At 31.3% G+C, this 144,179-nt stretch overlaps 4 protein-coding genes and 1 long non-coding RNA gene across 5 annotated transcripts in view; 2 read left to right on the top strand and 3 right to left on the bottom strand.

Moving 5' to 3' along the window:
* The window catches only part of LOC143085687 (protein mono-ADP-ribosyltransferase PARP15-like), a 12,919-nt gene extending 4,043 nt beyond the window's left edge, over positions 1-8,876 (top strand). The window contains exons 2-10 of the mRNA XM_076262185.1: positions 242-469; positions 1,179-1,400; positions 1,885-1,924; positions 3,263-3,360; positions 4,397-4,642; positions 5,022-5,252; positions 6,115-6,151; positions 6,470-7,048; positions 7,797-8,876. Coding sequence (XP_076118300.1) covers positions 242-469; positions 1,179-1,400; positions 1,885-1,924; positions 3,263-3,360; positions 4,397-4,642; positions 5,022-5,252; positions 6,115-6,151; positions 6,470-7,048; positions 7,797-8,035 — 1,920 coding nt within the window. The 3' untranslated portion in view covers positions 8,036-8,876. The remainder of the gene's footprint in view (positions 1-241; positions 470-1,178; positions 1,401-1,884; positions 1,925-3,262; positions 3,361-4,396; positions 4,643-5,021; positions 5,253-6,114; positions 6,152-6,469; positions 7,049-7,796) is intronic.
* A 12,642-nt stretch (positions 8,877-21,518) lies between these two features.
* LOC143043016 (uncharacterized) lies at positions 21,519-46,328 on the top strand. The gene is made up of 9 exons (XM_076215514.1): positions 21,519-21,537; positions 22,725-22,757; positions 24,492-24,669; positions 36,296-36,522; positions 39,002-39,274; positions 40,508-40,564; positions 42,645-42,905; positions 43,622-43,815; positions 46,278-46,328. The coding sequence occupies exons 1-9, from the start codon at positions 21,519-21,521 to the stop codon at positions 46,326-46,328; spliced, it is 1,293 nt and encodes a 430-aa protein (XP_076071629.1).
* A 2,213-nt stretch (positions 46,329-48,541) lies between these two features.
* Positions 48,542-50,049, bottom strand: LOC143043265 (uncharacterized). Its single transcript, XR_012968279.1, has 2 exons — positions 49,715-50,049; positions 48,542-49,018 (listed from the first exon to the last, which is right to left on the bottom strand). It is a non-coding gene; the product is annotated as an uncharacterized LOC143043265 (long non-coding RNA).
* An 883-nt stretch (positions 50,050-50,932) lies between these two features.
* On the bottom strand, positions 50,933-60,094 carry LOC143043017 (uncharacterized). The gene is made up of 7 exons (XM_076215515.1): positions 59,969-60,094; positions 57,212-57,264; positions 56,249-56,357; positions 55,801-55,865; positions 54,807-54,869; positions 54,473-54,532; positions 50,933-53,895 (listed from the first exon to the last, which is right to left on the bottom strand). The coding sequence occupies exons 1-7, from the start codon at positions 60,067-60,069 to the stop codon at positions 52,634-52,636; spliced, it is 1,713 nt and encodes a 570-aa protein (XP_076071630.1). The 5' UTR covers positions 60,070-60,094; the 3' UTR covers positions 50,933-52,633.
* Positions 60,095-67,280: 7,186 nt separating this feature from the next.
* On the bottom strand, positions 67,281-99,880 carry LOC143085688 (uncharacterized). Its single transcript, XM_076262186.1, has 23 exons — positions 99,794-99,880; positions 96,011-96,159; positions 95,053-95,142; positions 94,185-94,283; positions 93,645-93,743; positions 93,056-93,124; positions 92,711-92,797; positions 91,619-91,702; positions 88,353-88,442; positions 87,453-87,575; positions 86,685-86,780; positions 80,166-80,276; positions 79,796-79,864; positions 79,344-79,433; positions 77,532-77,612; positions 75,891-76,001; positions 75,198-75,299; positions 72,565-72,669; positions 71,953-72,021; positions 71,307-71,348; positions 70,749-70,853; positions 69,610-69,726; positions 67,281-67,946 (listed from the first exon to the last, which is right to left on the bottom strand). The coding sequence occupies exons 2-23, from the start codon at positions 96,038-96,040 to the stop codon at positions 67,740-67,742; spliced, it is 2,076 nt and encodes a 691-aa protein (XP_076118301.1). The 5' UTR covers positions 96,041-96,159; positions 99,794-99,880; the 3' UTR covers positions 67,281-67,739.
* Positions 99,881-144,179: the final 44,299 nt, after the last annotated feature.

Here is a 144,179-nt window from a genome sequence, read left to right on the forward strand (position 1 = left end):
TTTTTCTAAAATTAATAGTTTTTGAAGTTCATTCAAACAAACTTAAAACCTAAGAGAATATTTTAACGTAGTAAGTACAAAAAATGTAGCTTTCCAAAACTGAATTTGAAAAATGAGAAAATAGGGGGCCAAAAATGGGCCTTATCGTACCTTGTACTTTCCCAAAACGATATTTTTTAGGACTTTAATTATAAAAACTCAGTTTTTTTTTAACCTGGTTAAACATTTCTTGTAATTTCAGACTGACGTATTAGTCAATAGCGCAGTACCAGATTTAGATCTTAGTAAAGGGAGGGCATCAAAAGCTTTGGTAGACGCTGCAGGAACAAGCATACAATCAGAATGCACGAATCAATATGCGTCTGGTATCAACAGCAAGACGGTGGCAATAACTGGTCCAGGCAATCTTCATTGTAAGGCAATATTTCATGTGACATTGCCAAGATGGAAAGCTCAGGGAGACGAAAAGGTAGTTTAACACTTTCTTGTCAGCATTGGTTTAATGTATAAACTGTTCTCCTTTTATTTGTAAATCAGTTACCGGTTTTTGGATTCAGTACTCTGTGTAAATTTTTTTCCCCCAAACATCTTTAATTATAAAGTCAGAAGTTACATGTTATTTCGACATAATTTAGAGTGTTTTAAAAGGATTTCCTGTTGTTTAGAAAATAAAATTTTGTAATTCTAAAATAAGAAGATTTATATATTTATGATTGCCAATGAGACTCTATCCACCAAACATCAAAGAATAAGGATGAAGAGAACTATAATATCTCATGCCTTCAACAATAAATATAAATATTTAAAGAGTGTCGTAAAAGGCCCCTACACGACATCATGTTGATACTAAAGTAATATTCAAATTCACGAGAAGAAGACTAACTCACAACTTAATGACAAAAAGCAAAAAGAAAACTCTACAAAGCACAATCGGGACTGGAACCCAGGAAGGATTAATTTTGCAGATAGTGATCCATATGTGACAAAATTCAAATGCGAAAACCAACTAAAACAATACAGGAATAACAAATACGGACACATATCTATATCATAAATGTCAGCGCTTATTCATTTCCTAATTTCTTGAAATCTACTTCTTGAGATTTGAAAAAAAGTATTTCTTAATTTGTCCAAAAGCTAAAATGCCTTATTTTTTCAACTTGCTTTATATTTTTCAGAATATAGATCTAGTTGTACGTAACTGCTTGGAAGAAGCTAGCAAACAGAAATTCACATCGATATCTTTTCCTGCACTGGGAACAGGATTCCTGAAATACCCACCAAGGACTGTTATTGCTTCAATGTTCCAAACTGTTGAAGAATTTACGAAGAAGACTCCTAATTCAACAGTCAAAGTTGTGAACTGTATCGTTTATACAGAGGACGATGGTACATATAAGGTACACTAAACAATATACACAGAAACTCTCGGCTATATTAAATAAATTTTGCCCGTTTGTCAGACATGATTTGTTATACTTATTACTTTCTATCATATTATAGACACTATTGGATGGATACAGATTTTAATAAGCGTGCATGTTACTTTTCAAAAATATATTAAGTACATGTATATAGATCTATGTTGAAATGAACAAGACTTGAACCCTCAATGAATGATACATATGAATATTTTATCTTAAGGTTGTACAGCTGCGAAAAAACTTGTTTACATAGTTTTGCCATTTAATGTTTCTTTAGATGGGCTATTTTCAAAAATAGGTGAAATTTTAACTTAATTGCAAGATTTTACAAAAGACGTTTTAGGATTTTTCTCTTCATTTAGATGTTGTCTCTTTTACGTATTATCATATTACTTTTTGTTCATATCTTACTTAATATAAATATAATGCAATAGTCGTGATTCAAAACTTACTTTTTCAGGAGTTTCAAGAAGAAGCAATAGCAAAGGCAACTAGTAAAGGTAAAACAGTTTAATTTTAAATTATTTTTGCCAATTTGTTATTCACTTAATGATATCCCTAACAAAAAATATACAAAATTTGACTATTTTCATATTTTGTTATGTTTATACAGAAAAAAACATTATTGCGTGACTACAAGAAAGACAATATACAAGGCCATTGAATTAGAACAAGAAGATACGTTATAAAATATATACATGTAATTAAGGAATGACTGTAATATTTTTTTCCGTCTATGAAGAAATAACATCAAAATGGGTGCACACTAAATAACCCAGAGTAAATCATGAAAAAAACGTTGATGACGTCACAGTCACATTACAAAATTTATGTCTATGAGCTGATAAACAAAATGACGTCAGCCAATCAGAAGACACGTCACATCCAATTTAAGTTATTGGAATATATAATGGGTACTGGGATAGTCGTGGTTGTTTTCTTGTTTAAAAATTCACAAGACTAATGATGGAGAAAAAAGACGGAATATTTCTTATTCCGAATGAAATTTTCAAGCATTTACATTAGTATAATCTAAAGAGATAAGGTATAATTTCCAATGAGAAACGAATCCAACAGACTTCAAGTGAATCAAAGTTAAGCATTCACGCGGCTTCAACAATGAGTCAAACCCAAATCGTATAGTCCGGTATAACAAAGAGTTCTTCATGGAAAATTCGACAAATAAATATGACAGACCGAAACCAATGAAACCACTGAATGACAGACTCAAGACTTAGGTTATGTCTATATACAATGTGGCGGAACTAAACATGTTAGTGTGCGCCTAATTTTTTCCCCAACCTAGAACAGGGGTGTAACATAAGAACAAACTGAAAAATTAGTTACAAATGGTTGACTCATCAGATTGGCACGGAGCACACAAACTAACTAGTAAATAAGACAACAGTAAAAAAGACGACCAAGGAGTATTAACAGATACTGAAGCCAGTACAAAATACAATATCAAATAATTATCAAATGATGTTCTCCCAGAATAAAATATCACTGATAAAGGTAACAGTAGTAAACTGCTGTTCAATAGTCATCAATCGATTTAGCGAAAACAAATCTAGGTTACAAACAAAAACGAGGGAAACTCATCAACTATAAGAGGAAAACAACAAAAACAATAAACTGCTACACAACAAACGCCAACATACATACTTACACGCCATTTGATTGTAGAATTTAGAAAAGTAGTCTCTGTAATATAGTTAAAGGATATGTTTTTAAGTGAGACTTCATTTCTCATACTGGCTTTCCGTATATATATATATATCATTGGTCATCTGCTAAATTTATAAACTATTGCCTTCTTCTACATTTCATTTTCATAGGTCTCAAAGAAATAGATATGGTAAACCGAAATTCTCTGGATGCAAGTATTGGAAGCATTAGTGTTAACATTACAGTAGGATCTATCATAACTGAAAAAGTAAGAATATAAATGTTTAAAACGACGATGCTTGCAATATATTTAAGAGACCACACTATCGATATTGATTGATACTGTGGATTCATAAATTATTGTTGGATATAAATTTTAGTGGATTTCGTGTGAACAGGTGAACTACGAAATTAAATCTTCAACGAAAGACACATTTTCTATAGGCTTGTATGCTGACTTCAGAAAAACCACGAAATTAGGTATCTACGAACAGGCAAGTTTTCTGTAATCCAAGAAAATTGATAACAACGAAAATTAACGAATCTACAGTAATTGGTACTGAAAGCAATTTTTGATATTCTTGGCCAAATTGTGGTGCCCAGTTTTTTAATGGACGAAGTCGGAGTATCTTCAGTGAACCACCGACCATAGGCAGGAAATCTACCTTGTCAATTGAGATAGGAGTAGAATGCACCTGTCAAAATCGGGGAACTTAAAACCTCAGCGTTGACAAAACGTTATTACTGTAAATACTATATTAGACAAATTGGTCACTGAAACCCCACGTCATTTATATCATACCAGGATATAACTGTACTTCAAAAAGTCATATAGTTCACAATAGAAACAAATTATTGTTATCATGTTATTTTATCTACAGACAAAACTTATAAAAAATACCAGACTCATTGTTTTGTGTGCCCCATACTGGGATTCTAGTTTAAGAACATGCACATAAGAAATGTTTGAGACTTTAAACATATATATTTTTCTCAACATGCATTTTTGTAAGATTACCAGATGAATATTACTTTAATTCAAAAGAGCAGTTCGCAAATATGTTTTCCAATGTTTTAATATTTAGAAAACATTAGTTTTTTCGTTTGAGATGTTTTACAATAGTTGTTTCAGGGTCTTTTACAGCTGACGATACGGTTTGGGCTTATCTCTAATTATGAACGGCCATACGGTATTAACTTCTATATAATAATGTCTCTGGTGGAAAGGTCTCTCCATGGCAGTTATACCACATCTTCTAATTTTTATATTTTCTAATATTGTTTTATAAAACGTTGTTTCGTAGGCTGACGTAATTGTCAATAGTTGTCCGTCTGATATGAGACTTGATACAAGACCAGGATTATCAAAGGTTATGTATGATGCTGCAGGAAATGGATTAAAGACGGAAATTGACAAAAACTATCCCAATGGTATAAAAGTTGGGGACCTTGCTGTGACTGGCGGTCATTCACTTCATTGTAAAAAAATCTATCATGGGTGCTTGACATCTTTCTTTGCAAAGAGGGAAAGTGGGATGCTTCCAGAGACGGTTTGTACCTTTAACTTTAGAATTAAGATCAGTGAAATTATAAGACGGTTATTGTAAAACATTCATTTAAATGTAATTAATTTTTGAATTTAGCCAATTGACTTTCATTCAAAACAGATCTACTGAAAACTGCAGTTAAATGGACCTGATAATATTTTTATGAAATGTCTTCTAAATATACATTCTTTTTATTATACTTCCACCTAATTTTATTGAACGGGTCATGTTTTTTCCTTTTTCAATCTGTAAGATAATCGATTAGGCAATCCTTGGAGTGTAGATCAGTTGAATTTGTTAATAATTTGTAAGAACACAGTATTGGAACAATAATTCATATTTCACTTTCCAAATATCATATGTCACTTTTATGTTTTACTAGGTTCTAGAAAATTTTGTGACGAAATGCCTAGTCGAAGCTAATAAGTATTCTGTCAAAAGCATAATTTTCCCAGCGCTTGGAACAGGCTTTTTGAAGTTTCCACCCAAAACTGCTGCTTCGAATGTAATAAAGGCTATTAGAGACTTCCAGACAAATAATGCACAGTCATCTGTGAAGACGGTTAAGATTGTTATTTTTGGTGGAACAAACGATTGGACCTCCATTGAGCAGGTACTTGCATTTTATTATTGCTTTATTGAATGTAAATCGAGAAGATATACCATTTGGTTGACTAAATGTTTTGTGTATTAATCTCCTTTAATAGCATGAACCATGACGCCATGTATGTTCATCCTCTGTATGTTTGGGAAGATATTTTGTCAGTTTCTTTTTGTGTTAAGAAAATAGATTAAAAATGCTTATTTGTACATTTTCTCGTTATGAAGAATTATATAATTGTAAATTTTTGTTTCATTTGGTGACTTTTTTATAAGGATTGTCTCATTGGCAATCATTCCGCATTTTTTTTAATCTACAATGTACATATATTTGATATGAATATAGTTATCTAACGTACCAGGATTATAATTTAGTACGCCAGACGCGCGATTCGTCAACATAAGACTCGTCAATTAAGCGCATATCAAAATATTTATAAAGCCATACAAGTACAAAGTTGAAGAGCATTGAGAATCCAAAATTCCAAAAACGTTGTACCAAATACGGCTAAGGTAATCTATACCTGGGATAATAAAATCCTTAGTTTTTCGAAAAATTCAAAGTGTTGTAAACAGGAAATTTATAAAAATTACCACATTATTGATATTCATGTCAACAACGAAGTGTTGACTCCTGGGCTGGTGATACCCTCGGGGACGAAACGTCCACCAGCAGTGGCATCGATACTATTTGCAGCACAGATAGCATGCACCAAAAAAATAGCAGTAAACTTCAGCATTTTGGAACAAGCATATGAAAATTGAAATGAAATTAAACATGCAGACTATATTTCGTACCAGTTTTATTAGTTGTTAAAAGAATACAATTTTTTATTGTACTGTCATGTTTAATTTTATAATTTTTTTGTTTGCAGGCATACGTGTTAGAATTAAATTCAACAGGACAAGGAGGTAAACTGGTTTTATTAATCTATTCATAATCTTTCTAACTTCAATGACTTTGAAATATCTTACATAAAATGGAAAATGATATAGTTTAATATAAATTTACGGAGGCATTCGTATACTATTGTTTAAATGTCTGTTATTATTACACGAGGGTCGTCTAGGGAAATGTGTATATATATTCAAACAATCTACTGCATAATAATCCTTATTGATGTTTGCATAATTAGATATTATAATTAATGGGTAATTTTTCATTTCTTATATACGTATGGTCGCAACTTGCCTAATGCAACGATTTTGATGTGTTGTTTTAATTTTCAGCCACTGCAAGTGCAGCTCCAGCGACACAAACAATACCAGGACGGGGAACAAGGGCTTACCTTGCTCATAGATATCAAGAAGAACCAAGACCACCACCATATTGGACACACTTCAAGAGTAACCAAACTATAAAGGACTGGAATACTTCACAAAAAGGAAGTCACTGCAAAGTTACCAGTGTTGATACAAAAACATACCAATCGATTGCAAAGGCTTTCAAGAGTACAGGAGGATCAACCATAGTGAAAATAGAAAGAATCGAGAATATATTACTATATGAGAAGTATATCCAGGAGTGTCAAAGAACATTTCGTAAGGCGTATGTTACTCAACTTTGTACTCCCCTCCAAAGTGTGAAAAAGTCTACTGGCCCTGGACTCACAGTCAAATACCTAGATCAAGAAATGACTAAACACTTACACGAGGAAATCAATGAGTTGTATTTGTTTCACGGGACTAAAGTAAATGCAGTTGATGTGATCATACAACAGGGTCTAGACAGTAGGCTGGCGTCATCGGGACTGTTAGGTACAGGAGTGTACACTGCCGAAACGGCATCCAAATCTGCAGGCTATACAGGTATTAAGTTTGGAGATTTACGTTTAAGACATTTGTTTTTCCTGCCAAATATTCTGAGTCAATTCTCGGAAATCACAATTGAATATTTGTCTTACTATTAATCGTGCTTTATATATTTTATTTGTTCATAGGGTTCTTTTAGGGTTACTGTAAAAGACCCAAAGAAGTAGTAGGTTCAAGTGTAGATAAAAATCGATTAATAATTTTGTAGACTAATTTTAAACACTTATGCTCGTTTTTATCGTAGAAAATTTTATAGATATATGTTTTTTTTATACACAGAAAGAAAACTAGTTATTCATATTCAGCTGAATAATTACAAACGACCGTATTGAGCAGTCGAGATTGGCAAAACATCGGACATGATAATGATCATTTGTTATTGTACACTTAATCTTTTTAAGTTTCAACCGTCAATGAGCTAGATCATAAGTCGAGGCTTTACATCTGTTTTTATCTAACCAATATTTTTTTTCTGATTCGTCATGTCCTGACCATTACTCAACGATTAAAGTTGTCTTCAACAAAGGGTATTTGATCTCTTCTTACAAAATAAAAACTTTCGATCACTTATTTTAACCACTATCACTTATTCAATTGTGCCTGTACTAAGTCAAGCATATAACAGTTGTTATCCATTTGAATTCGTTTGATGTGTTTTATCTTTTAATTTTTGCTTTTGATTACGAACTATCCATGTTGAATTTTCCTCGGAGTTTTTGTGATGTTTCTTTTATATTCATTTTAGATCAAAATAAAAATGGAGAAAGTAAAATGTTTCTGATGAGAGTTTGCTTAGGAGATATTTTCATTACAACTCAGATGACGAAGTTCAGACGGCCGCCATGTATGAAGTGCTACGATGAAACTTGTATAAAACACCCAGAACTCTTTGATTCGGTGGTTGCAGAATTTGGAAGTAGAAGAGAATTTGTAGTTTACGATAGAGTCAAATGCTATCCTGAATATCTTATAACATACAAATGATCAAATATCATTTAGTACATTTTGTAAAGAATGTTGATGTCTTTTTTCCAATTTTTTATAATATGATTTATAATGTATTATATTTTTTTATCTATTTGATATATCTGAGTCAAAATGTTTTCTCTTGAGACGCAAACATGTATATTTAAACTTTTGATATAGACAAAGGAACTTAGTTACTTATTGTTCATACGTTTGTGTTGGGATAACCCCAATCCCTCCTTAAGAAAATCACACTCAACAAAAAGGTAGCAAATAAGGTATATTTAAGGCATAGTAGCTTTTCAACGTTTGTTTTATGTTTTAGATTTCAAAAGAAATGCTCATTGGAAGTAGTAAAATTGTTACCGTTATATGTTATTGGAATATTTGACTTAGAATTGTCATTTTACACAAACATGTTGGCAAAGTAAGGTGTAGGCAAATTTTACTCTCAACAAATACATTAACCATATTTAAATATTTGTATTAATAGCTAGTATTCAAAGGTACCAGGATTATAATTTAGAACGCCAGACGCGCGTTTCGTCTACTAGGACTCATCAGTAACGCTCATATAAAAAAAGTTAGAAAGCCAAAAAAATACGAAATTGAAGAGCATTGATGATCTTAAATTTTAAAATAGTTGTGCCAAATACGACTAAAGTAATCTATGGCTTAGAAAATCCTTAGTTTAAAAAAAATTCAAAGTATGAGACGCGTTGTAGCATATATCATTTTGTATTAAGCATTGACTCATGTCGAAATATTATCGTCAAAGGCGCTGAACTTTCTATGTTGACACGAAAGATCGTATGCATACATTAACTGTTAGTATAATACATATTTTACATAATTCTTAGTTGGAAAATTATTTCATGTTTAGAGTCCTCAGTGCTCTGAAACCTTGTCCTTAAGGTGAATTTTATCCGAGCATTACTGTTTTGCATTAAATGCAAGAAGTTTGTAGCCATATAGGTTTTGCTCATTAACGTGGGCCAAACGGTGACCTAGGCTAAAAATGTAATTATCTGTCATTTGGTCTCTTGTGGAAAGTTGACTCATTGACAATTAAACTACATCTTCTCATTTTTATATAGACAAGATTTATTTTCGAATTCAAGCACCAATATCTTACAGATTATTAATTTTTCTGTGAACGTTGGAAGGATGTTTAATGAGCAATTATCTGCTTGAAAATTCGAATTATGATACAACATTTACGTTTATATCAAAACATTGAGCGCCAGGGATGTGTTAATTTGCTTCAACGTTAGGAACTATATGAAAAAAGAACATATTACGTAGAACAGCAGAATTCAAATAAGGTCAATTTTACTTTGAGCGAGTTTGGAAGGTTTGGTGGTTTTGTTTTGTAATTTATTAATGTATGAACGTGGAAATTTTAATAACTATAAGTTATTAATCATATTACTACCAATTCACTGATTTACCAGTTATGCACAAAATACATTTATTAAAATCTAAAACTTCATTCGACAGACATGGGCATAGCTAACGATTTGGATAGGTAACTCTGCACGTTAAAGTCAAAGGTGCTACACCATGTAACAAAGAAACGTGTGTTTTGTCGTACAACTTCGTACAGTTTCCTGCAGAAAACCGAAATCTATATTGAATTTAAGTAAATCCCCTCGCGTAAATTTCGACAGTGTTTTCAGATAGTTCATTATTAATGAAAATGATTATCATTAAGGTAATTGTAAGAGTTTTCCGATCTTGTTTTGCTGTTTTAGATAAAAGTAAGGTAAATTTAGTTTATCGCTGCTCATAAATCAATTAAGAGAAAACAAATCTGGGTAACAAATTAAAACTGAGGGAAACATATCGGCTATAAAAGGAAAATAACGAATCAACAGATCTAGAAACACTGAAGTATAGAAAACAATTGTCGGAGGGAGTTTGCACCTTCGTGTCTTATATTGTCAAACTCAATAACACGGCCGACACTCGGCTAACCGAGAGATTGGTCGGTTAATCTATATTGAGTATGCGGCTATATCGGCGGTTGGTCTGTTAATCGGGTTGGCTAAAGTCTGTTAATCAGGTGTTATCGAGAAAATCATTGAAAGTTTAGCATGTTTCATTGCATAACTTTTTAAATATATTTTTATTATAAACATTATTCATGTCTAACAAAACAATTCAATATACTGAATCCAGTGGTGTAATTATTTTTTTTCTAGCTTCGATGTACGATCTATGAAATGAAAAGGCGGGTTACTCATCAATAAATTTATACACATTTTAAACACACAAAATGTACACAAAATGACACGTTAGTTGATTTTACTTGCATGCAATATTTTGAACATCGAAAAAAAACAGGCATTATGTTTGTTAACAATATTGATATCTTTGTGTGAAAAATCTACACGAAAATCTGTATTTTGGTGACATAAATCAATCTTTATTTAAAACCTGGTCTGTTAATGGGGTCGGATGTATAAAACCCGGTCTGTTAATTGGTCTGTTAAGAGTTATGAATGGCAATAAAAATACAAATTTATTGATATATGGGTATGTTATCGGATCAAATGGGTAGGCTCAAGACGAGCAGCTAAATATACGGAAGCAACACATGAGCAATGAAACATAAAATATACGATAGCAACACATGAACAATTAACAATTTAGACAATGGTAATTGAAAATTGATAAAAATGGTTTCAAAAAGTGTTATATTAAAGTATAACACTTTTTGATTAATATTAATTTCATCCAAGAATGGTAGCATATATCGTATGGATTCTGTTTACATAACGAATGACACCAATTTGTCATCTTCATTGGTAACCAGTATATAAATCAGAGATAAACGTCGTAATGTAACTAAACATCAGTAAGTAAAATATATTGGGATGCTAAAATATAAAGAATAGAGAAAGAATAATATACATTTATTTCCCGTGCCTCAGGGAGATATGAATATTTGTTCAATGACACGTGGGATAGTCTCAATCAATCAGATATTGATTAAACTATCAATGTGTATAAACAGTGGAATAATATACAATTATAGCCTTTGTATGAGGGCAATACAAGAATATATTGACCTAAAAGAAGTATATTGACTGAGGACGAAGTCCTAGATCGAAATACTTCTTTGGGTCGATATATCCTGTATTGACCTCATATATAGGCTATAATTGTTATATTATTAAATTTCCAACCATATTTGTATCAAAATCGTCATTTGATTTTGTTTGAATTTTATAGATATCATATTGTCTCCTATACATTAACGACATATAAATAAACCGTGCATTATGCTTTTTGCTGTGCAATATGCATTTTGCTATCCGCCGTTTTTGATCACCTTCGAAAATATAGTTTAACATGTGACTATCCCTGAACGAATCAAATAAGTTAAAATATACGAGTTAATAATACTGAGTAAGATAAATAAAATGTAAAGAAAAGTGACATAACATTGAATTTAAAGAATACAGAAATAAACACCACCCCCAATTCGGACTCTCATGGTATACACGAGAATTTTGATGGAGACGCAGAATATAGAATAGTAGATAAGGACAGTAGTGATTGATGCATTGCTAAAAAAGAGAGAAAAAATAATAATTGATTAAGAATACAGACATAAAACACCCCTGGGTGTTGAAATAGTAACGGATTGCGATGTACTCATATTGGTGACGAATGCTAGAAGTTTACATGCGGACAACTGCAGTTCTCCTCTGCACTTATGTAGAAAGGAACTAAACGGAATAAAATGAATTAAAACTTAAGTTAACAAAATGTAGCTGCATTCGCTCCTTTCCATTTACTTCTTTAGAATGATTTGAAAACAACATATGATTAAGTAATAGAAGAAAAGAACCAATTGGATGATGCTGACGAATTAGGGGTTAACGTCCAGTGACAAATATCATGTGCATATGAGAACGACAACACGTTATATGTACCCCTTTGTTGTATTAGAAAGACACTTTCAGTCGGATTTGAGAACGTGCTACTTTGAACAGATTCAAAAATTAAGGCTGATTGAAAACGTTGATATTAAATTCATGCATATTCCAGCGGCCAATCCATATCATGCTATATTGAAGTGACACACCCTTCAATAACATGCAAAGAAAGTCAAAATAAAAATGCTCTTACTAGAACGATACTTTTGCAACGTATTGTCATTTTTTTTTACTCAAGAACATCTCATTCTTTACTTTTTCAATGGGAAAATATAAATGTAGCAAAACTATTGTCGTGGCTAAACAACTCTTAACTGACACAATTTCAATTGCCCTACCCATTAACAGACTTTATTCCCATAATTTTCACTAAAACGTTGTTTTATTCACGTTATATTACAATTATGAAATATTTACTAATGTCAATTTATTTTTTAGAACCAAAGTACTATTTTGTGTCCTTTAAATGATATCTAAAATTGTTTGTTTCGCCTTTTATTAAAAAATTGCTATGCGTATAAGCATAAATAATATATACTTGCGCGACCCTTTTAGTTTTACTGAAAACTGCGCAGACTATGAAATGTTTTTACAGGTGGAAAATATTCTATGATAGATATCATTTTGTCAGACACTTTTCTTTTTTTGATTTGGTTCTTATAATATGCCAAAAATCTGTATATTTAATAGAGTTTAACAAAAAAATTTGCGTTTTACTCATAACAGACGTATAACCAACCCGATTAACAGACCAATCGCCCATATAGCCGCATACTCAATATAGATTAACCGACCAATCTCTCGGTTAGCCGAGTGTCGGCCTTGAATAATGAGTTTTTTTAGGAATCGTTGTTATAATCATGTCAGCACCGACGTACTGACTATCGAGTTTTTAATACCAACGGGGCCTTGGTAGTTGACCAGATTTATAACAAAACAAGAACACGTCTTCTTTTGAAGGTACACAATTGGTGTTCGAATTTTCAAAATGTTCGGTATGTCAAAACAATTTTAAATTTCTGAATATTTGGCAAATATATATAGGGTTATAACATTTTGAATGAACATATACACTCTTGAAAATGTATTCTTCAGTATGACTTTGCTTGCCAGTGATTTGCTATAGTTAAGATTTGTTTCGTTTACCCGGAGAATAATGCATCCTTATGAAGTTTGTCATTCTGTTTTCAGATGTATTTTTTTGAAATTGTTGTTCCATCTTGGTAACTTATAATTTTAGTAAATCATTGTGTAATTAGCGTTTATTCAGATATTTCCTGAATTAGTTTAATTATGTCAGTGAGATTTTAAACATCCGCCAAATGCTTAAAAGAATGAGGTAATTTAATATAATTGCGTTCTTTGTTTTACGAGTGTGTGTCAATTAATTATTGTAGAAAACTTTATGAACAAGTTCAATCGATTTTTGATTAATAGCAAGTTCATCTTATATATATTTTATGCAAATTAGCATTGAAAAGTAAACAGTTTGATGTGCATATCATCAAACCATTTGATAAAAGTGTCAACGATAAATACAATTACCATATAGGACAGTTCGCAAGCCAGAGCATCGAACGTCGGTATGAAGGCACTACAGTTTCTGTTTTGCTCGGTCCTTGTAATTTCTATTGCAGGTAAGTTAATTAGTTATTTAATTGATTATTACCCACAAATAAAAAAAATAAAATAAAGCATTTTATGTTCAATTTATTTTGTTCTATCATCAATATCAATGTTTTCCTTGGTGAAAGAAGCTGCGAATTTACATCCTTTTGATTGTTCAATTAACTCCAAAAATTGTGTCCCGAATGACCGATCAATACTACTCCATCTGAAATTACGAAAAGTAAAAACTAATTTTTATAATTCTAGTCAGTTGCTATCAAATTCATTACTAAATATGTGGATTTTAGTATTGTTCCAGTCATTTCAATCTAAACATCATTTGAAAATCCCAAATATTATTATTTAGTCATGTTAAGTCTTTCAGTCCATTTCTGATGTATTCAATGCAGTAAATTTAGTACTATTCATTAAATTCACTTGAAGTCATTTCAGTCCTTTTCAGTAGATTTTCACACATGCTGTAAAAAAGCTTTCCGTATTTGTCTAAATTAAGGCACCTGTAGATCAGTGGTGTCAGTGGGTTCATATATGTCAATTTTAGTTTCCGTAAATTGTGACGGGCCGCTTTTTCTCGTTGGAACTGTTTCAAATTTGACTTTGTGGAGATTTTACGATTTTACGGGAAGTCTATAATTGCTTCTTTCCTCTTAATTTGAATACATAGATGTGTTATTGACAATCATACCATAACATAAATTTGTATAAAAAATTGTATTTTGACTTTGTTGACCTTTCAAAAACTGCATCTACGAATTACAATGTGTACAAAATTGGACTAAAATTCACTAAGAGTAGTTATCAAAGGTACCAGGATTATAATTGAATACGAAAGACGCGCATTTCGTCTACATTAGACTCATCAGTGACGCTCAGATAAAAATAGTTATAAAGCCAAACAAGTACAAAGCTGAAGAGCATTGACGACCCAAAATTCTAAAAAGTTGTGCCACATTCGACTAAGGTAGTCTCTGTCTGGATAACTGGTATCTATGATGAGTTTATTTGTATAAAGATTTAAAGTATGGATTGTGTTATAAAACATTGACACACCATAAATCCTTTAACCATTTTGTATGTATCTATACAAAGTTAAAACCTGTTGGTCAGTGGTTTTCATTGATTGATGCATTATATATTTGATTATCAATTGGTTTAATGTTTTATCTTTTGTCTTTCGAACAAGTTCACATGTAATAATTTCTCATTACCGAGGACCAAACTGACTGAATTATCTCTCTAGCTATTGACTTTCCAAGTTGTCTTTAATATATCTCATCAAATAGGTCAAATAATACACCAGTCATTGCCTGTCTGACCAGATTAATGTCACTCTGATTGATTTATCATGTTTTATAGACTTGTCTTTAGGCAAAGTCGTCTTGTACTTTGGCATGACCGGATGTATTTTAAGTTGGTAAAAAGTTCAAGTATGGCGTCACCACTGGCAAAATACTTATATTTACCTCAACGTAACCTATGATTTAAAATTGAGAATGGAAATGGAGCATGTGTCAAAGAGACAACAACCCGACCATAGAACAAACAACAGCAGAAGGTCACCAATAGGTCTTCAATGCAGCGACAATTCCCGCACCCGGAGGCGTCCTTCAGCTGGCCCCCAAACAAATATATATACTAGTTCAGTGATAATGAACGGCATACTAAACTCCAAATTGTACACAAGAAACTAAAATTAAAAAAAAACAAAGGCCAGAGGCTCCTGACTTGGGACAGGCGCAAACATGCGGCGGGGTTATACATGTTTATGAGATCTCAGCCCTCCCTCTTAACCTCTAGCCAATGTAAAAAAGTAAATGCATAACATTACGCACATTAAAGTTCAGTTCAAGAGAAGTCTGTGTCTGATGTCAGAAGATGTTACCAAAGAAAATAAACAAAATGACAATAATACATAAATAACAACAGACTACTAGCAGTTAACTGACATGCCATCTCCAGACTTCAATTTAACTGATTGAAAGATTATATCATCATCATATGAATATCAGGCACAATCCTTCCCGTTAGGAGATTAGTATCATACCATCATAACATATATACGAGAAGAACATAACCCGTGTCATGCCAACAACTGTTTTTTTTTTAATAAATGTGTTTAGTTCCAATGCAAAGACCCTATAAGTTAATCAATATTAACGCCAAAATATGCAATCTTTAATGACCTGAAAACAGTATCGTAACTACATACCTTCTTAATAAGTCCATTCAAAGGTTTTGTTAGCTTCTGAGGGGAATACTGACATTTTTGTGCTTTATAAAGAATATTTCCATAAAAAATTGGATTTGAAATACCTGAACGTATAAGAAGTCTGCATGTTGAGCTATATTTACGAATGATGTCCTTATACCGATGATAAAATTTATTTGTACGAAACAGGATGAGTTAGCTCATTATTGCATGCCCTTTATTACATAATCTATATACAATTTGAAAAAAAATGAGATTTAATATGATATCGCTCAAAAAATGAAACCAACACGTTAAAAAAATGTCATTTGTTTGAAGCAATTTTCTGGATTTACCTTTATCAAGTTAGCTGAAAGCCGAGCCTATAGGTCACCGTACGGCCTTCAACAATGAGCAAAGCCCATACCGCATAGTCAGCTATAAAATGCCATGAAATGACAATGTAAAACAATTCAAACTAGAAAATCTAATACCAAAGTACTCACTATTGAGATTCGTACGTCCGCATCTATTTTCATGATTTACTTTAATCAGGAATGTTCAGCCCCGAATATTTGAAAGGTAAGGATTTATAGGACACATCAACAGTTGAGCTTAATGAACAAGAAGGATATAAAAATAGCCAAACCATCTAAGGTAAACTTTGACTGAAGAATTTTGTACCTTCGTATCTTGTATTGTCTAAACTCGAGAACGAAAATCTTTAGAAAGGGTTTTTATAATCATTCCAGCACCGACGTATTGACTAAATGATTAAGTAACCAACATGACTTGAAAATTGCAAAAATGTATTCAAAAATTAAGACAACACGTTATAAATATCATGCATACAAAACTAAGTAGTTTTCTAGATTTACCTTCATCGTGAACCCTCAATGCGGAGTATTTGAACGCCAGGGATGGATAATTTAAACATGATGAACTATTTAACAATTAACAAAATAATGTTCAATTAAATATTGTAAAATAACAATGCAACGGTATCTTATGAATAAACATTTTAAAATGGTAAAGCAAGAATGGCTCCCACCCTTCATGAATACCTACTTTTTACCTAACTTTTCAAATTTCAAATCCGGTATTATGAATGGAACGTTTAATGTACTTTTCAAAAACAATACGAAGTAGAAAATCACTACACAATTTTCGAATTTTACAATCAAATCCAGATGTCAAATATATGACTGTACAATGCAAAGTGTGGTTAGTACAATTTAAATACAAAAGAACAACTATATTTGTACAAATAATATCCGAATTATTTTTAAATTTAATATTTCAATGATACCATTTCCAACACGAATTCGATTGTAAAACAATGAATGATAGCTTCTTAGATAGACAGTCCAAGAGCAGGGATACCGACTAAGTGTTGTTATGTTAACGTGCGATCCCGATTTAAATGAAAACTGTATATACGATGTACAATATATGATGTCCTTATATGAAATTTAAAAATTTAAAAAATCAACCTAACTTCGTGATATTGTAAAAACTTGAAGTTTTTATAATTCATTTACTAAAACTTTTCTAAAATTGTCCGTTTATAAATTTTGAAATTATTAAGAAACTAAGGTTTCAACTCCCTCAGACAAAGTTGACTTTAGAGGAATTTGGCTATTTATTTTAGATATTTTGTTATATAGCTCTTCAATGGTTTCGGTACTTATACCTCTTTGGATTTCAAATGTTTGGCTTTGATCGTTCCTGATGAAGGTAAATCTAGAAAAGCGCTTCGGACGCAAGAAATTATTATACGTACTGTTTTCAATTTTTTACTCAAAATGTTGGTATCTATGCATCATTCAACTAGTTTGTATTATCGAGATACTTGTAACTGTTATTAGAAAATACATGTAGACATTCAGACATCAATGCTCTTCAACTTTGTACTTGTGTGGCTTTTAAAGTCTTACATGTCTTATGTAGACGAAACTCGCGTCTGGCGTACAAAATTATAATCCTGGTACCTTTGATAACTGTTGAAGTAAGACATCAAGACTCATGTCGTATATTTAGACGAAAAATTCATAGTAACAATAATATCAGTATGCGGCATTTTAAAGTTTTAACATTTCTGTTGTTGTTTTGAAAAGTGTTTTAGAGCATATCATAATGTAAAGAATACAAATGCTGAAAAAAGATGTTTGATAAAGTGATTTATTGATAGGATTAGATTTATAAGCCATTTGATTTTAGTACTCAATTGAGGTTTTCTTGATTTTCAAATAAGCGTCTTCAATTAGGAAAAAAACCCACAGAAAACCAATCTCATTGATCTTTGCCTGACAATAAAAAAATAATAATGAAGGAATATATTCAAGACAATGTCATACTCAACCATTGAAGATGGTTTCTAGAATAGTCATTATTAAATCAATGACTTTAAAACAAAAAAATGATAAAAGAAAAGCAAGTAACTCTTTTTCGGATCACACCAATTCGCACCAAGGCATCCTGATGGCTTTTTTGATACAAAGTTAAATATCATATCATTAAAACAGAGATAAAAGATACATTAATGACAATGAAAATCAACAATAGAGGAAAACAGACAACACCATGGTAAATGATAAATATTGTTATACAACATACTGAGCATTTTGGACTCAGAAATAAACCCGGTTGTGATGTCAGGTGCTCCAGACGAAAAAACCATTAAAAAACCTCTTCATAGGTACCATAATTGAAATTTCGTTTTCGTCAAAGGCGCGTTTTGTACTTCTTATGCTTAATGCGTGAATTGTAAGCTTCATAGGACATGTAATTCTAACGTTTTAAACAACTTCTTTACATTTCATTTGTATAATTCGTAATGCATATTGTCGACAAAAAAACTAAGGGAAAATTAAATTATAGTATTATGATTGTTTGCATGCAAAATTCGATTTTATATCTAAAATATATTCAAACAATTATGTTTTGAATATCTGAATTCCAGAATTTTTTTTCTTTCCTAGAGCAAAGCGAAAAGACGGGATCGTAACAGCGAAACAAACAAAAACGCAACAACGCTGTAGGGCAAAGATGCCAAAAAGTAGCCGCAAACACAAAAATGATGAAGTGAAAATAAATCATCATTTAAGCGTTAATTTCATTTTAGGTGTATTTGACTTAAACACAATTTAGAAGCGAAAACGTACATTTGCAGCAGATAAACATATATATTTGTTTATTTTTAATGTTTAAGTGAAAATTGATAGTGATATAGCATTTCATTTGAAATCATTTTGTGATCCTTATAATGTGACATAAAAATTTGAAAAAAATGAAATTGGTTGATAAAATTGAGAAAGGAAATGGAGAATGTGTCAAAGCGACAACAACCCGACCATAGAGCAGACAACATGTCGGTGTAAAGCAATACGTTTGACCAAAGGTATTTCTACCTCGATATAGACTGTCTTATCCATATTTATCACAACTTTTCGAAAATTTCGGTTTTTATTGCTGTATCGTCGTATTTGCTATGGTCTTTCCGCCTACAGTTTTGATTCGAGCGTCACTAATGCATCTTATGTATATGTAACAATTGTCTGGCAATCCAAATTATAAGTTTCTTATCGTTGATGAGCTTTTACAAATACTGGGTAGAAAATTCTGGTGATTCATTCCAGAGACTGTCAGCAGCCAAGCACTTAGCATTGACATTGAATTGCAACACCATAGATATGTTTATTTTCAGTTGATCACCAACGCCTCCCAGGCATATAGAGCCATAGCCGCATTGGCACAACTTTGGTACGCTATACGTTTGAATGCTCCTCTTTGTTTTGGATTTGGATTTCCTAATGTTTCATTCGAGCTACCCTGGTGATTTAATCTTTTCGAATAACAATGGTTTCTATCTGAATCAACAATCTTCTCTTTTGCGTCGTTCTTTTTACAGCTTCCGTTTATTTGATTGATACGATAATTGCCTGAAATCGAATATTATATCAAAAACTCCTTTTTGATGAACAAATTAACATAAAATCAATCACAAACTAGTAAAAAAGCAGGCTTAGAATCTTTTTAATTTGTTTATTCGCATTCAGAAATGAAAAACGAACTATAATTTACATAGAACTGTTGTATTGATGATTGATAATTAAGTTGTATTTGTTTGTTATCCTCGATAAGATGAAACACCAATTTATCAAGAGAAAAGTATGTTGCGTGCATAGTTCACCACATGTTTTTAGTATGTTACATAGAAAAAATACATTTTACGATACAACATAAATAGCTATCTCAAACCGCTATTGCTTTAACTTTATCTTTCCATTTATAATGATTCAAATAAATGTTATACATGTACGTGTGTATAAACTTCTGACACATCTCATAAAACACAATATGAATTTTTCTGATTTCCATATTGATGTTTGTAATATCTCAGATAACCTAGCTTAAATATGAACGTATAGAGATTTGATGATTTGTCAAATTGTAGTCATAAAACAAAACATTGTTTGGCATCATAACGCCCGTCAATTTAAAAACCGCGTAAACAACCATCTAAAAGATTATTTGTTTTCTTTGTAGCAGTCCAATATTCTGTTTTAAGTAGTACCATTTCGGTAGATGAGTTTTTACCAAAATGAGCTTTGACAGTACAAATTCTAAATTGACATTTCTGATATATAGGTTTTTAAAAATATTTTTAAGGAGTGGCGAAAGATACCAATGGGACAGTAAAACTCATAGATCGAAAATAAACTGACAAAGCCATGACTAAAACAGAAAAAGACAAACAGACAAATAAAAGTACACAAGACACAACACAGAAATCAAAAGACTCAGCAACACGAACCCAACCATAACTTGGGGGGATCACATGTGGTACCCGTCGTGTTCCTTATGCTATAAACAAATCCGGCAAATAGTCTAATTCGGCAGGCTACGTTCGTTAAAAGGGAAGGGGGTTGTAGTTACGACATAAAGACCATATCAGATAGCATCTGTTTGTGAAACGGTTATTCCATAACGGTCAACCAACTCGTGATGGCGTTCGTAAAATTTAACTTCACCATCTGGAACTCTTCGTTTAATAGCTTCCTTGTGAGCAGCAACCCTCTATCAAGGAAAACATGATAGTTTTGTCGTTACTACACAACGACACACAATTACTTTAAAACCCGTTCAATATCTGTTCCTTTTTAAGTCTTGTGAAACATTTGAAATACAAATTCTGTCAGAATAAAAATGATAAAAGTAAGTGGATACCGACATTTCTGAGTTGTGGATGTTATGTCTCTATTGTGTCTAATTTTAAAAAAAATGTTAGTTTAGCCGCAATCATTATTACATAACACAGATTTTAATTCGCTTCAGAAAAAGTATTTGTGATAAAACAAAAACAAAAAGATATGGTATGATTGGCAATGAGACAACTCTTCACAAATGACCAGATCACACAGAAATTAAAAAAAAAATACATATCATCTTACGGCCTTAAACAACGAGAAAAGCCCACACCGCATAGTCATCTACAACAGCCATATAGTTTATAAGACACGTACATATTTGACAATTTGCAAACCATGTGTTGATTGAAATTGCAGATGTTCGATAAATCTTAATGAAAACTGTATTATAAAACAGAAAGGGGAACTAAAAGATTAGATCTACAATATTCAATTAGTAGTTTGCTTTCTACTTTTTCTGAAGAAATCAGTTAACGTTAGATATAAGGAAAATAAAAAAAAGTTGATATAAAACTGTATGCTTAAATATGATGGTTCTGTGGAAGGGTAAGGGTGAACTTGTAACATTCGTCGGGGGATGTTAAATTTCAGATATAATTTGTATTTTGTGATTCGACAATCTAGATATTACATAACGGTCTCCAAATTATTAAGGCGTCCGTAAAACTTCGAAGGAATTACTTCAAATCAACAATAAGAACATTTAATTAAGAAAAATTGTTGTAGCCGTTACAATCATGCGCAAAATAGATCTATATATTAGAGTCATATGAAACGAGTGACTGGTGAAAAATAATGTTTATTCAATTCTTGAACCAATGCATGTATATATTATAAATTAAGTCTTCTGTGCACGATTTTATAATTTTTTACACAAATATATCGTATAATCGTCATTTTGTCCTCTCCGTCTGTTATGATTTAACAAATACGGCAGCTCATTAAATGCCGTGTTTTGACTTCGAAGTTTTCCGATTGTCACCTTATAAGCAATCAACAAAAAAGCATGGATATTGTGCAAGTGTTTTACATGTACATTCAGATAATAGTTTATTTCCGTGACAGATCCATGCGTATTGCGATCACTGGATTTTTACGAAAAGGTTCACGCTAAGGTCACTTTGCATATGGAAAATATGTCGGCAAATTGCTTTCTGGAAGCAAGCAATTAAAAAAAGTAAACTTCTTCTGAATGTGGCCAAATGAAAGAAATGTCTTCAGAAATAAGTATATGTACATACGTTTAATAATAAAAACTAACCATTTTGTTATAAAAACATATGCATCATTTTTTTTATTTGAGGTTTCATATGACCTGAATTTATACTCTTTTTTTTATCAAATGAGGGCTGTTGGACTTTTAAACACAGAGATATATTGAAACCTGACAAACTTATTTCATATAGACGGTAATAAATAAGTTTAAAAAAAACATAAGATTCTTTATGAATGTTGAGTGGTTATTTGTGTCGTTCAATTACTCTCTACGCCTTATATCTCAACATCTTATAAATCATATTAAGAATGGCGAAGACGCAAATTGAGAAAATGACTTTAGAAAAGCATTTTAGATGGAATTGATACAACTGTTTATTTTAGTTTGTTTTTGTTGTATATAAATTTTTGAACACAGGACTGGTACATATCAAGTCCCTTTCAAACCGCATGTACATAATCCAAGAAAAATATACATAAAATATTGTAATTAACTAATATTTTTTTTCTGTTTTTAGATACAGCACCAACCCTACCGTTTACAGTATTGGGTGAGTAAATAATTTAAAGAATTTGTAATTCCGTAAATTAGGAAAAATAAGGTAGTATTGGTGTCTTTAATTGTAAATAAATGAATCTGAGGTCAAGAATTTCGATCAAATTAGCAAAATTTGATGAAAATACAAATAACTAATGTAAGTTTTCATTATAAAGAATAAATTTATAAGATTTTAAATTAAAGATATTAATATTTTTAGAAGTTTAAATTAAATTTTTGCTTGAATTTTAATGTTTTATTTTAAATTGGCATTTTAAGAGGTGGTAACTCTGAAAAAGTGCATTTTCTGAATGAATCTACATGAAATTTTGCTCTTTTATATTTTAGACGGGGGAAAAAAGGGTACAGTGACGCAATCTTATCTTTTTTGGTAGTTTTAAGGCATTTTCGGAAAGCTATCTTCTCGTATATTATTTTACATTTCTATCATTTAGTTTAGCGTCTAATCACATAATGATGATTTCGTCCAGTGTAATTCATACAAAATGTCATTCTCGGTGACCTATCATGTATATTATATTTTTGAACTCATCACAATAAATACTACGTTTTGGTGAAAGTATGAACAAATTCTATCATTTTTAATTTATACTCCCATTCCACCTTTATCAATTCTTATCACTCTTCCTTTAAACGTTATTGAAATGTTGTTATCATCGACTTATATCTATAACATAGTTCAATCGTTTCTTGCCAGTACAATTTAAATAAAAATTATCATAAAATGCAAATGGGTCCAAAGTTGAAAATTCAGTCTTTTGACATAAATAATAAATCCCGTCTTTAATTTGTTTTGCATTTTTGATATTTTTATTTGTTTGTTCATAACGGATACATGAGATTTGATCATCAATAACATTCCCTTGAATCTATGTATGTCAATGTCAGTATTTTGTTTACAAAGGTTTCAAGGCCTTTAGATCAAATATGTTTTGCATAAACATGTCAGAAACAAAGAAGTAATTGCGGGCTGTTAAAATAAGGCCCTGTCTCATGTATTATTTTACATCAAAATGTGTTAATTGAATAGTCTTTCAATGCAAATGCGTCAAGTTCAACATGCTTCAGTCGACAGGTTGTGACATTACAAAGGCTTTTTTTTGCATTTAGTCGTTTAGATAAACCTTATCTACTAATCAGTATTTTGGAAATGATTTTCCCAGTTTACTAATTTTGTAATTTTAATATCAATTAATGATTTCTAAGTTCTGGGACTTAGTGTTAAATGCCGTTGTTTGCTGTCATTTTAAAGATCTATTCAGTTACTAATTATAAATAAAAAGTCAAATAAAACATATACCGAACTCCCAGGAAAATTCAAAACGAAAAGTCATTGATAAAATGGCAAAATCAAAACCTCAAACACATCAAACGAATGTGTAACAGCTGTCATACTCTTGACTTCCTACAGGCGTTTTCTTATGTAGAAAGTGTAGGATTAAACATGTTTTTAAAGCTAGCTTAACTTATTTACATTATCTGAAACGTGACCGAACAGAATCGATATAAGGCTTGAGTTGATCAATACTGAAATTGATTTCATCATTCATCAAAATACCTTAATAAAACTTGAATTCCTTACAATACATGAACATACCTTGTTAATAATAGCAAGACCAGAATCCTGTTTCAGAGTAATTTTTTTTTATAATGTAAAAATGTGTATGCATTGTTGAAACTAAGCTTTTGTTCATCATTCTTAAAGTTTATGAAGTTTTCATTGCAGGTTATTTTGGAACTAGTCCAAGTGTCGATGTATATGTTATAGACCATCCAGTAACATGGCAAGAGGCTTCCCAAAACTGTTTCAGTCATCAGTTTTTTGAGCTGTTCGCTGAATCGTCAGTAAACAAACTACTGGAGCATTTAGATGAAGTAAAGCAGATGCTACACGCGAAACTCTGGTAAATTTGAAATTTAAAAACTTAATACGAATGAATGGATAAATTATAGCTCAAAACTGAATAACAATTCATATGAAATAAGGATATATGATATAACTAATTTACAATAAGACTTCATTCCATCAACGGATAAAGCTTTAAAAACAAAAACAAATTTGAATTCTCATTCCAAAATTTTCAGTTTTATACTATTCCACAAATCAAATGAAGCTTATATCGAAATGGCAATTACAGACATGATCGTCGTCTGGTTTACAGCACTCATGATCAGATACTGATTCGATGTGTTATATATTACACACGCATATATTTTCATGGGCTCATAAAAGTTTAAGTAACTTGCCATGTACGATAGAATAACAGTCACAAGATTAATTTTCAGCATGATGGGTATGTTACTGTTTGCATAACGTAAATTGTAATTAATCACCCCAGTTCAAGAAGACAAGTTAACTACAACAAATCAATTGAAAGTTTCTGCAATGTGGGCCGAAAAAGACGACAAAGTAATGACATTTCAGTATGCCATTGAATTATAGGGTCGCTTGGTGAGGGCGCAATTATTGTGCAATAGGTCATCAACATTCAACAGAGTTGTTACAAGTTTTCTTACGTTCAAAGAGCATAGTCCTATTCAACGGGGCATCGAATATCACGTCCCAATTTCGAAAGACATATTTGTAGTTCATTTATCGTTGGTCTTCGCAGAATACTCGGCTGTGTATACGTATGTTTGTAATTTTATAGGCTTATACAACTTTAAGAGATCTATACAATTGAAAATGGAAATTGGGAATGTGTCAAAGAGACAACAACACAATGGCCACCAACCATTTTATAAATTTGGAAATTACAAAAGAACTCAGTCTTCATCTCCGTCGGGCAAAGTTTATCTTATTTAGATTTGGCATTTATCCTTAATTTCTTGTCGGTCATTTACCTCTTCAATTTTATACTGCCTTAACTAACGAACATTCAGCTTTGTGTGTTCTTGATTAAGGCAAATTATGCGTGGCTGAAGCTTCTGGGATGCATGAAACTTATGAATTGTTATTTCCATTATTTTACATATTAAATACTAATAATGTTAAGGTTATTTTCATTCGCTAACAGTCATTGATGAATGAAATAGGCAGTTAACATCATCATGATCATTGACCCCTGTTTTGTTTGGTGATTTTAGTTTTGATATACAAATATAAAGTATATTAAAAACATACGTTCTATCGCGCTGTTTGTTTAACGTCTTTTTATTTTAAAATTGATACTTGTTTATTCCAAATATTTCCTGTTTACAATTTCCTCAGTTGCCCAGGATGCAAACTGTTGATTCCCGTTTACATTTAAACCAACTGTCCGGGAAGCAGGAGGCTGAAAAAGTACACTGTATTACCAGAAAAAAATAGTACAAATGTTATAATACCTATATTCTTTTATATGACAATGAATGAAAAAAGGAACATCTTTCTACCTTAGTTTGCTACCTTAGTTTGCTATTAATAAGTATTGAAATGTGCATTGTTATTGAATGCAATATCAGTATTTAGATCAAATATAATCTTAAATCAATCCTAATTCTATCTTATTCATTCAAATGTGACGTCATTTTTCATTTTTTGATTATCTGTTTTACAAATTCAAATGACGTCATTTTTTTGTCATTTTTTACAAATTGAAATATGACGTTCCTTGGCGTTGAGGTTTAAACTTATTCGGATGTGTCTACATATTGTGTTGCAAATGTTTGGTTATGTAATGTATTTCAGTTGTTTCCTGTAATTAGTTAATACTTCAGTTTTATCATGTACATCTTTTGTATAGTAATTTTATAAATTTACTGTTTGCTAAAGCATAAATTATTCTAACTGATAGGGATGTTCTGGTAACTAACAGAAAACCCTGGCCGTTTTTGGCACAACTTTTGTGATCTTTTGGTCCTCGATGCTGTTCGACTTTGTGCTTGTTTCGGCTTTCAAACTTTTGTATCTGGGCTTCACAAGTAGATCTTGTGTGGACAAAATGCACTTCTGGTGTATTAAAATTTTGAACTTGTTGCCTTTGTTGGCTGTAGTTCGTGTGTTTCTTTGTCAATTGTGGTCTCCAATTTATTTATATTGTAGTCCTGTGGTATTGAGTTGTCATTTTAATGTTATATTTCACATGGCTATAAAAGAGAGAGGTTTGGCATGCCACAAAACCAGGTTCAACCCACCATTTTTTCCTTTAAAAATCTCCTGTACCAAGTCAGGAATATGGCCATTGTTATATTATAGTTCGTTTTTGTGTGTGTTACATTTTAACGTTGCGTCGTTTGTTTTCTCTTATTTTTGAGCGTAAATTCACATTGCAATAAGACGTGTCACGGTACTTGTCTATCCCAAATTCATGTATATGGTTTTGATGTTATATTTGTTATTCTCGTGGGATTTTGTCTGATGCTTGGTCCGTTTCTGTGTGTGTTACATTGTAGTGTTGTGTCGTTGTTCTCCTCTTATATTTAATGAGTTTCCCTCAGTTTTAGTTTGTTACCCCGATTTTGTTTTTGTCCATGGATTTATGAGTTTGAACAGCGGTATACTACTGTTGCCTTTATTTCCAGAATTTAATGCTAGTAATAAATAATATAAAATTATAACATAAACGAGTGCACCTATAAACCAGATTCACATAACATTATACCATAATCGAGTGCATCTCTAAACCATGGATTACCGTAATCAATAAAAATTAAAGAGATATAAAAAAAAAACAGACCACACAACATCGTGACTGTTATCTCCTGCAATGTATGTTCTATAGAATAAAATTAATTAATGTGTTTATTTTCTCTTTGTCTAATGTATTATTCGATTAGTAACAGGGTACAGATTTCAGATGTGTTATCATGTATGATTTCCAAAGATTCAAAAGATATGTAGATGACATTTTTATCCCATCATATTTGATTTTGTTTCTTATTTCCCACAAGGATCATTTTGTCATAATAAAAAAGAGATTTACAAGTTTGGTTCGATTGACCACTGATATCTCCCAAAATCATAAAATGTTTTAAATTTTCATCATCTAATTGAACATTCCATAATGTGAAAATATCTTTGATTTTACTAATGATTAATTTTGTTGTATTGCAATCGAAAAATAAATGTTGCAAATTTTCAGTATTATTAGCAGTTTGGCAAATATGACATTTTCCGTTTGACAATTGCATTTTTTTAAGTCTACTTTCCGTATAAATGATATTGTGAATGCATTTCCATTGAAATTCTTTCATTTTATTGTTGATATTAACTTTTTTCAAATTGTTCCATACTATTTTCCAATTAATTTCGTGGCCATAAAATTCTTGCTATTAAAGTTGACATCTTGAATATATATTCTTATTAATCATGTCTCGAATATATTTGAGTTTTAATTCTTTAGGTTTGAATTTTTTCCCCATTTCTGTCAAATATAACCATTTCATTAGAAAGTTTCAATTCTATGTTTGTTTTTTTCATTAATTTCATTATCAATTTCTGATAAAATAAAGGAATATTTTTAAGATTTAGTCCTTTAATATTTGAACATTTACATCAAAATACTGATCACTGTGTTAAATTGTAGAAGCCAATACTTGCCAATCGCATTCCATCTTTCTAACGGTTCATGAAGAATGCGATAAAAAGACTTTATTTGCTTACTTCTAATGAATAAGTCTATACTAATCATGCCCATTCCGCCCTTTGTTATATCAAGACAACAAACCTGTCTTTCTATTTGGATAACTTTCCCATCCAATATAAAATTCCAAACAATATTGTTTATTTCTTTTGAATATTTTTCAATTTCAATTTCATAACTACACATGGGCAATATGATTTTTTTTACTATTAAGGTTTTACTACTAAATGAAAGTTTCTTGCTTTTCCAAACGTGGACACAGTTTTTAATCTTTTCTATTATACTTTGCCATATATAGCATCATTATCAATTTCATATCCGTGTTTTATTTCGAGGATTTTTACATTACCTATAATCCATTTAATTGTATTAAAGTTTATTTTTTTTCCTTTTAAGAGATCCTATAAAAATTTGGTTTTACCAAAAAATTTGGTTTTACCAAAATTAATTTTCGATCCCGAAGCTTTTTCATATAGCGTTAGGCAGGGGCGTAGCTAGAAAGAAACGATGTGGAAGCAATTATCGCCGAGAGGAGCGATGCGAAAAAATTTGGGACCCTATTATGCAGAATTTTTTTATTTTCGGTTTTATTAGGACGGTTAAAAGAGGAGCTATATGTAGATAAACATTTATGAATGTAAAACTATTGATAAATCTTCTGAATATAGTAATACATAAACAACACATATTTGTAATACAGAATTTACTCAAAATTGTCCAAAATCGGCTCTCCGGGTCTGGGCAGAAACAAACTTCTCTATTACTTTGTCAACATTCACACTGAAATCCCGATGAATATGCAGTAATGCTATGTAACTTTCGTTATTCATTATTGATCGTACATTTATTTTCAATTACATACGTAGTACCGTGACTGATAGATCTCAGGGCCATCATGGCATGGTAGCACTCGCGAGATAATATAAACCAGCGTAAGTGTTCGGCATCGAGCGACCTCCCAATTGAATTCGTCAAAATTACATGCTAGGTCAGTTTCGTATGTTTCAGACAATATTGAGATTTGTTCGTTTGTGATATTTCCTACAAAACGATGAAGCAGATACAGCACAAAGAAGCGATTTTCTGATAACTTGACGCGACTCCACTCTCCAGTTGCCTTATCATATGGTCTATGAAATAAAAAAATAATGAGACTTTCCAATACTGTTTTGACGTGGTTGCAGGGTGATTGGCTCCGGTAGTCTGTCAACCACATCGCCTCAGCATATTTTCAACGATATCGAAGGGATCTGATAATTCTAATGCCGATTCATCATTGGTACATCTCATTCCAAACTGATGAACTGTACACTGTAAAATGTGCTCCAAAACTACATATCTTAGACTGAGTATTACAAATTCAAAAGTAAAAACTTGAAAAAAGACACAAATAACCTTCCGATTTTGTCATAATCTTTTTTTTTTTTTTTTTTTTTTTTTGTGTGAAAACGACGTGGATGCACGTGCTGTCGTGCCTCCGGGTAGCTACGCCCCTGTTAGGACATCAAAAGATTTTTCTACTGATTTCTCATTTTTGTTAAAAAGCTGAGTGTCATCATCAAACATGCATAATTTAGTTTCTATACTTTTACCCCCTCACCAGGTATTTGAATCCCTTCAATTTCCTTGTTTCCTCGTATTGTACATGCCATTCGTTCTGCTTGCAAAATGTATATAAGGGGTGCTATTGACAGCCCTGTCTGGCCGATCGTGTTATCGAATAATATGTTGAAACATGTCCATTTGATTTTATACAAGTAATAGCATCATAGAGTAACATTTTGATCCATTGTCTAAATTTCCCCAAAAATTAAACTTTTATAATACAAAATCCATCCAATCCCATTCAAATCTGTCAAAGGCTTTTTGTTGATCAAGAAATATTATTATTCCACTCTTCGTCTTCGTTGTTAATATAGTCTATTATATCTTGAATTAATCTGTAAGCATCACTAATGTTTCTTCCTTTTCACAAATCCTTTTTGATCTGGATGTATTATTTTTTGGTAAGACTTTTTTCAGTCTCATTGCAAGAAGTTTTGCTATGATTTTATAATCGGTGTTAAGTAATGTAAGAGGTCTCCAGTTTTTAATATTTTCTCTTTCACCACCCTTATGTAATAACGTAAGAAACCCTTTATGTTGTGATTGACTTACAGCATTTTTATCAAATATATCTTGAAGGAGTGTGAAAAAAATCTTTTTTTTATTATATCCCAATACAAAATGTAAAATTCAGATATAATGCCATCCTCACCTAGTGATTTGTTGGTCTTGAGATCTTTGAGCACTTTTTCTAATTCTTCCATATTTATATTACTATCACGCATCTCCTTATCGTCCGAACTTACCTTATTTTCAATAAATTGGCAAAGCTTTTCACCGCTATCTTTGTCCCACCCTTCAGGAGTAAAAAGTGGAATAAAATTGTACTTGTTCTTTTAATATCGAATCAATTTCATAAACTGACCCGTTTTTGTTTTTATACTATTCAATAACTTGTTTCGGCCATTTTTCTTTTCTAAATTAAAATATTTCGTAGATTTTGCACCTTCCTCTGACCATTTCAGTTTTGCCCTAATTTTCGAAGATTCTGTCAAATTTGTATAAATATCCTTAATTTCGCTTTCAATTTCCAGGCGCGTAGCTACGTTTACGTTAAAACGCCCGGGCGTACACTTGAATTTTGATAAAATAAAAATAATATCTAAAGAAAATAAAAAGTTCTGGTTAAAAGCACATTAGCCTGGCAATTCTCCTTTCAGTAATGTAATAGTAATGGCGAATAAAAGTGACGAAATTTACCTTTTTTAACCAAATGGTATCAAGTTTAATATATTTGTACATTGTCCGTCAAAGTCTGAATCTACTGCGAATTCTACTAAGTTTCCTTTACTTTTATTATCTGCTTAGACTCAATATGTGTCTTGCATTTTTTTTTCCGAGTCTGTGACATTTGAGTTGCAAAAGAAAGACAGAAATCCTAAATTTCGTTGGCGACGTAAATAATAAGGTTCAGTATGCTGTTAAAAAATTCAAATACTTGGTAGTATCAATAACTTTGTCAAATCTTCGTGAAATTATACGATAGTTGGACAGAAACTGTTTTTTTTTAACAGAAGAGTATCCAGAGCATATGATAAAATTATATGTTTGCTTTTCCCGAATTTTACAGATCGAATTTTATCAAAGTTTGGGCAGATTCTTTTTTATCATTAATGTCTGAAGCAAAAAAAAATCAGTAGTATATTGACAGAACAAACTGTCTGTGTTTTTTGTTACATGAATTTTTTTTAAACCTTAATTGATATTGTTGATTGTCATGAAACTTTGGCAAAAGTAAGCACCATTACAGCTCAAGAAAGATTATCGAAAGAATTTTTTTTTAAATGCTGTAAAGAACTGATAACCGCCGGATTCAGCTATTGCAAAACCCTTAATGATCTCTCATATTGCGCCTTAACAACGTTTTTAATGATAGGAATGATATTTATTTCTCAATAATTCGTTAAAATTCCTGGGTTGAATGCTATGAAATAGACCCGCTTGGGACCATCAGAAGTTGAACCCCTCACCGAGGTTTGGGCGTACACGTAAAAACGACCTAGCTACGCCACTGATTTCGGTTATTCTAGAATGGTGATACTTGTTTTTTCCTCTACTTATTTTAATGCTTCAAGTCGTTTTTCAAGTTTTTCAATGTGATTGTTATTATATACTCGATTTAGTGTTTTACTAACATCAATTGTTAGAAATTTTATTTTACTTTTGGTAATGTCCCACTATTCTTGTATATCATTATATTTGTCTTTACTATTTTTCCATCTTTCCCAAAAGATTTTAAACGCATTTGAAAACTGTTTAGATTAATTGTATTTATTGCGAACCCTATCGTAGTTTTCCATAGATTCACCTGCAAGTTACCTGTCCATTTAAACTTTTGGCAGTTCTATTGTCCCATCTAACAAATACAACAGGTATTGTTCTCTGTGTAGTTTATTCACTGGGACCTTTAAATTTCTTCTAGGAGAAATATATCACTCATTGATTAATCTACCTGAGTAAAAAATTGAACTGTCAATGAAAAAAAAATACTTATGCCAATACTAAGTAAGGACTCACAAAACTGCATGTGGTGTTGTATTTATTCGATACCTGGAGTAACTCGTTTTTAATGTGTTCAATATTACATTTGTAATACTGATTCAAAAATTAAAAGTTGATTTCTGATCAAATATTCAATATTTTTGTGTGTTTGATAAAAAAAAATTGAATATTATTATTTTTAAATTAAGGTCTTCATAAACATAAGTCTATAAATGAACAACAACAAAAACATGTAAATTCATTGGAAAATACTAAAAAATGTGTCTGAAATAAACTTTTTAGTATTAAACCAGATTTTATATTGAACAGATTGAAAATATATTAATGATAATATTGAATAAATACAATATTGCATACAGTTTATGTGAGTTATTAGAAGTATTTCAATAAAAAAGAAGATAATTTTTTGGTCAGGTAAATTAATCAATGAGTGATATATTTCTCCTAGAAGAAATTTAAAGGTCCCAGTGAATAAACTACACAGAGAACAATACCTGTTGTATTTGTTAGATGGGGCAATAGGACTTACAAAAGTTTAAATGGACAGGTAACTTGCAGGTGAATCTATGGAAAACTAAGATAGGGTTCGCAATAAATTCATAAACCACATACCGGGTCCTCTTTCTATATCATCTAGCTTAATTTTTTATGTAACTTTTTCGTGATCACTAAATGGGAAATGAGATATACGAGTGTTAAACATTTTACTATTCAAAGATTGCTGCAGAAAATAAAATCAAAACGAGACTCCGAGTTTGCTCTCTGAAACGTATAACGTTTTGTATCTCGAAATCGAGATCTCCATACATTATCTAATTCATATCTCAATAAAAGATTTTTTAATTCAATTGTACCGATGTCATTATTTTGATGTGATGGCATTCTGTCTATTTTTTTGGTCTAAAGTACAATTAAAGTCTCCTAATAATACGGTGTAGTGTTCAACGCTTTCATCGTCATACATTTTATTTAAGTTACGCAAATTTTCGTAAAAATCTTTCTATCGGAACCGTCTTTAACGTGCAGTGTAATAATCTCCTTGCTAAATCTAACTACTCTTGAACTCAACTTTTGATATAAAAATGCACTCAAACCTTTGATCAACTTCTTCCTATAATATCAGTACTTCTGTGTAATACCTTAATGATGTCTTCAAATGACTTTTGTTATTATTAAGCATCATGAATTAGTATAGTTCTCCGATAATTAATGACCTACATGTAGAGACCTATGTTATAAAAAATATTTGTACTAATTTGTAGTAAGGCCAATTAAAATTAATTGATAGATTTTCATCCCCGCCCGCCCCTCTGAAATCTTCCCGCCCCGATTTTTTTTATTTTAAAAAAAATTACGATTTCCGGATTTCGTTCATTTCCGTTACCGGTAACCGTCGATAATTTCGTTTCATGTTAAACTTCCTGTTTCAAATTTCGGTTATCGTATTTCTTAGAGTATTCTTACTGAATGATTAAGTCGATATATTCTGCTGATCTATGATGACAACATCATTTACCGAGAATAGAGATTGATTTCGAGAAGGGCGTGAAATATTCGAGTTACGAGTAATACGCTGTGTCCAAGAACGCAAATCGCCGTATGTCAGAAATGACACAAATGTTTGTGAGTAAAACACCTTGGATTTGTTTTATTTATACAATGACTTTGTGTCAAAAAATTTGGGCTGTGAATGAAACCCAAAAGCGTAAAAATCGTGGAACACATTTGACTGGAATAAAGAATTTGACATAAACATGAACTTTTTAGATTGGTGTCAGACCGTATATTGAGTTCAGAAAATCAACAAACATACGCATTTTTAAGTTATTAATTTCAAGCAAACTCTTAGATTTAACTTTAGCCATGCCTTTCGATTATTTTGTAGAAAAACAGCAAACATCCTCTGTGCCAATACCCACGAAAGAGTCATTAAACAACTTTATGTTCTACATTGTATTAATTATATTTGCATCTTGCATATTCAAAAGGACCAACCCTATTATTTCAACACTGTTTGAGTTTTCATTTTATTCTGTACTTATCGTACTCGTGTTGCATACCAATGCACTTGCTTCATTTTATAAGAACAACAAAACATTGCTTAGAAAGCAAAATACACTTAATGTAGGTAGTCCAACTGGAGAGAGCATTTCTCCACATTTCTGATGTTTACTATAAAATAGGTTTCTAAAGCGGCAATTACATGTAGAATAGTGGTTGCTATAAATCAGAGATATATATTTACGAATTTGAAAAAGCGGCACCAGCATATGGAGTACATGTGTCTCAATTGATACATTACTTTAGAGCTTAAGCTCAACGTACATTGATTTTGTTGAACGAGGAATGCTGCTTTCTCAAAAGTTGATAAGACAGGACTAACTTAAGAATCAATCAAATTAAGGTCATCGCTCAAGCAATTTTATGGTCGCCATCATGAGCTGATTGGCCATCATTACAAAAGTGTGTCAGAAATCATATTTCAGTGATATTTTTCCTCAGTCATAACAACTTTCCGTCATTACCGAACTGAACAAAGAAATAACATGACGGGTGCCGTATACAGTGCAGGAAATGCTTACCCTCCCAGAGCACCTGATTTCACACCTGGTTTTTAGTGGAGTTGTTGTTTCCTACTTATTATTTGTAACTGTTGATGTAAATGTCTTTTGGTTTCATGAGTCTTTGGTTACTCATTGGTTTTGATTGTTATTGTCTTACACACGATACCTTATGGATTTACATGATATAAGCTTATTATTACACTTGCATATATGAATAACACGTGACAAGAAGGTTTCATATGAAATAAAATTTAAAAAATAAAATCCTCCCACCCGCCCCATTTTTTTCAAAAATTTGGATGAAAATCTACTGATTAATTTTAGTTGGCCTAATACATCATATTTATATCTGGCAGGTATACAATTTTCTATCTGTTCTGTGTCCCTTTAATTTTACCTGTTTTCGTGCTATTTTTCGTCAAAGTCATAGACTATAGACCTTATCTTTGTGCATTACGAAGTTTATGACTGTTGCAATTTACTATGGATGACTACCACACTTGTCATATGATTTTCAGGACTTTCAGTTTTTTCAATAAATAACAGCATTTTGTGTACTTTTGTGATTTCATTTAGTAGGTACCTTTTGTTGTTCAATTGGTCAAAATCAAAGCGATAGGTAATAATGCTCAGATAGTCATATTATACATCCGAGCAGAAAACAAAAACTGTTGATGTCTTTAGTATTTTTGAAAACGAATTTAATAAAAAAAAAAAGTAGATACATATAAATCAAGATGTCCGATGTTATTGTCAATTAAAAAGCATTTTTACCATTGCCAAGTTTCTGTATAGGACAATTATACATCCTTTATATTATCGTTTATAAGTTAATAAGTTGGATCAGCTGTTTTTTCCCTGGATAATCAGTGTAGTGTAACAGGGTAAATATAAAGTAGCTTTGACTCTTGATGAAATTTGTAACAAGCATGATTTGAAGAATAAATATTATTACGTTGCTAAAAAAAATGCTCAGAAAGGGGAAAAAATAGTTTAGTCATGCATTTTTATTGTATATAAATATATACCTACCTGTTCAAAGACAAAATCACGTTAAGCTTAAGTCTAAGACATATACTAAATAATATAGTAGATGTGTTTGTTGTTTAAACTTAGGAATAAATTGCAGTTTCTGACATTATAGCGTAACTTATTGTTGAATACAGAATATGGAGCGTAATGCTTTTATTTGAATACCTTTTTTTGTTTTCGTTTTGGTTTTTGTGGTTTCACGGTTTTTAATGTTTAAAGGAAAATTTAGAAAGCAATATATAACAGTAATATTTTCATTTTAGGCCTGCAGACAAGCATCTTTGGATAGGATATCTATATAACGGAACTTCCTATTTAATGGTGGATGATGGTAAATGTGTCACTTCTGCTGACCTGTTCCCATTATTTTACATAAATGGAGGTACAGAGTGTATTCTATTGAATGTTGCTGCAACAACTGCATCAGAATCACTTATTGCTGTACCATGTGACCAACAACATGAATATCTTTGTGAATTTCCATTGCATGGTATGTTAATTAAAGCAATAAAATTGAGAATGGAAATGGGAAATGTGTCAAAGAGACAACAACCCGACCAAATAAAAAACAACAGCAGAGGGTCACCAACAGGTCTTCAATGTAGCGAGAAATTCCCGCACCCGGAGGCGTCCTTCAGCTGGCCCCTAAACAAATATATACTAGTCCAGTGATAATGAACGCCATACTAATTTCCAAATTGTACACAAGAAACTAAAATTAAAATAATACAAGACTAACAAAGGCCAGAGGCTCCTGACTTGGGACAGGCGCAAAAATGCGGCAGGGTTAAACATGTTTGTGAGATCTCAACCCTCCCCCACATAGTTTCCATCCAAAATATTCAATGAGACACATTTTGTTTTCGTTTGATCTTTATGTTTTTTTAAACACGACACTTATTGTATGTTATAAATATATATTTGATATTAAACATGCTGATTCAATAATAAAGTCGTCACGTGCAAGGCAATTATTTTTTTAAAAGGGCACAGACCTAGGGTACGGTAGACATGCAACTCTTACAAATGTTATGGAATCATTTGTGCGTTTTAGCCTATCAGTAATTGGGTCAGCGATCAAGCATTTATGGTGTTAACATTTCCTAATGAGAATGATACAGGAGCCTCCAAAGTAATTAGACAAGTTTACCTCCGCCAAACATTAAATTAAGGAAGTACATTTTTTTTAAATTCAAAATTCAAAATATGAAAAGGAAGAAAAGTAACATTTATAAATAAAATGCTTAAAAAACTATGTACTGAGGAGATTTTTGAGCTGCAGCATTTAGATCGATTTTTGAAAGTTTGGAAAGAAAAATGAATTTAAAAAAAAATGATTTCCATGATAAAGTAATATGGTTTTAGTACGTATCTTTTGATTGATAGGCTGTATTTAACTGTAACTCTATAGTTTTCATTCAAACAACACTATATTCGTAGATAGGATCTAACCACCCATCGTAGTACAAGATAATGCTAACGTGTAACCTGCATTTAATTGCATAAAGATATTACTTAGATAGTAACAGACTGTCAAAACATTGAATTTGGCAACCGCTGACTGGGTTATAGTACGATTTTAGGAATCGAAACCAACGTTTCGTATTATAATATTGATTTACAAGGGTAATCGATCCATACTGAATATTACTCTTTCGTGTTAATAGATATTTTAAAAACCTGCTATTATGGCATGCCCTATGTATAAACATTTTTAAAGAAAATTTACCCAATTTACATCTGAGATGAATATAAAACAAAAGACCATTAAAATTTTGGTTCAACGATACGATAGAGGCAATAATTAATGATATAGTGTTGTACATAGGTCAGATCTTAAAATATCAGAAGCATCAATCGACACAGTACAAATCGGCTGAGCACTATCTTAAACACCTCTTATTCTATGAACATTCTAATTTGTTGAAGTTGCAAGCTGCAATATGGTGTTGAAACAGACTTTGACATAAGATTGAGCAAATAATCTTTCTTGTAATAAATTAAAATTCTCCTTTTTTGATATTGAAAATATTTATAAAAATCTTCAGTTTGGAAACTTCATCTCAATTTCTCAAATTTTATACTTGGTCTACACAAAATAGGTGTAAATTTTGCTATATTATCTGACCTAGGGCATTACCCCTACATTATGATATTGTATAGTCAATTGTTCAATCCTAATAAAGATTATGAAAGTCTTCAGACTGAATTCAGTCTGTTGAAAGACGCGTATCAATGCGGCCAAGAGCTATACAAATCTAACCTAACTTCTTGCATTGGTTCTGATTTGTTTAGAAATTATAAGAAGTTTTTGTAATTCAAGAAGAAGTAAATCATTTTGAACAATATACATGTTTGAATATGTCTAACAAATGAATTCATACTAAAAACATTAACAAATGGTATATAAGCCAAAAAATACTTCTGATGAAAAATTGTTTAATTATTTCAAATTTAAACAAATATTTGGGTATGAAAATTATCTCTTTTTGGTTAAGAACTTTTCAAATATTTCTCTAAATGAAAGATTTGACAAAAAATGCCCCTCTGGCTGTGTTGAAGATGAAATGCATTTTTTAATTTAATGTGAAAAACAACTCTGATAGAGATACTCTCCTTGACTTTGTTTGCCTTAAAGTAATTAACTTTACTTTACTAAACAATCAGCAAAAATTCATATATTTTTTAAGATGTGACGACAATTAGGTTAATAGTGCTGTTGGAAAAATTATTCAAGACATTATGAGTTAGATGTATTTATTTCTCATACAAATATAGTATATACTTTAAACCATGGGCTTTTTTTCAGTCTAATTGTGTCATTACTGAGTATGTAAATTCTATGCATCTATGATAATTATCTTATTCTCTACATTCCACTTTGGGACCAATATATTAAAAACACATCAAAAACCATGTATATCAGTAATTTGCTGATATATTTATAGGGTAATCATTTTCTCTTTCAGTTAATATCGATTCCACTCGCTATCAAGACATGGACATAGAAATAAATACATTAGATATATTTAGCTATAAAATAATTCCTCGCTATTTCATAGACATCACTGAGTGTGAACAGGAGATGAAAAGTAGAAAAATGGCATTTGCTGCCGTTTTCTATAGAACAAAGTCTACCTGCCAACTTTATGAGAAGTCAATGTTTGAATTCCCAGAGGACGTGCGCATTGTAACATCAACCATGTTTACTACAACATTTGTAAAAACCGCAGGACATACGGGTAACGTTTACTGCTTTTTTTAATATAGTTTATAAGGTTAAACACACAACCAAAAGAAAATCAGAACACTCAAGATTACTGCATTTATGGTAGTATAGCTACAAGGTTAGCTTTTCCTTGAAATATAAAGCACTCTGTCAATAAAAACTTTTAATAGAAATGCTATCAAAACGTGTCTGTAGATATACACGAGCGGAAAATCGTTGTTGAATAGTATAACTAAACAGTAGTATACCGCTGTTCAATATATGCAAGCTAATGAAAAATAACGAATCGTTGTGTTCAAATGTTAATATGTAACAATTGCAGCCATGAAGAAAAACATCAAGGACAATTTTAAGAGGTTCACTATTTGTTGTGTGAAAAATCTAATTTTCTTCTCATTCAATCTTTTATTTTTGTCGAACTCAACTCATTAGGATATTGATGCATTGATGTAAAATATTGTGTTATTTTTTTCATATGGTGTTTATTGACTTTGTAAGCGTTTTCCATATTTTTAATGTTTATACGTAGACTGTAAAAATACCATATTCAATCTCGATTTACTGAGACATGAGTCGTAACTTTAAACAATTATATGTAAAGCATGGTTTAAATAAATAAGAAACAAACATTATGTCAATCACCATAGCAATTTTTAAGTTAGAACTGCATCCACAAGTGAATTTTACAGACTCGATGTAAAAACAGTACTGACACAAATGGTTTATGTGATGTTCAATATGATGTATAATACTTTCAAACTAGTACACAATGAAAAATTAACAAATTATATCCTCGGCACAAGAACATCACTCGTCAGTATAAATCAACGGGTGAACATCTTATATGTTCAGGTATATCACATTCAATCTTTTAATATTTCATACAAAGCACAACAATGTTGTCAGTCATCTTACAAGCTTACCGAACCTTCAAACACAATTATTCAGGGAAGAGTTATAAGTTCTGTAATGTTGTAAGGTCATTAGAGATGATCATAGGGTCTTTGCATCGTTAAGAAACATATTTATTTTGAAATCAGATATTGGCATGACACATGTTTTGATCTTTTCGTATATTGTTTGATAGTATAATACAAAACGTTTAAAGATGAGCATGTTATGATTTTAATATTTCTTCATGGAATCATGTAAAATCCTATAAAAGATTACTAGTTACCATATAAAAGATGACTAGTGTCCCTTTGAAGGTCAATACAATTATGTATGTATCTTGTTTTTATTGCAGTCACCATAAGACAAAGGAATGAAATGCAGACCTCACATACCAGCCTTATTGAAAATTGTATGTTCTAAAATATATTAACGCTATGATACATAGTCAATTAAGCTAAAGAATCATGACATGAATGCATCAAATACAGAAAAGTTCGTCGTAACAATGAAACATATTTCTAAGTTATTAAATAAAAATGTGTAAAAAGGAAAACGAAGTCTAGTTGCACAACACACTACTATAATATCAGTAAATGTCTGACAGTGGGTTTCGAAGCGATTAAATTAATCATGATTGAAAACAATTCTCGCATAGGTCTGTGACAGTTTGTAAATTGTAATTTAAAAAAACATCAAAAACTACATGATAAATAGTTTTTGGAATGTTTGACAAAAGACATGAATTTTTACTAAATGCTGCCAAAAATTTTCATGGAACCTCATGATATTTAAACTATGTATCTTCTCTGAAACTATGTCGCTTATCTGCCAAAAAATTTGCCAAAAATAAGGTAAAGATTTTTTTTATAGACTTCAAATCATTTTGGATATAAAATAATAAACAAAGGTTCATATTTTGATTTAATTGAATCAGTTCTAGTTAATAATTTAATGTATCCTGTAAAAGTCCTACCCATTTTGTAGAAATATGCTGTTAAAAAATCCTACCCATTTTGTAGAAATATGCTGTTAAAAAGGAATATTTGTAGGTCTATTAGTTCATTTCGAGGATATGTTTTTGTTTAAATTTACCCAATTTATTTAACGAAAATCTCTAGATGTTTAATTGCGTATTCAATAAGAACAAAATGAGTATTTTTAACCAAATATATTTTGTATCGTATTTTTATACATGACGAGAGGTTGACCTTCTATGAAGAGTTGACAAGATGTCAACACGTTGTGACAGCGGTGTCGTTTATTGGTGGTGTGTTTTGTATATGCGACTTTTTGTATTTCATTGGTTCTTATAACGTGACTCTGTACTTAAAAAGATCCTGTTAGTATGATTATAGTTATCAAAGGTAACAGGATTATGATTTAGTACGCCAGGCGCGTTTCGTCTACATAAGACTCATTAGTGACGCTCATATCAAAATATTAATAAAACCGAACAAGTACAAAGTTGAAGAACATTGAGGATCCACAATTGCAAACAGTTGTGCCAAATACGACTAAGGTAATCAATGCCTGGGATAAGAAAATCCTTAGTTTTTCGAAAATTTCAAAGTTTTGTAAACAGGAAATTTCTAAAAATGACCATATTATTGATATTCATGTCAACACCGAAATGTTGACTACTGGGCTGGTGATACTCTCGGGGACGAAACGTCTACCAGCAGTGGCATCGACCCAGTGGGATACTATTCTATGCTATGTCATTATGATGATATATTTCTATTATGAATTACAAAAAACGTTGAACCACAAATGTGAAAATCATTCAATCGCGTAGTTGAATTAACTATTTGTGGATTCTTCAAAATTCTATATAACTTTTGGACTATTTTTTATCTCGTTCTATTTCTGAAATTTATTCTTACATAATTCTGATTTTTCCACCCTGTATGCTAACATTGCCTATGTGACATTTTAAATTTTTTTGTATGTAGATTGAACGACAAATATATGTGACGTATAAAATATTCTGACGTCAGACACGCAAATCAATGAATATGTTTGTAGATAGATGTTTTTGTGTTCTGTTAAATTGTTCCTTTAAAAATTGTTACACGATGATTGCTGCAGTACCCATATTTTGACTATTTAATTATTGTGTCTGTTTAGTTAAGGCATCATTGTAAATATAACGGAATTTGATGAGGTTGTCTTCAAAGTGAGAGGGTTAGTTTTATAAAACATAGTTTAACCCACCATTTTCTACATTTGAAAAAGTCAAGAATATGACAGTTCTTGTCCATTCGTTTTTTATGTGTTTTGATTTGATTTTGCCATGTGATTATGGACTTTCCGAATTGATTTTCCTCTAAGTTCAGTATTTTTGTGATTTTACTTTTCACATGGTTTCATAGAAACATAGTTAGAAAGACATGTAGAAATTTATCTATATACTAATAATTTATAACAGTCTTTTAAACAGCGTGTGATTATAAAACAGAGTAAACACCCTTAAACATACTCGTTTTAAGGTTTTCCAACAGACCCTCAAATGACTTCAACAATCACATCAGCGATGCAAACAGAAAATGAAACAATTAAAACAACTGAGAAGATAACCATGGAACCTATAGATGTATTGCCGACACTGCAAACAGAAGAAACAACAAGGATACTAGCTCTCACAGAAGGAATAACGTTTCAAACACCGGAAGACTTAACCATGAAAAGGACAGACGAAATATCAATTTCAGCAACAGAAAAAGTAACGACACTGAAAATAGGAGAAACAGGTATGGGAACACCAGAAATTACATCATCAAACATCATAATACTATGAATTATAGTTATTTAATGAGAAAAAAAAACTCTATAGACATCACATGCGTATGAAGCACTTTTCTGGATTAAAAGTCCTTAAAACATTCGTATAACTTGTGCTTGTAATTTCTAATTGAATTTCGAGTACCGAACGTCCCATATGCGTTCGACCCCAATATTAATTATCTTTGATGTTTAGATTTTTATCGGTGTTTTTTTCCGGAAACTCCGACTTCCTACACTTATAAAAATGACAGCTACAAAAAAGCCAACAATCAATCAACTCTACATTTCTGTAAAATGATATGCACCTTTCTTTTCAAATTCAAGACTATGGAAACGCTTTAAGTATCTATTTCTATTCTTTCGTAACCAATTTTCCTTTGTACTACTTGACGTGATTGACAAAAAAAATCGTGTCATATATAACTAACAGGCTTACCATCAAAAGTTAATAAACCAAGATGTTTCAAATGTCAAAACTAAAATGTCAAATATCCAACACATGATTATCAAGATAATAGAAACATTTAAGTAAAACAAAAATGATCAGATGCGTCGCACCAATAAGCACGTTCTGTCCCTTATGAAGCAACCACAGCAGTTTCGAACATACAATGATATACATGTATGATATATTCTTTAAACGAAACCATAACTTTTTTCTATGGGAATATATTTTTTCCAGATCATACTGATGGTGTGCTTTGTAGTTCAAGCTGTTGTAACCGTGTACCTAAACCCTTGAACAACTCATTTATTGGAGAAATGGTACTGGATAATATGAGGGTCAACAAAACACTCCTAAGTTCCTATAGGAGAAAACGTACATCTGTCAAGGATTCTAGAATTTCGTCTTCTGTGATTGGTTACTGTGCTACAGTAATATTGATTGCTGCTTGTTTGATGATAATAATTCCAGATCTTTTTCGAATGGTTAAATGTGACAAGATTTGCAAAGAACACAAACGACAGCAGGCTATCATAAAATAAATAACTTGTCGAATTTACAAAAAGCGTGACTTCAAAGATTTGAGAAGGACAGTAAAGTTGAAAGACAAGTTTGCCGTTGTTCGTAATATGCATTAGAGCACTTAAAACAAATAATATATAAATAAAGGAAACAGTAGTATACTGCTGTTCAAAACTCTTAAATCGATGGACAAAAAACAAAATCGGGGTTACACACTAAAACTGGTTTTTCTATTTAATAAGGGACTTTCCGTCTTGAATTCTGCTTGAAGCTTGTTGTCATTTTTTCTTTTTCATTAAAAATATAACAATAACTATGTTCTTTTCTGCCAGGTATATATATGAGATTATCGTTGGCACTCATACCACATCTTCTTTTTTTCTGTATATTGATTGATATATTCCCCCAAAAAAATACGATAAAAATTATACAGCATTCTGCTTCAATTTTATATTGGAAATATTCAAAACAGTATGATTAATATACAATAAAGTTTGTAGATTTTTCGTTCGCTTTTTTTTGTTTTCTTTTATTCGAAAAAATGCTAACAATATTAAGGTGGTACCTAACACCTGAACTAAAATTAATTTGGCTCGTTCAATTTTCCTAAAATTTTGACAAAGTATTTACCTTGACCCTTTGACAAAAATATAAAAAAATAAAAAAAAATAAACCAACCGTTTAATCAGAAAAATTACACTGGTTATATTATAGCAGTTTGACAAACACTAATTTTGATCATTGAGAAGCTTAATATTTCCTTAAAAACACAACGTCATTAAAACGTTCTGCTGATTTTATCTCCCTGTAGTGTTAGGTACCACCTTAAAGATTTAAATGTTTGAATACTACGATTAACTGTTGATAAATTGTTACAAAATTTGAATGTATAAATTAAATGTTACATTTAATTCCATAGAAAATATTTGTATGAAGCATATTCTTTCTGTCATATCATACAAAGTTATTTGCACATCTATTCTTCAGATGATACATCCGTGTAATGTGGCGACTTTGTTCTTTTAAAACATTGTATAAGCAGCCAAATTCATATTAATTTACGTTAGACCACAGTGTGACCTCGTCCTCAATTAGAACAATTCAAGTACTTTTATTTATGACATTGTAATGATATGGCACACGTATACATGTAATAGATAGTGAAGTTTAAGATAACTCTGTTAAGTTCTAACACATACAACAGGGGCTCATTTAAGGTTAATGAAATATATAATTAGTTTCAAAATCCAATCAGGATACTTTGACCTAAATTGAAATATTGAGCTTTTGTAATTATTTAACCTCTGACGTCGTCTAGCGTAAACTTGATTTACAAATCTTCATACCCTGACATGACCAAACCAAAATTAACGTGATTGATCCCTAGAACGTTAATATTATAGTTTGTGAATTACATTACAGTAAAGCAACTACCATGATAGTCATAGATAGAAATAAAAACATAGGTTACTATGTCTAATATCTTAAAAAGCATAAGAATTAGAGACAGAGTATAATTGTTTCGATTGTTTAGTCCTACCTGTATTCAGTTGTAGATTATACCCGTACGAAATAAGTAGTAGTACCCAGACACTAGTGGGAATGAAGTAGGACTGTACCTAGAATCAAAGATTCCATGTAGAAAGAAGGCGGACATGGAAAATGAACAAAATTCGGACTGGAACTTTTTATTTTCCTACTACCAAAATCCTACTACCTAGGTGGAATTTATAAAGTCTGTATGGATTTTTTTTCTGTTTTGAAAATCTGATTTGATTATATATTTTCTTACTACATGTATAAGATTCCTACCAGAATTAATTTATAGATTTTTACCAGAAAATCTTTCTACCTGGATCTTATTAGTTTTATTGGACTGGATTCTTGTTTGCTAATGACACACATTTTGCAATGTTAAATCCAAGCAAGTTCCAGTTCACAAATTCAAAAGTTGGAGGGGAAAAGAATGAAAAGTTGTGTTGGAACACAATGCTGCAAGCTAGGGTCACACAACTACAATGTAGAAATGTAAGAACATATGGCTTATGAAGACTGAATGTAATTCTTAAACATTCAAAATGAATTTTTTATCTGCCCGCTAAATTTATTTTTTAATCAATTAATTCAACAATAGTGTATAATTTCATTCATTAATTCACTCTTAATTTCATTTAGGCATAATTTTGGCTAATCTTCATGGTTATGTATAACACAATTTCTAGCTTGCATATATTGCAGTTTCAAAAGTCCATTTTCTTAAAAATGAATGTATTCTAGGAATTTCCTTTGTTCTTTGGTGTTGAGATTCAAACTTAATCATTGACCCAGTTGTGTCTTTGTGAATATACACTTACATTTTGTATATTTTTAGATTCCTACCATAAATGTGTTTCTGGGTGGAATTTTGAAAAATTCCTACTAGGTTTTCTAGCACAAATTTTATTTTCCTACCAAATTATTCCTGCTAATTTGCATAATCCTGGTAGGAATATTGGTATTCCTACTAAGAAATTCCTGCTAATTTAAATTTTTCGTCTATTTTCCGTGTGGATTCCTACTACTGTCCGACTAGAATATCACTCTTTTCTGGTAGGAATTCAGAGCAATATTCCAACTATATTCCATGTACATTCCGTACAGGTCTAAGTATATTAACAAGTAAAACGAAATAATTTGGCCGCCATTTGTGTTTCAAAACCTCCTGTTGTGAATTTAAAATACCGGACTACTTTCTATCAACTTAAGACATTTGTTCATATGTTTTAAGATCTTTTATTTGAATTAAAAATGCCAGAAAATTCACTACAATTCACTAAAAAAAAAAAGATCTAATTGTAAATTTAATTATTTTTTCATGACTTTTGAAATCTTCGATCTAATCACACTTACGTGAGTTACTAAAAATTTAAAAACATATTCGACAGTTTATGAGTATATGTATAATTTTATAATACATAGTTCCAAAAACAAAACAAATTTAATTATCAGTATAAAATAAACTTCCAGCTTTCAGGAAAACTAACTACATTTAATATTTGTATTCAATTACAATGTTGGGGGACTCGACAAGTACGGAAGAAATACTTCAATAAAATAGAGCAGCATTTAAATCGCCTTTCATGTATTTTTTGAATTTCTAAGTGCATTAAGAGATTTTGTGTCGTGAATGAATCCTTACCCCATTCATGTTCCCAGAAAGTATTTATTAAAATCAAATTGCAATAAGTCAGATACAGGGTTTCTCGCCTTTCAGTTCGTGTGCTAATCAAAGCAGTTAATACATAAGATATAATATTGTAAGTTGAATAATTAAGTTTAACACTGGAAACTATTTTATCATTATTTTTAATGTAGAATCTTACATCGGAATTAAAAGAAGAAAAAAAATCGAAAACTTCTCTGTGGTCGAAACTTGAGATTTGAACCTTTGGTACATTTATTTTTATGGAGAATTTTAACAATAATATTTTAGTAATTGTATCTGCCGAAGAGTAGATAGATATATGAAAATTTTGTATGAGTGCCAGTGAGACAACTCTCCATCCAAATCACAATTAAAAGTAAACAATTGTAGATCAAAGTACTGTCTTCAACACTGTGTCTTGGCTCATACCAAACATCAAGCTAAAAAGAGTCACAACAATGACTAGTGTTAAACCATTGAAACGAGAAAACCAACGGTCGAATCTATATTCCTGCAGAAGGTGCTACAAAAACTAAGTTAGGAAAGAAGTTTGAGATGCTCTTCTAATATAATACCCGTTTAGAGTTGTATTGGCTTAAATAGACAATAGATGGACAATAGACATCTGCCAGCAAAAGATTATTTAAACTGTGTATCTTAGTGGACCGTATGAACTGAAACTTGTGTGTTTATTTATTTTGCTATCTTCTGCAGACTGAAAAATATGTACATCAAAATCAATGCCTTAAAACTTTCTTCGATGCATTAGTTTGTCTATACTCAAGGTAGATTTTCTGTAGATTTTACTCTCACAAAATTTGTGTAGGTTTTGTGTTGATTTTACGCATAAAGAGTAGGTGATGTGCGTTTTACGTTATTACACAAACTGGCCTTAACTTGAGAGAACAATGTTGCACACATAAATACGTCATAACATTAAATAAAATATACGAGCATACACTGTACACATCAATCACGGGAAAACTTTCTTTAGTTTCCGATAGCACGAAAGACATACTTTGATATACTCCGTATATAATATAGAACAGAAAGGATATTGGGTGTCCATTCATGACACAAATAAAAAAAAAAAAAGATGTCGTGTGATTTTTAATGAGACAAGTCTTCACAAGAGACCAAATGACACAGAAATTAACAACTCTAAACGTAATTTCAAGTTTAAGTAGGCCTCTAGCACTGTTTGAGTATTTGACACAACTTTTTGAGATTTAGAGTCCTCAATGCTCTTCAACTTTGTACTTGTTTGGCTTTATAACGTTTGTGATCTGAGCGTCAATGATGAGTCTTATGAAGACGAAACGAGCCACAGGCGTATTAAATCATAATCCTGGTACCTTTGATTGGGGATATTCCTTAGATACTGACGAACAACAGTGATCACGCCAGAATTGGTGTAATAGTAAGTGTTGAAAGAAAAACAAAACAAAACAAACAGCTGAATTATATTTAATGTTAAATCTGCCATCCAGCGAACATAGATCTTCCATGTTCATTGGTCCAAACACCTCCTGTATGAGTTAGCGTTGGATGTGTTCTTACATAGACAATGTCGCCCTTATTAGCAGAAAATACTATTGTTTCAGTTACTTGTAACTGTGTGTTAGAACCCTCGATAATTCCTATTGCTGCACCTTCAACCTCTGCGTTTTTTATTATTTCGTAGGCTCCATAAACCCCTGAATATAGCCTCAAGCTGAACGTAAACACATACACACCGTCAACTGGTACCGTGAATATTCCAGAAAATGGATTGTAGCCACCATTGATGTTTGTTTTTATGACGTCAAACTTTAATGTATGACCTTTTCCTGGACTGGCATCAATGTGACTCATATAGGCATAAAAAGCTGTTGTACGAGGCGATTGGACTTCAGTAGGGACTATGCTACCAACAAGTAATCGCTTATCTGAAAAATATAAACGTGATAAATAGTAATCTTAGTAAAACACACAGTCATTTTCAATATTTAAAATGTAAAACAGTCCTCTAACCATTTAAATGTAGAATTTTATTTAACTATTACGTGTCAGCCTTTTTGGTACATATATTTGTGTTGCCAATATTTTGCTATTCAATAAACATGATAAAAAAAAGGATGGCTTTTGTAAGGAATTGAAACTACAATCATTTTAGTTTGTAATCGAAGAAAGTTTAACTCAGCCGTGTTCGAATTGAAAGCGTATATACAATACACTAATAAGAATGTTAATACATGTCATAAGTAAGATGGATTCCTATCATCGATAGTAAATAATTATGTAAAAAAGTGTCATCGCGACATTTTACAGCCCGTGTATGGTGTAATGGTGTAGTTCTTTTTATTTTATTTTTTCCGAATTGTAAACATAAACAATAATAATAATCTTAATATTTAAAACTGAAGTGCATTATGGGTAATTTTGGATCGTGTAGATAGAATAGGGAATGGTGCATGGCGTAATGTGTAAGGTGTATGGTGCAAAGGTGTAACGTGTATAGTGTAATGGTACAAGGTGTATGGTGTAATGGTGTATGGTGTTAGTGGGAAATTTACACCATCAACGGACTGTATAAGATATGACTTGACAACGACTGAATGTTTGTACATTAAAATGTTACTCACATTTTTCTGTCTCTGCGATGTTATTTCCTGCAACATTATTGTTGTCACTATTTCGTCGAGTACACTGCCTAGAGAGTTTTGATAATAATTCTTTCAAAATAGTAATTTCCCTCTCTTTGTGAAGATCTGATTTCTGGTTATTGGCTAGATCGTTTTGCAACTGAGTTATTTCTTCCTCCTGACGTTGAATACGTTCATTTTGTTTTTCTAAAAGACGTTCCAAATGGTGGAATTTGCTTTCCATTCGGGTTTCAAGGTCTTCTAGTGTAGCAAAGGACAAATGGACAGACATATACATTATAATCAAACGACATAGTTTACCAGACATGTCGATTGAACTTTGTAGATTGATATAATGATACAATAAAGTTCTAAATAGATAATAATCAGTTCTTGTCATACACCGTATGTTAAACATTGGGAATTTGGAATAATCTAACAACGACGTTTTCCATTTTTTCCACCTGATCAATCATAAATATTTAGAAAAATACACAACTTATATGAAATATATACACATAGGAGACAGGAAGACATCTTCAGGTTAACATGCGATATTCAACAATAGACAATATGCATATACTTTGTTTCCTATTTTAGGTTAACCAACCCTGGCCCTAATTTAGTGGTTTGAACTATTTCATATGTTTAGTAATTTATGTAATTTAAAAGACTGACACATAAAGACTGATAAAGTTTTTGTTCTGCTAAACTGACAGTTTTCTCCCTATTTTTCTACAAGTAGATAAAACAACAGAACTACTGAAATAATGAACTGCAACACAAACAAACGCCAGCATACATGGAAACATACTATATTAACAGCTCCAATATTCCAGATTTGGTACAAAAATGGTTAGCCAAACCTCCCGCTTATATGACAATATTTAAAAACCCGCTTACATGACAACTTTAAATAATTCTGCATATTATTATTTTTAGTGGAATATTAACCAAGCAATGAAAACGATCTTAATTTGTTTAATTACACCTAGGTAACTTCTCATAGAAAAAAATGTTATTTTGTTCATATACTTCTCTTAATTGTCGAAATCTTAAAAACAAGCAGATAAGACGAGTACAAAATCTTTTTTTTTATCTTGGCATCAATGACAAACACTTTAATGGTTAAATGAAAAAAAATCAATTTTGCAAAACAAAAGGTTTTAGAACAATTGAATAAATGGACATCATTTCACTGACAAACAATTATATCTTCATGAGTCAATTGAATGATGGCTTAGAAACATTTCTCACATTTTGAATTCTCCAATTCATTTATTAGTAATATGTACCAAAAATAATTACAATTAAGTTGCTTCTTTAACGGATTTTAACATTTAAATTGAATGTGTTTTTTTCCCCACAAAAAAGTACAATATATACTCAATTTTCTGATTTTTATCAAGTGTTAGAATAGAAAAAAAGACGCTTTCAGAACGTCCATCGGTAGTTTTACTGTCGCAAGTTTAGTTTACCTGGCGACGCGGAGCGAAACAAGTTCATAATTAAATTTCAATCATTATTTCAGTGTAAAATCTTCATTAAAGAAAATTCCGCGAAAAGATGTTATCTTCTTAGGTCCCTCCATTAGGTGACGTCATAGGTATGCTTCCGGCGTCAAAAATAAACACCGGGCGTTTTCTGGCCTCTGTGCCGCTTCAAAATGTAATAAAGTTTGATAAAAAGAAGATTTTTAGGTGCAACATGTGAATGTTTTTCCTTATTATTGTAAACAGTACATGTCAATACATTCAGCAATTCAAATTGTTTGCTTCCTTAGTTACAGACAAGGAGCTAGAGAATTTTTACGCTAACTGTCATCCAATCAGAATTCGAATCATTGATTCAAAATAATTGCATTAGAATTTCTCATTTACCACTTTGAATTGTCAAAATCTTAAAGATAAACAGGTAAGACGAATACAAAGTATTAATTGTTTACTAACGATCATTCGACGGTTAAAGAAGCATCGGCATCTGGCACCATATTTTGTAGCTCAACTTAGTACTGCATTCAAAACAGGATATATAGATCACTCAGAGACGGTAAAATCAAGGATTATTATAAGAATAAAAGCATATGTGATGAACAAACCAATGACACAGCAAACTCAAAGCAAACCAAAAGCATTTGTCGATTTTTTAATAATATTTTTTTTCATCTTCCATGGTTTTATAAATGCTTTAAAGTTGTACGACAATGTATGGCCTTAGACAATAGTCATGTGTCTATACACTATGTCAAATTACTAAATTTTCCAGTGTAGAAAAGAACAATTATTTTAGATTTTAGTTTAAATTCTTTTGTCGATTATCCAAAAAAACCTGGTCGATAGCAGATACAATTAATCACAGAATTTTTGAAATATTGTTAGATCATCAAGACCTATAGCCACAACGAAGTATCTATTTCAAAGCTTATTTCCCAAATAATATTTCAAATTCAATCTTACCGACATATATATCATTTTCGTGCATTTCAGGTTACTCTAAATTTAAATGACACTTTCAATTTTGTTTCCCCATTTCTAATTTTTATGATTTCTTGTTCTCTTATTTGCACATTTCTATTTCTATACAACAACCGTAGTTTTCAGTTTCAATCTTTCTTTTGTTTATTTCGTCGAAGAAATGTTTATGAAAAATACGTGAAATCTATGCTTACCTGTTCCTTTGATCTTTGCTCTTTGTTTTTTTTTTTTTTAGGTTTAAAGTAGTTTTGTGTAATGCATTGATATTCTATACATATTTTTCCAATTATGGCAATATTGTATTTCCTCATTTCATAACAAACATTTATTAATTCACCGAAATGGGCAATTCAAAATTTTGTGACTTTTTTCTAGTATTTTTATATCAAATATGAATTCAAATAAGTCACTGAATGGTGTAAGAAGTTTGGCATTTTACATTTAGTTATATACTTGACTGAAAGTCATCGGTGACTTTATCTGGTATTATGACGTAACTTTCTATAGAAGTATTAATTTCTTGTTCCTTGAGAGAAACTTCGTGTGTGCAGTTAAAAGAATGCTCTTTCATATCGCATATTATAGAGCATTTATCATGTTGATTTTCATTTCTATGAGAAATGCCCAACAGGGGATCTGAATTGTCAGTTTCAATGTTGTCTGTAATTGTAATATCTTCATTTGAAGAATGACATGATGTAAAGAATAAAGTGGTATTGTCACTTATAACTGTGACGCCTTCATTTAAAGAGGAAAATGAACTATTACTGGAGGGCACATTGTCTTCCTTTACTAAGAGGTCTTTGTTTGGAACAATGTCGGAAGGTGCACTTCTGTCAGTAACTGGAACACTTTCATTTGGACATTTCGAAGGAGTTATATCAGAAGGTGTGCTGGCATCTGTCTCTGTGGCATCGTGCCTTGACTTAGAAAATGTGGTCATATAAGTAGGAGGTTTGGTCTCCCAGCCATCATTTAATTGTTGGTACAAATGTGAATATTTATGTTCGTTTAATTCATCATAGGAATAAGAATTGTCGTCATGTGCTTGGTGATTTTTGGAAGAAACTGCATTTTCTTGTAATAAATAGATTTGAGCTGAAAGAACTGATGTGTACGGTGGTAAGTAATCACCTTCATCGTTCAAACATGTATCACTACCAAGAGATCCTTTACAATTATCCAACCGGTGAAAATTAACTGGAGTTAAATAGTTGGATTCGTCTGAAGTTGTACTTTGGTAACTTTTAGGACTCTCCGAACCGCTGATTACATCAATGTATGTGTTGTCCGATAGATGTTTACTTTTTTTATTTCTAGTTACCGGTGTAAGGTAACAAGAACTTACTGAAAGTTGTTTTTCAGTTTTTGTCGGAATCTTTGGTTCATCTAAAACATCCAAGTATGGATTGGAAATCTGACTTATTATCTGCAATCTCTTAAATGATTTTATCATGGACGATTCATCAATTTCATCATATAAGCTTTCAGAACTACATGACGTATTAGATTTATGGTCTTTATTAAAATCGGCTTCTTCATTCTTGTGTCTATTTGCAAATTCGCCTTGATCTTTAAGTGATAAATTTGTAATGTGTCTTGATTTTGCCTTCTTTTTATATCTCCAACAAAGAAACAATAATCCAAGTAGTAAGAAGAAACCGACTGCTGAGAACGAGAATATAATCAACTGTTGTTTTGTGATTGCTGAAAGGCAAATATTTTTCGATATAATACACGTAAAGCCACTGCCACAATAAAAGGTTTTAAAGAAAAGTTAGAAGTATTTCTTTATCAATTTTCAATATACTATATTTACTTTTGTTTTAGTATTATTGTGACTTTATTTCCTGTGCCATTTTTTGCTTTGACATTTTATCCGTGACATTTACTTCTTTTCCTACCTCTATATGGTATATCGACACAAAACCAAACATCGGTCACAAAGTATTTTCTCAATTTACAGTTTTCTGGATTTACTTCAATCAGGAATGTTAAAAGCGGAATTTAAAAGCTACAAATGTATAAAAAGAAGCAGGTGAGCGTTATATGACCAATATTGATACAAACATGATAGCCGAAACAATCTAAGGTCAACATTACCTTAGTTTCTTACTAATTTATTTATTCAAAACATATAATTTAAGAAAGGTATGTTAGCTGGGAACTTTGTAGCATGTGTAATACTGGAGAACATAATAAATAAATGGTGAAAAAACTCTGCTCTTGTAAACTGCTGAATTCATAAAATTGTATTTAATTTTGTATCTTCTCATAAACTTACATATAACTGGCTGGTCCTGCTCACTGTTTACAACATGTGGAACCGTAACATGATTTTCGTCTAAAATCAAGAAATAACATTTTATGATGTAAATAATGTTTTAAAACAATATATTAGTCAAAACCGTTTTTCGCAGTTTTTTTGTGAAAAATTATTCTAAAATGTATAATAAAATTACCAAACTCCATGGCAAATTTAAAAGGGGGATCCGTACCAACTGCCAAAACCAAACGCTATCAGTTAACATAATTATTAGTTTTACCACTGAACTGAGAACTGTATACACGTATACTAGTAATTATAAAAGTCATCAATTTGATGACAATATACTGACCTCGAACCCTTGCTGTAGTATACTGTGATTCGTTCTTTTGCTTCTGTTGAATAGTTGTTTCATCTGTAACAAAATAAATAAATCAGAATAAAAGGACTTTATGCAGACTACGTTATCTGGTATAGTTTTATGAGCCAAAGATCATTATCACAATTAAATCAGTTCAGCGCACTATATGCTTTAATACCCTTTTTTTTATTCATTTGATTTTAAACATTAATCATGACTTTTCTCATAATAATAAAACAACATATTGGCATTAATATATCAAAGTTAACATTGGCTATAATTTTTTTTATAAAAACAACTGTTTGGTGTAAAATTTAATATTTCTTTTCAATCAAGCATATTTGTCAATTCGTCATAAATGCTGTTGTGTATATTCATCTATACTTACATTTTGCGTGAAATGTAGCAGATTCGGTTGTCAATTCTGTATTCTCTGAAAGTGTTGCCTCCGTTGAAAAGGTTATAAAAACTGAAATATGTATCGACAATTTTTCAATATCATTGAAACAGTGTGTGCACGGGATAATTGTAAACATCATTGTTAGAGCATTATTTTTAATACGCACAGCAGAGTTGGGCTGTAAACATGAATTCAGTCCGTCAAGTACTTATGTTTGGCCAACTCAAATTCAACGGATCGAACATTTTAGCAAATTTACTGTCATGCGAAATACATACCAGTGAAACCTATCACTTTATGTGTATTTCTTCTATTAATTTGTCAAAGTAAGTTATACAAGGTTCGTGTTTTAACACTGCAATGATTAAATAAAACATCAACAAGCGAGAGAGAGAAACTTATACTCTCCATATTTACGTGCTTAGATGTCAAGGTTGTGGCAAATTCTAATTAGGAATTTTCATGACCAAAAGTTTAGAAAGGTTTTGTCTTTAATATAGTGTGTATATAATTATCTGAAATATTAAATTTTCATTTCTGAAGTGTTTAGGAATGCAGTATAAAAAGTAAGTAAAACTGACTTACCTGTAGTGATATAATCCGTAGCAGTGGAAACTGTAACATCTATACATCCGAATACATAATTACAACTGAAAAGGAATATCAATTGTGTTCATTATCATGAAGCTGTAGATACATAGAGTGAGAAGCTATCATTACCGTTTAAAATTACATTCCTAAATGCCAAATAAGATCACCAGAGTCATGACACCAAATAGTTCTGGGTTCTATACTAGATTTACTTTCATATCCATTTTTTTTTATTTTCTTAACCAATGATGTGTAGTTGAGAAGCTATATATGATAAAAAAGTAAGATGAAAGAGGAAATATTAGGAAACAGGTAAAAAGCAAAACAAAATTGCCAAGCCGGGATGTTGGGTATGGTATATGATACAGAAATATATAAATTAATGATTTAAGTTGATGTACAGTAAGACAGTTATTGATAGCTAATCACTACATGTACTTACATTTGATTTTGTCTGCAGCTGCAGTATTCGATACATTTATATCCATAATAGTTAGTGTTACATGGTTTGCAACTACCTCCTGCTTCTGTGTAAAATCCTATCTTACATTCTAAAGAAATTAATGATAGAAAATTCATCTAAAGATTGATCAAGAAATATTCATTGTGAAATATACTTGATGCTTGCAAACAGTACCAATTCTAATGCAACAGATACGCATTTTGACAATTGTCTCTTCAGTGACACCTGAGTTCAAAATATTTAAATATCCAATGCACTTTTCTGAAATTAGGCACTAAGCGAACTTACAACTTTTTTTTTTACATCTTGTAGAGTTTAAAAATGAATCTTGTGCATTCGTATTAAATGTAATAATCTTACAGACTTTGATAGTTAAATTTATTAGATGAAATTACTTACAACTATTTACCCTTCCGGGGAACTTATTCACCACCCTTTTTGATTGGGTTCGTGTTTCTCAAAATATAGTGTTCTATGGACTGTTTTTTGTTCTTTTGGATTGTTTTTGACATCTTGTTGTCTGTCTTATAGTTTCACCGACTTTTTTTTATTCCCGTCCATGGTTTATTCTTCTTTTTCCCTCTGTTTAAGCCATAAATCAAAGGCAAACATGGAAGGGAAAACTTAAATTCACCCATGTTTTAGTGAATTTTCTGTGTAGTGTTTTATGGACTGTTGTTTGTCTTTTCTTATTTTTCCTTTAGTTATAACGTTGTCTATCTTTACTGGACTAATGATGATGCTCATATGCATTATATCTATGTATGCATCGGTTTTTTCTTCTTCAAATACTGTACCGGCGGATTTATGATTTTAAAAAGAGATACCGATATGTTCAACTTAAAGTAAGTCAAAACTTTCGGCCATAAAGGGGACCCTAAGTTTTCACCAAGATAAGCCCCTGTACTGCTTAGAGATCAAAGTTATATTATATAGTCTTACCAACACATTGTCCATTCTTTAATTCCCAGTTTGCACAACAATAGCGTACCTCCCTGAAAAGTAAAATAAAAGAAGATTATTAAACACAGTGGATCTCTAAGAAATTTTGCAAAGTATGTAACAAAATATGATTGAAAAAGTTTCATGCATTTATTCGTAGCAGTATATTTGATTTTCAACAGCATATTTTTTCATAGGGTAACATTTTGGAATTGTCGTCATTAAAGATGTGCAACTGGCCCACTGTGTTTACTCCTGATTTGCCACTTTTAGTTTTACCAATTATCTTTTACTAACGAAAACAAAAAAGACAAAAGGTTTAATGAGCATATATACTTGTATAGTCTGTTCCAACTTAGGTTTATAGTTTGTTATTGCTTTCTACATGTATCCATATATTAAGGTATTTAATTTTTTGTAACTCTAATTTCATTTGTTTAAAAAAATAATCAATAAATCAAATATTTTTTCTCAATAATTTAATATAAATTCATTCAATTCATTCAACATACAACTACAGTTACAAAACAATGACATTCAGTTATAAAAGTGTCTTTATAATTCGTTAGTTTCTGACTGATTATCATGATACAAATACATCAAGTTCTACTTTATTGAAAACATAATTTATATAATATATGAATCAATTTTATAAATGAATTGCATAAGGAAATAAATAAAGCACTGTGGTAAAATAAGTATGGGGCACTATATGTATAATGATGGGAGAAAAATCTTTTATATATAAACATCAATATATAATAATCTTTATGATAGTACTGCAGTCCACATTTATGTCAATTTCGCCAAATACACTGGATGAACTGGAAGAAGCAGCCGTTCACTGTTACGCCTGACCACACTGTCCGTGCTGCGATGTTGGTTGCTGTCTTGTAGTCAATATACACTGTTTCTGGTTGAAGTTGTAACCAGTGTCGTTGAGCGATATATCGTATGTGGTTGAAGAAGCTTTAATAGATGACCTGGTATTTCCTTCATGGTATTAGAGCGTACACTAGTGGGAAAATAGAACCATCTATCATTGCATGAACTGTGCATAGCTGATGGAAGAGAGTTGGACATGTAGAATGTGTCGTCGCAGAATATTGTGCTGGCAGCAGCTAGGTGGGTCAAGTTGTTTGTTGTTGTTGTTAAGAAAAGTAACAGTTGTCTTGTTATAGTTAGGCATCATCCATCATGCAGGCTAATGTTGATAGATGTCTGGTTGGATGGTTCTGCTGAGTGACCATTTGTGGTAAAGTGATGTCTTACAGGAGTAATAGTTTGGTATTTGCTTAACAATCAGTTTGGTGTCGTATAAAAAGTTTGGCTTCTGAACAGTTGCATTTATGAATTTATTGGATATTTTTTATCAGATCAGTGTATTTATTAAATTAAAAAAAATAAGTTGAATAAATAAAAAGAAATTCACATGACATTTATTCTTATCTTTAGTAATTATTTTACTTTTTATTTCCCCCCCCCCCCCAGAATGTAACAGTTATTAAAACTATTTGCTGATAAAATGTAAAAACAATAAACAATTTTTTGTACACTTTTTTTCCTAATCTGTTTTTCCAATTAGATACATGTTTCTGTCAAAAATTTATATATACAGATTATAAAGAATAGTTTTGCTCATTTTCCTCGATCTACATAATAGGTGAATAAAAAATCTTTTTAAACTGTTAAGATAAAAAATATTACTTTAATTCAGAAATAAGCTATAATACCCCCTATGCTAACATGTGCATGTAATTAAAATTGAGCAAACCAGGAACACCGCCCAGTGTCATCAAGAACAAAAAGATCATATAGCTATCAATCAACTGCAGCTGCATTTTATGCATTTTTGCACCGCTTTTTATTGTCGGAGACTGCATAATTTTAATTTTCAAATGTTAATTCTTTTGTTATGATTTTGAAAGAAAGGTTTACCTTAATACTAGATTATATAATTAAGTCAAAATATACATGTATGGTCATAAAGAAGCATGAATATCGCTATCATATTAACATTTAATACAAGGTTTAAGGCTATGCTAACTTCAAAAATATTATTATTACAGAATTATATATTATATACAAATGTTTCAGTTTTGTTTTAATGTCTGGAATATAAGAATCCCCGACGACCTATGAAAAATGGTTTAAAATTCGTCTTTCACTCATCACTTATCATTGAAAATGCCTGAATTTAATCAAAATTGCCATTGTTTTGATTAGTTTCATCAGTTGTATTCCCGTTGAAGCAGTTTTCACATACCGTAATGCTTTCAATTTTGTAATTTGCGATAGAATAAAATAACAGAAACGGACCCAATTCCCTTATCGACATTTAAAACGTCTCATCAGTGATGTTTGTTGCAATCTATTTGAAAACAAACCAACAGTTTATAAAAATGATGTAGAGCTGATCAAACTAAGAAGGCCCTAAAGTATAGCCAAATACGAACAACGAATTAGAGGTTTGCATAAGGAATATAATTGTTTTTTTATTTGAGATGGTTCCAACATTTTAACAGCAAATTTAATCTATAACTAAAGTGTTTTCATGCCAGTGCCGAACATAAACATTTGTTTTTCGATTATCAGTTTGTCCCTTTTGTGTCTTTTTTTCCGAATTGGTACATCTTTCACAAGAAAATACATAAATCTATGAAACGTAATTTTCTACTACTTATTGAAAAGTTCTTCGTTAAGCATAATTAATTTGCCTACAAATTTCATAATACATAATAATACAACTTCACTGACCTTCCATTAGGTTTGACATCGTAGCAGAATTGTCCAAATGAAAGTTTAATGCACTGAATACTTATAAAAACTACAAATGGAAGATTACACAGAAAAAACATGATGGTTTGTGAATGAATGAAAGTATAATTGAGCTATGTTAGAAATGATAATACGGAAACATAGGTAATTATGTAACTATCAAGTACAATACAAAACCGGATCATAATATACAGCTTCGGTCAAGTGCAACGAGGAAATTATTCTTGTCATTGAGTCCAGAGACACAAATAGCGCTGTTTCTATTATTTTGTGATTTTTGATAAACCGAAGATTTAAAAATAACTTTCTTTAACAAGAAGTAAAAATAATTTTACTTCATTTCAAAAATGCAAACATACTTTTCTGTATTAAAACTAATTTAAAACCTGGTACTGCCAATTGATGCTCTGCGAGCAGCACTTTTGTCAACTTAAGAGGAGTACTAGTATTCCAAGCTTTAAAATACTGGTGACTTGGTAGCCTTATTACAAGGCTTAAAATACAATGGTGGGACAAACAATCAATTACTATTGTTGCTAATTGTTTACCTATGTAGATGTGTCGCTATTCGTAGGACAGTAGCAATAATAGTAATTGATTGTTGAATAACAAGTCCGTTTCTGTGTATGTTGCAGTTTAGTGTTTCTGTTGTTGCATTGTTTTTCTCTTATAGTTTATTGGTTTCCCTTGTTTATTGCCCGTATTTATTATTTTTTGCTTATTCGACTTATGACTATTGAACAATGGTATATTACTGTTGCCTTTCTATATCATGATAAACACCAAATTATAAAACTAGCTCTATTTTAGTAACAGTGACCTTAATTGTTGACTTCTTACATCCAAGCTTCTTTAACTTCTCTAGTCCTTCCATGTGTAAAATGTTCATTCCAAGCAAGCAAAGGAAACTTAAACCAAAGGACTATCCCTAACCTAAAAGAAGACTATCCCTGAATTTAACCCTTACCTTTTATAATGGCAGTCTGTCATAAAGTTGCAATGTGAGCTATCAGTAATATATTTTTTTGTTCTTTGTTACATTTAGTGTATTGGTTTAAATATTCTAAATGATTTTGACATTATCAGTTTTTTTTATATATCAGAACTGAATAAACTTCTACAATCATTCTTTCGATTTTCAAATTTTGTATATCATAATTTTTCAGAAAAAATATCATGTTACATTGTATCGTAACATCGATCCTGCAAATAAAATTCTGATACTTCCTTGTAGAATCTTTCATGGTGTACCTCCATCTAAAGAAGTATGCGTGTTGTTATTAGCTTTCTTATATAGTACCACGGGGGGGGGGGGGGGGGGGGGGGTCTCAACATGGGATTTTGGGTACAGGTGTGCAGCTGGGATTTTAAAAACACCCCCATTCATATATTGAATAATTGTGAAATCCCTACCTATACATATATTTCACAGCGAAATCATAACCCATTCATATATTTATGACCCATTGATATATCACAATCGGCCAATTACTACCTATTGATATATTTCCTCGGTAAAATTGCACCCCATTGATATATTTAACGGATCAAAAAAGGGACCCATTCAAGCGGCACATATGTATATACCTTTATATAGGAAGAGACCCCCCCCCCCCCCCGTGTATAGTACGTCACATGTGCGCAACTCCTGGACAATTATTGACTTTTTGTTTGGGCAAGAAAACATTAGTTGGATATTGAACAAAGCTTATGAAAGGACAGTCATATTCTACACACAATATTTTTAAACTACACTGCATTAGGTCATAAGGGCACTAGGGGATAAGGCTTTATTTATTTAGTAGGTACCAGATTTGTATCACAGCTTTATTTCAAAATAATGTAAATTTTGTATAAAAATAAAAAAAGTATCAGTTATATATAGTACTAAAAAAAATAAAAAAAATATACATATTTTAAATATAGAAACAGACATTTAATATACATAATTAATTTCTTCAAACATCACAACACCAACATCACAGATAATTGCAAACAGAAGCCACAACCTATCTGCCACATGCACATGAGAGTGTATTTGTGTGTGTGTGTGTGTGTGTGTGTGTGTGTGTTAATTTTATTCCTTAGCAGAAAAACAATATGGAAGATAAAAATTAGAGTACCTTCACCAATTCCGTTTTCATTGAACAAAATGTGTTTATGCTAAAAGAGTTGTCTCCTTCATTGTTTTGGGATAAGCTTTTAGATGTAACAAATATAAAAATCTCTTAAATTCATACATAGTTTTAAAATATCTACCTGTTAACATATAAAGAGGCAGTTACAACAAATTGAACAACTGAAACTGTGAGCTACTGCTCACTGATGATACCCCCGCTACAACTGGATACTTTTAATAGTGTAAAAATGTGTAAATGTTTGGTAAACAGGAAGTTGTTGAGTAATGAATCGGAAAACGCATCACACAATATAGCTGACATATATAAATCCTGAAACCAAATAATTGCACAATTTCCACCTGTATTATGTATAAATGTGTTGTAATATCTAGTATTCCATACCAAACAGCAAATTAAAAAATATCTATTTTAATATAAAATTCAATAACAAAAATACCAAACTTCAAGGAAAATTTTGAACAGAAAGTTAAAGATGGGTGAAAGATACCAGAGGGATAGTCAAACTCATAAATCGAAAATAAACTGACAACGCCATGGCTAAAAATGAAAGAGACAAACAGACAAACAATAGTACACATGACACAACAAAGACAACTAAAGAATAAGCAACAACTGGTGGTGATCTCAGGTTCCCTGGAAGGGTTAGCAGATCCTGCTCCACATGTGGCATCCGTCGTGTTGCTCATGTTATAACAAGTCCGGTAAATAGTCTAATCTTCTGACATCAGACTCGGACTTCTCTTGAACTGAATTTTAATGTGCGTATTGTTATGCGTTTACTTTTCTGCATTGGCTAGAGGTATAAGGGGGGATTGAGATCTCAAAAACATGTTTAACCCCGTCGCATTTTTGCGCCTGTCCCAAGTCAGGAACCTCTGGCCTTTGTTAGTCTTGTATTATTTTAACTTTTAGTTTCTTGTGTTTTCTTTGGAGTTTAGTATGGTGTTCATTATCACTGAACCAGTATATATTTGTTTAGGGGCCAGCTGAAGGACGCCTCCGGGTGCGAGAATTTCTCGTTGCATTGAAGACCTGTTGGTAACCTTCTGCTGTTGTCTGCTCTATGGTTGGGTTGTTGTCTCTTTGACACATTCCCCATTTCCATTCTCAATTTTATAATTCGGTAGGTCACTTTCATGAAAGGGACGGGGATTGTAGTTATGACGTAAGAAACATATCCGATATCATCTGTGAAACGGTTATTCATAACAGTCAACCAACTCGTGATATAAGTTTCACTCCAAGCAACAAGGGAATCTCGAGCTAAAGGCCTATCCCTGAATTGACTCCCAACATTTTAAAATGATGGTCCCTCATTGAGTTGCTATGTGTGCTAGCAGTAAATTAAGATTTTTCTTTGTTTTATTTTGAGTCTTGGTTTATGTATTCTAAATTGTTTAGTATTTTCAGCTCATTTATATCAGAACTGAATACAACTTCTTCCGTCATTTTTTTTGTATTACATATTTCTTCAATAAAATATCATATTATCATAATTCTAATCCTGGAAATGAAAATTCTGCCTCATCCTTCTAGAAACTTTAATGGTGCAACTTTATATAGCGAGGCATGTTTGTTGTTATTAACTGTCAATAATATCTTAAATATGTGCAACTCCTTATCAATTATTGATTTTTGTTTGGGCAAGTTCTATTCTATAAGCATGTCCCAAAAACTCTACTAGCATTTAAGTAATAGGGCTTTATTCAGTAATAACAGATTTATACCACAGCTTTATTTCAAAATAATGTAAATTTTGTATAAAAATAAAAATTATCACAGTTATATAGTACTAAAAATTTAAAAAAAAATTTGTAAGGGTTCCGCGGAACCCAGTGTCTCGCCTATTTTTGCTGTAAATCACAGGCTCAACAACAATGAGGAAAAAAATCAATAAAAATATTCCTCTTGTTACTATTTTATGATTGTAAGAAAATCTAAGTCCATTTGAAAGTAAATTACAGAAAAAAACAGAGTAATCTTTTTACAAACTTTACTTCTGGATACAATCTTATGATCATAAATAAGGTTATTTCCAAGTTTGGTACAAACCCAGGATAGTTTAAGAAAGTTATTTAAATTTTAAAAACTTTAACCACAGAGTGAATGTAATGGTTCCCTGCAGAAAAAACTAAGTCCATTTATAAGTAAAATACGGAAAAAATTGAATTTTATTTTTACAAAATTTTCTTCTGGATACTATCTTATGATCATAAACAAGCTTCTGTCCAAGTTTGGTACAAACCCAGGATAGTTAAAGAAAGTTATTAAAATTCTAAAAACTTTAACCACAGAGTGAATGTAATGTTTCCCCGCAGAAAAAACTAAGTCCATTTATAAGTAAAATACGGAAAAAATGGAATTTTATTTTTACAAAATTTACTTCTGGATATTATCTTATGATCATAAACAAGCTTCTGTCCAAGTTTGGTACAAACCCAGGATAGTTTGAGAAAGTTATTAAAATTCTAAAAACTTTAACCACAGAGTGAATGTTTTGTTTCCCCGCAGAAAAAACTAAGTCCATTTATAGTAAAATACGGAAAAAATGGAATTTTATTTTTACAAAATTTACTTCTGGATACTATCTTATGATCATAAACAAGCTTCTGTCAAAGTTTGGTAGAAATCCAGTATAGTTTAAGAAAGTTATCAAAATTTCAAAAACTTTAACCACAGAGTGAATATTTGTTGACGCCGCCGACGACGCCGACGACGACGGAATGTAGGATCGCTTAGTCTCGCTTTTTCGACTAAAGTCGAAGGCTCGACAAAAATGCATATTTTAAATACAGAAGCAAAGACATTTAACATATAAAGTTCAACCAAATAATTTCTTCAAACATCCCAACACCAATATCACAGATAATTGCAAATAGAAGCCACAACCTTTCTGCCACATAAGTGTGTATGTGTGTGTGTGTGTTAATATTATTTCTTAGCAGAAAAAGCTGAAAATTAAGAGTACCTTTACCATTTACATTCATTGAACAAAAATGGGTTTATGCTAAAAGAGTTGCCTCCTTTATTGTTTAGTTGTCAACTTTTTAATGCAATCAATACAACAATGTCTCAAGTTCATACATAGTGTTGAAATAGCTACCTGTTAACACATAGAGAGGCAGTAACAACAAATTGAACAACTGTTACTGTGAGGTACTGCTCACTGATGATACCCCCACCACAACTGGTTACTTTTAGGGTGCAATCAACAGTTTTTTTCTATGACGTCACATTTTGAGGGACCATGCATAAGTGACCCTTAGTGGTGGACTGATTAATAAAGATACTTGTATAAAACTAGATATCACTAGAATCAGAATGTTCTCTAGTTCATAATGAAATAAAAATAATGTGTACTTTTAATATATTAAAAATATTCCATCCAATGAACATGGGGCAAAAAAGGTCTAATTTGAACATAAAAAACTTGAAACCAGGTCATGTGCACACCCATGAAGACATGATCCATGCACATTTTACATAATCAAAACTGTATGAAATTTGTATGTTTTTACCTGGCCTTTCAAAAAAATCTTGTTTCAGGGTATAGCTTCCTGCTCCGAAAAGAGCTACAGTGGCTGCAAATAAGTTTTCAATTTTCACTGCCAAAAAAACAGGATGTTTACAGTGTTGTCTCCCCTCAAAACATGTAAAGTAAATATAATTTTTAAAATTATTTCAATCATTCAACCTATTTTAATTGAAAGCTAATTAACTAATTTTTACAATCAAATACAAAAAACATGATACTTTTTACCAATTGAGTAAATAAACAGGGGTTTCCCTCCATGGTTATTTTTAGTTGGGGAATAACCCCTAGTTTTTTATACGAAACTGTTTATAGCACCCTTAATAGTGTAAAAATATATAAGTGTTTGGTAAACAGGAAGTTGTTGAGTAATGAATCTGAAATGGCATCACAAAGTATAGCTGACACATATAAACCCTGAAACCAAATTTCAGAAATTCTTGTATTGTAGTTCCTGAGAAAAATATGACAAAAATTTTCAATTTTGCTATAATGTGTAAAATGATATAATTGTTTGGTAAGCAGAAAGTTGTTGAGTAGTAAATGAAAACGCATCACACAGTATAGCTGACTAATATAAACCTAGCAACCGAATTTCAGAAATCCTTGTATTATAGTTTCTGAGAAAGATGCGAAAAAAAATATTTATGGGACGGATGGATGGACTGATGGATGGATGGATGGACAGACAGACAGAGGCAAAACAGTAGACCCCCACTTTTTAAGGTGGGGTATAAATACAATTATTTAAGTTCCATTATATACAGAGTGAACCCATTCATTAGAGAAAAAAACACAAAAACAAGAGAACAAAAATCTAAAATTTGTTGGAGACTACTTGTTCAAATACATGTACTTAAAGATATTAACTTATGACTGGTTTTTTTTTAAGCATCTATCAAAATATTTAACTGATTTTCATTTATAGAAAGTTTTAATCTATCCTGAAAAAATCAACACAAACATTTCTGCACAAGTTGCTTTTACTTATAAAAGCACAAACTAATTCCTCATAATTATAAAATAAAATTATAATAATTGTGTTAAATATATCTTTTTTCTGAACTCAGGTAAAAAAGAAGTCTAGAACAGCCATTATCATCATCTGCAATGTCCTGCTAATTTGATGTGGATAAATCAAATACTTTGCAGAAAATTAAGAATTTATTGTTTTACTCAGAAAAATATCTATCTGAAAATAATCTGAGCTGTTCTGAATTCAGTGCAATGAATGTCTGAAAGAATAAACATGACTAACTTATCTGCTGTTCTGTCCTTGAAATTGGTTCCAATTAAAATATATCAATTTTTACAATACAATCATTGCTAAGTGTACCAATTGGTATGTAAGGCTTGTCTTTCTTTTCTTGAAGTAAATGATAGTCCTCTTTGTTAAACATGTATTGTTTAGTTTCCAGAATTCTAGTGTTGAAACATGATTTATCAAGTATTTCAGTCAGTTAAGAACAATTCAGAAAATGTTGGTCATTCCAGTTCACAACCTATTAACAATTAAAAGGAGAATGACTTTTAGTGAGCCAGCTAAGATACTCCATATGATTCAAATATAGTTCAAATATATATTTTCACAATTATCATTTTTATGTTCAATGCATGTGTCCAAAGATGACATTATTAAGTTGGACAACTTGGGTCTCAACTGTTTGTATAGTATATGAACAATAAGATATGTTTAAACTTATGCTTATGTTAGCTTTAAATGAAAAAAAACGTCTGTATAAAAAAATATTCAATGATTTTAGAGCAATTTGGGGCTGTTCCTGACCAAATATTGTAAATAGAAAGCAGTTTGAATATAGAAATTTCATTAGTTTAAGAAAATTAGTTTCAAACATCAAACCTTCTAATGAGATCTAGAGACATGTAACCATATGATAGAACAGCCTACACTTCCAGATTTTTGAGGACTAGAGTTTTGTATAAAATATACATTTAAGGATGAAAACACACAACTAGACTAAGACAAATATGGCATTAGTTAAGCTAAATGTCTGCTCAAATGTAGAAAAATTAATTTGTGTCAATAACATAATGATGTTAACAAGGCAGTGAAGATTCATGTCCAAATAAGAGCCCTTGAGTTAGGGCTTGTTTCTATCTTTGTGGCAGTTTCCTTCTGGACTTTCACTTCTCTCTTCAATAGTCTTTTCTCTTTAATTTTTTGTAAGATAGATGAAAGTTCTGTCAAATTCAAATTAGCAGCTCTTTCAATCACAGTCATGTAGATTTCAACGTGTTCCTGTTCCTCAGTTCTGAATATGTACTGTAAAAAAAAAGTATTAAAACAGTTTGAGTGAAATTATAAACCATATTATCTACATTAAATTCATTACTATCAATAGTCAGTTTGTTTACGACTATGAGTTTAAATGTTCCTTAGGTATTTTTAACCTCTCTTTTAATGCTATTTAACTCTCTGAAAAGATGACAATACAGTTGAAACACCGACTTATTCTATAACTCAATATTACACACTAAAGAACAAGAAATCAGCCTAAACAAACATAGTGGACATGAAAGTCTGGACAGGTTCTATTTTCATCAACCTTTTGAATTAATAGATAAATAAAGAGCTGCTGAACCAACGCCTCTTATGTTTTGTGCTGGTAGAGTTCCCTTAAGTGGATACCAGATGGTATGCAGGGTTGTCAAAACATAAGAGGCGTTGGTTCATATCTGGTATCCACTTAAGGGAACTCTACCAGCACAAAACATAAGAGGCGTTGGTTCATATCTGGTATCCACTTAAGGGAACTCTACCAGCACAAAACATAAGAGGCGTTGGTTCAGCAGCTCTTTATTTATCTTTTGATATTCCATCTGAACCCCTGCATCCCCGGATCTGCCTATACCACACAGCGCCGACCCCAGTGCCATCTCTATACCGAGCAAGAACGAAGAATTCCAAGAAGCCAACAAACAACTGATACCATCAATTACTGCCAAGAAACCACCAAACAAAAGGAAACTTATATGAAGAACAAACAGAGGACTACATTCCTACAACAGGACGGCCAATATATCAAGATTTATATGTACCATCATTCTGTGCCATCAGAAAATTAAATGTAAAATTATTTTAGTGTGAAACCTTAAAAAGGATCTTTCAAAAGTAAATGGAGATGAAACAAAACAGCCAAGATAGATTTCCAGTACTATTTAAAACCTGCAGGAAATTAAAGTTAAAAGAAGTAAGATACAAAGAACATAAATCCTTCCCACCACCATTTCCAGTTCAACCAACATTGCCAAGAAATTTTGCGACAGTAAACCACTTAACGGCATTCCCGACGCGATTGGAAGTAGTACCTCCGGCCAAAGGGAACCCAGTCGAAGTGGTAGGGGTGTGCCCTATAAGTGTTGTCGAAATTAGGAAGAAACTTTATAAAACTGTACACTGACATTGTACTTACATTCATGTTACACAAATTTAATTTCTATTTAAAAACACATTTTATTTATACACTTACCATTATAATAGTTTACAACCATTTTAAAGTTAAAGACAATTCGAAAAATTATAGATTAACTCTAAATTTAGTAACTTCATTTGCATTGTACTATGTTTGATTCATTTTCTGTTCAATATTACATAATGATATAGAGTATCCCATAGCAACGTCAACAATGGACAATTATGACGTCACATACATGATACCATTTTTTTGTACTTCAGGGGTTCTAATTTTGTATACTTTGTCCTGAAGAAGCCGATCTAATCTGCGAAACATGTCGACAATAAAAGATGTAGTTTACTTAAGTGTTGTTGTCAATGTAGCGGCTTTTGAATTAATGTAATTCAGTGAACAATATGTTTGTTCCTTAGCAATGTTCTGAGAAATCAATGCACCATATATCAGTTGCTAACAGTTAGCACATAAGGTATTAATCAAATGTGCCATACAAAATCCTTTCCATAGATATACCTTTTCTTTTCTTTTTAAATCTGCATCGAGATCAGCCAGTCTTTCTGCAATGTCTTGTTTTCCATAATCAACAGCCAGAAATATAAGATCTCTGAAGTCCTGCACTAGGGGAGATAACTGTAATAAATAAAAAGTTATTACAATTATTGTTAAAATGAACTCTTTTTGGTTAACTATTCAAAGCTTTTTGAGTATATGTTTTAGGTTTGAAAAATTGCTGTATCTTACATTTTATTGAAATACAGCATAAATTTTACTGTATTGACCAAAGAACATGTTTTCTCTGCTTTGATGGAAACAAATGAAACTAATTGTAAATAATCTTAATTTCAAATCTAAAATTTGTTTGTTTTCATTGAATCCTTCCTTTGATTTGTATAGATTATCGGGTTTTCTGCACATTGATATTGTAAAATATCAGCCACGAGCCACAATGTGAACCTTTTTGGCGAAGGAACGCAGCGAACGAGATAAAAAGTTTCACATTGTGTTGAGCGGCTGATATTTTACAATATCTATACGTAGAACACCTGATTATCTTTTTATCGTTCTATTACTGGTCTTTTATTTCTCCTCAAGTAAGTTTTACGCTTGATAAAAGCAAGCTTGATATCTTCTCTTACATTGTGACGTCGCTGATAGTGCCTGGTCCCTTTTTGAAGTCTTGATACGAGAATTACGGAGCAACAGAGCAAGGTGATATAGGGGTAGGGAAGGACAATAAACAGGATTATAAGCAGTCATCATCACTCCAAATGTTCTTTTGTCCATAAATACTAGCCAAAATTATAACTGTCACATGCATTTCCTACTGTTGCCTACTTAGTGATAACCAGGACCTCAATTTTATTATTATGATCTTGAAACTTTTATTAATTCATGAATAATAAAAGATCAGAGTTCCAATGTTCCCCCAATTGCACATGCTTTATCTATCAACTGAAAAATACCTATTTTTTGCTCTTTAAAACTTTTTTTTTAAATATTCCAGAGAAATGAAGGCTTAAGCTTAATGGTAAATATAATGTTATTTAATATTTCCAAGGAGCATGTCTCATTTCAATCTACTCTATATCTTTTGTCTGATTTCTCAATCTTCTCTTTACCTTTCCTTCTGAATCAGCAATAATTTGACTTACAATTAATGGAAAATCAGCTACTGGATATTTACAGTTCTTCAACGCTTTAGAGAATGCTTGTAGTCCAGTCTTCTTTCCTTTAATAATTCTTCTTAACTCTTCATACTACAAATAATACATTATCATGCAGCCTAGTCGTTACAGTAAAATCTCAACTATACGCCAATATCTCTTATCTCTTCAAAGGGAAAGTATTTCTCTAACTAAACATTGAAATCAAATACACGTCTAGTAATTTTGGGGCCCTTTATAGCTTGTTGTTCGGTGTGAGCCAAGGCTCCGTGTTGAAGGCTGTACATTGACCTATAATGGTTTACTTTAAAAAAAATAGTTATTAGGATGGAGAGTTGTCTCATTGGCACTCACACCACATTTTCCTATATCTATTGAAATCAAAGTTTATTTTCATAGAATTTTATAAATGGTATTACTTTGCTTTTTCCATCACCCTCATATGATGTCTAATGACATTTAACACATTAAAGGATCAAAATATAATCAATTGTAACCAGCATTTTGTTGTAGTTAATGACTGTTTATCTTCAGATTTTTTTTTACCTTTTTCATGCACATAATTTCCCTTGGCATTCCATATTCAGCCTGAAAAGAAATTTAAAACAAACAATTCTCATTTCAAATAAGCTATGCAACAAATTTTTACCTACACATTCTGAAATTTCTTCGTTTATCTTTTAACTAACAAATGGTGTATATATAGTACAGAATTATTCAATCTGAAATGAACAAGCTGTTTTTTTTCATTGAGTTTAATAACAACATGCAACCATAAATGTTACTCTCTCTTTACAATTTTTTAGCAAACATTTATCTGACTCTCTCTATATTGGCAATACATGTACCACTCACACCGACTCTCTCTGTATTGGCAATACATGTACCACTCACACCGACTCTCTCTGTATTGGCAATACATGTACCACTCACACCGACTCTCTCTGTATTGGCAATACATGTACCACTCACACCGACTCTCTCTGTATTGGCAATACATGTACCACTAACACCGACTCTCTCTGTATTGGCAATACATGTACCACTTACACCAAATAGCTGAAGATATTCTTAGCTCTTTATTATATCAATTGTATTTTATAAGATCATGCCCATTATTATAAGCATTTCTCTGTTCAAATTTCTTATGAAAAATTTAATCTACTTTTTGGGAATCATGATTTATACATACATTTATTTCTTTGTCAAGCCATTCATCTTTATTTGGAATGTCCTCATAATCACTGGGCAGTTTATTTTTCTGGAAATAAAAACAAGGACAATAAATCACAACTTTTAAGGTTTTACAGAACTAATCATAATGTTATTGTAAGCATTTATTTTTGTAAAACCTAGTATCAAGAAGAGTCTACCAGTGTCATGAATACGAATCGTGCTTTGTACAAAACCAAAATCATCATTAAAGTTTTCAATGTGCTTGCTTTCTGCAATCTTTAATTTTAACCCATACAAGAATTTAACCAATAACATTTTATGCTTGCAATGGACCCGACACCACAGGACCATTAAGGTGGTTAAATTATACAGATGTTCAATGGATAAAAGAAAGATCAAAAGCCAAGTAAGCAGTTGTCTTCAGTCATATCTCTCAAGAGTTTTTAGAATTTCATAAATTGATTTTTGTTAGTGTTTGATACACTCATTCACAGTTTTTTTTTAGACACATTTTAAAGACTCTTGTCTGGATGTAGAACTCTTGGTGTCTTTTGTGTGTTTTTTTGCCATTAGGTTGTTATCTCATCGACATATAATTCCCATTTCCTTTTATTCATATAAGTCTTACATTATCTTTGATACTGGTATCAACTCCAGCATGTAGTAAATATTTCCTGATATTCTTTCCGTCTACATCTAACATGTATGAGTAATGCAGAGCTGTTCTTCCTTGCTACAAAAAATTATGCAATACTAAACAATAAATTCTAATTATATATAATGCCAGCTGGTTAACTTTTTATGATATATAATATGTGTTAGAAATGAGTTAACAAAATGATACACATGGACAAAAGTAATAACAGTCTAGATATATTGTTTTTTGTATTAAGCTTAATTGTCTTCAAATGACCCTAAATTTAGCTGTGAATACCTTCTTACAACTTAAAATAATCATGTTTGAACTTATAAGACATCAAAGGAGTAGGTCCGGTAAGGACCGATTTTGGCCTCAACTTTCAGGTTCATCTGACGAAAGATTTTGACCACTTTTTAAACACTTAAGTGTCTATTTTATTTGAATTAATTAGTTTATGTGAAAGATTTTAACAGATTTAGTCATTAAAAACGATCCGATTCAAGCTCAAATATGAAAAATCTACCTAATATGCCGAAAAATGTCACTTATCAGATGGTTTTTGGTAAAAATGAAAGTGGCCACATCCGTGTTCATCCTCAAACTTTATATATGTTATGTATTATCATAAAATACAACTTACATTTCAATATTAAGGATAAACACGAATGCGGCCACTTTCGTTTTACACGAATACCGTCTAAAATTTAACTAAAATGCTAGAATTATAAGGATTTCAGTAATTTAGCATGACTTAATGGTTCTAGTACCAGATATATGTGCATTGCATTGTCAAAAACAGCCCATATTTATGTAGCAGAAGCATTCCACTGTCCAATAAATAACTAAAGGTTTACATTTTAACAATTTTGTAAAACTGCTATATTTTGGGGCCAAAAAGGGTTCTTACTGAACCTACTCCTTTTATATACTGTGATAAAACATTTTGAGAGAACTTATGTAACCTAGAGATGTCAGACAATTATGCATACAAGTTTTAAAATATGCTTACATAAAATAAATTATTGAAATGAGGCAAATTTGGTTTTGTTTTAACAAAGACATAGCAATCTATTTATCCTGCAATTGGGTGTCTTACTATACAGATACAGCCCTACAAATATCACTATGCTGTATCTGTAACGTGACGGTACCCAAATTGCACCTATTTTGACAGTTTTTTCACCTACGTTTTTTTATGATCAAGAAAAAAATGTCCATACTGTGTTTATTGTGTAGCCCTGTCCTTCTTTATTGTATAGGTACACCAATTTAATTTTGAATTCATATTGAGTCATAAAAAAAATGGGTTTGAATCAACCTCCAAACTATCCATGATTCTGTAATGAGGAGTACCCAAATTGCATCCATGCTTAAATTCACATCGTCAAAAGTCTAATAACCGAGCTTTTGTTTAATTTCTTCAAATATTTTGAACAATATGATATAAGTCCATGCTTACTCTTCATATTTTATGAAATGGATACTTATAATATATTGTATTTGCTAATTTTAAAAAGATGACGTTTTGATGACGTCGCATGGTGACGTTTTCGTACATTTTGCTTTTTCAGTAAACAGTCCATCTGTTGATAAATACTGTGAACGTTTTGTGTATATCTAACTATGTTTATCTGTGTTGAAAGACGTACATAGTATCAAATCATAAAAATACAAATTGTTTCGTCTCTAGGAAATCTTTGAATCCTAGAGATTGCTATTTTTTCTAAATAGGTGCAATTTGGGTACTCGGTGCAATTTGGGTACCCTTACGTTATACTATACAGATATAGCTGTAAAGCTCCGCCCACTGTGGACTACGTTTGTGTATTGCTGTTGACGAGTGCTGTATGACCCTGCATGACCTCAGAATGTGTTTTGCAGTCCATTCTAATGACGTATTATTTGACCTTATGCGAACTTCAATTACTTTTATGCATTTTGTTTGTTTGAAACATTTCTTTAGAGCAATAAGAATAAAACTAATTTTCTGATAACAGACAAACATAAACAGCAGTATTTTCTACGACGACAATCATTGATTTCAAAACTTGAATGTGTTACAGAAATAAAATCAAACATGTCAATTTCAGCATGCATGTTAGGTGAATGTCAAGTTCAGTTCAAAATTTTGAAGCATAGAATAACTTGTACACTTCTGTTTCCAATTGGACAATGTTTTGTTATTTGTTTTTACTGTTGAAATTAGTTGTTATGTTAAAATAGATAATTATTCACCTTCAGTGATGTATTATTGTTGACCATTCAAGATTCTTTTTTTGTGAACCCGTCTCCAGCTAACAGTGATTTAAATATTACTACTCGGGCCTCAAGGGATTTTCAATCGAAAATTAATGTAAAAATGTGAGTTTTTTGTGTCTTTCAATGCACAAACAATATACAGAATTAATTGCAGGATAAAGACAATAACTGTTTAGTGTCTTAAAATATCAGCTGTATTTGTACTCGAAAAAGGAGTAATAGCTCGCTCAAGGTCCCATTACACCTGTTTCTTAGCCTCGTACAGCTGATATTCAAAGACACTAAACAGTTATTGTCTATATAATGTGAGATCAAGCATCCAACATTTAGAGGAGTAAATATTACAACTGTAATATACATACACAGTCTTGTAAGTTGATATCACACATTTCTGTCAGCAGTATGTATCTGACAATGTCATCTCTAGCATGGAGTGTAGCCAGCATCAGAGGAGTTCTCCAGCCCTACAAATATATTGTTCAAAGTTTACAAAAAATAGATATGGTACATATTTTCATAGAAAATTATGAATGGTATAAACAAAACATAAATTAGGGTGTTCAAGATTATAAAACTTATTAATGATATAGGTTTATCCAAATTCTGTTCTAATACAGATTATATGGTCATGACCATTTGCCTCTGGTTCAAATACTCATATGGTCTGAAACATGCATAATAAGTCAATTTATGCATTTTAATAAAAACCAACAAATCTGGTTGTCTACACTCATAAAAAAAAAATGTCTAGAAATTCAACATACTGCTACCTTTTTTTAACATGTACACAAATTATAAATAAAGCAATAATAAAGACAACAACATCCAATAATTACCACATGGTAAGATTTAATTCTAGTCCTTATTATTTGTAATTTACAAATTATAATGTAAAAGAAACAAAATTAAAACACTGCAGTCAGGCAAGCTCATTGTTAAAGGCCATACCGTGACCTATAGTTTTGAATTTCTGTATAATTTTGGTCTCTTGTGGATAGTTGTCTCAATGGCAATTATACCAAATCTTCTGTTTTATATATACATAAATCTATTACCATATCTCTACAATTAGCCAGTAGTTTAGGTCTATCACAGTCCTCAAACAATCTCTGTATAAATCCACATGGTTCTTCTTCCACAGACTGCTGGAGGGATTTCATAAGTGACTGAAAAAAAATCCAATAGTGATTTTTTTTAACAAACTCAATGAATGAACTGTTTACACAGAGATGTGTCTTGCCCTGATCGTAATTTTGATAGTCAAATTCAAAGTTTGAAATATGAATGGCAACATTGTTTACAAATAAAGTAAATTTGACATTCAAAGTCAATGAACCATGAATGAAGGTGCATGGCAAAATACTTTTTTTCGCCACCTCTTTCGCAAAAACAATATATTTTTTCGCCACTTTATTATTTTTTTCGCCAAGTAACACCAATATATTTTTCTTTTAAAATTTGTCTTTTTTCAGACCCCCACCCCCCTCCCCTAAATAAGAAACCGGTTTTTACAACAAAACAAAACATTTTATCACTTGAAATTGATCACTCGTGTAAGGTGTAGTCATTACATTGAAGGGCTACTCTAATGCCAACCTTTTGAATAGATTTCTTCATAACAAAAGTTTTCTTTTTTATCATAGACCATCGTAAATAAGTAAAATATAAAGAATACATGAAACATGTGTGTCAATGAAACGATTTTAAAGTACCCATTCAAATCAATTATCTATATCAAAGTTAAATGATAGTTTTAAATCAGAGACCTTTCTTGCTTTTCAACATTTTTCAAACGCGTGCGTTGCCAAGTGGTTAATAAATCCCATGTGACGGACGCCATTTATCCATATCATTTTGTCATATAATACAATACAATCAACACCTTTATTAATTAGTCCTTTGAAGATTGAAGTCCTTTGATGTCGATAGCTATAAATGCAATCAGCTGATTATTGATTTTCTGTTAAAATCTTAACGAGTTCAAGGTGATCAGAATTCGGAGTATAATTGTCTGATCGGATAAAGTCAGAGAAACCCGAAAAATGGTAAATAAACAAGATGGCTGAAAATAAATCGTTTTATATTTCTTTCGCCAATGACGAATTTTAATCGCCACAATTATTATTTTTTCGCAAATTGCGAAAATGGCAACCGCCAGCGGAAACCCTGAGTGCTACCCTTGTAACTGACATAAACACAAACTTGAACATTTAGACCAAGGAAAAGTTCCTAAGTCAATACACAATGACTGCGGCAGATTCAAATAATTTCCATTGAAACAAGATGTGCCTATGCTTATAAAACTGTATACCAAATATCATTAACTGATTAGTTGTTCCCATCAAATGGACAAATCATGAAGTTTTTCATTTTTTCAAAGAACACAATTAGATAATAAAGTAATAGTAATTTATACAGTTCTTTGCTAGAGATGTTGCTACAATGAAGTTTATGAGAAATTCTAACTTGTTACTCTCTTATGTTAGAGTTTTTAGTATTACTGTGGAGTCATTTATTTTCGTTGGTATCAATTTTCGTAGATTAAGGAAATTTTGCATTTTGTAGATATTTGATGGTTTTGCCAATCTCTGAATACAACTCCCATAGAAAGTTTGTAATTGGCTGAAGATTTAAACTTTTCCCATGAAAATTGGTATCCCACGAATAATAATGAAACCACAGTATCTATAACTCACCAGAAACTTTGGAAGCCAAGATACAAATTTTCCTGCTTCATCAGTTGTATTGCCCGCTGCATATATATAAGCATCCCTATACTGAAAATAGAACAGATAGTTAGACATTTCACTTTCTGTAGAATCAGAAATTATAGCTAGGATTTAATAACTGTTAATTATGTGATTGGGTGCGATTTGCAATAACAAAAAATTGCGTTCTGATATCTGGTGAATTAAACTGCAGAAAACACAATAATTAATCTAACACACAGTTGGGTTCTTTTTATAAAAATTGCAAAAGTAAGTTCATGAAATAATTTACAGTATATTTTCCTTGTTAGTTTTTAAGACTATAGGTTGCACTTTGTAAATACAGCTGTTTCTCAAACCATGCCTCTTTTGGGGAGATCTTGAATATTCATAGACAAGAGGCTGTCACAACGACAGCAAACCGGATTTATTAACATTTATTTGTGTCCTGGCAATATCACAAGAACCATTACTGATGAATGGTGAAAGTGAAAATCGTCAATATCAAATTTGACCTCCATTTTGTCATCAGTATCAACATATTAAAATTTGAAAAGCTTAGATTGAATGGTTCATGAGTAAATGCAACAACCTGAATGAAAACGCCATTTTACGATCTTTCAAGAACCATAACTCCTGAACGGTAAAAGTCAAAATCGTCATTATTGAACTTGACCTCTATTTTGTCATCAGTAACAACATATTAAAATTTCAAAAGCTTTCGTTGAACGGTTCATGAGTTAATGCACGGACAACATTTGATTGCCGCCCGCCCGCCCGCCGTACATCCCCAAATCAATAACCGACATTTTTGTTACAAAAATCCGGTCAAAAATTAATTTTGTTTACATACTGGTTCCCCGTTATGCTCTCTGTGTTCTATCTCACAGAGACACAACTTGGGAATGTTACCAGTAAATAAACATGTGCATATTGTTTACATTGAAATCTGTGGTAACCTTTCATTCGAGGTAGGGGTAGTTAAGAAAATTAGTGCAAGTTTAAACTCTGAGAAGTTCAGGGCATATAAATGTTGAAAATATGCCGCACAGCCCTATATTTTGACCTTTGAAAAAAATTGTAGTGCAATATGAACTTTCAATTCTAGGATCAGATTTTTTTCAAAACTTCATAGTAAAAGTGGTACAGTTTTAGCCGTAAGGAGTTCCTATGGGAAATTGCATTGTCAATATTTACAGAAATGCAACCTATATATAGATATAAAATTTGTCTTAACTCTCAAACTAAAAGTTCAGTTTCTGCTCTTCATTAATGTGTTGACCTGGCTACTTTAATGTTTTTTTCTTTCACTGTTGAGTTTACCAAACATCATGTTTGAGCTGCATTCTATTTTGTTCTCAATTTAGAACTTCATACAAGAATTTTTTTAATAATTCCATGTTAAAAGGGGGACGAAAGATACCAAAGGGACAGTCAAACTCATAAATCCAAAACAAACTGACAACGCCATGGCTAAAAATGAAAAAGACAAACAGAAAAACAATAGTACACGACACAACATAGAAAACTAAAGAAGTAACAACACGCACCCCACCAAAAAACTAGGGGTGATCTCAGGTGCTCCGGAAGGGTAAGCAGATCCTGCTCCACATGTGGCACCCGTCGTGTTGCTTATGTGATTACAAATCCGGTAAATAGTCTAATTCGGTTAAGTCATTTTTAAATTTGATTATATTTGTGATTTGAGACCAAATTATCACAACAAAATAAGTGATAAATTGCTAGAGTAGTTTATAGAAAAGATTTATTATATCAACACCACCTACTTCTTTTACTTACATTGTATTCATGCAACATATTATCATAACCATCACAAGCCAACTGTTCTAACTTCTCTATATCAGAATCTCGGATGATTTGAACATAAAACTGAAAATATATCATATAAAAGTTAGAATTCATCCATTTTATATCATAGACTTGCAAATTTCATCTTAAAGAAAAAACAAACCAATATTCAAGTGTTCTATTGTGTTTAAAGGAGTAAAGGCAATATTTGTCCCCAATTTATTTTGCAAATTTAAAAAAAAAAACATACTTCACTTGATCTTTAATTTGCCCTTATAACACTGCTAATTTGTAAGACTCACCTAAATACATTTCCACATCAAAACATTATAATTCTACATAAATTCAAATAGTACTTGGAGAGGCTTTTATAAAATATTGTGTTTAAACTTTATATGTTAAGACTACTGAAATGGTAAAAAAGATTAACAATTAAACCATACCTTGTCTATAAGATCCCTGACATCTGACCTCCTGGCAAATGAGGCAACATCTCGAACTGTTACTCCAGTCTACAATAAAGAAAAATATCAATACTCAATGTCCTGTCATTTAATTTGCACAGTATGTTTCTTAAACAATGGAGATTGGTCTATAATGAACATTTAAATATAGAAATATAAAATGGAAGAATAATTTTCCAAGTATGGAATAATGGGAATAAAATTTTCAAACAATTCCATGTAAACTGTAGGTGTAAAACACTTATATTTGTATATCTTTTTCTTTAAGTTTCAGAGATCTAGGTTGAAAACTGTAAGTCTTTGAGGAATGAATTACACAAAACAGCATTTTTGTGGATATTAAACTTACATTATCTCTATCAGCTAAGTAAGATCCATTTTTTAAAAGGAAGTTGAAGATTTCCAATGGAAGACATCCATTGGTCTTATCCAAGGCATACACAATACCAGTTCTTCCTCTCTGAAATAAAAATGCAACTTCAAATACATTTTGTAAAATTTACTCTTTGAGCATATCTTATAAATAAATTGTTGACATTGAAATTGAGAATCTGTCATAGAGACAACCTGACCAAATAAACAGCTGCGCCATGAGTGCATGATACGCCTGACGTCTTGTGTGGAAGTTTTATGCAATAATCATAATAGTTTCTGAGAAAGATTTAAGCAATAACCATTTATTGTTTTTGAAACACGGCAGGACATGTGAAACCCCCCCCACCCTGTTTTTTTTTTTACAAATATCACTAAAATAAAATTTTGAATCAAACCAAAAAGTATACAGATCTTTAGATTAATATAACAAAGAAGTGTTTACAGTTTCAAGCAATAATCATAAATTGTTTTTGAGATACGGCACGACATGTAAAAAAAAAACCTACCCTTTTTTTACAAAATACTCAATACCTCAAAAATGAAATTTTGAATCATGACCAAAAAGTATACAGATCTTTAGATTAATATAACAAAGAAGTGTGTCAAGTTTTAAGCAATAATCATAAATCGTTTTTGAGATACGGCGCGACATGTAAAAAAAAACTCCCCCTTTTTTTACAAAATACTCAATAACTCAAAAATGAAATTTTGAATCATCACCAAAAAGTATACAGATATTAAGATTAATATAACTAAGAAGTGTGTAAAGTTTTAAATAATAATCATGAATCGTTTTTGAGATATGGTGCGACATGTGAAAAAAAAAACACCCCTGTTTTAGTTACAAAGTGCCGTAACTCAAAACATTTAAATCTTATTTTCACCAAAAAGTATACAGATCATTTGACCATCATAAAAAACAAATATATTAAGTTTCATGAAATTTAGATTAGTCGTACTCAAGTTACAGTGCGACATGTTTATGCTGGACAGACAGACAGACGGACGGACGGACATTTGAATACCATAATATGTCCCGTCAAAATATTGACAGGCGTATAAAAACTATTGACCATGAAAAGAATCTAAAGAATGGGCATATGAACTGTCCAATATATTATGATTGTGTATATTTAAAAAAACATTTAGAGAGGGATGTCCAACAACACTGAGAATCAAAATGCTTGTTAGCACAGACCGGTAAATACGGAGCCCTGCTAGGGACATGCAAAGAAAAAAAAATTATATTGTGCGCACAACTTAAATAAATTGTGCGCACACAATAATATAGTGTCCGCACAAAATAATATATTGTGCGCACAATTTAAATATATTGTGCGCACAACTTAAATATATTGTGCGCACAACCTAAATATATTGTGCGCACAACTTAAATATATTGTGCGCACAAATTAAATATATTTTGCGCACAAAATAATATAGTGTGTGTTAAATTTTTTGACCTTACACATGGTACGGGTCTTCAATGTCTCCTTTTTAAAGTGACAGAATGGAGAAATGCATAAGGTTTGCTTTTGAAATGGGGCTAGAATACATGGAAATATTCATCACTGCATTCGTATCAACTCCTGACAGGAATACTGAAGAAGTTACGTTTATTTTGTGTGACACTTGGTTTACCAACAAATGCATTGGAATCCTCCACTTTATATCATAGTTTATTGGAACGGGTTGAAACAGACTTGACAAAAGAGCGAGGACACTATCGAACTTTTGTAGAATTTGATACTATGGCTTTACCTGTTTTCTTGTAAAAAATATAAAAAAAAGAGTACTTTTTGCACTAATGCATTATACTTTATGTCTAATAATCTCAAGATATTGTTTATGTTGATTGACTCAAGACTGACATGTTACTAAATTCACGACTTTGATTTTCTTACTCTGTTCGACGATAGAGGTGGTCATTATATCTAAAAGTCTTTACGTCTGTTCATCCGTCCGTCTCTGTTTATTGTAAATGTTTTGGTTATAGTTTATGATGAAGTTTTAGTGTCACCAACTTCAATGAATTATGTGGTTTCTTAAAAGGTATCATTGTAAAAGTGTAGAGTAAGCAAATCCACTGAAAACTGAATACACGTACAAGTTGTTGTGTTGTTGGGCTTTTTTTCTTTATTAAAGATGACTATGTTTGATCATGATTAAGTACGGTTTTGACCCAAAATGTACTGTTCGTTATTGAAATGTGACGGTGTGTTTAATCTAAGAAATTCACCATGAATTTGTGATCAAATAAAGATAAAGCTGGGTACATATATAAAGCAGAAAATGCAATATGAGTGCCAATGAGACAGCTCTCCATCCAAGTTATAATTTATTAAAAGTTAACAATTATTGATTATAATACGGTCTTCATCACGGAGCGTTGGCTCACACTAAACAGCAAACTATAAAAGGCCCAACATGACTATAACAAAACGATAAACAGACCAATAAACGACAATCACTGAATAACTAGCTCCCGACATAGAACAGTATGCTTATTATGATTTAAATTTTTAAGCGTTGTATACAAATGTTTCAGGTCAAGTTATAGTTTCATTTTGATTAATAGAAGAGAGGACAAGAGATCACTTATAGTATCTATTTTTGATCGATTTCATTATAAAATTTTACAGTATGTTGTTCGTATTCATTATGAAACTGAAATGTTACGAAAAAATTTAGGAATAGTCAATGAAATTCCTCAGTGGAATATTTTGAAAACAAACGAAACAATTATGATTCATTTTTCCAAATATGGTCCGTTTTGGGGTATCATTTATTCCAAACCTTGTGGCCCGATTGACCGCGATCGATGCGATTGCCAAAGAGACAACTATATACATATACACCATAGCTCATACAAATACGGGTTATATTCTTCTCATACATTTTTATGATGATATGATACTCAACCCCTAACGGGAAGGATTGTGCTTGACATTCATATGATTAAAACATAATCTTTCAATCAGTTTAATTGAGGTGTGGAGCTGGCATGTCAGAAACTGCTAGTAGTCCTTATTATTTTATGTATCATTGTCATTTTGTTAAGTTTCATTTGTTACCTATTCTGACAACGGACACGGGCTTCTTTACTGTCGGTATTTCTGTGTGTGTTTTTTTATCTGCATTGGCTAGAGGTATAAAAGGAGGGTTTAGATCTCACAAAACATGTTTAACTCCGCCGCATTTTTGTGCCTATCCGAGGTCAGGAGCCTCTGGCCTTTGTTGGTCTTGTATGATTTTTAATTTTAGTTTCTTGTATATTCTTTGGATAGATAAAGGAAGAGGTGGTATGAGTGTAAATGAGAAAACTCTCCATCTAAGTCACAATTTATAAAAGTAAACCATTATAGGTTAAGGTACGGTCTTCAACACATAGCTGAGGCTCACAACGAACAGCAAGCTATAAAGGGTCCCCAAAATTACTAGTGTAAAACCTTTCAAACGGGAAAACCAACGTTCTAATCTATATTAAAAACGAGAAACGAGAAACAACTGTAAAGTTTAGTATGACGTCCATTATCACTGAACTAGTCCATATTTTTGTTTATATATGCCAGCTGAAGCACGAAGTTTGGGTGCGGGATTTTTTCTTGCTGTATTGAAGAACCAAATGTATCTGAGAAACATACCTTATATAATTTGCGCGCCTTATAATTATTTTGTACATTAAATATAAAAAAAAGAAGACGAGGTATGATTGCCAATGAGACAACTATCCACAAAAGACCACAATGACACAGACAACTATAGGTCACCGTACGGCCTTCAACAATGAGCTAAGCCCATACCGCATAGTCAGCTATAATAGACCCCGATAAGACAATGTAAAACAATTCAAACGAGAAAACTAACGTCCTTATTTATGTAAAAAAATGAACGAAAAACAAATATGTAACACATAAACAAACGACAACAACTGAATTACAGCTCCTGACTTGGGACAGGCACATACATAAATAATGTGGCGGGGTTAAACATGTTAGCGGGATCCCAACTCTCCCCTAACCTGGGACAGTGGTATAACAGTACAACATAAGAACGAACTATAAAAATCAGTTGAAAAAGGTTTAACGCATCAGATGGACAAAAAAAGTGGACGTGGCCGGGTACTTATACATCCCGACACAAAAAGATGCAGATCTGAGAGTACTCGCAGTTATCTGACAGCTAGTTCAAAGCCACTAACAACTAATAAAAAAATCATGCATCTAAGACTAAACTATCAATCCGTACACATCCAACATCCTATGGATTTAGTGTAAAGACGTCATAAACAGCCAGAGAAAAACATGATCTTGTGCAATGCCAAGTTACAGGTATCGACAGATTGTAGATACATGAATATGTATATAACATACTAGTAATATTTAGTTAGCTTTTTATTTACTGATAACAAAATCAATATTTATACCAATAAAAACAATATTCAATGATCTTATTACAGTGTTGAATAGGTAACCTTTTAGAATAAGTTTATTTAAAGGAGCGACAAGTTTACATGGATCATTTCTAAATTTCCGGGCACGGTTAACAACATTTCTGTAAAAATGAGAATGTGTTATCCCGTTTGAAATAAGTTTTCTACAGGTACAACTAAACTTCAAAACCAAATCTTTATATCTATCGAAAAATTTAGTAAAGGTTTTAAGTAATTTATGGTAACGGTATCCCTGGTTTAATAATTTACCAGTAATACATAGGTTGCGTTCGTTAAAATCAAAAACGTCACAACAGACACGGGCATAGCGAACAAGTTTTGAAATATAAACACCGTAAGATGTTGACAAAGGAACATCACCATCTAAAAAATGGAAAATTAACAATAGGGAACGAAAAATCGTCTCTTTTGTCGTAAATTTTAGTGTGGAGTTTCCCGTTTAAAACCGAAATATCTAAATCCAGGAAAGAACAGTTATTACCGAATAAATTTGATTTATTTAAAGTAAGTTCTTGGGGTAATTTAAATTTCAGCAGTATATTGAGAAAATTCTTGATTTTTTAACGAAAAAATACCATCAAGATACTTTACTGAGTTTAGTCATAAACTGTGATTCGTAACAGTACAAAAACAAGTCTGCTATTAAAGGGGCACAATTAGTGCCCATGGGGATACCTACAACCTGTCTATAAACTTTGTTGCCGAAACGTACATAAATATTATACAGTTTAACTGTACCTTTATCATCGTATCAGAAAATAGACCAATTCTGAGATATTTAACATTAACCAATAAACCATGAAAACAAAGTCAAGGTCAGATGATACCGACCAGCCAAATGCATATACATTACAATCATTCCATAAAACAAATATAGTTAATTTATTCCTTATAGTATCTGAAAAACATACCAAACAAAAATCAAATAACATGGACCAATGAACCATGAATATAAAATCAAGGTCACTACAGATTAATATAATTGCAAGATAGAAAATTTCACCATACAAACATTCCATACCCCAAATATATCTAACTAAATGCTTATAGTATCCGAGAAATACTCCAAAACACAAACATTTTACTTTGCCAGACCACTTAACCCTGAAAATGATGTCAAGGTCAGATGACACCTGTGAAGTAGACATTTAGACATTAAAAACGTTCCATACAACCAAATATAGAAGAACTATTGCATTTGGTATCTGAGATTTTGTCTAAACCATGAACACATAACACGAACACGTAAAATGAGGTCATGGTCAAGTGAAAACTGTTTTCCTAATTTTGGGAGCACACCATTTCATTTTAGTTCGCACAGTATATTATATTGTGCGCACAATATGTTTAAGTTGTGCGCACAATATATTTAAGTTGTGCGCACAACATATTTAAGTCGTGCGCACAATATATTTAAGTTGTGCGCACAATATATTATTTTGTGCGCTCAATATATTATTTTGTGCGCACAATATAATTTTTTTTCTTTGCATGTCCCTAGCGGGGCTCCGTAGGTAAAGACTGTTAATTTTTCATTGGGAGGTAAAATTAAATATTGCATTGTCAATAAAGCATTCAACTAAAATTCTAGACAATGGGAGATAACTCAATTTTTTTAGATCACTTTAACAATGACATCATTTATTTTTTTGGAACAGATATTAGATTCATGCACCTGGCAAAAGTTGTGTAATTTTCTTGACAGGTGTAACATCATTTTGTGACTTACAATATCTGAGAATATATTACATTGATAAATTTCTGGAAATGTTCATGGATGGGATAGGATAAAGAAATGTTCATGGATAGAATTTTATGATAAATGCACTATATTTTGTGAATCAAAAAAGGAGTGATAATTCTTGGAAGATTTAGATAGCAAGTCAGTAACATAGGGTTTTGATCGCATTTAACGCAATCTTTACCCAATAAAAAATCATTAACATTTAGTATTAATAAACAGGTTTCTATACAATATGTCAATCTATTTGTCAACCTAACTCTAAATAAAACTCGATATATTTTAACACCTCTGTTTACCTCGTCTTTCAGTCTGAAGTTAGCACCAGATTTCAGAACTGTCATCATTATATTTTGAGGTGTATTGTTGTTTATTGCTTCAAAATACAAGGGGCCCTAAAATAAAACAAAAAATATTTCTAGAATTATATTGTTTGTCCAAGACTGGTATATCTTAGACAGTAGCATGCAATAACAAACAAAGTCTTAGTATAAGATATATGTTGGTATTGGATTAACTACTAGCTATGCTCTAGAATTCAGTAACTGCAAGTACTCTCAGATCTGGTCTTTCTGTCTTTAATGTTTTTTGTAGGTTGTTTAAATGTTGCATATCTTTCTGATGAGGTTAGCCCTTTTAAACAGATTTTTATAATTTTTTCTTATGTTGTGCTGTTACACTACTGTTCTAAGTAAGAGGAGCTTTGGGCATCCGCAAACATTTTACCCTGGATGTCAGTTTTCTAATTCAAATCTTTTAACATTTGTCATTTCATAGCCTTTTATGGCTGAATATAAGACATGGTTTTAATTGTAGTTGAAGGTTGTACAGTGACCTATAGTTGCTTACTTCTACCATCATTTGGTCACTGGTGAAGAGTTAATGTCTCATTGGCGACCAAAACAAATCTTCTTTTTTTTTTTATAAAGATACAACAAAGTAAGCACCCATGTCAATGCATTAAACTGAATGTTTAAAATGAAGAGCACATACTCAAATTAGATAGAATAATTTTAAAATAATTATATTGTCAATTCCTTCTATTTAAAAATACTAAAACTACATACCCAAAAATATTCATTTACAAGAACTCTTAAATTAATGTCTGCTCCTGCTTCACATAACATCTTCACCAACTCAAAATCTTTCATCTTTAGGGCATGCTGTAAAATGTGGGGCTTGTTCAGGGACTGAAAATTAATACAAACAATTAATATACATTTGTAACTTTTATGAAACAGCCATTTGAATCACTTAGGGGTAATCAATGTTGGTAAACAACCCTATGGAGATTTTTTTGGGCAAATCTTAATACATGCAATTAAAATAAAATATTTTGCAAATATGAAAAAAATAGTGTTGTATTGAAAATTGTTAAAATCAAGTATCCAGAAAACTGCGTATTAAAATTTTACTTTTCTTATACAGTAACTATTTTTTGCCAAACACCAAATTATAATCTCTACTTTGGTTTGATATTTAAACTGGACAATGGAAATCAGTCTTTCAATGTTATTCTTATTTCTTCAACTGTTAATTCATGTTCATGTTATAATTCATTACTTTTATATGTGAATTACTGGATATAATTCTATTACTGTGGATTCATAATTATTCCTTGAATACCAATTTTCATGGATTTCGTTGGTACAGGTAAACCACGAAATCAAATGTTCAAGGAATAACAAATTTTCTACAGGCTTGTATGTAGACCTTAGCAAAACCACGAAATCAAATATCAACAAACATTTTTTAATTTTTTTGACCCCATGAAAATTGGTACCCACGAAAATAAATGAATCAACAGTATCTTTATTTATATTGTTTATTTAGGAGAAAACACATAAGCTGGTCAAATGTGTGTCTGAGTCACATTTGCAATTTTGTTCAATATGGATTATACTTCTTCTTTTAAATAGAGTGAACATTCTGTAGAAGAAGAGAGGTTCGCCTAACTATGTTATTACCATGTTGAGAAAGTTAACTTTACACCAGGATTTCTTCAAGGCCATTCTAACTTTCTCATAGTTCCTTTCCTTTACTCCATACACAACATTCTGCAATTGTACAAAAAAAATCTAGATTTGATTCATGTACATGTAATACAAATTATATTTTTAATAAATACAAATAATTGAAATAGCATTGAATTCTGATAAGGTCCAGTGTTCATATGAGCATAGTTACTATACCTCACTTTTATCTAAATGTAATAAGAAAGATTACGTTTGCTTACTCTGATCGAGTTGTATGTGTTCAAACACCACTACTGCCTTCAGAAATATATATAGTTATTAGCCATTACTCCTTAAGGGGTTTGATATATATACAACAAAAAATTGACTACATTTTTTTCTTCTACTGTGAATATATATTATTTGAATATTAACATTATAATAAAAAGGGAAAAAAATTCGTAAGGGTTCCGCGGAACCCAGTGTCTCGCCTACTTTTGCTGTTAATCGCAGATTCAACAAAAATGAGGAAAAACATGAATAAAAATTTCCCTCTCGATACTGTCTTTTGATTGAAAGAAGCTTCCAAGTTTGGTAAAAAAATCCAGGATAGTTTATGAATCTAATAAATGTTTTATAAACTTTAACTGCAGACTGTATGTAATGTTAACTGGAAGAAAAACTAAGTCATTTTATAAGTAAAATACGGAAAAAGTGAATTTTTTTTTTACAAAATTTACTTCTGAATAATATCTTATGATCAGAAACAAGCTTTTGTCTAAGTTTGATAGAAATCCAGGATAGTTTAAGAAAATTATAAAAATTTAAAAACTTAAACCACAGAGTGAATGTTTTGTTTCTGGCAAAAAAACTAAGTCCATTTATAAGTAAAATACGGAAAAGTGGAAATTTATTTTTACAAAATTTTCTTCTTGATACTATCTTATGATCATAAACAAGCTTCTGTCCAAGTTTGGTACAAATCAAGGATAGTTTATGAAAGTTATTAAAATTTAAAAAACTTTAACCACAGAGTGAATGTAATGTTTCCTCGCAGAAAAACTAAGTCCATTTATAAGTAAAATACGGAAAAGTGGAAATTTATTTCTACAAAATTTTCTTCTTGATACTATCTTATGATCATAAACAAGCTTCTGTCCAAGTTTGGTACAAATCAAGGATAGTTTATGAAAGTTATTAAAATTTTAAAAACTTTAACCACAGAGTGAATGTAATGTTTCCTCGCAGAAAAACTAAGTCCATTTATAAGTAAAATACGGAAAAAATGGAATTTTATTTTTACAAAATTTACTTCTGGATACTTTCTTATGATCATAAACAAGCTTCTGTCCAAGTTTGGTAGAAATTCAGTATAGTTTAAGAAAGTTATTAAAATTTCAAAAACTTTAACCACAGAGTGAATATTTGTGGACGCCGCCGACGACGACGACGCCGACGACGACGGAATGTAGGATCGCTTAGTCTCGCTTTTTCGACTAAAGTCGAAGGCTCGACAAAAAACCACACACACATACAAACACACTCTCGCAATTGCATTAACAAAACATATATCAACTTGTGTATTGCAAAGAAAAATGTTATCTTTGTAAAGATCTGCTCTTTATAAACTAAGTTTCATTTTTTTTTTTATTTCATATGATTTATATCAAAAGTAATTGTTACTAATCAGTCATTATGTGTTAGTGTTTGGTATTAAAGTAAGTTATTTCATATCGGTTAAGAATAAGCTTCTCTAATGGGATAAAAAGGAACCACAAGACATTCATTATTCTTCAGTAATAAATTCCATCGGTCATTAACAGAACAAAACAGACCGGTGGGGCGTGGTTTATGTCTGTTAATGACCGTTGGGGAGTTATTTCCTTCTGATAATGACCATTGGGGCATGGTTTCTCTGTTAATGACTGATGAGGCGTGGTGTCTCTTTAATAAAACATTTTCCTGTTTTCAATATAATATTTAAGTTGTTGAATTGTTTACCATATGTTTTCGTAAATGATAAAATTACAGTGAACTTGATTTAGTATTCATTTACTAAAAAAAATTGCATTAAAATGAATGGCAGTATTACTACGACTAGTCTTCATATTTGCCATAGAAATCGCACAACTACTCGAGTTTGCTTTGGACATTTTGAATTTATGAGAATTTGTAAAAACATGGTTCCTCAATGAAATAAACATAATAGTTTTTGAAGATCTGGTCATTATCGTGATACATGGACTGCCCGTAGGACAATGAAATTGACTGTGACAGTGATAATGACCTCGCCTTCGGCTCAGTCATTATCACTATTTTAGTCACTACTACTGTCCTGTGAGCAGTCCATATATCACGATAATCACCAGTTTTTTCAAGAACTATTATGTAATTGTTGGGTAAGGGATGTCAAAATAAGGCTTTTCTACCTCAGGCATAGATTACCTTAGCTGTATTTGGCAAAACTTTTAGGAATTTTGGTCCTCAATGCTCTTCAACTTCATACTTTATTTGGCCTTTTAAACTTTTTTGGATTCGAGCGTCACTGATGAGTCTTTTGTAGACGAAACCCGCGTCTGATGTAAATACAAAATTTAGTCCTGGTATCTATGATGAGTTTATATACAATATACTGTAAAGCTGTCTTCATTTAAGTTTGATAACAAATTTCATGAAGCTTTGATATGTATTGTTTTTAGACAAATGAGAAACCATTCAACATTTAATGAATGGCTATTATCTATTTTGAATTTATTGAACCATAAAACTAATTTTTGACTCTTCACATTGAATAATCCGCGAAGCAGATTATGTAAAGTGTGAGGAGTCAAAAATTAGTTTTATGGTTCAATAAAATCAAAATAAATTATTGCCATTCATTATAAATAAATTTCTATCAAAAATAAAGCTAAAAAAACTCTTTATATTAACAATAACAACGTACACACATGTTGGCGTATGAATACACAATGTCAGAGTGGGCGTGTCACCATCAAAATTGACAACATTGAAAATAAAACTAATAATTTTAACCAATCAGAAGACAGTAAAAATACCAAATTTATTTATATACCTATAAACAGGAAGTTGAGTGGTGACACACAGTAGAGCAATCTTACATTAAGATTTCTAACAAGTTTGAGAAAACCTTGAAACCCTGAGAAAATGTGATGAAAATTTCACTACTCTGAGTGTCAAATACATAACCCAATTCCAATATACCTGGCCTTCTTTTCTAAAATGTCTAATGTGCAACAACAATGACAGGATGTACTCACCATGGTGGCTTTGTGTTGATCTAAGATAAGTACAATATCATGGAACTTGTGTGCAGCTGCAAACTGTCTCAATGTTTGACCATTCTATCAAAATATACATTTATACAAAATACATGTCTGCATGCAGATAGATACATGTAAGAGGCAAGAAAATAAAACTAAAGAAATGTAAGTTATTGGACATCTGGCCTTGAAGGCATAATACTTTGCTCAGTGCTCGGAGCACAAAAATCATGCACGAAACATGAAATCCAGCAGTTTGATTGGTTGAATTTCGAGTCTGAGTACAAAAATCATGCCCACATGTTTTATGACCTTGAGGCCTGATCTTTAAGTATCGGTATCAAAGGTTTAGGTTTGCAAATATCATTTTTGGTTATGGTGTCACAAGTGACATTAATGGTATAACAGCTAAATGAAATAAAAGAGCATAAACTAAATTAAAAAAAATTCTCATTCTGCAATTAATAGAAATGAATGAAAAAAGGTGATACATTACTTTATTACATATAAATTTTATAAATCAAATGTGACCCAAACTGTACCATTGCCTATGTTTTAGTTAAGAAGACAGCAATAAAAGGAACTCATCTACATTATGTGGCCTCCGTTTAATGTTGCCTCATTGGCAATCATACCACATCTTCTTATTTTTATTTTAATCTATAAATACAGAAAAAACAGAGTGTGTGATTGGGTAAATGAGATAGCAACTAAATGATGCAATAATTCAAAGACATCAGTATGACTTTTCTAGTTTTATATTATCTAAGAAAAATTTATATTTTCCTTTAACCTTTTGAACTCTCAGTTAACATTTACATCCCTTAAATAATGATAAGCTTTAAACCAACAATGTCAGAAATCTTTTATTTTCCCTCATTATGTGATGACCAACTAATTTTAAGCCCTCATGGTAATATTTTCTTCACTCTTCATTGACTTAAAACAATAATCTTCTAACAAGTGTAATATATACTTCATCCTTCCTAAACTTAAGCTTGTGTCATTTGTTCACAGTTTACAGATGTCTTATTTGCAATGGCACATCTTCTTATGTTTATGTTTTAGTAATTCATACTAATTACTAACCTTGTAACTATCAACTTTAAACCAACATTGTAATAATTCCTTTACTCTCTTTACATCATGATCTTGAACTGCTGTAAACATGCCAGGCTATAAAACAAAATTACATATTAGTATATATAATCAGATGGAATTTTACTAAAAGTATACAGATTTCTACAGTTGTATACCTTATAATATGTCATTGGATTTCCTTACCTTTCATTTGTCATTCTACATTTTGAAATTATCAGGTACCTTATAATTGTCATTCTACACCTGAGTTTTTCCCTTATGTTATTCGTCATCAAACATCATTTCAACATATTCCATAACCTTTTCATTCCACATCTTGAGATTACTGCTTACCTTATATTTTTCATAAGCCTGTCTCCAGTAAGCATTTTCTGCAGCCATGTCATAAGATGTCTTTCCCCACTGTAAAAGAAATAAAATTTTCAGCATTAAATCATGGAAACCAGTGCTTCTTTCTTGAAGTCTTATTTTAAGTGGCAGGGAATGTTTTTTTTGCTTGTCAGTTTCCATGCAAACAACAAGCACGACGGCAATTGAATGGTGCTAATTTTGAACTTGTTTGTTGTATTTACTTCAAACTTAATTCAAAGATTTTTTATATTACAGTAAAGTATCGTTTTTAAAATTACACCAATAACACAGCAGTCAAACCTTTTCTTTTACTTTATCTCAACAACACTTGAAATAATTTGATTCTTTTTTTACAATTTTTGCAGTTCAATATTGAATATTATTATAAAAAACAAAAGTACATTGTCAGCAAAAATGTGTACTATTCATATCCCTTTATCCCTCCCTGGTATTTGAACAGGGCTTACATAAAACATATTAAAACATTAAATATGATGATCATAATGAGGAACTGTGTGAAATATCAGTTACTAAAAAGCTAATAAAAATTTAGAGTCTCCCTATATGTTACCTGATCTTTGAGATGTAAATCAGCACCATTTGCCATGACATCATACACATGTAAACAGTTCTTTTTAAATGTAGTCACATGCAATGGGGTGTAACCAAACTGAAAATAAGAGAGAAAAACAATATTAAAGAAAAGATATCATATTGACAGTTTTAATGAATGCTATGTGATTAAATGGGGATGAAATGCTAGTTTTCTTTCATATCACATGCAATTAATTATATACCATTAGAGTTTTATTTTACAAATCTGCCTATTTGGTAATCCCATGAGTTTACATGGTTTAGAGCTCAATCTATTTAAATTAAACCAATGAGGATTGTTTTAATTAGTTTACTTATTTTCAATATTGAATAAAAACATAATTGAAATAAGAATGAAAAGGCATTATAAAAAAGGAATTTGTTCATTCTGATATCCAATTCAAGTAAATAACTGAAAATTAAATCAAAGTAATCAACCATTCAGCAAAAAGCATAAATACATTTATAACAGTGATTTCTCCTCAAGTCTGCTAAAGTAAATTATATTTTTTTGTACCTTATTCTGTGCATTAATGTCCAGTTTGGTTGCTGTTAAAATATGGAAACAATCAGGTCTGTACATACTACATACATAGTGTAGGAAAGTATTGCCTTTCTGAAATAGTAACACACAAATAGTTTAATTTAGAAAGTATATATAAAGAAAAAAAATGGAAAAAGTCAAACAGACAGCAACTTATAAAATGTGGTTTATATATCATTTGTATAGGCATTTGATTAATGCCTTATAAGATTTGTACTGTTTTTTGATTAATCTTGCAATTTTTGTCCATTCTTCTTTTTTTTACAAAAGGGGTTGGGTTGGGTGTAGGCTCAAGTATTTAGCTTTTCTTTCTAAGGAACAAGCTGATGATGGCTTATCACACAACGTGAAATTGGTTTGTTCTAGTTAGGGACGACATCAAAAGATCGATGTAGGATAAAAAACTTAAATCAAATAGTTTGGGGATGGGGGGGTCAACATTGCTGCAAGCTTTGTTAATCTAAAATCGATTTTACATATATCCTTATTGGTCAATAAATTTTTCCCAAATTAAGTTAAGAGGGGGGTGTGGGGGTCAGTGAAAAAATTATGTGAATTAAGTTTTTTATCCTTCATTGAACTTTTGATGTCGTCCCTTAAGATGTCCAACATATAATATTGCAGTCACAATCAAAATTGATTTGTTCATATTGCAAGAGGGATATCTAAATACCGTGAATTTTGTTTATTAATAGTTCTATATATATATATATGTAAGTTCATACTTAAAACAGATAGATTGAACTCTAGTTGTAGATCTTTTAAACTGTTTCATATGACAAAGCTTAAAATCAGTGTTAAAAAAAGTGAAATTTATATGTTTAGGTAAATATAGACTTACCCTATCCTTGAAATGGATGTCTTCTCCATTTTCTATCAACCATTTCAATTCTAAATAGTTGTTGTCTTTAATAGCTTGACCAATCTTGGTCTGAAAACAAAATCAAAGTATGTTTGAAACAGAAAATATAAAGAGTGACATACTTATCAAAAGGTTAAGTCATATGTAAACCATTAAAATGGTAAAAGCATATATCTATTTCAAATGAAATGTATCTTTCTTAGTCAAATAGTTTGGATATATATGAAAATAAGCAAACACGATTAATTTCATAATTGTTTCTGACAAAAAGGCTGTGTAAATAATTGAAATTCACTGTACTGTACATATTTTGATCACTGTTAAATGTGGTACTGTGACCTTAATTTGATTTAAATCCATATGATACAACTTTAATGAAAAGTTGTGCAATCATATCATGTCTCCTTGTTTTATGTATCAAGTTAGGCAGTTATAAACTGAACAAATAATACTGTTTAGAATAGTTTACTGTTTTCATCTTTCTCATGGAATCCATTTAATGCTGTTCATAGCTAGTAGTACAAGAGTGCATAGCTGATGCTTTTTAACTGGTATGGCGATATCCATTTTCTGGAACATCATTTTTTTGTATTTTTTTTTTTATGAATCTTATTTTAAATTCAGTACCAGTTTTAAGGTAAATATACAGCAGCTTCCAATATCAAGATCTAACAATATAACAGCTTTTTTATTTTTGTTTAAAAAAGGTACTGTTACTACATGTATATAATTAGACAGCACAGCTGTTTGTTTTTGGTGGATCAATGACTGTGTTGACTGTTGATGAAAGTATTGTCCATTTACATAATTATGACTGTGTTCGACTGTTGATGAAAGTATTGTCCATTTACATAATTACCACTGTGAGCAATAATTTTGCAGGAAAATTAAATAACTAAGGACACTATTATATCAGAAAAGAATGAAAAACTATTACCTTAGCTAGTTGTGTCATTTCTCCTGCCATCCTTGTACAGCACAGATATTTCAGCTCAAATCATACATATAAGTACTATCTACATGAATGAGCACACTTTTAAAATCAACATTATTCTATTCCCACCAGACGCAAGTTATCAATCATGTCTATAAAAAATATAAAGTTTTCTTAAGTACCGGTAAGTGTATGCATGTATGACAATACATGTACATGTTGTATGTGTATCATAGAAACAAACAATTTAGTTGATGTGGCAACAATCAGAATTTAGTCAAACTAAAATTGCTTAAGATGTCTAATAAACATATTTAATATTCAATGCGGTGGTGCTATACCCTGTCAACTGTGTTACTTAATAGAAAACCAAGGACGTCAATGCTGAAAGGTCAAATTAAATTGTTGACCTACAAAATGTACATGTACATATAATTTTAAAATCTTTATAATTTGCATTGGGGTCATACATGTGTTACCAATATTCAGTATTGCAGACAAATGGTAATGGGGTATACAATGTAATCGATCCAAAATCTTATAAAGAGATCAGTAATATATCATTTCATTAAAGTTTGCAGTTGGTAGCAACTGCTATTTCAGACTTTCTTTAGTACTTTCCATCAGGGTTGGCAAAAACCCGGGTTTTATGAGTATTGCCCAGCCCAGTGGGAAATACTGGGAAAACCCGGGTTTTACTGGGTTTTAATGGGTAATACTGGGCAATACTGGGTAATATAAAATACTGGCCTGAATTTTTTAAAGAGGATTCAGTGATCAAACTCAATTGCAATACATTTAAGATATTTATAAACACATTTTGATTTATAAATTAGTTTACTTGTTTGAGAGTGATAATACAAGTGTATATACATTTGAAAAAGTACTATTCTTGCAACTATGAGACAAGTAAACATGTAGGCACACATTACACAGATATTAATGGAAAAGGCCTTTATCAATAATTCTCTTATGAAAGTCTATTAAATCATCCTCTTGTCTAGATTGGTCAAACTGTTAACATAAATTCAAAGAACTCATTTTTCAAATGTATATATCTTACATTAAGAATTAACAAAAAAATGTAAGAAAAAATACTTTTGCATAATTTATATTTACATCACTAATTAATAAGTAATTATTCAGATTAGGACATTGATATGTTTATATAACAATATTCAGCCTTTTCATTTCTATAAGGGTTAATGACTTGACCCTGTAGGGTGTTTATTTAGCAATATGATTGCATAGACATTTAAATTTATAAATCACATAAACACTGCAATAAAATGCATTTTTTTTTAAGTTTGGATAGTTGAAACAATACATGGAAATTAACAAGGTATTAATAATCCTAAAATATTCAAATTTTGTATTCTTCCTTCATAGAAGTAGTGGAGAAAAGAATGAAATTGAATTTTCAATCTTCTAGAAACATGACTCTCAATGGTTATCTTTATAAAATGTATATATTTAGCTATAACACTATGAAACTACAACAAGACTTTACTATTTTGTGTTAAAATAAGCTTAAAAAGTCTTATTGCCCAGTATTACCCAGTATTACCCATTTCTGGGAGTATTGCCCAGCCCGGGAAAACCCGGGAATTCCCACCTGGGTTTTCCCCGGGCGGGTAATACTTTGCCAACCCTGCTTTCCATTGGTTTTCTAATTTCTGACTGGTGGTCATCATACATGATTAATTTTAAAATGTATCATCTTATCCAATTTTTTTTTAACAAACAAAGCCATACAGTGACCTATAGCTGTTTTAAATTTCTGTGTCATTTGGTCTCATGTTGAGAGTTGTCTCATTGGCAACCTTACCCCATCATCTTTTTTATATTCATGGACTTAGAGAACAATTGGTATTTCATACTCATTTTTAGAACTTGTATAATCATGATGATTGCATGTGTAATAATTTAAGGGCGTTCTTAATTTTCATTTGATCTGCTTCTTAGATATAGAAATCTGCTCTTTGCAACAGTCAACTATTAACTGTTTGACAAATAACTATTTATAAGGTTCCTTTGTACTATTGTGTGGAAATTAAATACCATGCAATTTATATGAATCTTTATTGGTTTGAATTTGTTAATAGTGAATCATATTATGTTTCAGTCTTGTACTACTGTCTGATGTAAATGTACATGATGTTATAAAAGATCTTTAGATGGATGGAACAACAATGATTTTAAAACCAGTCACTGTGTTATTCCCTACTGTGTTCTGTTTCCTGTTATAAATATGTTTCTATCTGTAGGTGGTGCTGTCATCTGAAAACAGCCGTAATTGCTATGTTGTAAGTATTCTTTGATATCATGAATTAATGTAAATAAGAAATAAATTAAGGCATGGCACTTTAGATGTTACTCCAATTTTCTCCGATAGTTCTGTATCTATTCAACATTACTGTGTCAGAGAAGAAAATTACCAATCAATTCCAGGGTATTATTGCCTGTGCAGTAGTATTGTAATTTATACAGTAAACTTTTGAGAGACTTCGTCAAAAGTTTTCGCTAAGTCCATTACCATGACATCAGTCATTTGTCAGTTGGTATGTTGTTATGATTTTTCGCTAGGTCCAGTATAAAAGGATATCATGCAAGTTCCGATTGAAAGCCATGTTGTAGATTGTAATTTTTTAGGGGGGTTTCCAACAATACATGTAGATTTTTTTTACTGGTATTGGGTTTCCAGATAATTCAGTGGTACATGTACATTGTCAATAGGTAAATACAGGACTTAAAAAACACATCTATATTCTATAAGAAGCTAAGCAAAGTTCTTTGTCTTAATAACTATGCCAAAATTCCTATTCTTGACTGTTTATCAATATAAAACATAAATTTAAAAAGATAATTATGTCTGACAGTAACAATACTAGAAGAAGCTCATATTACAATAATGATTGTCAGGCTTTACCCTTAAGGATTTTCACTTCTCTGTTTCAAATAACAGGCTTTTTACAAGACTGTTTTTAATTGAAAGTATATAGATAATAAGCAATAAAAAAGCTGAAAATAATTACGGGAAGTGTGCTTGGTTTTGAGATATAAGCCATGGAAAATTTGGAGGGAAACAATTATCCCTTGATTTTTCATTCACTAAACATTGGCATGATTAATTCATTGTGATTGGTGTCTTTTCTCTTTTAAAATTATTAAAAGATAACAAGTTTTTTATAAGATTTTCAAAGATGACATTTTAAACTATATGTAATGAAATTATCAAAAGAAAAGTAGGGGTTAGTGGGCCATTTTTTTAATGGCACTACATTTGATTAAACCAGAGGATTCCTCAATTATCTGGCAAAAATTCAAAAACAAGAAGAGCCAACATTCTTACCACAAGCACTTGTTTCTCTCCATGGAAAGCCTCACTATCAAAGTATCAACATTTGTTGATAGTGGGGCCTCACATGGTTAGAAACAAGTGCCTGTGGTCCTACAACAAAATTGTAAAATTGCTTTCGGGCGTGTACAATATTGTAAAATCCTTCTCTACACATGCTACAAGCCAACAGAATCCAACTAACATTTTCAAAAAAATGAGCTTCTGAGCTTCTAGCTTCTGGACACAAAAGTTTAGGGTGAAGGTTGAATACTGTAACTGTATGATAAATTTTTTTTGGGAACTGTCAGTGTCACTTGGTTGGTAAAAATTATAAAAACACACGACTAAAATAAAATTGAAACTACTGCCTGGTATACCAGTATTGTTATCGCCATGGCCAATTAGTAAAAGTAAACAGTGAAAATGTGTATGCGAATTATATTTACATGGGTTACTGCATAAAACAGGGCTTAAATTAAAAGTAATCTTCAAATCAAAGTTTAGTTTGTTTTTTCGGTTGTCAGAAAAACCGGAAGTTGATGTTTCTCTGTAGATTCTAATTCTAGAAACGAGTTTCGGAAATTCTCCGGAAATTGTTTCTTCAATCCGAAGGGTCTTGTAAAATATAACTTTCTTCTTTTCTTCTTTTTGGGTCAACAAGGCTTAATACTGAAGAATATATGCTAAAAATAACACACTTTGAATAAAGAGTAGATGCTCGTGTACTGACTGATGTTTAACTTAAAATTCTATTAATAATTAAAGATTTTGAATGATTGTTCAGTCTATATATATAATAAGATCTTAAACACACTTTACTCTACTTCTTCATACTTAAATCTATTAGCCTTCTTTAATTGATATTTATTAGGGGTATCTTCATAGGGATTTCCCCTTAACTTTCAAATTCTAAAACACCGTTGTCCTAGGTTAGGGAGAGAGTTTTGGACCAACGAACTTGCCAAGTAAACCTGGCCACATTTGCCGACAGGATTGTCTCTGAAAAAAAGTCATGATTGCGTGTTATCATCTGCTGCATCTTGCGTGCTGTTACAAGTCAGCAAGAGCCTGTAATTCAGCAGTATGTTTCTGTACTTATATTGCTTTCGTTGATTGTGTTATAAATAATATATTGCCTTTATTTCTCTCGTTTTAATTGTCAAAGTTTACATTTGTCATTTGTATCTACACACCAGAGACATATATATATACACATATATGTCTCTGTATACACCAATTTAATTAAAATATTGATATCTGATTTCGTTATACTTCATATGTATACAGGGACTTTCTGTGGTGAGTATAGAAAGTCCCTGATATATATAAAAATTATAACAAAATCAGAGATCAATATTTTATTTAGAAAAAATGGACTTATAGTTAAGAGTAAAAATTAAAAATATACAAGAAGATAAAAAACCCAAAAACTTTAACACATAGTTCAGATGATAAAAAACATCAATACCTATAGATTCTATACTTCAAGACCATCATGTACTATGTGTCAAGTTGATACGGTCGAGTATTACTTAAGACTTTACTTGGATTTGTGTTTAAAAATAAAGATTTGAAAACGCGGTAAATACTAATTGGAAAAACAAAAGCTTTAATTCATTGACAACCACAATTCCTCGATAAAAAAAAAACAATAACAGATTGACAGCTGAAATATTCTTCAAGAAAATGCGATCTAATTAAAACAAACGATCTCTGATTTCGTTATACTCATATGTCATGTATTTAGTATAACGAATTTAGAGATCAATATTTTGATTAGATTGATTTTTTATTATATACATATGATGTGACTCGGTAGAGTCGGTACGTATTTAAACAACCCACTATTGTGTTACAGTGCTATGGTCAATTTTCAATTACGTATTTCGTTTTTGTTTATGTAATTTGTCCTGCTGTATCCAATATTTGACCTTTTCCCCTGTATGTATTATGTCTGATTATTTTGTTCACAGAGGCATTGTTGTCAATTATAATGGAATTCAATGCGACTGTCATACAACTGAGAGGTTTTCATTAGCTATAAAAACCATTTTAATCCACCATTTTCTACATATGCATACGGAATTGCTATTACTAAGTCATGAATATGACAGATGTTTTCCATTCGTTAGATCTGAGTTTGAGCTTTTGATTATGTGAATTTATTAGGAATTTTCCGTTTAAAATTTCCCTAGCAGTTCTGTATTTTTGTATATTTTACCTTTTAAACACAGGTAGATTCGCGTTAATCGTAAGCAAAGGTTGCCTCTATCTAAGCAATCAATTATCATTAATAAGAGGTTTATCTCCCCTTGTGCCAATCTGCTGCAAAGAACAACTCTGCTTCAGAGAAAGGAACGTTTTGGATCAACTTATATAATATTGTTTTGTAATATTCTTCCAGCATGTCCAGTATTATATACTTTGCAGTAAATTTCTATTGTAGCAAGGCCACTAACCTACTGATCAACGATGCTTAATTGAAATAAGCACATTTAGTACAATGAATTGTATTTTAACATTTTATAGAATACTTTATTCTCTTACAACAATTGTTACAGAGAGCATATACATATAAACAATATACAAATTTATATAGCATGTTGTTCATGTATTCAAGGAACAAATGTAATATTTTTTCTGTCTATTCGAAATAACATAAAAAATGTGGTGCACACTTTAAATAACCCGTGTAAATTATTTCATTCGCGTAGTAGCATTAACCATATCTGGATTTCAAAGAACTGCTGAGTAATTTTTAATCTCGGTCTGTTTCTGTGATTAATTCTAACATAACTTTTGATTTTTTAACCCTGCATACCACCACTTTCCATGTGAATTTAAAACGTTTTCTGACGCACAACACGCAAAACAAGAAATGTGTTATTTTTTTAATTTGATAGATGCTTTTCATGTTTTTTTTGTATATGTTTGTTTGTCTTTAGATTGTAACACATGACGACTGTAACCATATTTTGACTGTTTTACCGATTATGTCTGTTTTGTTTTGTTTACGCACCGTTGTAAAAATAACGGAATTTGACGCGACTGTCTATAAAAGTGAGAGGTTTAACGCTATAAAATCAGGTTCAATCAACCATTTTCTACATTTGAAAATGCCTCTTCCAAGTAAGAAATATGACAGTTGTTGTCCATTCGTTTGATGTGTTTTATCCTTTCATTTTGCCATTTGATTAGGGACTTTTCCTCGGAGTATTTTTGTGATTTTACTTTCTACCCTTAAGCAATACTTGATTTCACCCTCTTTTTTTTTACTTTGGTTCTTGATGATTATTCTTAAAATTTCTATGTCGTGTTTTGTTGACTTTTTTGTCTTTCAGTCGATTTTTCTGTCACGACGTTGTCAGTTTCTCTTAGGCTTATTTTATTTTATTTTTTATTTTTGATTGTCCCTTTGGTATATTCTGTCTCATCTTTATTGAAGGAGTATAAGCCTTAATTGACACATTCACACCACTGTATGAAATTTGTATCAATGTTTGAAACATTGTTCACACCTGTCTGTATTTATATGTTGTGCAAAACTGAAATTTGTTACAATGCAGAAAACTTAACTATTGTGAGGTATTCTAGTTAGAAACAGTTCTCCAAATAATCAACTTTTGAACAATCATTAGCACACATATACTTCAAATTGTCAAATTGGAAAAGATGTATGTCTGCATTTGACAAAATATTGTGTAAAATTAGATTAAATTGTACTTGGCAAATGCCATAATAAAAACCTGACAAACATGAAAGTCATATTTTACGGTTGAAAATTTCAATTCAGTCGGCATATCAATACTAAAATATTAAATATAAACAAGTTCCGTCAAGAAATACACCGAAATTTCATCTATATAGCTATAGCTCCAACAGAAATAATCATCCTGTCTGCAGGTTCTGCGCAGTCTACAAAGAAACAAAATAAACGGATAAACATATTCAGAATGGAAATGGTTAAAACTGCTGAAACAGTTGCCTCCCATTCATACATAGGATTTTGATATTTGACTCGTAGATGTATCTGATTTACTTCACGACAAAGTGCCCCGTCCCTTTTAAGTTGACCACTAATCCTTGTAATGTAGGTAACGTATTTGATTTTCATGTCAAACCTAAAACAATGTATATTCTTGCTTTCCATGGCATTTTTGGTCTAGAAGGTTTGTCCCGCTCCTCATATTATAAATCGTTTTAACCTTTTTATACAATTGTTCATTTATCATTAAGGATGTACACCTCTAAGGAGCCAAATGTTTCTTTTTCGGACCTGATTATTGGGTTTATATGACTGTAAAGCACTTTCGATTGCTGCGGCCATTTGAAAGTACCCCATTTCATTGATTTTCCCATTTTCATAACTTTTTACCAATTTTGGGGCTATGAACATGAAAAAAATCAAAGTATTACAATTACATTTGTTTTCATACTTTCACTAAAGATAAATGTTATAAGGCTATACTTTCGACTGCCACCGAAAATGAGTGCTATATATGTGAAGAAAATTTATACTGCAACAGACCTGCTACAGACCACTGAAATAGTTATTTCAAATAGATAAAACGTATATATGCAAGTGAGCGTTTTACTTTCCGTGATCGAGCCATCAGATGTAACGTCATTATTTCGACTTGACGCGTTGACATATTTGTAGGAGTAAAAGATATTCTGATATATTATATATTTTTTTAAACAGATTTGAAAATTAAAACTGCATTTTTAAAAATTCTATTATTTTGCCTCCCTTAGTAATTGAGGGTCGATTTAAAAGGTAGTTAATCAAATATGTTCCAAAAGAAAAGATGATTTTTATTTATATACCTTCCTTTACTTAATGTTGTCTCATTCAATAAGGTAAATCAACAATTTCTTTGATTCATATTTAGATTTAATTAATTAACTTACCAGCAACCCAATTTCTGGGTGAGTTACTTGTGGTATAAAGAAAAAGTGGGAATAATCCTTGTTGCTCCCATGCACATTTTTGGCAGTCCCCAAGTACCACAAACCATCCTTCATCAGTACCACAATTAATATAAGCCCGATTGATGAAAAAATGTCTTAGCTGACTCCTATAAAATTCAAAGTCTCAGGAATCAGTATGAATAAAAGCATTTGTTAAGAACACAGATAATGTAAGTAAAACATAGTGCATCTATATACGAATTTATTATTAATAACATTATTATAAAATATTCTTATAACTATTTCGAAAAAAATGAAAGTTTTATAATCATGACCATACCAATGATTATTCATGCCAATATCGAATTGCCGACGACAGGGCTGGTGATACCCTTTGGAAATAAACTTGCACTAGCATTGACATCGACGCACTGGATGTGCAAAAACTCATCAAAGAATCATCAAAGATACCACGATTAAAATTTAAACAGATTATGGAAGTCAAATATAATATCTAGATATGTATTCATTATTAAAATAATTATCATAGAAAATTCTGAGTATATTTGTTTGGTGATACTATTGATATATTGATTAAGCTTAATTGGGTACATGTAATGAATACTCATATTGATACTCCACCAATGGGTCAACAACACAGTTGAATTTTTATTTTTTTCAGCAGTCTTCTTCATCTAAAAAATGTATACCCTAAACCAGAAATTGTTCAGTCGCTGCAAATTCCGAAAGAAACTCGGCTTCATTTCGATTGAATTCATGGTTCTTCTCTGATTACCATTGGACTAAATAACAAGGATACATGTTTTCTGTTTATCCCATAGAATATATTTTATTTAGAAAAATATTGGTATGTTGTTACTTTTAACAAAATGTAAACAGGTTAAGCCATTACGAATTGACTTACGACTACCTTTTGTCACTCTTGAATTCACAATCAATCTTACGACAAATACTATTTACGATTGTTTATAAAACAGTCAAATTTTTACCATTTGACCTTGGGCAGAGTTAAGATATAAGATTGTTGTGCTTTGTTTAGCGAAACGACTCGCTGGTGAATAAATGTTCGTTTCTAGATATAAATTACAATTCATTTGAAAAAGCGAGAGTATCGATCAGTATCAGACGAGTCCACATCTTATCATTGCCCCGGATTCAAATGTGGAACGCTATTAATATTTATATATCTTTATACAATTATTTTGATTTTTCTAACTAAATTAATTCGTTTAGAAACAGTCATATTTTTCAACAAAGTATTGAGGTATTTTTAAATTTCTATTTGCAATTTTTTTAAGGCGTCACAGCAAAAAATAAAACAGCATTTCAAGACGTCATACTTATTTGGACTTGTTCAACTGTACAGAATGAAAGGTGACATTTAATAGCTATTTTAGAATATTTAAAAATTTCTATTTAACAACCTCAATACTTTGTGAAGTAATCATAACAACCAATAAGATACATTTTAGCCTTTCTACCCAACATAATAGTCATAAAAAATATAACAATGAGCTAAGCTTTGTATTTTGTTTTTTGTTTTATGTTTTGCTTAAGGTTCATCATAACAAATGGACAAATATGGCCGTATTTTCAAAAACTACTCTGTGTACAGACTCACCTATGTAGTTTGGAAAGATTTAATGCCTAGCATCCACTAGATATATAAAAGTTAAATGCATTTTGTGTTTAAGAAAGATATAATCTTTCTTGGTTTTTGATGGGCATTTTTTTTCCTTTCTGCAGAAGGTGTAAAAATAAACAAACACCTGGATTACTTTGATACTGTCCACTCACTGACTCAGATAAACTCTTTAACTTACCTAAAGTTATGAAGATACCTCTTGTCCATGTTAATTAATGACAATCAAAACATTACAAACCGTTTTTTTACCTGAGGGAGCATCTCATAGTTATACCACAACTTAGTTGATTTTCACACCTTTTGCATGTAGGAAAAAAAAATGCCCATCAAAATCCAAAAGAGATTTTATCTTTTTTAAACACAAAATGCATTTAACTTTTTTTTTTATATCTAGTGGATGCCAGGCTTTAAAACATTTCCAACTTCACAGGTAAGTCTGTACTCAGAGTATTTTTTGGCATGTAAATACAGCCATATTTGTTCGTTTGTTATGATGAACCTTAATCTAAAAGTACATATATATACTAATCAATAGACACACTCATTACGAATTAAACATGCACCTATTTCATTTTTTCAAACATTGTTTTTTTACAATTATATGTGCAGTTTGCACTGGCATTTTAAATGTGTTTCCATTAAATGTTGAATTAAAATCCATTTTAAGCTCAAATTTTATTGAAACGAGATTAGTTTTTAAAATACATTATCGGCAATTCCTTCTCAATCGCATGGATAACATCATGTCATTTAACGAAGTGTATAGTTCATTAAACTTAAACTAAATACTGTTTAAAGTTTATGAAAAAATTATTTCCAACATTACCAGTGACCCACTATTCCGAAGTAGTTAGTTGGAGAACTTGTGGTCAGGTCGTTAAAACTACTGTTCATTAGGTTTTCTTGACTGAACCAGTTCATTTCATTTGTATCCTCGCCATTGAATAATATCCACACAACTGGTACATCATTTGTAAACAGTTGAACTTTAACCTAAATTGTACAGAAAGCAAAAAAATGTTAAAGTTAACAAAAGACACAAAGAATCCTGGCTATATCCCTCACATGACCTTTATAGCGGTCACGTTTCTTAAAGGACAAGAAAGAAAGGGGAAAAAAAGACCCCACAAAATTAATGTTTAAACCTAAGGATAATTCAATAAAGTTTTGGTTGAAATGTTCCTATAGTGTTTGTGTAGAGGACAGATTTTTTTTCAAAAATGCTGACGATGACGGATGTCATGTGAAGAAAGAAGTACACATGACCTCAAAGACCAAGAGGAGATAAACAAACGTTTAATTGTCACGACATATGTCTGCTTCGTTTTAATGTGTAATGTTTCCCAACATTATCCTGATTTTATATTTAGCGAACGGTAATGTTTAAATTACAGTTGACCTCCTTGTTCATTTTGTGGTTATCTGTGATGTTCGCGTATCAGCCATGTCGATTTCTCAAAAAAAAACAAAACACATAGACAGTTGGCGATAATAAATGAATAAATAAACGTGTGTGTGTCAATGATAAATGATATACTTTTACCGTTGTATTAAAAATTACCCACTACGAAACTGGAGAAAATATCAGAGAGCCTTTCTGTACTTCCGGTTGTTAAATCTTGTGCAAATAGATTATATATTGTCCTACAAAGTTCTCATAATGCATATTAATTGATCTGTAATTTTGCAATGGAAGACAGCTAACAAGAAGCTGATACAAAATTGTTTGTTAGAAGAAATACTTAAATACTCAACATAAATGCTTGTTAGCAAATAAAGGCTTACCTTCTTTACACCAACATCAGTCCACCTATCTATTAGAGGATTTCTAAGATGTCGAGTGGTTACTGATATATCCAATGGTGTTGTTAGGTCATTACATTCTGTCTGGTTCGTCCATGCTGTGTAAACAGACTGTTCGTTTCCACTGTATGCAACTAACACAGGTATCCAATTGATCACTAAATACAATTTGATATATATAGATTATAACATGTCATTTTTCATATCAGACCCCTTATCAGCCCTAGGTCAGGATATCAGCAAAAGAGCCTACAGGATCGAGGGATGATTTTGACCATGGGCTGATAAGGGGTCTGATATGAAAAATGACATTTTATGTTCTTTTTATCTACATATACTTCAACAGAAGACATACAGGCAAACACTATATTCAAAACTTTGAAAAATGCTTTTGTTGTAATATTTGTTTTTCATTTTTTGATAATATATTTACCTGATTCCTAATATTTTTTTTGTATCCAATTTTGTTATGTTTTACACCAAAGAAACGTATTAGTGAGGTTTATTTTCCGGAATTTGCCGAATGACGTCGAAATGTCATCCGATAACGTTACAGCAAAGCATGCGATAATAACCGGAAGCAGTTGATATGAAACGGAAACAGTTGATATAAACCGGAAGCAGTTGATATAAACCGGAAGCAGCTGATAACAAAATAAATATATGTACATATAAAGTTTTATCATATGGTACAATTATACCATTATTTTCTATAAAAAACATATTTACACACAACTGTATGTAATATTATAATCTAATGTCGAGTCTCAAATCTCTGTGCCATGCCGTTAAACAACTGAAATATGTTGCATTTTAATAAAGGAGAGGATATGTTAAAGGCTTACTTTGTCCACAGATTTAAGGTACATATGAAGAGAGATTTACACTTAAGCGTTTTCTTCAGTCAAGTCCATTAGTTTCTGTAAAAGGTTTAAACTAATTTAGTCATTCGAAACGTCTTAAATCAGGCTTATAAATGAACATTTTCAACTATGCAAAATATTAAAACTAAACATAATTAAGTGAGGTCATTTCCATTTTAGACATAACCCGTCTAAAATTACCAAAAATGCTAGAATTGAGAAGATTTTAGTACTTTTGCATGAATTAATAATAACAGTGCCTGATGAATTTGCAATGTGATGTGTAATTTGGTCCATAGTTATGTTATACACGTATTCTACACTCCAATAAATAGTTCGAAGCTTACATTTTTGAGAATTATGGAAATGCAATAATTTAAGGCCTAAAAGGGGTCTTACCAGGTCTTCTCCTTTGTGTTATATATGTAAAGTAGAATGTTAATGTGACATCACGGAAACGTTTGGTTTCACCTCAAATCTATTTGTCAATTTGACTATCAAGGTTTCATTTCTAATTTGGGCAACATGGAAAAAGCGTTTTAACAATGGTGGAATATTTTATACAAAAGTAATAGAACATCGTTTAGCTCTGCCTCGAGTCATTGTGAACTTACCGAATGCTATCAGTTACTGTACTCATCACTACAGATCGCATGATAACCTATGTGTATGTTTATAATTTTCAAAGTTTTCATTGGTGGACTTTTGTCAATAGGAGGATTACCCGAAATGAACCAATTTTTTAAAAGAGCATTCCTATTATTGACTGATACAATGAAAAAGAGAAACATTTAGAGATGAACATACACATGTCAACACATGACCTGCATGTTTGTTCTACAACAAAAAAAAATGACTGCGTTAAAAAAAAGCCATAAAACAGGAAAACATTTGCAGTTGAAAAGTCTCATTTCAACGAAAGATGTTATTAGAATGGTAACGTTTGTGTCGCAAAGACAGGGTGTGACTTGGTGGAAAAGACAGAGAACTGAGAACAGAAAGGACATTGATTTCTAAATCTTTGACGCAGTATATAAACAAACTCATCATAGATACCAGGATTAAAATTTTATATTTACGCCAGACTTGCGTTTCGTCTACAAAAGACTCATTAGTGACGCTCGAATCAAAAAAATTTTAAATGGCCAAATAAAGTACGAAGTTGAAGAGCATTAAAGACCAAAATTACTAAAAGTTTTGCCAAAAACAGCTAGCTTAAGGTAATCTATTCCTGAGGTAGTTTTGTTAACAGTTAATGTATTATAATGAACATATCAAAGATAACTCCAGTCAACACGGACGTGCTGACTATTGGGCTATAAGATCAGAAATATGATAGAAAATAGAATTTCTAAACGAACATAGCTTTGAGACTGGGCATTAACCACCAGGGCAATCTTTCAAACAGTTGGAAGATTCCTGTAAAACTTATAAACTCTCAGTATTTATTAACTACAGTGATCAAATCCTCGTGGACAAAAAACCAATATAATGAGACATGGGAACCCATCTATCTTCTATTATTATTACGCAATAATTGATAGAAAAAAGTAAAATCACAATAATACTGAACTCCGAGGAAAATTCAAAACGGAAAGTCCCTAATCAAATGGCAAAATCAAATGATAAGACACATCAAATGAATGGACAACAACTGTCCTATTCCTGACTTGGTACAACTTTTTCAAATGTAGAAAATGATGGATTGAACCTGGTTTTATAGCGCTAAACCTCTCACTTGTACGACAGTCGTAGCAATTTACACTATATTTATAATGATGCGTGAACAAAATGTAGGAATTCAGCGTCTTAATCGTATATAAACCGTGGCAAATAATTAGTATCGGACCAATTTTACGCTTCATGATATCTCGGCTATCGTAACAAATAGTTTTGTTCATTTTGCAAATACGATGAACATAAATTAGTTATTTGATGAATGACTGTAATATTTTTTCTGTCTATGAAGAAATATCATAAATAATGTGGTGCTCACTGAATAACCGTGTTTCCTCAAACCACGAAAATTGGTACCCACGAAAATAAAGGAATCCACAGTATTAGTTTGACATTTAAATAAAGGCAACAGTAGTATACCGCTGTTCAACATTTATAAATCGATTGAGAAAAAAAAATCCGAATTACAAACATAGACTGAGTGAAACATATCAAATATAAGAGGAGAACAACGACACAACATAACACACAACAATAATGCAACACAAAGGGAAACGAAGTATAATATCAAAATAATCATTTTCCTGACTTGGTACAGGACATTTTAAGAAAAAATGGTAGGTTGAACCTGGTTTTGTTGCTATCCAAACCTCTCGCTTTTATGGCAATGTTAAATTTAACATTAAAATGACAACATTTTATGACAGGACTACAATACAAATATATGACAGAACATACAGGACAGAGAAACACACAAATAATAGCTATCAAAAGGTACCAGGCTTATAATTTAATACGCCAGACGAGCGTTTCGTCACAGTGACGCTCAGATAAAATACAATTCAAAAGCCAAAACAAGTACAAAGTTGAAGAGCATTGAGGACAAAAAGTTCCAAAAAGTTGTGCCAAATACAGCTAAGGTTATCTTCCTGGAATAAGAAAATCCTTAGAACTTGGAATAATTCATTCTTTTGCAACCAGTAAATTTATAAAAATAACTATATAATAGATTTGCATGTTAACACCGAAGTGGTGACTAACTACAGAATTAAAACTAATACGTAAAACAACCTAAGTCAGAAGATAAAAAAAGCCAAAGCCGAACAACGTATTATATGTTAGCCGAAGAGATTGACATACAAAATTGACGTCACATTTGAATTTCTAAAAAAATTCTGATATAACATGTATTAATGTGGCACTAAGGATAGGAAACTCATGATTGAATTTTGAACTATTTTTACTAGTTTGTTTTAATAAGATTATACATGTTTTTTTACATATTTTTTTCTTGTCATTATGTTAATGTTGTTCTGGTCACAAATCGTATCAGTTAGTTTATATGGTAATAAAAAAGATTTGATTGATTGATTGATTGATTGATTAATTATAATGAAAATTACAATACTATACAATTATGGTCTTTTGGTGAGGTAAATGTGTGGTTTTATTGATTTGTTTGAAAACTGATATTCACTGACGCCAACGGCCGAAGTGAATATTAGTTTTTTAAAAGTCAATTAAACTAAATCTTTACCGAAACAAAAGACATTAATCGTTTTATTCCATATTCCGTGAGAAATGCACTTAATCAATGAGAAATATTTATGAAAACGTACATCAAACGTTTTTTAATAAAATTATACACGTAAAAGCACACGACGTTGTGCGCGGTGAATTTACTTTTACGCAGGTGAATATGCTTATTTATTCACAATCCAATTCATTTAGAGAAACCTACAAAAGTTTTAGCAATATGGAATAATTTTTAATATAATTGTGGCAATACTTAGATAAGTAATTGTTTTATCTATTTATGTCGGTTTTTCTTCTAAATCAAACCGTAAACCAAATACATCGTATAGATTTAGTTGACACACTCTAAAATCTTATAAATGAACTGGGTGATTAATTATCTTAACCCTGACACACGAATAAAATAGAAAAAAATACTACAATCTTATCGAAGGCGATAAAAGTAGATTGTAATAAATAACTTTATATTGGTTAATGAGAATACGTAATCTGATTATACATTAATAATAAAACCCACTGATGCATATAATAAATGAAAACGTTACAATAAGTAAAAATATCGTGTAATTGATAATGAATTGTTTTCTTTCATGTGACAGCCCTAAGATGATCAAACAAAATATTTATTCTTTGGAAATCTTTCTTACTCTGTCTTTTTCTATCGCTGCAGAAATTGTATATTACTGTTTACGACTTCAGATGTTTTATAAATATTTTGTTTCATTCGAATTTGATCCTTGTGCAATTGTTGCTCCTTTGAACACAATCATGAAAATGTTGTTTTGTTATTTGATTGAGTACTTTAACAGATTACGTGAATCAATCGTTTATTTTCTTTTAATTGTTTTGTTGTCGCTTAAAGATACGTTTTTACAGTCGTTCGTGTCTCAAGAGCTGACTGTCAGATAACATATTTTGCTCAATGATTTTTCATAGTGAAACAACAGTCTTTAAACAATAGTTATGAAATTCATGGTTTCGAAATGTAGTATATAGAATTACCCAATAAAAGAAACTCTGACTTGCACGCAACTTTAAATAGAATTTAACATGTGATTTATATGTATGTTATTTGGGTCTTCAAAGGGAAAATAAGACCAGAACCCTTTAAAGCCAGAATAACATGTTTATATTTCTGCTTTAAATTCGTAATTTTTTTATCTGTTTAAATGGTTTGTAGTCTTATATCCGTACTATGCCTAAATAAATCAGTGATTGTTTTGTGTATTTGCAGTGTTGAGTTGTATTGCATTTAATAACAATATTCTTTTTTTTTTTAATCCCAGTGTAAAGTTGTGTTTCCTCTTATGTAATAGATTCACCTTATATCCTTTAACTACTATGTAAAGTACTCCCTTTCCAGTAATCTATTATCCATTTTTATATGCTCTGTTTTTATACTCATCCATAACGATGACCTCGGCTTCACTATCTGCCTCTACTTTCACTTGTTTTATCATAACCGGAAATATTTTTGCTTTGTCTATGATTGTATGTTCGTATATAATATTTCAAATGCTTCAAACTTTTTCACAGTTCTTCCAAAACATCATTGTCTGAATCCGTCCGGTTTACTGTTGTTAATTTTGATGTGCAAACTACGGCAAATTGATTCTATATTTGACATTTTTTTTCACAGTCGTAAGTATGTTCCCCAATTTTCTAGTTATTCAAATGATAGTGATTTTCCGCAAAACTATAATTTGTGTCTATTTTGTATGCCATAATATATCTGTTTTTCTCTGTAGCTCAACAATATTTCTATGCCTCCAGCTGACAGTCGTATGTTTTTAAATCCCACATTTAACTATTACAATTATACTATACGTACCTTTTATCATTACTTGTGAATTTGGAAATGGTTCCATTGTTTGCATACAACTAGTCTCCAATGTACACAGCTTCGATCCTTCTTCGTAGTTTGAGGAACAACATTTTTGATCAAAGGTACACAAAGCTGCACAAGCCAAGGCTGACCTGACTGATGTCGTTGTTATACTACCCGAAAGTAGTCGTTTATCTTTTAATACATCAAAATTAATTTGGTTGAGAGCAATTGAAAATACAGCTGAACTTGTTAAAATGAAAAATCCACAACAAAAAAGAGACATCTAAAATTTTGCAGTGCTTTGATTTGAAAAATATCAACAGTGTTCTGTGTGATTAATGTCTGCAACTGCGCATTATGGTATTTTAGTTGCATACTTAATTTCGTTTTTCTCATGCCAATCAAGCAAAAAGGTAAAGCTGAATTTGTTACAACCAATGAAATGCCTCCATATGTAAATTTTTAATAACCAATAGCATCAATTCAGTTTTTTGTATTCACATAGCATGTATTACAAAACAACAGTTATACAAATATTCGTTAAGAACTTTAAAATTAATGAAGTTGCCATATAAACAGATATGAATAGATCAACTGTTTTTAACAAGTTTTCCTATAATTTTTTTCGTTAAAATGGTTAAAATGTATGGCTAATTAAGATATATGTTGAGAATAAGGCCACTCCCAAATAAATACTAAATCTTCAGACCTTTTAGTTACAAAAATTGAATCAAGCGAGCGATTTTTTTAAGGGATAAATATTTAAGTGCTTAAGATGTCCGATAAAACATCTTTCTAAAGTACTTGCTACCATTCTTTTTTCAGTAAAAGATTGCCTTTAAAAACATTGGGATGAGATATATTCTACCAGTGGTGTTAAACAAATGTGGATTCTAAAATATTCTAAAGATTTACTGCTAAAGTTAAGATCACAACCTCTCCAATTTTTAAATAACATCACGACTTTGATTTTTCTATGCTTTACACTTCTATTCTCCTTGCTTAATTGAAATATCGACTTCTCAATTTTATTAAACAGAACTTTGTCTATACAAATGGGAATCGTAGGTTACAACATTCTTGTTTATGTTATAAAAGTTCTTACCCCCTACTAGTCAATTTGCTTTTTTACTCGTATGAAGCAGAATTAAATCCGAATGTTTTAAAAAACAAAAAGAATCAACTTGCGAAATTTAATTTTACTCTCAGATTTATTGATGATGTCATATCACTGGAAACCCTATATTTCAGGCAGTACTTATCTCTCAAATATCCAAGTGAATATGAAATTAAGGATACTACTGATACTAGAAAGATTTCTTCACACCTCGATCTTTCCCTTAATATTGACAAAGATGGACGATTTTGCACTAAAATATATTAAAAATTGGACGATTTTAACTTTCCAATTATCAATTTCCCGTTTTTCAGCAATAAAAAGTAAAATCACAAAAATACTGAACTTAGAGGAAAATCAATTCCGAAAGTCCATAATCACATGGCAAAATCAAATAACAAAACACCCTCTGACCCATCGTATGGTGTTTATACTTCTCAGTTGAAACATTATTCTCGTGCATGTTCACACTATAAGGACTTCATATACAGGAGTGTTCTCCTTACGAAGGAACTGCTCCAAAAAAGTTATGAGTAGGAAAGATTAAAAATTACACTCCGTTAAGTTTATGGACAACATCATGAATTGATTGATTTATACGATGTGTCTGTGTGTATACCCACTAAGGACATTTTTACCACGTCTTAGATTGTGCTTTTGTCTGGTCTTTTAAGTACCGAGCATGACCTATTCCCGAATATGACTGTTTTTCTGAGAGTGAATTTGCATTGCTATAAGACCGTGTATCGGTATTTGTTCATCCAACATTCATGTATTTTGTAATGATGTTTAATTTGTAATACGGATCGGGTATTGTTTTATGTCTAATCCTTTGTAGTTGTAATTGTATGTTTTCTTTTCTATCTGTATGGAAAAGTAAATATAATTAATAACCCCGGTCAGATCATTTATATGGATTTTGTTTAAAGCAAATAAATGTACAGGATTTATTTGTTTTACAGTTTGATTTAGAAAATATACCGACATAGTTAGATAATACAATTAGCTACACACTAACTAACAAAACGTTATATTGATATTATTGTAATTGTTATGAAATACATCAATTAACATAATTCAAAACCTAATCTCGATTTATATTCATTTTTTAAAATTTATATGTGACGTAACTTTGTGGCGTTTATAGGTTCCTCTGACGCATAGTTCGCAATTCTATTATGCTGGTTTTTTTTTTTGGTACTTTTATACATTACTATATGTATTTGTTGTTATTCTGTGGTTAACATGTCGAAATGTACTTTTATATTATTTATTTATGTAATTATCTGTCCTGAGTGATCTTGCATTTATTTGTACTAAGTTCCTGCCATGTAATGTTGTCATTTTTGCAGTATATTTGACATTGCCCTAGAACGCGCGGTTTGGCTTACCACAAAATCTGGTTCAACCCACTATTTCTTTCATAAAATGTCCTAAACCAAGTCAGGATTTTAACACTGTCAGTTGTTATCCAATAGTTTGTGTGTTGCATTGTCGCTATTTTTGCTGCACGTGAGTATTGCTGTTGTTTCGTTATGTTTCTTTTATAGTTGATGTGTTTCCCTCGGTTTTAGTTTGTAACCCGGATTTGTTTTCTCTCAATCGATTTGTGACATTTGAACAGCGGTATACTATTGTTGCCTTTATTAGTTAGCAAAACTTTAGGATTAGTGAGAGAAAGGCAAATTTTGACTTTTATTCTATAGAAATCTGTTTTCATGCGCGATACATAATTGTATACATCAAAACAACTGTAAATAGTCTGAATATTGTTAGGCGAGTGATGATATTGTAAAATTCAAGTAGTTGATTTCATTCAAACGGTGCGATAATTAAAAGATTAAATGTGGTGGTTTTCCAAACTGTCGGAGCGGTCGAATCCAAAAAAAATAACTTTGGAGTGGCTTACAAAAGAATTTTGTAATTGTTTCAGCGCTAGCTATAAACGTTTTTTACCAGTTTCTGTCATTCAAAAGAAGCGTACTTACAATGTAGCATTATACGTTTATAAAGTTAACAAGTTCAGAAACATGTTTTAAAACTCTCTCTGTTATACTAGTTTATAAGGTTAACAAGGTTAACTGTTACTCTAGATCAAGATTTATTGATAAGTATTGCATTTGATACCATTGATGGTGAAACTGAACAATTTATTTGGTACATAAGTGCATGTTGTTCTCTATATTGTTTATTTATGAAATCGTCTATTAAGTTCAGTAACCCATAAAGAAGTGTAAGAAGAAAGTTTACACTTTCTCCGGTTTACCGGCTATATATTGAGTAACCGCAAATGTCTTTTCTGGTAAAGTCAAACCTTCAGTTTTGTTTCGCTTGACATACGTTTGTCGAATAACGAACCTCTGACTTTTATACTTTATAATGTATTTTTGTCTTTTTTGTAGCTTATGCCCCTTTAATAAAATTGCATGAAAATTGTACATGTCAGGATTTTGACTGCCGATATAAACCAGATTCTATAGTAAATGTGTGTAAAATGATGATTAACAGATTGAGTTCATGTTTTTTTTCGGTTGACGAACTGCGGTCGGTGACATTCAAATTGCGACGACATATATTTTTCTGGTTGTTATCTGTTGCTATCCTTCAGACACTTGTCAAAAACAAGAAGATCAAAGAAGCCAGGTTATTTAATTTCACTTTCAGATATATTGATGATGTTCTTTCCATTAACAATCCGAACGTTTCTGATTGGGTTCCATTAATATACCCAACAGAACTAGAAATTAAAGAGACAACAGACACGGCTTCCTCCGCCTCATTTTTAGACTTATACCTCGAATTTGACATACACAGTCATCTCAGTACCAAAATCTATGACAAATGAGACGATTTTGATTTTGAAATTATCAATTTTCCCCACCTCAGTAGTAATATACCAACTTCACCTGCATATGGAATATACATTTCCCAACTTATTCGGTATTCAAGAGCTTGCAGCTCCTATTCAGACTTTATAAAACGTCACCAGTGTCTGAGCAGAAAGTTGATGAACCAGGGGTATGTCAAGGAACGTCTCGTTCTTTTTCTAAAAAGCGTTCTTTTTCTAAAAAAGTTCATCGGAAGGTACCAAGAACTTGTCGATAAATATTCCATATCAACTTTACAAATAATACAAGATGGTCTTGAAGTATAGATTTTGTGTACCGACGTTGGTTATCATCTTAATAACGTGTTATAGTATTCTTTTATTTGTCTTTATTAATATTACTTTTACTGTTAAGTCAGTTTTTTGAGATAATCATTTGACGTGACTCTGTGCTTATGTAAAACATCATACTTTGAACGACAAAATTATTTCATTTATTAATATTACTTTTACTTATGGATCTTGTCATTCTTTGAATGACAAAACTATTTTATTCATTAATACTACTTTTTCTGTTAAGTCTGTTTTTTATGATATACATTTGACGTTACTGTGTACTTATGTATCCCGTCATACTTTGAACCACACAATTATTTTATTTATTATTATTACTTTTACTGTTAAGTCTGTTTTTTGTTATATCTACTTTACGTGACTCTGCATTTATGTATGCCGTCATACTTTGAACGACAAAATTATTTTATGTCTACCTGTGTGATTTTCAAACGCGCAATTTTACACCAGTAATGAAAACCTTCCATCCTTTATTGGTAGACTTTACATAGATAAATAAAATCGTATAAGATAAGCAAAATGAGGATGTTAAATTTGATGTATGCCTTTTTGTGCTTCTTCGTTACATTTGTTGTTTTTTTTAGTGATTAAGATGATAACATAATGTTAACTGCTGTACCCCTATTTTTGACATTTTTACTCTTTGAGTATGTTTGTTTTGTTCACACATCGTTGACAATGTAATGGATGTTGATTTGTTTGAACTCGAGGAAAAGAGGTCGGATTTGTAGCCACGACAAGTGGAACACTACCTGAGGCTACATATCACAAAGATATGGAAAAAACGAGATATGTCTCATCATGACTTTTATATTTATTCTTTATTTTGTTGAATGAAAAAGTATAAAAATAGAAACAAAATGGTATTTTAATTGTTATTCTAGTGAAATTTGGAGGATCTAGCAATTTAAAAAGGTAGCACGTTGATAAATATTAGTCATGCTTTGGTCACACTTGTGGACTGACAAAAATGGAAGCAAGTGATTTCGTACCTTGAGGTACGAAAGGACATACATACAAATCTTGCATGAGGAACGAAATGGTATTACATATACATCTTCCATGAGGTACGAAATGGTATACATATAAATCTTTCGTGAGGTACGAAATGACATACATATAAATCTTGCATGAGGTACGAAATAGTATGATATATACATCTTCCATGAGGTACGAAATGGTATACATATAAATCTTCCATGAGGTACGAAATGACATACATATAAATTTTCCATGATGTACGAAATGGTATTACACATAAATATTCCATGAGGTACACAATGGCATACATGTTAATATTCCATGAGGTACGAAATGTCATACATGTTAATATTCCATGAGGTTTCAAATGATCAAGGTACGAAATGGTCAGGGTACGAAATGGTTTTTGCCAGGGTAAGAAGAAAAGAAATGGTTAGGGTACAAAATGACTATAATGCACAAAAATAAACATTTTCTATATTTAGTTTTTTGAAGTGATTGGCTCAACTCTGTTACTCTGTGCTGAAATGAATTATCATTGGAATGGTCATATTTATAAATTAACTGTTTTCAAAACCTTTACTGAATTTGGCAAAACTTTTAGAAATTTTGGTATGCAATGCTCTTCAACTTCTTATTTTATTTGAAAAATAATTATTAGGAAAAAAAAAGAAAAAAACATATTTGATCTTTTTTGTTAACATCTGAATTCAATAACACAATACCTGTTGTTTTCATGTAAAGACAGAAAAAATGGCAACCGGACTGTTGTTACACTTTGGTACTAACAGTCAATCAGCGAAAGTTTTAACCAAGAGGTAGTTATAACATTACCAGTACAAACGTTCTGCACCGGATGCGCATTTCGCAGTGTATTAACTTTAAAGCACTAAACACACCTGAGTCAACAAATGACAAACACTGTTGTTCTTCATCTGAAAGTTATAATTAAATCGCAAATTTTCCAATCATCCATCTTAACAACAATCCTGTCAAAACGGAATATTGGATGACAAGTATACATACATTTTCTTTCTTTCTTTCTTTCTTTCTTTCTTTCATGAATAAATCAATAAATAGAGTAATGAATATTGTTTCATTTATTTCATATATATAAAACTACACGGATCAACAAAATAGCAACATTTCAGACAACACTTTATGCAGAGTATAAACGGACTGTTTTACTGGATGACAACCTATAGGTCCACAAAGGTAGCTTGTAAGAACAGTATCTTAAATATAAACAGCAGTGTAAGGTGCAATGAGAATGGAACACATATTTATTCTGTAAAGGATATACATGTAAGCCAATAACAATCCATTCTGTATAATATTGGACAGGTCTGAGGCCGCAGGCCGAAGACCAGTTCAATATTTTACAGAATGGACTGTTAGAGGCTTATATCTTACTTAACATTGTTTAACACGCACAAAAAGGTAAAAAAAGAAAAAGCGAGGAATGATTTATTTTCATCAAGTGTGTAAATTGTTATGTGAATAAACTTTCCTTACATTAAAATGTATCCCACATGATGGCCCCTTTTAACAGTAGCTCAAATTAAACAATAGACAAAAAGAAAGTACAGCTGAAGGTAAACAACATGTATTGCTACATGAGGACACTGAGTATGTGTGTCATGATTTGTTCGTGCGCAAGGACTACTCATATTTCCGTGAATACCTTTACATGCGTTTTGTGTTTCAAACTGTTTAGGTGATGGAAATGTATTCTTAATGCAAAGAACGATGAATATTCAGATATATTCGATTTCAGTGTGGATAACAAAGAGGATATAGTTATAGCAGCTAATAATGGCAAGTTTTTTTTATATATTATATTTCAAAATGAAGCCCTGTTCTATAAGTTTCTTGTTTCCTCTCGGGTTTTATCTATGACTAGATGAATGAGAAAAAAAATAATAGCACATGAAGACAGGTTCACGGTGAACCATATCAAGTGCACCGTGATTTTTTCCCCCCAATATATACTTAATTTTCAAGAGAATGTTATTGTTTAACCAAACGGTACCACCTGAATACCGCTGCCCCCTTTCTGTAATATTTTTCTTTCTGCAAGGTTGTGTCACTCTTTTTTCGTTTAATTGTGTCCCTTGTGATTTTTTAATGTTATAGAAACGTAATTTTGTTCCTCGATTTCCTTTTGAAAAAACAAATCTGTCTAATTTTTTATTTAAAATGATCACTACGAACAAAGTGCAAATCGGACACACAACTGATTTGCTTTACATATAACATGCGGTAATGTTTTCCTTTATTCTGCTTCCTATATTCCACGTCGTTCATAAGCGAAATGTTGCATTATATTCATATATATTTAAGCAATAATATCAAATCAACAACTTGTAAATTAATGTCGAAGCCTGAAAATTATAAAAAAAATTGTAGTCCCATGAAGCAAGTTTTAGATTCGCACTTTATACTCAGGATAAGGTTTAGGTTGTTTATGGTCCTTGTTTTTGCGGCATGGGTTATCAAACGTTAGAAGCATTACTTTATTGTTTTTTTTTTCATTTTAATTGTAGTTGAAAATGATGTTCGGAAGAATAAGAGCAACACCAGAGGTCAATTTTGATAACCAAAGGCGGACGAGGATAAATCTTTTGAGAAAGAAATTCATAAAAGCAACAAAAACAAGACTTACAACGAGCATAACCAGCCAATTGAATTAGGGCTAAAAGAGACAACCCAAAATTATGAGAAACAAGAATGTGTCCAAAGTTCACGGATGCCCCACTCGGACTATCATTTTCCATCATCAATGGACCGTGAAATTGGGTAAGTTATCTAATTTGGCATTCCAATTTGAAAGAGCATACCATAGGGAACAGGTGTACTAAGTTTCAAGTTGATTGGACTTCAACTTCATCAAAAACTACGTTGACCAAAAGCTTTAACCTGAAACTTCCACTATCATTTTCTATGTTTTCTGAAAATCTTATACCCGCGAGCCTCCTTATAGGCAAAATACGACGAATGCCGCACGTAGAGCAAATTCTACTTCTGTACAATTTTATCTTAAATCATTCGCAGCTTGTGGTCTGGCCCTGTTGTTCAGATTTTATTTCTTCTATATTGTCTGTAGAATGTTTTTAGTATTTATTTCTTCACCTTTCTTTTATATCGACAGCTCGGAAAGTGTTTCATCTAGTTACCTATTGAACTCTGTGTCAACTAATATGTGTTTTTAACGTAATAATTGAAAGATTTTGGTCGCAAGTTTAGCTTGGCTTCTTTCTTGTCAATTTGTTGTAAAATGCTGTTTGTTTGTTGACCACCACTGTTGTATTTAACAAAAGTGTTCTCTACCTATCATCGACCTATGATCGTGTAGTTTGTCTCCTTTTCTAAATGTACAAGTTTGATAAAATCATTTTTTGTTCATTAATAAAACTACAGCAGCGCGTGTTAAGTCAATAAACACAAAGCAGGGGTAACAATACTTAATGTTAGTCTGACATCAGAACCTATCAAATCAAACAAGCAATTATTAAATTCTTATAATATAGTAAGTATGTCTTGTTTGTTATTTTTAATTTAAGTTAATCTATATATTTGTTTCGGAGCTAAGTGTGACGTCCATTTTCACTGAACTAGTACACATTTTTGTTAGGGGCCAGCTCAAGCCTGTCTCCGTGTGCAAGAATTTCTCGCTGCATTGCATTGGATGCCTTGGGCTGGTGTCTGCTCTTTGGTTGGGTTGTTGACGATGTCTCTTTGACACCTTCCCAATTCCCCTTTTCATTTTAAACATGAAATGATCCAACATATTTTTTTTTTGACAAAATGATTAATAATTGTTCGTTGTCTAACTTGTTTGATGTACTTAAACATTATTTTGTGCCCAAGGTTTTTTTCAAATGCATTTTTTTTTTCATATTGTAAATATATTTAAAAAAAAAAGACCAACAATCGGACTTTCCTTTCCCCAAATATCTTACTAGTAGTTCATACTTCCATGAACATATTTATTCAGCAAATGCACGATGTTCCCTTTGGTTATGATTAATCAAATTGAACATAGAAAGCAAGCGATTAAGTTTTCGTATAGTACCAACCCTAATGATAAAATCAGATTCTTAATCAATATGATAATACTTACAGATGCCTATGCAGGAATTCCCTTTAGGACTAGACGATCTGGCAGAGGGGTAAGTATGTTTTGTTTGCATCTTTTTTAGTTCAAGATTGAAGAAAACTTTTCTTTCGTGTTATTTAATTTTGGATATAACAGCATATAAAGACAGGAAATTGCCTTTTCTGTTAAGAGACGCACGCGTTTAACATAATCGATATTTTTAGAATGAACTAATGTCTTGTCTAAAATATTAAATGATTAGTAAAAAGCTGGTGAAATATAACAAAAGACAAAGTATTATTCTTGATAAAAATAAAACGAACCTGTTCTATGTTTTTATTTTATTAATTGCATTGTCTTTGTTATTAGGATAAGATCTTTCCAACAAAGTAATTACGACATAATGTAAAAATAAAATATTTGTTTGTATATCATATTGATACAGTTAATATACAAGATATGTATTTTTAGAACGGTACATTAAGTTTAGAAAAAGTCAGACACACGAAATCGTAACAATAATTAGACATAGACCAATAATTGATGTTAAATTTGAGAGTTGTCATATTTTTTCTTTAAAAACGATTAAAGATACATAAAAAAACGATTATTCTGCCATAATATTCACGTGAAATATACGGTATTCTAACAGGGAAAAGGCTATCGTAAAAATATTCATTTAAAGATTCGTTATATAGTTATGCATCGCTGCAAGGCTAGTTCAATACCATTGGATGCCACATGTGAAGCAGAATATGCGTACTATTCCGGAGCACCTGAGATCACCCAAAAATTTGGTGGGGTTCATGCTGCTCAGTCGTCTTTAGTTTTCTATGTTGTTTCTTGTGTACTATTATTTGTCTGTTTGTCTTTTTCATTTTTAGCCATGGCGTCGTCAGTTTATTTTCGATTTATGAGTTTGACTGTTTCTCTGTAATCTTTCGCCCCTCTTTCAAAACAAAATGTAGGTCAAGTAAGTTAACTATTTAGAGGAGGCAACAGGAGAATGCTTTTATGTAAATCTTTTCCATAAAGGTGTAAAGGTGAATCGATAATAAAAATGTGTCCTAAGTACATGGATGCCCCACTCGCACTATCATTTCCCATGGTCAATGGACCATGAAATTGGGTAAAAAATCTAATTTGGCATTAAAATTAGAAAGATCATAGCATAGGGAACATGTGTACTAAGTTTCAAGTTGTTTGTTCTTCAACTTCATCAAAAACTACCTTGACCAAAAACATAATCCTGAAATTTCCACTTTCATTTTCTATTTTAGTGGACCGTGAAATTGGAGTCAAAAGTCTAATTTGGTTTTCAAATTAGAAAGATCATATCAGAAGCAAGAAGTGTACTAATTTTCAAGTTGATTGGACTTCAGCTTCATCAAAAACTACCTTGACCAAAAACTTTTAGCTGAAACTCGCACTTTCATTTTCTATGTTCAGTGGACCGTGAAAATGGGGTGAAAAGTATAATTTGGCTTTAAAATTAGAAAGATCATATCATAATCAACAAGTGTACTAAGTTTTAAGTTTATTGGACATCAGCTTCATCAAAAACTAGTTTGACCAAAAACTTTAACCTGAAGCAGGACGAACGGACGCACGGACGAACGAACGCACAAACGGACGAACGAACGGAGGCACAGACCAGAAAACATAATGCCCCTCTACTATCGTAGGTGGGGCATAAAAAGACTTCTTTTTATTTCGTCCAATCAATAATAACCCTAACGTTTTTGCTAGAATTACAAATAATCGATAATTTTGGCTTCAAGGTTAGGCATCATACATAATTATTTGCCTGATTAGAAAAGGGATGACTAAACATAGACTTGTAGATACATAGAACTTTTATTTCCTGAAATATACAATGGGATATTGTCGCATAGAAACTTGAAATGAATATGACCAAATGAACTTGTTATGTGTATATTAACTTAAATACAAAAATTTCTTTATAGCACATTCAAACATGATCAATTCATATATTTCAAACAATAGACATATTTCCAAACAAAACACAGTATGGAAAATACGGTAAACCTAAATAAAACCTGGAGGTTACGGAGCTGGAAGATGATACTTAGAAAACATGGAACAATTCCTGAAACATTTGAAATAAACAAACAATATTTGTATGGTATTTAGTAACTGAATTCATATACACAGCTTATAGTTGGTACATTTGCATTATGAGAAAAAGGTTTTTAGTTACTTAAAACCGTGTTAGAGTTGAAAACATAAAGTATTTAGCAATGATATTTCTTAGAATACAACAAAAAAAATTTTTTTTATCCGAAATATTTCTACTGTGGAAAATTTGAATATCTAAGTACTTTTAGTGATATAAAAACCTGAAAAACTCTGAAAATTAGAAAAAAGAAATTAGAATGTTATGATTATGCAAATGTTTGAGTAACAACCGACATGACACCAACTAACTTATTAATAATTGTTCCGATGCATTGTTTAGTACAAACAGCAACATAGTTAAATAAATATTCTGCGTTTCAATAATGTAAATGGACGACAAGCTTTTTTTGGGGTCATTACTAAGAAACTGCTGCGTTTGTTAAATATGTCTACCTGCAGGTTTAATTTACAGGATGTCCATGCAATATGTGATTTACTACCACTTGTTGACAATTCTATTTTCTCTTATGTTTACCATAATTATACATTCCCTTACCAGTAAGTTATTTTTAACGTGTGGTTCATTCAAGTTCGAAGTTAAATTTTGACGTCAATTGTTCTTGGAATTTAAGATATTTCAATAATGTAAATTGATATCAATAGACGATCATGCACAATGGCGTCACATATCATGACACTTTTATTATACATGTATATCAAATATGCTTGAAATGAAAATGTAAACGTCCTCAATGTAAAGTCATAACAAAACGGTATCTGCATGGTAAAAAAAAAAAAGACTCGCTTTCAAGACGTCAACAAAACTTTTTCCTGAATAGGGGAAATTATTTGTGATGCTCTGTGGTAAGTCTGAGTAAAAGAGGAGAGAATGATACCAGCAAGACATTCGATCTCATCAATCGAAAATAGCGTCATGTCTAGAAAAGAAAAAGACAAACAGACAAACAATAGTACACAAAACACAACATAGAAAAACAAAGACTGAGAAACACGAACCCCTACTAAAAAACCCGTCTCAAAGAAAATACCCATTGTAGATAAGGTTGTTGTAATCTATTATATATAAACAATAAGTAACTGTGGTATAATTGCCAATTAGAGAAATATCAATCAAAGACAAAATGAAGTAGATATAGGCAACTATAGATCACCGTACGGACTCAGAAATGATCAAAACCCTTAAGCTTTCCGTATATATTAATAGTACGCTTGAAGGCTATAAACTGATCCTACATAACAGAATGTCAAAAAATTCAAACGTAGAAAACCAACAGTTTGAACTATGTAACAACCAATACTGTTGTAGTTTACGAAAAACATACATGATATACAGCATATGACAATGACTTGATTACAATCTCCTGATTGAGACAGACACCAACGGTACAGGCGGAGTTAATAAAATATCTAATACTTTACCTTGATACATATATTACGTGCATTGAAATCCGTAAACATCAAAACATACACGGGTATAAAGAACGATTTAGGATATTACATTTACCCTTTTCATTATAAAAAGTAAAAACACAAAAATACTGAACTCCGAGGAAAATTCAAAAAGGAAAATCAAAAATCAAAAGGCAAAATCAAAAGTCCAAACACATCAAACGAATGGATAACAACTGTCATATTCCTGACTTGGTACAGGCATTTTCTAATGTAGAAAATGGTGGATTGAACCTGGTTTTAAAGCTAGCTAAACCTCTCACTTGTATGACAGTGGCATACAATTCCATTATATCACAACGATGTGTGAACAAAACAAACAAAAGCAATAGGTAAAAATATCACAAATAGGGGTAAATAGTCTAATTCGGTAGGTCACATTCGTGAAAATGAAACGGGATTGTAGTTACGGCATAAGGAACATATCCGATATCATCTGTGAAACGGATATTCCATAACGGTCAACCAACTCGTGATGGCGTCCGTAAAATTTACAAAGTGATGATTTCATCTTCACCATTTGGAACTCTTGTTTTAAAAAATGAAATTCACAATTGGGAAGCTGAAATCATCTCTTTTGTCGTAAAGTTTTGTTTTCAACCGACCCTAATAGTCAATTTCTAGATATAAGTCATAATCAATTGGCAAAATCAAAACCTCAAACACATCGATGAATGGATAACAACTGTCATATATAAAAGAATGCTTTATATGAGTTGCAGAAAGTTATTTGAAAATAAGAATCTAATTAGATAAGAAAACTATGGCCCGATCAGATAGCTAAGAAGTGTAGTGTTCCAGTAGCCTTTAAAATCATAGCTGTCAAATCTGCAGAGTAATAGATTTGAGTAGCGATGGGTAACACAAATCATATTGCATCTGGTATTGTGATAAGCGGAAGATGTGTTGTGACAAAAGAAAAATAACTCATTAAAATAAGCCAAATCTTAGGCATTAATGAATATGAAAACAGATACAAAATACTTTTTTCAAATTACATCAAATGGAATTATTATTTTTACTTTCGGATGAAATATGAGTTCTTCAGTTGTCATAAAGGTCAGCTGGGAAATAAATGCCTTTGCTGGTTACCAATTATATGTTGCACTTGTCGTTGCCAAAATCCTGTATCTTTTCCTCAATTTTGTCGTTTTTGACTAGCCGAGGGGAACGCAACATACATCACTAGTAGTAGAACATGTAGTAGTACACGAATTAACTTTTTTGGATTCGTGCGTCACTGAAGAGTCTTGTAGACTTAACACGCGGTCCTACTTTTAAAAAGGTTTTAATGCTTTCAAAAAGACTATTCAAGTCTCTTAATGATAAAATTAGAATTTCGAAAGCTCTTTCAGACGTCTTCATCATCTGTTCTTGAATTTGTGCTGTGGTCATGTTTTTGTATCCTTGTCTTTCGTTTTTGATTATATGTGTTTTGTCCATATGCCAGTTGTTTTCAATCCGTTTGATGTATTTGAGCTTTCGATTTTGCCATTGTTAAGGGATTTTCCTATTTGATTTTCCTTGGAGTTCCGTATTTTTGTTTCATTACTGTTTGTTCGACCGTTATTGAATATTTTCATATATGGATGACAACTAATATAAGCTAATCAATCAATTATTTTTCCCTCGATTGTGACATCATCCATTGTGAAGTATACTACTTTATACTTGACATAAGCACAATAACGGATGCCATAAGTGAAACAGAAAATACAGATACTATTTTATACTTGACATAAGTACAATAACAGATGCCATAAGTGAAACAGAAGATGCAGATACTATTTTATACTTGACATAAGCACAATAACGGATGCCATAAGTGAAACAGAAAATGCAGATACTATTTTATACTTGACATAAGCACAATAACGGATGCCATAAGTGAAACAGAAAATGCAGATACTATTTTATACTTGACATAAGCACAATAATGGATGACATAAGCACAATAACGGATGCCATAAGTGAAACAGAAAATGCTGATACTATTTTATACTTGACATAAGCACAAAAACGGATGCCATAAGTGAAACAGAAAATGCTGATACTATTTTATACTTGACATAAGCACAATAACGGATGCTACAAGTGAAACAGAAAATGCTGACCCCTTCATGGGGCCCATGAAAACATCCTTTGTTTTTGTTTCAAGAGTTTGTGCTGCTTTTGCTTTATGCTTTGTTCTTTATTGTTGCTATAATTTTTTTGTTGTCTGTGATTTGCGTGTTATCTTCCCTTTTATAGTTATTGATTTTAGTTTGTTTGTTTGTTTGTTTGTTTGTTTGTTTGTTTGCTACTTATGTCTATGCGTTATTGGTAGGTAATTGGTTCTATAAAGTATTCGTATTCGTAATTATGCTGGAAACTTATGTTTCACATTTGGTCAAGTGTAAGTGTTAAAAGAAATATATATTAGTGATGGTGTATGAATTTTCTTAGGTATAAACAAGGATGAAATAAATCGTCATTTAATGGCAATCCCTCATAAAATAAAGTTATGAACTTTTTTCAGAGTATCTGCTTTCGGAAAAAAACAAAATATCACCACTGATTTAGAGATGGATTTCTGTCGTTCTGTCTTCGGTGTGCATGTTTAAGGCAGTGCCTTCCTACCTTCATTGGTGTCAATTAATAACAATTGTATTTCTGGGTGTAAATATGTCATCATCAAAATGCCTAAAATGATTATTTCTCTTCTAATTTGTGATATTCTGTGAAATCTTTGTGTAACTCATTGACTTTGTGCAGTACAAAATTGTACGATGTCTCTGTAAGTTTTCTTAATATACGACATAGTTGCATTTTTCCTTATGAGCAGTCGACCAATTAAAATACTGGAAATACTCAACAATCCTTGTGATAAAGTGTAGATTAATTTCGTTTTGTATTTTAATTTTTAGATACTTTTAAGAACAAGTCGTTGATATAAGAATGAAATATATGACTAATTTCAACTTAGTCGCTGTATGTCAATAAAAACTTTTTTTCGGGAATACGATTATGTTTTCATTTTCTTAGCAAAACATTTGGTACGTTGGATTGTCGAAATCCGTCTAAATTTTAAATGTATATCTAAAATGATCAAAACCAGAGCTTTTGAAAATCGTCTCACAGTTTAACATTGTTTTCATGTCAGACACTTTGTCAGGTAAAACATTCTATTAGTTCCAATAAATGTTTTGTTCAATCCAAAACGAACCGTGCCAAAGATGACATCCGGGAATCTGACGTCAACACATCTATATTACACTAAAATGCAAGTACTACATGTATTAGAAATACACTTATTTTTTTTTGTTATTCGAATGAACAAGTACCTGGCCAGATCAAATCTGTGTTTTTGTCAAAAGTATCATTTTTACTCGTATTGAATCCATGATTAGTTACGCCTTTTTCAACCGATTTTTATAGTTCGTTCTTATTTTGAATTTTTACACCTCTATCTCAGGTTAGGGGAGGGTTGAGATCCCACTAACATTTTAACCCCGACCAGCTACATTCTGTATGTATATGTATGTCCCAAGTCGGGAGCCTGTAATACAGTGGTTGTCATATGTTGCTGTATTACTTATTTGTTTTTTGTTCATCTTTTGGCACATAAATTAGGCCGTTAGATTTTTTTTTACATTTGTCATTTTGCTTATTGTTGGAGGCGTACGGTGACCTACATTTGTTATTTAGTCTCTTGTGAAGGGTTGTCTCATTGAAAATCACACAACATCTTCCTTTTTATATGTATGATTATTAAATGACACAGTGTTCAAAAATCAGTGCTTTAGTTATCAAATAACACTTTTCAGTGTAATATACATAGACAGTTCTTTTTAAAGATTGACCTCTAGATACTAAAAAAACTTACTATATATATACAAAGGACAGAGTTTGAGCATCTTTTGCTATATGATATAAAACTAAATAGACGAAAGAATGTCATTTATTCAAAATTATAAAAGGCAAAAAATACGTTTTGCAAATAAAACAATTGACATAAAGGTTCATAACTATTATAAAATTATGATACATAATTAGTATGAAATTACATCAACAAAAATCATATAAATTGAATAAATGTCAAGGAATAGCAAATGTGAGAAGAAAAATATTCCACAAATACACTCTGAGGTTGATATTGTGGATCCCTCACCCGTGGTTTCCGTTGTTTTCGTCGTTTTTACCATTGTTTAATCGTTTTCCTATTCCTTTGTTTGTTTCTTCTGTTTCTTTTGTACTAAGGGAATTATAACCATCGATTGCCTACCCCACCCCCTGGAAACAATACTAAAAATATGTTAATTATTCTATAGTTTTGAAAAAATATCAATGAAAATCTTGTATAGGATGGTGGAATGCCAGTGAAAAGTGATACCCGTATTTAACCTTATATTCCAACTGAAATAATCATTCTGTCTGCTGGTTCTGCGGAGTCTACAAAGAAACAAAATAGACAAATGAACAAAATAACGAATTCAGAACTGAACATGATTGAACTATTGGAACATTTGTCTCCAGCTTATAAATATTATTTCCATTAGTAACGGAGAGGCACATAATGCACAATCTACTACTAGGAATGAAAATACATGGCAAATAACAATATTTACCCATTATGGACTTTTGTCGAGGTCAATACTCTTTATATTGACCTGTTCAGATTATATTGACCGAGGACGAAGTATATAACGTATTGAATGATTGAAAGTCCTTATTTTTTATATTACATAATATGTAAAATCATGCATTAGGAAAATGACGGTTAATGTTCTTTTTGTGTATTTTTAGATTTTATTTTGCAAAAGATTAAACATGTTATTGAAAATATCAATATTTTTTAACAACTTCATAGCCGGTGACATTAGCTTTCTTGTATTTTTAGCGTTTGCATTTAACAGGAAATTCTTGAAATATCCTGATAAACTTGCAAATTTGATGCGGCGCCTCCTCTACGGTTGTAAGTGTGACGTCATGACGTGTGATTCTTCATTGATCGTTGGTTTATGGACTCTAGACACTGGTAGTTTTGCATATTTTCATTCACCTGTCTATGGTTGAAGACTATATTACCTTTAGATATCTTTGGGTTAATTTTATTGTTGGGTTGTGATCTTATTGACGTTTATCTACTTTTATTCATATTTGAATTAACTGAATAAACTTGCCAGTATGCCAATTTCTGTTAAAGCCATTTTTCGTATAAAGAAACACTGGGTAAACTCCCTTCTTCTCCCATGCACAGTCTTGTCTTTTCCCACTTACAACAAACCATCCACCATCCGAAGCACAAGAACCATAGTTACGATTGATGAAAAATTGTCTTTCAAGACCCCTGTAAAAATCACATTTTCAGCGATCAATTTTACCGAAATAGTCTATTCAACATTATGTACAATGCTGCTACAATGTATATAATGTACAGTACACTTGTAAGTTGTTTAATGAGGAACTCTTGAATCATAATTAAGAAACACACATGTATATATTTCAGAGGGAGAGTCAAACTTATAGATGGAAAATTATCTGACAACGCCATGGTTAAAAATAAAAAGACAAACAGACAAATGATAGTACAGAAGACACAACATAGAAAACTAAAGACTAAGCAACACGAACCCCATTAAAAACTGGGGGTGATCTCAGGTACTCCAGAAGGGTAAGCAGATCCTTTTCGACATGTGGCACCCGGGGTGTTGCTTATGTTATTACAAATCCGGTAAATAGTCTAATTCGGTAGGTCACATTCGTGAAAAATGGAAAGGGTATTGTAGTAACGACATAAGGAACAATCCGATATCATCTGTGAAACGGCTATTCCATAACGGTCAACCATCAACTCGTGATGACGAAAATTAAACGTATTGAGGCTAACGTAATCTGTGACCAACAACAATGTGAGTATCATTTACAATATAGTATTTCATGAATTCGTATTGCGGACAAGAATTTGAACTGTCTCAAACTTTTTTCTGATATTCGGACATGATTATGTGCATATATTTTTGATACAACGACTTATTGAATTGTAGTTTAGTTTAAATTTTTCAGTTGTCCTTATTAAATAGATTGGTTCAGATTAAGGTATCACCACCTGAGGTTTTTTTTCTGTATGTGCCTAAACGTCATGGGTTATGCCCTATGCAGAACTGTTAAACTATTTTCATTATTCGAGAAAAAAAGATTTCGAGGACATCATCTAACGTATACTTTTGAGCTTTACAAAATTGTGCTAAGATATTGTATTGATAAAAATCAACAAAATTTATTCAATAATTACTTTTTTATAATCCTGGTAATTTTGATAACTATTAATCAAAAATCAGGATAGTATGTTTACGATACATATGATATCGTTAAAAATAAATACACGTATTTCGGTTAAAATAAAAATATTCATTTTCAGATTAAATCTTTTTTTACACGTATATTTACAGTTTTTAGTATCATTAAACAAAAAAGATATTATTATTAAATATTTACTGAAGTTCACTTTCAGCTCAACTTTTATTGAAACGATATCAGTTGAAACGAAATCATCCTTATTTGCATATTCAACCACAATTGTATGAATAACATCTTGTTGCAAAACAGATAATCATATTTACACGAAATTTCAACTAAATACGGTTTCAATATTTTATGAAAAAATATTTGCTATATTACCAGTCACCCCTTATGTCAAAGACATTAGTTGAAGAACTGGTTGTCAGATCGTCAAAACTGCTATTCAGTAGGTTCTCTTTCCTGAACCAGTTCATATTATTGGTATTCTCAGCATTGAATATGATCCATGCAACTGCTGTGTTATACTTCAACAGTTCAACTTTAACCTAAAGAAAGCAAAAAGCACAATATGTAAATTCGACAGAAGAGTTTAGATGTCACGACGACATATATGACAATTACTTTTTTAAACTGATAACCTACCGGATATCATTCTGTAGACAAATTCTTCGGATTATGTATGTTTATATGTACCATCAATAAAAGAGCAAAACGATAATAAAAACATGTAGAATAAATTTTTAACAAAAACTGCTCTGTGCAATTTCTTGTTTGATTTACTATAATACATGGTTTACCCTGCTTCTATGTTGAGCGAATGCTTAAAGGTAAGGATAAATGAAAACAAGTTTTAAAAATTCTGAAGTTCTTTCAACCTCAAAGTTCATTCAGTGGTCCCCTACTGTATCCACTGTATCCGCTTTTTAACCATTCTATCAAAAACTAAGACAATGGTTTATAATAAAATACTCCAGACATCAATGAAATATAACAAAAACAAAACACGTATACATAACAAGATTAAAAACATATTTGTATTCACTATAATACAATATACAAAAGGCTTTTTCTCTTTTTTTCTGGTTCTAAAGTGAAGAATACGCACAAATGTGACGGGGTTTCAAAAACATGTTTTTTGAGTTTTCACCACTTACCTCTAGCCAATGTAGAAAAAAGCAAATAAACATTTGATGCAACAGTGTATAATGGCAAAATATCTAAAGAATTAACAAAAAATATAGCTCACCTTTCTAATTATTACATCACTCCACCTATCTATTAGTGGATTTCTAAGATGCTTTGTAGTAACTGATATATCCAGTGGTATAAGAAGGTCATCACATTCCTCCTGGTTTGTCCATGCTTCGTAAACAGACTGTTCGTTTCCACTGTATGCAACAAACACAGGTAACCAATTGACAACTAAAAATAATACGACATGATTAGTTATATAGTGTGACTTGGATGGTCTCATTGGCACTCATACCACATCTTTCTATGTCTAGTGTATGTAGTATATCATACATAATTTATTATATATAAATTTATCTTACGTCTCATATATTTCTAGGAAAATTATAGCTTAATTTTTAGGAACCGCACAGGGACCGACCGTGTATATTTCATTTGGGATTTGGTAGGCGTGGTGTCTTAATACTCGGTAAGTAGTGGTTTATTTTATTACATGGAATAAATTGAGAATAACGATTTGAAATAAAGTCATAAAACGCATTGGAAGCTAACAAGTTGCTTATTGATTGTGGTAGATTCTTAATATTGAAGACTTCATCACTTTGATAGGTCACTAGTCTACATACCATATGTTAAGATAGTCGGTGAGAAAAGTTTGTTACATAACCTTCAAGTGACCTAATACGATATGTTTGGGATTATTCGTTCGAATAAGTGTTTACGATACATGATGAATCATATTCAAACTGACTTGAAAGTTGTGAGGCGAGGAAAATCAAAACAATTTTATGACTAAATGTTTCGTCGGTTTTAGATGTTTAAAGCGATATTCGTCGGACAAAGCGGCATAACCTGATAACTACGATTTAATTTGGTAGACACTGTATGTGTTTTAAGATAACGGTTATTGTTCTCTTTATTATGTTAAAGGTATTCATTACAAAACAATGAAATAAGGAATAAAAAATAAGATGCCATGCATTAATATATTCAAGATCTGTGTAAAGGAGCAGAATGATACATTTGAAATAGATGTTATGCATTTTTGACACAGAATGCTTTTTGTTATGACATTCCTCTTTTTAACTTTTAAAAACATTAATTGGAATGCATACTGCAGAAACTCCATCTTAATACACCGGATACTGCCACAAATAAAAACCATGATTTAGCCAAGATTGCTGAATGGAGCATACAATAATCAATAAATCAAGGAGTTGCATAGTTTACAAAAAAATCTGACGAAGACTTGGACATCGAGGACACAAAACGACAGAATTAATTGAACCTTATCTGCGGCTTCAACTTCACTTACAGATAACAGAATAAAGAAGGCGGCTTCGTGATGCTACATTTACCATCCTATTGATTTGTTCGCCGTCCTTGTTGATGACAACTAATTGATACAACTTTAGTATACTCAGTCTAGTATTTATTAATTTGACATTCATTATATCTCACATAAAACATGAACTATATAGAAGTAATGAGTGTTTACAGGTCTACGCAATTATTTATGTGAAAACATTTGTTTTAGTGAATATAAAATGTGATATCTTAGAAGTTTTTTTATAATGAGTACTTTATATGTTAATTGCTTCGCATTGCAGTACATATTTGTTAGTTATCTGTAAATTATTATTAATTATTAACCTTCTGAATTTTTTTCTTTTTATTGTTAGCTATATATCTGTCAATTGAATTCGATATCAATAATTACAAGTTTGATAACATCGTGTGTTTTTAATTTTATACCAAACAAATTATTATTTTTGCATCTAAAAAGAGATCTAGACTATTGATATTTCTTCTAAATGAATTTCATTTTTGTATAATTTGTCGTTCATTTTCATTTTTATTAGTTTTCGAATTGTTCGGAATTTATTTAGTTTTTTTATGTGTAATATTTGTAGACCATTTGTAGTCTCTTTGGTTCAATAAGTCAAAATGAATAATGTCTTACATCAAAGTCTGTATGGTAGGTACTAATTTCTGTCAATTGAAGTAAAAGAACAAAAGAACTAATTTAATTCATGTTTTCATGATATTCTTAAACTTTTGTAGTGTCTATTTGCATCCTTAGCTAACGGTTGGTTCTCAATAAACATAGACTTATACCATATTATACAGGCTTTATTTTTTCATGTTGTTCGTAAAACACCTTGTTTAACTGAACATATTTGTTTAGTATATCATGGTAATATTGATACAGGATAAATGCCTACAATCATAGATACTCTAACTGTTTTAAAATAAAAGTAAAACATACCAGTTTGATTGTCAATAAACTCATCATATACACCAGAATTTAAAATTTGTACGCCAAACGCGCGTTTTGTCTACAAAATGATTACACATTTATTACCATTAACGCCATGTGTAGTATTGTATGTTTACATGTACATTTGTGCATAGAGGAATGGGTTGTCGTTCGATACCTCCAAAAACGTGTCGTGGCCAATAATTCTTTTCTATACGATCATCGGGATACCTGATATCATAGTTTTGCTGAATGAATAAACTTAAACTCAATAATGTATAAATTCACAAATGTCATATTCCTGACTTGGTACATGCATTTCTTTATGTAGACGATGGTGAATACCGGGTATTTTAGATTGATCAATGTTCTACTTGTATAACAGTCGCATATAATCAAATTATATTGACAACAATTGTATAAATGTCAAAATCAGGGTACAGCAGGCAGATTGTGTTATAATCTTAATCACTATAAAAAAAACCCAGTTACATATATGTCAATTAAAAAAAATTTGTATTATTGGCTTTCAATACATTTTAGTAATTAAATAACCAATTCAAGAGATATTATTTTTTTACCCTATTTTTTTTTAAATCGGGAACAGTTTTGTAAAACTTTTCGAAGTACTGAAAAAAATATCCGAACGAAATTAGGAACGTCTAAATAATTAGTGGATTTTAAAAATCAAAAATTTGGTATGATATACTTTGAAAAATAGTATTCAATTCTTTTATAAGATCAAAATATTAATCACCAATTGATGTAATTGTAGAGTACAATTTCAATCCAATTACTAGTAGCCATTTCACATACGTTTTTATTTCCATCGAAGAGCGTCCGCAGCCAAATAATTTGTCGTGTATCTGTACCTCTACGTACATGGACACATCACACTTTACCTCATACAAAGTTTTGTGCTGGTTTTGAATGTTCATTTTTCAAATATTTAATTACTAAATCCAATGTATCTATGAAGATTTCATTATCAACCAATGTGACGATGCCTCTGCTGGGGAAGTTTTCTCCATAAGGGCATCATCACCCGTCAAGTTGTCGTCACTTATGTGCTGTCGTGCAATATTATTGGTATAGTCTTATAACTTGACTGTTGACAAAACCTTTTAAAAGTTTTGGTCGACAATCCTTATGAACTACGTACTTTAATTAGCTTTTTTAACTTTCTGTTAACAGCGTCATCAACTAGTCTTTTGAAGATAAAACACACATCTGGGGTTCAAAATTTTAGTCCTAGTGGCTATGGTGACTTTATTGTATACTTTTTAAATACGTATTGAATTTGACAAAATATTTTTGTTATCTTAAAGCCCCTTTAATTTTTTAAAAAGTCCTATCTTCGTTTAGCTTATTCGTTAGTTATTTGTTCTATTGTTTGTCTGTTTTTCTTCTTTCATTTTAAGCCAGGCCTTGTCAGTTTATTTTCGATTTATGTGTTTGTCTGTCCCTCTTTCAGAACTTGTGAGAACCTTACAGTTCATTAAAGTTGTGATGTTAATGTGAATTTGTTAGGATTGAATAAAATTACTCATAATGACCTTGTTATGAAATAACTTTAAAGGAAATTAACCCAACTAGCCAGATACCCTTCAAAAAAATATATAAACTGTTGACATACACATCAATTTTACATAAACAGATAAATTTAAGAAAACTGAAATAAAGTACTATTTGATTCGTAACACAGATTATTATATTATTCTATAAAATGATGAGGATTGTTATTATTATTCTTAACTCTACTTCTTATAAACGCTTGTGAAAAAATTACTGGTATAACCACAATAATCTGTAGATGTTCGTTACTTGTTAGGGGCATTTGATTGCTATTTAATTAAAATATCTATCTTTGTATTGATATATTCGTTTTACAACAAAGCCATAAAAAGCTTATTTTTCTAAAGATTTCGTTGTTTGTTTCGCTATCAGAAAACTAAAATTTCATGTTAATTAATCTTTCGTCGTTATGTAGCATTTTAAAAAAGAGGATTTCAATAAACCAGTAATCTTTAAAAGTGAAATAATGATAATCTATTCTTTAGTTTAAACATATTTATTAATAATGGAATGGGAAACAAGTTATTGCAACTTATATTAATCCCTCCCCAGTCTTTTTCTTTTAATAATGTAAAAAGTAAAAATACTAGTACATAGTAAAGCTACACAGACCTTTTTTCATTACAAGTGAATCATTGAACTGTTCCATTGCTGGACTACAACTAGTCTCCAATCTACACAGCTTCGATCCTTCTTCGTAGTTTGAGGAACAACATCCTTGATCAAAGGTACATAGAGCTACACAAGCCAAAGCTGATCTTACTGATGTAGTTGCTATACTACCAGAAAGTAGTCGTTTATCATTTACTACGTCAAAATTCCTTTGGTTAATCTGCTGCAGAGCGACAGAAAATAAAACTGAACTTGTCAAAATTAAAAAAAGTACTGCAAAAAAGAAACATTTTGAATTTGACATAGCCTTACCTAAGGTTAATATCAATAGTTTTTTGTGTGACCATAGTACTTTTGTCGTTTATTTTATTTCGTCGTGGACACGTCAATCAAGCCGAAACTACGGTTGGTAGTTCTCAACAACCAATAAAAGTCCTCCGTGTGGTACTCTTTAACAATTAGTAAAACCTATTGAAAAACTATTTATTATTCATATTTCATGATTTACAAAACAACAGTCATACAAACGCCTTAAATACAAAATGAACCGGAAAATAATCTAGTTGCGTTTAAAAAAAGCTTTGAATAGGCTAAACGATATTAAGCAGGATTTTCCTTTGGGATTCTTCGTAAAAAATGTAATATACTTTTTTAACGTAAAACTAATAATGTTTTTTGATGTTAAACAAAGATTTTGTATCATTCCATATTATTTTGCGTCAGGCGTTTTAGTATAACTGAAATAACAATGCTTTTGATTTAAGGTATTGTCCTTATGTTTTGTTTTTGTCTATTGTACTTTTATCCTTAAGATTTAAGTTAGGTACTTTTCTGTTTCGTTTTCCAATTATAATTTCCTGTCCATTTACGTGACTTGTGTTGATCTACTGGTCTGTATTTTAAGAAAAAAAAAAATTGTAGAATCTAAATCATCACCTATGAAAAGCCCACAACACTTTGTCCGCATGAAAAAACGGTGGAAAGACACATAGTTAATGAAACACAACACAGTAAAATATATTGAACAAGAAGAGTGCATCACAATATAAAACTTTCGACGCGCAATTTTGTTCCCGTTTTAGTTTAAGAGGCAGTTGACTGTCCATACTTTTTTTTCTCTTAACTTAATATTTGCTAGAATAGAACTTATCTCTAAGTATTTCACTGTACAGTACTTCGACAGAATCTGCTTCTATGCTCATCTTGGGAAATATTACGTCAGTTATAGTTAATATTACATCAGTTATAGTAAGTCCCAGGTCCGTCTGTCATCATTCTTACATTGCAACGTACTGTAAACCAACTTATTTTCGCGGATACTTTATTTCGCGTTTTACCAATTCTAGTCCATTTCGCGCCTTTTAAAATTCGCGATTTTCTTATTTACTTGATGTAGATTAATAACGATTTACTTATTCGCGACGATTTATATTCGCGTTATTTTTCTCGTTGCGAAAGTCGCGAAAATAAATCGCTCGCGAAAATAAGTTGGTTTACAGTATCCGAATTCAAAAGGGAAGTCGATGCAGATTACATCATGGTTCGACAGCGGGTACAACATATTTCTAGTCATCAGAATCCAGAACACAGTGAAATATAATGATACAATCCATATACATAAGGAAAATAATAGTGAAAACTAGAAGTAAAATGGGAAACATTTGAAATTTGAAGTCTAGCTAAATATTTAAATAATATAAATGTTTAGATAAGAAGATAGAGGAAGCAAAACAAGTAACATTCCTTAATATCTCAATGTCTTTTATCTCGCTTCCGCATCCTTTTTCGGAAATAAAAGTATGTATGTTTTTTACACGAATATTTATAAGTCTGTTAAGTTATAAAAGTTGCTTTATAAACATACAAAGTTTGATAAAATTATGTTGATTTAAGTGGCATTAGGATTCAAGGAGGATTGAACATGTGAACATCTTTTGTATTCATATCGGTTATAAATAAATGTGACAAGCAAGGTATTACTAAATCTTTTTCACTTGTATACATGTTAAAGCACACGACTTATTCTTTCGACATGTTGTAAACCCTAAAACAAATGTCATTTATGTCTTAATATATATATGGATAAGGATCTTATCTGTTACCAAAGTATAAGAGAAAGGTTTTTGATAAACACGCAGGTTCAATCCTTTTTTTTATACAAGATGAATAGAATAATGGTTTGCTTTTATATATAATTTTAGTTCACATATCATATAGTTTCACAATGATGCAGGGGAGGGAACCCTTCCTCATCTTGCAATGCCTACATTATACTTCAAAACAGTAAGTTAAATCTGATGGACCCTGAGTTGATACACTAGTGAATAAAATGATTTCAGAAAGATTATATGTACATTGAATGTTTTAAATAATACAAGGTAGCACTTTATTTAAAAGGAATATAAAGGGATTTAATTTCTTCATGATATTATCAGACTCACTGTGTCAAACATGATTTATCTTTATAACTTATAAACATGTTAACACAGGATAAATAGTACAGCTATTTGATGTATACCACCTACATTCATGCCATCTACTTTGATATACTTTTGATTAAATATTTAAATATAAAACATTGTAAGCGTGTTTTTTTATATATAAAGTGTGTTTAAGTAACGAACTTATACTAGTGATGGAATTCATATATTAGTTTAAATTTAGAAAATTGAATTGTTACTTAAAGGAAACATAATTTTGAGCAATGAGGAATCTTGTTGGTATATAACTTGGTGCAATATCAAAATCAGAGAAGTAATTTTAACACTATTAAAATCTTCTTACTTATCAATATATTATCATACATTTATAAATATTTCAACATTTTCATCTATGTTGAGATCTGGGTTGTCATACGGCAGGAAATAAAGATTAATAATTGGGAACTTCCTATTATTACCAAAAAGTTTAAATCTCTATCTATTAAAGAGTCGGAAAACATTTAAAATGAAAGTTATCTTCAATAGGGTCGTCACAGGCATATTTGAGCTATCAGACTGCTGGTTAGTAACAAGATGGCGATTAAAGGTACTTGCCATAATCCTAAGCTGGCAATGTGTAATGTTGTTCAGTATGAGTGATTGATTGATTGTTGTTTAACAGTACTTTAAGCAATACTTTGCTATACCGTGTCCATCAGTTTTTATTACTGGAGGAAGCCGGAGTGCCTAGAGAGAACCACTGACTTTCGGTCAGAAAACCGACTATTCTTGTCAATTGAGATTGTAGTAGAACGCACATTGAATGTCTTAGTCTTCAAATACTTGGGATACAGTTGGTCGACTAATTTTTCTCTTGATAAAATTTGATTCGAATATGTACAATAAATATTCACCGGACAATACCTAGAGTCACAAACAAACAGTTACACACATGTAAATTATGTATTGTTAAAGCAACAAACGTTTAAAGTATAGTTTAGAATCAAGAAGAAAATTCCGAATGGTCATGTATTACTTTAATAAGATATTTTATCATTCTTATTTGACTTAAGCTAGAGGATTCACCAATACAGAATTTCCATGAAAAAAAACCACCATTAACATCTATTGGTCAAAACCAAATGTGTTTACAAAGGTATCATTAACGTAGCACATACAAAAATTAACAAGAATGTGTCCATAGTACACAGATGCACAATTATTTTGTATGTTTAGTGGACCGTAAAATTAGGTTAAAACTGTAATTTGAAAGATCATATCATAGGGAACATGTAAAATAAGTTTCAAATTGATTGCACTTCAATCACAAAAACTATCTTGACTTTTCTGTGTTCAATTGACCGTAAAATTGGGGTCAAAACTATAATTTTGCATTAAATTTAGAAAGATCATATCATAGGAAACATGTGTACTAAGTTTCAAATTGATATAATGTTGTTTTAGTCCCAAGATAAATCCTGATTTGTAAAAAGACCGTCACTCTATCCTTAATTTATTGTGGTTACAGTGTTAGTTTTTGGTGGAAAACGCGACAAGTGCTATTATATTTGTTTTTTTTATGTGTTTTGTCATTTGAATTTTGCCATGATTAGAGATTTTCCGATTTGATTTTCCTCTGAGTTCAGTATTTTTGTGATTACTTTTTACTTTTTATATAGACCTGCAAGCTGAATAACTTTTTCATCCTTGAACATTATGTTTTCTGACTCAATACTAATGTGTACTACTAGTTATCGGAGAATTGAAAATTTCAAAATAAAATTAAAACAAATCAAGATTTTAAAGTCTGAACAGAAATTAGAAGCTTCTTTGGAAAATCTTATTTATTTTTTTTTTATTTTAACATCTCATGCACATTTGTTTTTTTTTAATGTCTCAGAAAGAACATCGCACTTCAGCGTAACCACCATCGCACTTCAGTGTGTTAACCAACGCAGTTCAGCGTGGATCATCGTACTTCAGCGTGACCATCGTGGTTCGGAATACCATCGCGGTTCCGAGTCCTACATATATAGAAAAAAGCAATCTATAAATAAAAAATAAATGTGAATGGGTATGTATACATCCTAAAACACATTGTGAAAGAATACAAAGGTTGGTTATGTTTTAGTTTGTTGATGACAATGTTCAAAAATCTTATTTACACATTATTAAGAGAACCTTTACTTATTAGTTAGTTTAAAAGGTCGATGAGTTTATACGTATCACATAGTGATTACCGCGCTTTTAGTACAATACTAACATTAAATTTAGGATGTAAAATACCGTTTCAATAATTTTACAACCAAACTTTCTAATCAAATCTATGTATCTATGACAGAATTAAGTAAATGTTTAGAGTAATTTATGGTAACAGATTTACCAGAAATGCAATGATCACGTTTGTTAAAAGAGGGACGAAAGATACCAGAGGGACAGCCAAACTCATAAATCGAAAATAAACTGAAAACGTCATGGCTTAAAATGAAAAGGACAAACAGACGAACAATAGTACACATGAAACAACATAGAAATCTAAAGAATAAACAATACGAATCCCACCAAAAACTAGTGGTGATCTCAGGTGCTCCTGAAGGGTAAGCAGATCCTGCTCCACTTGTGGCACCTGTCGTGTTTCTTATGAGATAACAAATCCGATAAACAGTTTAATTCGGTAGGTCACATTTATGAAAGGGAAGGGGAATGTAGTTACGACGTAAGGAACATATCCGATATCATTTGTGAAACGGTTATTCCATAACAGTCAACCAACTCGTGATGGCGTCCGTAAAATTTACGAAGAGTTGATTTCAACTTCACCATTTGGAACTCTTGATCTAATAGCTTCCTGGTGAGCAACAACCCACTATCAAGAAAATCATGATAGGAAATGCAAGCACGGGAATATCGTATCAATTGGGAGATATATACACCGTATGGAGGTTATGCTGGAATGTTGCTACTTAGAAATGGAAAGTTCACAGTTGGAAATCTGAAATCATCTCTTTGTCGTAAAGTTTGTCGTTAAAACATATGACATAACGTATACCACACACATGAACGAGTTGGGATATATAAACACTTCGCGTCTGGCGTAAATATAAAATTTCAATCCTAGTATCTATGATTAATTTATTGTTACAATGCAGCAAAAATAAACTATCGTGAGTAAAGCTAGTTGTAAACATTTATTCAAATTATCAATTTTTTTTAACAAAACA

This window comes from Mytilus galloprovincialis, chromosome 8 (assembly GCF_965363235.1).
Source record: "Mytilus galloprovincialis chromosome 8, xbMytGall1.hap1.1, whole genome shotgun sequence".
Classification (NCBI taxonomy): domain Eukaryota; kingdom Metazoa; phylum Mollusca; class Bivalvia; order Mytilida; family Mytilidae; genus Mytilus; species Mytilus galloprovincialis.

Bases quoted from the DNA above. Each gene is read 5' to 3' on its own strand.
- LOC143043017 (XM_076215515.1), bottom strand. From the start codon at position 60,069: ATGTTTTTTCTGTGTAATCTTCCATTTGTAGTTTTTATAAGTATTCAG. The intron at 57,265-59,968 runs GTCAGTGAAGTT...TTTACTTTTCAG, and splicing joins GATGTCAAACCTAATGGAAG to GGAGGTACGCTATTGTTGTG. The intron at 54,870-55,800 runs GTAAGTCAGTTT...ATTTTGTTACAG, and splicing joins TACGGATTATATCACTACAG to ATGAAACAACTATTCAACAG.
- LOC143085688 (XM_076262186.1), bottom strand. From the start codon at position 96,040: ATGGCAGGAGAAATGACACAACTAGCTAAG. The intron at 93,125-93,644 runs GTAACATATAGG...TTTCTTTTACAG, and splicing joins ATTTACATCTCAAAGATCAG to TGGGGAAAGACATCTTATGA. The intron at 70,854-71,306 runs GTAAAAAAAAAT...TATTATTTGTAG, and splicing joins AAATTATGTGCATGAAAAAG to TATGAAGAGTTAAGAAGAAT.
- LOC143043016 (XM_076215514.1), top strand. The intron at 40,565-42,644 runs GTATGTTCTAAA...ACTCGTTTTAAG, and splicing joins TACCAGCCTTATTGAAAATT to GTTTTCCAACAGACCCTCAA. The intron at 42,906-43,621 runs GTATGGGAACAC...TATTTTTTCCAG, and splicing joins ACTGAAAATAGGAGAAACAG to ATCATACTGATGGTGTGCTT.